Source organism: Antedon bifida, chromosome 3 (assembly GCF_963402885.1).
Source record: "Antedon bifida chromosome 3, ecAntBifi1.1, whole genome shotgun sequence".
NCBI lineage: Eukaryota > Metazoa > Echinodermata > Crinoidea > Comatulida > Antedonidae > Antedon > Antedon bifida.
Window position 1 is genome coordinate 6980891 of NC_136228.1, and position 144179 is coordinate 7125069.

A 144179-nucleotide genomic window follows, 5' to 3' on the forward strand; every position below is an offset into this window, starting at 1 on the left:
ATAGAAAAGCACAATTGTATCAAATTATAATTGAAAACTGTCTATAAAATGAATTCGTAGCCTAGCCTTGTTAATTTATTTATAACTCCTTAAATCCACTTTAATGTCAGATAGTATTCTGAAACATATCAATTTTGTACTTGACATATTGGCATCGACCTATCGTTATGAAAGGATGTCACCATATGTGGTAATTATGGTTTGAAAGTACATAACCAGCCTGAAAGACTACACCGAATGAAATCTACAGAAACCCAAGCAGGGCCCGGGCCTCTTGACGGAGACATCGAACGTTCATCAGGATATCTTGGAAAGCGCTGTCTACAATATCAAACTTGATGCGACAAAAATGCAATGTGCCCATATATGGACATGATGATGTCATATCACTACCATATTTGGGAATATCACTACCATAATTGGGCACATCACACTTTTTTCGTCAAACTAGTTTGATAGTGAGATTGTCTTTTCCCGTAGGAGGTAAAGCAATTGTATACTAAAGCTTGGTTCCCACTAGCGACGCAACGTAACGCAACGTAAGCAAATGCCATTGTAATAATTGTGTTTGCCCCCGCCTGCGTAAAATCAAACCTGCGATGTTTGCAGCACTGTTGCGTCGTCGGTTCCCACTTGTGATTGCGCAATACAACACTTTGCGTCCGATACGTCGCTGCGTTGCGTTCTACTGGGAACCACGCTTTATAAGGATTTTATAACGTTCATAATTGACCAATAAGAGGTTTATAGCAAGAATGAAACATAAACCTGTGTGATTATTAAACAAAACCGCAATTCAAATGCAATAGACAAATCTACTGTTAAATCACACGGGGGCTATTCCGTGTAGGCCTATCGCTCTATCGACTAACAACCGATTCACACGTACACAAATCTTACAAAATGTAACATTGTAGCTAGCACTCAGAGATGCAATTTGCGCTTGGGGAAAAGTTCGCCCTCTATTTTCTGTGAAGTTTCCTGCTGGAGACCTGGATATTTTGGAGGCATCACGTCTTGTACTCGAATTCTATATTATAAATATTCATTTAATTAAGTTAAAAAGTATCTACAATTTCTTGAAATGGAAACAAAGGATATTGTACGGTAGTATTTTATGAGATATATACTACCAAAGGATGAGTTCTATATTAGATTTATTACACAACTAATAATATTGAACCGGGTTAATTGGTCATATTAACGGGAAATTACATTTAAAAATTCGCACAAGCCAGTGTCGATAAAGATGTCGTTACACCCAAAGAAGACACAATTTATTACTATCATTGTTTATTAAATAAACTTAGTCTTTTCCTAAAACGACAAATCAAAGATAAACAAGGACCACTTGGGTAGCCGTTACTTCCACCCATTGCTCGCAATTCACCTTATACTAACATACATGTAAATATATAAGTGTTGCATGAAGGGCTAGTGTTGCCCGAAAGCTCTAATTGTTCTGGCTGTTTTACTTTATCGTTTTGATTTAGCTTGTTGCTTATTTTATTTTGTATCTCCATTGAGATCCAGCCACTGATACCCACAGCATTGTCATTTTTTCAGTGCTTATTTATTTTGTATCTCCATTGAGATCCAGCCACTGATACCCACAGCATTGCTATTTTTCAGTGCTTATTTCATTTGTATCTCTATTGAGATGTCACTGATACCCACAGCATTGTCATTTTTTCAGTAATTTGCCTTTGGATTTATATAATTGTACAGTTATATAACGTTGGGTAGATTTCCATACGTCCTGCACTATGTAGGCGCCTACCACGGACGCATGACGAAAATACTACTGCAGTACTAGTTTCCGTGGAGTTCCTAAATAGATATTGAACACAGTTTTTCTTCGAATCATAGACATCAAGAGCAACATTGCTTATTTTGTTAGCATACTATTATAAATTCACGCAATTTGGTACCATGCGCCATACACACAATTAGGTAACCCCACAATTAGGTACCACCCGCGATTAGGTACCATGCGCAATTATGTACCATGCGCAATTAGGTACCACACGCATCTTATCTTATCAACACATATTCACACAATGTACATGGCACCGTTACATTTAACACGACACCATCATAGTGCAAACAGGGATGTAGGCCTACTGAACAACATGACATTGCTCATGTCTGCGTCAGCCCTGTAGACATGTGCTTGTTTCCTCCAGGGCTATACAACTTCCAGAGGGATTCGAAACACGACATGTTAGATCAGAAGTGGGAAGCCACAAGACTAGACAGTACCTCTAGAGATGAAACGAAAGATAAAATCTTGATTCATGCTAGATTTTCAATCTAACCTACGTAAAATGGTAACCACATCCATATTACGACGTCATAAGAATGCATGTTCCATTCTGGTCTCCTTTTCGGATATTCGATAGAACCATTAACTTCCATGGTACAGTACAGTATGTTTTTAAGGCCAATTTACACAGAGAAGCGGTAACATTAGGCGGAAAACCGCGTAGCTTGTCCCAATCTGTATCTATCCTGAGCGGAAACCACTCGTTCGCTCAGCGTTGATAAGGAATATCATTCTATATTTTTATTACCGTTACCGCTCGGCTTGGTAAATTGTGGCCTTAAGTTGGATTGGATAAATATGACCACAGTGCCTGGGTACATTTGATTTTGGGTTAAAATGATCTAAATATTTTCCTATATTGGAAGTTTGGAACTAATGTAGTCTTAAATATTATCCTAATTTTTAGTTTAAAAAAAACAAAATCTATTTATACATAATATTAGAACATCTGAATAAATGCAAAAACCACTACATTTCAACAAAACAAATCTTGCATTTATTTTAAAGTATCAAATAATAAGTTAAGGGTCTTTCACACCTGTTCCGGCACGGTTCCGGTCCGGCGAATCGAACATCAATGTTTCGTTTTTACGACGCTCCACGCGCATATCGATTGGCGCATAGCCGCGTGGAAACGAAACATTGACGTTTGATTGGATTTTCGGCGCTGGACCGGAACCGTGCCGGAACAGGTGTGATAGACCCTTTAAACATGTGCAAGTCTTTGGCAACAACATTTCATTTTGTTAAGTTTACTAAACTTTTGTTTTATATACAATAGAATCTTTAAATATTGAATAAAAGAATCGTACACGTGTTCTAATCTCTGTAAAGCTCTGTCTACACTATCAAACTTAAATGTGATGTGCCCATATATGGACATGATGATTTCATATTACTACCATACTTGGGCACATTACACTTTTTTGGCAAACTAGTTTGATAGTGTCGACAGAGCTTTAGCGTTGCTTCCGAGACCATCAGGCTAGATAGTTGGATTTTTCATTTGATCCATTTTATAAACTATTATTTCAGTCTATTTGGTCCGATACTTACTGGAGAAACATTTGTATCCTTCCTATTTATTTTATATGGATTATTTCAATAAAAAATAACTGAAAACAATAGAAAACATATTGATTGCAATCAATTAAAATCTGTAGCTGAGTCAAAAGATGGAGTTGTGGCTTGGTGGCTATGAATGATGCTTGGCACTCAAATGGTCCTGGGTTCAAGTCCTGTCACATGTCATGATTTTTTCTAAGGACAAAATTACAACTCCACTCCCAAAGACTTTGTTTATGTAGAGCATCTTGTGTATATGTTTGTCTTGTGAACCTCTGAGGGTCCCTAATGATCAGCAATTGGTGAATGGATCAACCTCATTAGATATGGTTAAAAAAAATAAATAAAACCAATCTGCACTGTTTAAAAAAAAACACTTTCATAGGTGTACGGATTCAAAAGCTCCAGTGAAAAAAAGGGGTTTTTTTTCAGTTTTTGTTTATTTTTTGGTGGGGATTAAAAGTTTAACTACAGTTATACAATACAGTATATAACCATTAATGCATTATTGGAATGTCTTTTTGTAAATTTAACAAACATAAGTAAAAGAAAAATAATAGTTAAAAAGAAATTTTGACTCAATCACAGTATCATTGTCAATCTCAATAGATGTCGGCTACTACCATTTTGTTCAATAATTCATAAAATCATGGAGTTAGCTTTGATCATCTTTCATCCTCTCCATTACCTCTGTATTAGAGCATACATATACAGAACACTATTTATCAAGACCACAATTCAGCAAATCGAAATAAACTTCAGGGATAAAGAACCATGCTATCATCAACACAGCTCTGTGAATAAAGGACAAAATAGTACATATTTAAAGAATATGTCCATACCTGTGGGCAGTCAAGTCGGATGTCAGCTACAGATATCTGTTAATTGTTTAGATATGTCTTTTACATCCTGTCTGAACCAATCTGGTAGTATCCCAGTTTCCTGCTTCAAGCCTTGTACTTTTGTCATACATTCTTGTAGCTGTGTTGTAAGTTTTCGCAACTTGTTTTCATCATCGTTACCTCTGTGTCTTTTTGCAGCTGGCTAAAGTTTAAAGGATTTGAGATAAAAGGAATAAATTAAACAAAAATACTTCTAAATCTAATTACAAATTTGTTGCTAGGCTTGTTTTGTAGGCCTAGCAGTAGCTGGTAAGCTAAGCTATATGCCTAGCCTGACGTTACTCATTAAAGGAAGGGACACCATGTTCAATAAACATCATACTGGCACTACTGCTTCTAGAGGCATTCAGTATACGGTACAGAGCATTATTGTAGCATAGAAAGAGATAAACAAACACATGGGTTTATAATGGGTCAAAAAGCCCCTTAACCCTGCCACACTCTATCGAAAGAAGATGGATTGTGGCGATTCAAGGTAAATTCAACGTAAATTCATACAAACAATATTGTGTTTACATTGAATTATAACAAATGAAAGTAATTTATACTGATGAGAGGTTTGTTTGTTTCCTTTTGAATTTTAAAAGACGGATGCTATACAGGAAAGAATAAATATATTTATTTAATATTATATAATATTGTCTTGAATTGAGAGGTATACAGTCCATTTAGAAATTCCTTCCCATCTGTTTTCTAATACTGTGAACGTTTTGAATATAAGAATATTTTGTACCAAAAAGTTTGAAGGTAAGTCAAAAGCACAAATTATTATTATTTTAATGCAACAGCAAGCACATATGACACAGCAATTACAGAAAGAAATCACAAGATTTTAAAAGTAAATCTAATGTGAGGCATACTGTGTGTGGTATGTAGAGTGCTAAGACAACTGTAGTGGGGGGGTTGGTCTACGGGAGTTCTAGCCCCTTGTCGGGAAGATCTTGGCGCCACCGCTGAACTGAGATTTGAACCCAATGGAGGATTATAAAGTCAAGTATAGGTTTATCAAGTTACACTAATTCATTAGACAGGATATTTTAACTCTGAAAAAATGAAATGAAAATGGATTGGTTTGTTTTATTACAGATGTCCGTAAAGTACCAATGTGCGGCTCATGATGACAAACGCCTCGAGTTCTTTTGCATAACCTGCAAGAAATCACGATGTAAAGAATGTGAGTGTCAAAATAAACACGACGTTACACGACGAATGAATGCTGTAGACGTGTTTAATCAAAATGTAAGCGAGGCTTTTGAGAGAACCAAGGAGATCAAACAGAAACTAGAAGCTCAGTTTTATTCCTTTCTGGCAGACGATAACAACTTCACGTTTCATTTGGATTTATGCAGAAAAGGAATAAAAGCTCACAAAGAGCGAATGACGCTACAGATCGACAAGCAAAACAAAGAATTATTGTTAGAACTTGAAAGACTAACAGGAAAACGAGATGAATACACACAAAGCAAGCTATATCAACTTGAAGCAAAATGAGACGAAGCAGCAACGATTATGACATCAATCTGTAACCTGACCAACAAACCAGAGACAACGGACAAACTTGCATTTCATAATGAACAAATTAACAACTTCACAACTGATATTGATCAAACACAACATGGAATTATTCCAAGTTTTATTCCATTTACAAAGATTAATTTTGGAAAAGTGATGGTTGTCAATTCCAATGTCCGAGTCGATGAAAAGGAGGAATTAATTACAGTCACAAAAGGGCAAGAATTCGTAGTGGCAGTAAAAGGTCCAGAAGAAGGCGCAGAAGAATTAACTGCCGCATTAAAGAGCTCATCTGGTGAAAAAGCTGACATTTTAATAGATCACCAAGGAAGTGGAGAGTACAAGATAACAAGTAGCTGTAAGGAGACTGGCAATTGGCAGATGGAGATCACAGTTGGAACATTTCCAATCAAAGGATCACCAGTAGACATCAAAGTGGAAAATCTGGGACTTATTCATACAATTGACGACATACAGGAACACAAAAAAGATACAGAGTTAGTGTCAGGTGTTGCAGTCAATTCAGATGGATATCTATTAGTATCAAGTAAAAGCAAAGATGTTTTGAAGTATACTAAATCAGGTTTGTATTCTGGTAAGATAGAAGTGTCACAAAACGCTAAAGTTTACAGACTACATCACATGGGCAATGGTCAGATAGTATACAGTGACCTTTCAGAAAAGTGTGTAGTGGTGACCGACGAGGAATTCCAAGAAAGGCGTTCAATCGGTCAAGGAATAATAAAGTATCCGGCAGGGGTGACAGTCAACCAAGAAACAAGAATACTGTATGTTGCAGATCGTAAAGCAGTAAGCGTTTTAAAATTCGACATTGATAACGGAGAGTTACTGGGTGAGATCGGACTTAAATCTCCTAAAAAAGATAGACCGATAGAGCCTCATGATGTCACTATGAATAAACACGGTCATGTTTTTGTCACAGACAACTTCGATTGTAGAATCCTGAAGTTTGATGATGATGATAAGATGACAATTTTTATTGACAAAGGCAAGGTAAGGAGGCCCTTTGGCGTAGCCGTAGACAAGAATGAGAATTTACTCGTAGCATGTCACAAGAAACTACAGTTATTTGATAAAAACGGTGATTATTTAAAAAGAATAGATGGCATAGATGACGAGTTAGATATTCCGTGCGAAATCAGCTTTATTCCTGGAAGACAAAGAAAAGTAGCGGTAGTGAACTATCTAGGAAACAATATTAAAATATTTAATTATTAAATCAAGATCGTTTGAATTTGAAATAAGCCTGATGGTTTAGAGCTATGAACAGCAGGCTAATAATCTGGAAGAATTACATTTTGTTCTCGTATTTACCTTATAGTACTGTATAAAATACATTTTACATCAGAATAGCGCAAAACATCTGACCAATTAATTAGTTTATTGTATTAGTATACTGTGAGCCCAGTATAATAAAATATAATAAAATATATTACGCTCCATGTGGCTATGCGTCAATCAATATGCGCGTAGCCACGTGGAGTGTCGTGAAAACGAAACACCAAGGTTTGGTTTAATTTGCCGTAGTAGCCGGAGCAGGTGTTAGGGACTCTAAGTCTGCAAGTTCCAACATATGCATAAAAAAAATATGACATTTGTAGAACAAAACTTGAAAAAAATGACCTTCGAAAAATTATTACACACAATTGGATAAGAATAATGTCTTTTGAAATATGACTAAGCTGAAACAGTTGAGATTGTGAAGAATGACACCCCTGGAAATCCAGGGGTGCATAATAGTTGAATGACATGCAGCATCAAAATATAAATATTTACACAATGTAATCATGATTTTTATATAAGAAGACAAGTCATTATTATACTTACACTAGGGAAATAAAAAAAATAAATAAAAGTATATATATTATCAATATTCTGCAGCTGTTATATATACAGTATATTTTTTTTTCTGGCTGTTTTACTTTATTGTTTTGATATATCTTTTATGTTGTAGTATCTCCAAGTTGAGCCAGCCACTGAGATACCTACAGCATTGTCATTTTTGCAGTAATTTGCCTTTGGATTTATATTTTGCATTCAATGCATATTATTATTAGGATTAAACTTTAGATGCCGAGTTGGCATTGAATTTAAAACCAATTTATATCAACTGTACATTGTTCATAATGTTAAGGGTGTTACACGTTGATATCAAATCAAAAATAAATATATCATGAAATTACATGTGGCCTAATGGAAGGGTGTCTGCAAATGAATAAGGGTGAGTTGGTGTGTGACTTTATCCACTTTCACAGATTTCAATTGGATGGGAGACGATCTAGCTGTATATACCTGAGAGTGATGGTGTAATGATAATATCGGACTAGCATGTGATAGGCATGTGTTCGAGGTTATTTGTACCATACTAATTGCATCCTTAGGCAAGATGCTTCACTCCTATTGCCTCATCCTTTAGATAGGACGTAAAGTCGTTGGTCCTGTGTACATATAGTACACGTTAAAGGACTTAGTTAAAGGTCTCTTTGTGTGCTGATCTGATAGGTACTGCACTGCTGGCTGTTGTGGGTCCGCAGAGGGCCTAATCCAAATTTCCTCAGTTTCCAATTCAGTTTGAGGACCAGAATAAATTCCATTACATTTATGTTATTATGTTTATAATTATACAAAGCATGCACATCTTGTATTGAGAAGCTTACCTCAATATTTTCATACTCTGTTGTAGTAGTTTTCATTGGAACATACACTTCTTGTTTCTTGATAAGTTCTTTCTGTTGCTCCAGTCTTGTTATTTCTGTTTGTCTGTCATCAGAACATGCGTGTGGTGTCTGTAAATGATACATTTAGTGTTTTTACATTAACTATTAATACAATTTTAGCTGAATTTATACTTTCCAGTTTGTTGGACTTTACCACACCCAAATAAATCATTTTTTATTGGCCTACAGAAATTAAATTCAAGATGGTTAGTAGTGACTGATTAAAAGTTTTCTTTAGAACAAAAAAAAAATGAATGTTCAGTTTATCTTTCAAATACGCACGGTTTGGTGGCTTAACTCAACACAAAGAGATTTTTAGGTGTGGTTCCCACTGAAATGCAACGACGTAACGACGCAAAGTGCTGTATTGCGTAATCATGCGTGGGAACTGACGACGACGAAAACATCAACACAGTACTGCAAACATTGCTACGGGGAAATCAAATCAGTTTGATTTCTGGCAACGACGCACGGCAAAAGAACACTGGAAAACATAGTACAGTGCATACTCAAAAGTACACGGGGTGAACTAACGTTGACGTGCAAAAAGCAGGTTTGATTTCACACAGGCAGGGGCAAACACAATTATTGGAAGGGCATTTTCTTACATTGCATCGTTTACGTTGCGTTGCGTGTTAGTGGGAACCACGCTTTAGAGAAGATCAAAGTTGTGTATGTGACATTAAGTTCACTGCACTTTGAGACAATGTTAAGCATATAAATCTATTATTAGGTAACCATTACCTGTTGAAGAAACTGAACAGTGGCTGCCTGGGTACTATCATCCACTAGACTATCTGTCACTATAGATTCATACACAGTTTCCTAAAAATAGAAAACCAAATTGAATATTGTTCACCAGAGTATAAACATTGTAGGAATTTTTACATCTTTGTATTGAGAATTAAGCTCTGTCTACACTATCAATGTTTATTGATGCTTATGTTAATCTTTACCTTATGGAATTCACACCAAAATAGTCAACTCTACATAAAATAAATCATTAACACTTGAAATTATATCAATCAATCAATAGCCTATTAATTCACTCAAATCAATAAATCAATCATCCTTTCCAAGCTTTAAACAAAAGAAAAATTTGTTCTGCAAACAATAATCAAAATGAAGGAATAATAATTAAATAAACCAATGACAAACCTCGGCAAAGTCACTGAATACTGAGAGGGCCTGCTGATGTACAACATAGCAAGCGTCAGCAAGAAGAGAGGAGAATAGACTAGATATCCTGGATGTGATGTCATCAATTATGACATCATCTGCAATGACATCATCAACCTACAGGACAACAACAACTTAATTTTAAAATGATTTGAAATTTAGAGCCATGCCATATTAAAGCAGCAAGGAACATTTAAATCAAAATTAAGTTCTTTAGTCTGAGAGCTATATACAAATCTAGTATATTACTCTAGCATATCCAAATACATCTTAAGCTCTGTCTACACTATAAACCTAGTTTGACAAAAAAAGTGTGATGTGCACAAATATTGATAGTGAAATAGTGATATGACATCATGTCCATATCAAATTTATTTGTCACATAAAGTTTGATAGTGTAGACAGAGCTTTAAAATAGTACAGTATTATATTATTTGAATACATACAACAACAAGAAAAGATATTAATTCATTCAAGCATGTGAATTTGGTTAAAAATTACCTGATTTTGAGTTTTAAATGTAAGTTTACCCATCTTACTAAGAAAGTCAACAACAGTCAACAATACATCACTGCTAACGTCAGCATGAATGACCTGGTTTAAATGATTGAGAACCTAAAAAAAAATTACATGAGCCCTGTAAGTTTGTTGTGTGTTCTTAAACTCTGTCTACACTATTAAACTTTGTGTGACAAAAAAATGTGCCCATATATGGACATGATGATGTCATATCATTACCATATTTGGGCATATCGCTACCATATATGGGCAAAACATGTTTTTTGTCACATAAAGTTTGATAGTGTAGACAGAGCTTTAATGGAAAACAAATTGATAAGTACAATTTTGGTACGGTAAAGCATATTGAACATTTTTATTATTACACATATTTTATTCATAGACACATCTTGTAAAGGAAAACTTATTTTTGTCCTTACAATCTTACATTTTTTAATAAACAAAACTAACAATACAGAATAAGACAAGAGTACCTTTATAAGAATATCATTAGTAAACTGGCCAAGTAGGTATGAAGATAAATGAATGAGTAATATCAGAAAAATGTGATCCTTTATGCTTTCAATATCCAAGATGAACCACAACCGTTCCACATTTTGTAAAACACTTGAATGCTTAGACTCACAATGCTGGTAAATGTTGCCAAGTGCTGCAACATGGGGACACTATAAAAAAGGAAACATCAATCAATACATTTGGAAAGACAATATACGCTAACTTTTCTTAGATTTAGAAGACTCATAATCATAAAAAAAGTGCTGCAACATGGGGACACTATAAAAAAGAAACATCACTCAATACTTTGGAAAGACAATAAATGCCAACTTTTCATAGATTTTGTGTCTACCCAAGCTTCCTTCAATTGTAAAATGACTGGAACCCAATGTAGGAGTTCTTACAGCCATGTAAAAATGTTTTAAATTAAATTAGATTTTAAATCTTCACGTAGGATGAGTTAGCTAGGCTATTCCAACAAAGGCTGCATGAATGTATGTTCAAATTCAGAGATAAAGATAATGTATGCCATGAGGTCACAGCTTTAAGATTGTTTAGTGACTTACATGATTTTTATTATATTTTACTCATTTTAGTTTTATCTATAACTATGTATCTTTACCACTCAAAAGGACATTTGTAATGTGGATTTAGTGCAAGGTATAACAAATTACAATGAACGCTGTGTAGTAGATGGAACACTGTGTAGTAGATGGGACGCTGTGTAGTAGATGGGACGCAGTGTAGTAGATGGGACGCAGTGTAGTAGATGGAACGCAGTGTAGTAGATGGAACGCAGTGTAGTAGATGGAACGCAGTGTAGTAGATGGGACGCAGTGTAGTAGATGGAATGCAGTGTAGTAGATGGATCACTGTGTAGTAGATGGGACGCAGTGTAGTAGATGGAATGCAGTGTAGTAGATGGAATGCAGTGTAGTAGATGGAATGTAGTGTAGTAGATGGGACGCAGTGTAGTAGATGGAACGCAGTGTAGTAGATGGAATGCAGTGTAGTAGATGGAACGCAGTGTAGTAGATGGAATGCAGTGTAGTAGATTGAACATAGCGACAAATTTGTCGGACTTTTTTTGTTGTTGCTCTTTACACCAAGTAGAAGTAACAAATGTATAAAAAACATTTGTACTTAATTATTTAACAGTTAAACCATATATTCCATGAACAAATAATAAAACCCCTAATGTAACTAACAGAGAAATAAAGAAAGTATTGGGGAAACACTTAATAAACCATATATAGAGAAACATCTAAAAATAGAAAAAGAAATTGAGAAATTGATCATTTTGTTGATTCATTTGACAAATATAAATTTATTGCGCAGTAATTAAATACAATCAAGTAAAACATACGCGGCCATAGGAAGTATTTAATCAAGTCATCAGGAAATTAATTCTTAATTTACAAGTTACAGGATTTATATTTTCGTTAAAGAACAGATTCAGACGACAAAGAAAGCAGTGAACACTCACTAGTTCATAAACATCAGTCAGTGTTTTGAGGTTTGTATCTAGAAGCCATTCTGTGATTCTCTTGTTGCAAGTGCTAATGACATCATCACGTATAGTTTGCCGAGTTTCAACTGTAAAAACTGACAAAGGAAGACGGCTCCATAAAGATGTATGCTCTGATGGTGGATACTCTGTCACTAGTTGGGCCTAAACAAAACAATATAAACTTAATTTAATATGTACAGTACAATTAATAATGCATTTTAATTTAGAGATGGCCCATTTAACCCTCTGGGCTAAAATTTAAAGATGGTTGGTTAATCATTAACATTCTGCAGTATGCTTTAACATTACTCTGTGACTACAAACATTACACGCATGTTTTAAAGCTCTGTCTACACTATTAAACTTTATGTGATGTGCCCATATATGGACATTATGATGTGATATCACAACCATATTTAAGCATATCACTATCATATTTAAGCATATCACTACCATATTTAAGCATGTCACTAACATAACACTTATTTTGTCAAACTAGTTTGATAGTGTAGACAGATCTTTAAGAAGTGATGCACTATGTTTAGCTTTAACATAGATTTAATTAACTAGACTTTAATAAACTACTGCATTCCTTTTAATTTAGATGAATTGTCTAGAATTACAGGTGTACAAAGAGAAAATCTAAATAACATTTTGTAAAGCTAAAATTATAAAGTGTACTTTATCTTGTTTTTCACAAAACGCATGTTTTTTATCAAACCACTACATGTTTAATGTCACTTTGTGAAGTCACTAATAATTTATGTGTTTTTCTCTTGATAAATTGTTGGGTGTTTGTGCCCTAGCTACGAATAGGAATAGGAATACAATAATACATAACAAAGTGCAATAAATACAATTACAATACTAGTCTAAGTGTAAAAAATTGTAATGTGCCAAAATATGGTAGTGATATGACCAAATATGGTAGTGATATGACATCATCATGTCCATATAATTATGGGTACATCACATTTGTTTGTCACATAAAGTTTGATAGTGTAAACAGAGCTTTATACATTGAAAACAAAAGCATGCATTTAAAAAATCTGAAGACATATGCTAAACATGTTTAATTTCAACAGCTATTCACAGATTGCAGGGCAAAGCAGTTTGACTGCAACATCAGCCCCATGAGATGTGTTCTTATTAACTTTCTAAGCCCCTATGGTACAGATAGATACAATCTAAACAAGGGGAAATCAATTGAAATACTCCAACTAAGGTGGTACTGACTTATCTTTGTGAAATCAAGATAAACCCATCAAATAGGATTATATATAATATAACGCATTATCATTTGTTGCCAAAATTCTGTCCACAAGTTCAACGAATTGTTGAAATGCTTTGTAACATTGAATATTATAACACGTAATACTTCATATATCTCCAATCATTGCGATTGAGTTTGCACAGGAAAAGATCTGTCATACATGAACACATATGTTAGTCGCCTGTTAGTCGGCCAGGTAAAATTAAAACACCATAGAGGGCGCATTATAAAATTTTCTTGTAATCATAAACTAATTAATAAATGTACATAAACAAATTCTTTAATATTATTTTGATGAATGGATGTTATTGAGAAGCGTCACTTTGTTTCCGAGCAATTTACTGATATCAGAGAAATGTAGTTAGGAAGGAAATAATATGAACCCAATACACCTGTAAACTCTGGTTTAAAATACCAATGGTTGCCTTGCAACAGGTGTATGATAACAGCCAAATTCTCACACATATTAAGTGATTTTTTAGGAGAATTAACAAAATTTCTAAAAACTAGTTTTATATTTAATTGGGCAATCCGAATTAAGTAAAGTTAGTAAAACTTATAGATTGTAGAGAAAGTAAAATTAATAAGAAAGTCAAATAAAGCCATGTAAATGCAGTCATAAACTTATTTCGCATACATAGCATTTAATAAATTAATTGTGTTTTAATACTGAATAAGATTTTGAAATAGAATTTAGGAATTACTATTAAAGAAACTACTATAAAAATCTATAAAAACAGCATTGAAACTTATGCTAAAAACATATAGATAAATAGTTCTACTACTGTAGATAAATTCCATGACAGGTCATAAGTGTGTTGTCTAGAGGGTCTAGATAATGTAACATTTATAGGTTCAAGCTAAGTCCTGGGAAAACAACAAAACAAGGATACTATGGGCCTGTTAAGATGATAGATATGATTTACAAAACAAATTATTATCACATTCTTGCAAGAGCATTTGCAACCTTTTAAACATATATTTGCAGATAATATAAACAGTAAGTCACTCAGATAGATAGCAAGACCCTGATTAATGTGTTTAGAAATAAACTTTTACCAAGTGAGGTGAAAAAGGTAGATTGAATGTAAACAATGATTTGATGTAAAATTGTAACATTCATTTGTGATTTATTATAAACATCCTGAAAATGATTAATCACCTAAATTAGTGATGGTTAGTGATGGATCCAGGATTATAAAATGGGAGAAGGGGAGGATTATGTGTAACTTAAAAAGATGTATTTTATGTGGCATTAAAATGGTATATTTAAAAAAAAAATTGAAAAAAAAAAAATGTTGTTGGGACAATATATCTTTGACCAAGTCTCCTATCTTTTTTGTAATTTTTGGAAATCTGCAATCCACCTAATTAATTTCGCTCAATACGGTAGAACTCTGTCCTTTGTGCCACACCGGGTTAGGGGAAAATTTGCCTTGAAACAGACAATCTATGGCTAAAGCTCTGTCTACACTCTTAAATTAGTTTGACAAAAAAAGTGTGATGTGCCCAAATATGGTAGTGATATGACATCATCATGTCCATATATGGGAACATCACATTTTTTGTCACATAAAGTTTGATAGTGTAGACAGAGATTTAGTTTCCGCCCTAACCTAGCTCAGTGAAATATAACGATCTGAACCAAACTATACACACTCACCAGATGATCATCTCTCATAAAGTTTACCAACCGTCCAACCAACATCATTAAATGTGTACACTGTACATTGTGGTAGCCAGCAGGGACTTTACTAAGGATTTGGACCAAGCCTTTTACATGCGCATTACAAACTTCAGCAGTTCCATATCTAGAACATAAATAAAAAATAATAAAAAATTACTGCCCCTGAATAGGGGTTCTACTTTCTTGAAAAAAAAAGTTATTTACCTTGCAAGAAAACACCACACATCCATTGAAACCATGGCAACATGAGTTTGTGTATTCAGACACCATTTTAGAAGGACACCCTCTACAATGTGAAAATGCTTTGCTTGAATGGATGCGATGTAAGCACTGGTATAAGTGACAAGGTACTGATGAAAGCTGATGGGTTCCAGAGGTTTACCAACACACCTCACTCCAGGTAACTGTACCGGTAGGCTCAGCTCTGGATAACCTGAAGAAAAAGTATTAAGCTCTGTCTACACTATCAAACTTTATGTTACAAAAAAAATGTGATGTGCCCATATATGGACATGATGATGTCATATCACTACCATATTATTTAGGCATATCACTACCATAATTGGGCACATCAAACTTTTTGTGTAAAAATAGTTTGATAGTGTAGAGCTTTAGTCTACATACTGTGGTTATATAGACTTGTATGTGTGTGTTTTAAAAGTTTATTGAACACTAAAGATTTCACTCAAAAATTTATAAAACAAGAAGTTCTAATGAAAGGAGACAGCAAGGTAAATCGGTGATCGATATCGATATTTAATGAGTTATATATAAAATACTTACATGCAGAGACTGATGCAAACAGGGCTTCTAGGATACTGTTTCTAGGCTCAGTGTGAGATTCTTGTTCTGAGGCTAGCCATAGATCTTGTGTCTCATTATTACATGACGGTAACTGCTTCATAATGGCTATCAATAGCAAACACTGTGCAAACTCACTTTCGACACTGCAGTCTATGTGAAGTGAAAAGAATATGTCATGCTTTACTTAAAAGCATCAACTTTGGTGTGTACGCATTTTATAACTTGCATATATTCATTTAAATACATTAATAATATTAAAGATGTACAAAAACAAAATAAATGGTTAATTTTAACCAAAAACTCATTGTCTGACAATTAAAGTATTTTTTGAATTACATTTTTTTTTCAGATAAATAAAAAAATTTTCGATACACTTTTTGGTCATCAAATTAGTCATTAAATCTACCCACCGTTTTCATGTATTGTGACAATTTCACACAAATGCTTTTCATTACAAAGTAACTGCAAGATAGGCTCTGTGCAGACTAATAAAGAAGTCTTTAAACATTCATGTGACTGTTCAGTTAATTCTGGTGCCTTGAGGCTAGGTGGGCTTTTACTATGGAAACAGAAAACAAACATAAATTGTTAAAAAATATTTAGTGTTTTGTAGTGACTTTATACAGGTCACCGATACTAGTATATCCGAAACATACCAAAATAGGTCTATTTTTACCAACAAAAAATTAACTAATTAAATTTTCTTTCTAAAGTTAGCTGTTTGTTTTGTTGCTTCAATAGCTATATATTTGTCAAAGTGTTTTCTTTCACCTGTAAAACAACAGCAACATCTGGTAGAGTGACGTAAGTTTCAACATGGCCAGCTGTCCATACTCCTTCAACAGGTGTACTAGCATCTTAGCTGACAGATGACAAATCTTAAGATTTCGTTGGAAGGATTTCTCATCACCAGACGAAGCAGCATTAGCAGTACTGGAGGTGGTACCAGATGCAGTACCAGAGGAAGTATCGGAATCAGAACCAGACTGTTGCAGCTTTGGAGCTTGCTCTAAACAAGTCTCAAAGCTTTCTTGTATGTGCTTGCAAAGAGAGCTTACAAACTTTGAAACCTGATGGAAATAAAATGAATTATTACTCTTAAGCTCTGTCTACACTATCAAACTTTATGTGACAAAAAAATGTATCCATATATGGACATGATGATGTCATATCACTACCATATTTGGGCACATCACACTTTATTGTGGAGGTCTTTGACTCAGCTTAACTTGGAACAAAATAACTTAGAGGAAGTCATCTCAATTCTAGAGGATAAAGTATGGCTAGTTAGTACACATTTATCTATCAGAATATTTTAAAACTTTTTATTTGTTTAATACAGATATTGTGATTGTACATACCATGTCTAAGCCTTCCTTTAAAGGAAGTTTGTGACCAGTAAATTATTGCAGATAAATCTTAAACCAGAAAAAAAGGTTTGATTGAAAAAGGTACATTTTGATTAGATTTTGTAGAACACTTACATCTAGTTTATGTTGCATATACTCTTTGTGCTTTGTGATAATTTTGACAAGAAATTTCCAAGTAGAAACCATCAATGCTAAGTCCATCTTACTTATTATACAGCAAACATCATGAAAAACACCACACACTAACAAGAGAAACAAACTTAAAATATTATATTTAATGATAACATTAAAGCTTCAAGGTGGGCTGAAGAAGTTTAAGGTTAGGGTTCCCATCCACCTTCACCAGGCACTTACCAAAAATTGGTCACTCTGATTTTCTCAAAACAAGGCTGTAGTGAGGCAAAGATGCTTTAAATATAATTATTAATATAAAATATGACGATCTGTCCTGGGGAATTGAGGTGGGTGGTGAAAATTGAAAATGTCATGCCTCATGCTGGTACGGCTTAGCAAAGAAAATTCTATGGCGATGATAATAATATAGATGATGACAGAATACAACAATCAGTTATATTTGGCATGACACTTTAATTTTACTCTATCATGTGACCTTTGACATTACCTTCTGTAAAACACTTGATACAATCATTTGGTGTCTCTGACGTCAGTGGTAGAAATTCCATCAACGAGATAAGCGACTTCTGCAGCTGATGAGCTTTCTTAAACAGCGCCATCAAGTGTTCGGACACACATTGGAAAAGTTCTCCATACAGTGAGTTACTGACCTACATAAAGTTTAAATAATTCATTGAATGATAACAAATTATTGATATGAGTTCTTGTTTAGCAGACAACTATTCCAAAACTGTAAAATCTTGGGCTGGCCAAAATACAGTATTTGTGGTCTGGTACTATGCATTTAATCTAAATGACAGAAATGATTTTTCAGTCTGCTTTTGGAAGCGTTGACAATTATATATATTCCAAATGTATGGCTAAATTTTAATAAATTAGAGGGTTAAAATGATTATAAAATGCATGCTTCAATTGCAGGAACGCAAGGTGTTTTTAATTCAAATGCATGCCTTAATTTTAGGAACTTCAGTGATCTTATAATTCAAATGTATGCTTTAATTTCAGGAACTTAAGGTGTTTTTCATTCAAATGCATGCCTTAATTTAAGAGCTTCAGTGGCTTATAATTCAATTAATGTATACCTTAATTTCATACCTTACAATGTTCAAAAGACTGTTTGATAATATGTACAGCAGATGGAGGAAGAGATGAAACATGTTCAAACTTGACATCTGGTAACTTACAGACATGATTCACATACACTAGTAAAGTGTCTACAATATCCATCAATACCTATCAAGAGAAAACAAATATAAAATCTTGAAAATGAGGCCTAGATGAATAATTGAATAATAAAGAATTGGAAAATGTAATATGCCATATTTAAGTAGAATTTTGTTTATGGAATAAATAAATATATAAATATATATATATAAATAAATCTTCAGTTCTGTCTACAATATCAAATTTTATTTGACAAAAAAATGTGATGTGCCTATATATGGACATCATAATGTCATATCACTACCATATTTGGGCACATCACACTTTTTTTTGGTCAAACTAGCTTGATAGGGTAGACAGAGCTTTTGTTTCCTGCAATAATGATTCAACAATAATGACTACTTTTTTATTCTCTTTCAATAACTTTTTTTGACAGAGTAATAATTAATCTTGTATACATGGTTTAGACAAAGGGATTTATCTTTGTTTATGTTTATCAAAAAGAGTATTACAGTTGAAAATTAAATGGTACCTTGAGTTGGGGTACCACACCTGCTTCATTGATGACATTGGCCGATTCAGTTAGGCTACATTGTAACTTGTTCATACACTCATCAAACATTTGTGTTACCTATAAAGTAAAATAATATAAATATATACAAATATACATATTATGCTATGACTTTATCCAAAATCCTTCACTTGCACTGATGAAGGGCTAGTGTTGCCTGAAAGCTCTGCTAACTTTTCTGGCTGTTTTACTTTATCGTTTTGATTTAGCTTTTCGCTTTTTTTTTGTATCTCCATTGAGATCCAGCCACTGATACCCACAGCATTGTAATTTTTTCAGTAATTTGCCTTTGGATTTATATATATAAATAATAAATCTAAAAATAAGAGCAACTGTAGTAAGATGGAAATAAAAGAAAAAATTGACATAAACTCTCATAAACATAATCTGGTTGAATGATCAGCAATAATTGGAGAATTTTCTTCAAGTTTGATGCATTTGAAACTTTTATTCTCTTATGGTTATTTATTCAGGGTTTGGCTATTTAATTCTACTAGACTATAAAACAAATAAGTAATTTAATACCGTTGGCAAAACTTGTGCAAATAATTTGTTCTGCAGCTGTGAGGCACTGATGATGGGGAAAAATGAGGATGACAATGTTCTCAATATTTCAATTTGTTCTTCAATATTCTCACTATCAGTAAAATGAATGTACATAATAAGATTAAGAAAAATATATTTCATTTAAAATCAAATTACTGTAAAAATTAATAAATACAGAACTGAAAGTGGAATTCACCCTAAATCTGTTTTGGGTGAATTAATTAGTTGTTTTTTATTTATTATTAATCTCTCTCTCTCACCCTCAATACCAGAAACCTTTGGGCATGCCTAATATGTCTGGTTTTCTGGAAGAAAGTCTGGTATTCTGAATATGTTTTATGGTAAAAAAAGTATTTGGGACCTTTAGGACCTCAAGAAAAATCTGGTTTTGGGAGAGTTCTGGTTTTGAGAGTGTATTGGAGAGTTGATTGAGGCATTCCTGGACTATGATGTAATTATTAATTATCAGTGCTGTGTATTTTACTTTACAATGTTTCAAAAGGATATTATTAGATTTGGCAAGGCATTGATTTCTTCTTTCTTGTTTTTATTTTGTGTTTTACCAACATCTTCTAATAATGGCAATGGAGTAGACTGAGACATTCTTGTTTTTTTTAAATCTGTAATCAAAAGTAATAAAATCACAATTAACCAAATTCTGTTTACAGTTCTGTGTTGTTCCAATTTATATTAAGAGACTACTTTGTGTTACTGGGTGTTAGGCCTAACTAGTAGTTAGTTTTTAAGGTGAATTGGTTGTGTTTAGTCCTGGCTATGACTTTGGCTCATCTAATAAGCCTGCTTCCTAAACTAGCCTAGCTACTACTAGGCCTAGCTCGGCTTAGCCTAGCTAATAGTAGTCTAGTAGGGCCAGGCCTAACACTAACACTGGCTACACTACACAAACCCCACAAAAGATACACACAAGTCATATAGATAGGCCTACTAGGCCTAGGCTAGGGCTACTACAGTACTACTAGGCCTAGAGCTACTACTAGAGCCTAGAGGAGCTAGCTAGCTACGATAGCTGACAAAAGGTAAAATACATCATACATTCACGAAAGATAGAGGCCCTACTTACTGCTAGTTTTGATAACAATTTTACTATTATCATAATCAATATAATGGGTTAACTAAGCCTATATGATGCATTTATAGGCCTAGCTAGGCCTAGGCTAGATCAAAACAAAAATACCCGCGCATGAATTAAAAAATGGGAAAATCGTGACGGATTATCGCCACCAACGTTAAACTATCAAGATACTTCCAGAGCCATATTATATAAAGAGTTACGACATTGAAAATTAGAAGCCATTTTTGTGTCAAAGAATTCGCACGCTGAGGGCGCGTGCGTCTCTTTTGTATAGCGTTTTCCTATAGTTCATGCATTATTTTTAGATTTTTTTGTCTATGAAATAACGCTTATATTCCGTTTTTATTTTAGTAATTAATTTTATTAATGGTATTAATTTGGTAACATATATATATTGTGTCTATAATAACAAAAGAATAATTGCTAGGGCCTACATGTAAGTCAGGATACATCAAAGCATGAACCAATACAAAAAACACACAAATTCACCCCTCTTTTTATACAGTATGACTCTCTGTGTGTTTTTGACACAAACTTTCAGAGACTCGTTCATCATTTCATTTGTAATAATTTGCCTTTATTATTTTAATATTGTTCATACCCTATTCAATATATTAACAAATATATCCACGACACTTTATTATTTTATTTAGTCATCAAAGCATGCATTATGAATTGAAAATATTACATAATTGTTATTAATAGGACGTAGTTATGGGATGTTTCGTTCCAAAATCAATCAATCGAACTTTATAATGTACTAGCGCACGCGCGCGCAATATTCTTTACCGCAAGTACTTATGTACGCTGTGCACATCGATATTTCACCGTAAAATGTGCAATTACATTTTTTTAAATATAAGAAAAAGTTTAAAGTATTTTCTTGCTCTTATACTTTACATGCATTAACGGAGACAAGTTTGACACAAATTGATTTGCATATCACGTGACTATAATCCAATGTCGTAACTCTTTATATATATGGCTCTGGATACTTCTATCTACTAGCGCACCAATTATTTGAAGAGCGTAGACTTTTAATGGTAAAAAATGAATGATTTAAAAATCCTCAATTATTTGTATTTACATAAAAGAAAATTATTTATTCGGTTTCCTAAAATAGGAAATCGAATATATATATAAGGAAATAGGCCTACAATATAAATTTTTCTTCTCCCTTGTTCAGAATGGTATAACCAAACAAGCACTTCCTTTTCAAGTTTCCGTATTCTCTACACAGATCACATAATTGAACTAGATAACCTTCTGAATCTATAAGAATTTAAAAACATTAACTAGAACCAAAGAAACAACCGTAAGTAGAAATTAATTTTCAATATCCCAAAGTCGAATGTTTTAGTGTTAATTTAAACCGAGCAGGGTTACTGAAAAAATATTAGAATAAACTGAAACAAAAAAAGCTGTTGAGTTTTGAAATTTCCTGCCCAACATGTCACATACAAATCCCGATTCTCTCTCAGAACACTTACCGTACCGCAATGATGACAGCATTATTTTGGCAAACAATTTCTCTGCTCTCCTATGGAAATTCCACTGTGATTTTAATGAAAATAATGCTTATGGTACCTTGTACAGAAATTGTTCCAGGTCTCTTATCCCAGAAATGTCACTCTTCCTTATCCTAACAGTTAGGTAGTGACGCAACTTGAAGTCAGTTATTGAATAAAAAAATGTTTCAACAACAATAATAGAATATGGTATGTATGTCATGTTTTTCTATTTATTTGAGAATGGAGAATATACTAATTTTCGAGCATTACAGAAAAAAAAGAATTGATATGACAGTAAGAATAGAATCCGTTGTTTCGCTCAGACATAATTTTTAATCTGGAATAGTATTGCCTGATTATAACTTTTTTTTCCCTTTTATTACGATATATTTAAAACAATTGTTTACACAGTGTAAAGTGCAATAGTAATAGTTAAAATAAAAATGTTAGTGTTTTGTTTACTTAATAAACGTTGGAAATTTCTAGTAATTTTAAAATGACTTCCTTTGATCTTCTCCCTTCCTGAATTAGTGTTGGTGACGTGTGACCTTGTGTTGAATAGTAGGCCTAACAAACATTTAGTAGAATCGATTATTATTTTTGAAATGATGGACTACTACAGTTTATAATCCCATTCAAAACAAAATAACTAAACTATTCCAGCAACTTCACTCCAATCAATTGAAAACAATTACCGATTCCACCTTTCTGAGTAAGTCTAATATATTTACTTTATTTTTCAGATGTCTGGCGTTCCACAAACACCGACCACATGTGCTTTGCACTCGGACAACTTATTCGAAATATTCTGCACAACTTGCAAGACATCAGCGTGTAAAGAATGTAAAACTATTCTAGTTTGTTATCAAAATAACCATGACGTAATTCCAATGAAGAAAGCAGTACAGCAAATTAACCAAAATGCCGATGAGGTGTTGAAGATACTAACAAGTATTAAACAAAATTTGGAAGAAAAATTTGATACAATCTTTGAAAACAAATCAAATTTTGAATCTCATTTGAAATTATGCAAAACAGCTATTGACATCCAGGAAAAGGCTATAATTGATTGGGTTCGGGAAAAACGTAATGAATTAATATCTGAGCTTGATGATTTAGAAAAAAAGAACAATGAATCGATTGGTTGTCAGGTGACCGAACTTGATGAAAAGCAAAGTGAATTAAAAACATTGCTTTCTTCTGTTAATAAAATAAAGAACAGGCCAAAAGAGAAAGAATCGCTGACGTCAGTTAAAACTGACGTCATCGGACTTCAAGAAAAGGTGATAAAGCCGATTGATGACGACACATTTCACAAGGTTAATGTTATACCGAGTTTTATTATATCAACTAAATTAAATAACCTGATGAGTAAAGAAGGTATAGGAGAAATAAAAACATTGAATGATCTTTACAAAGTTTCCACGAAAGAGGAACCAATGATTTTCACGAAAGGTCAACTTGTGGTCGTGAAGATATCAAGCCAAACTGACATGAATACTGGACTCTTAACAGCCACTTTGACACATTCTTCTGGTGAAGAAGAGTCGACCGTTGATATCGAACACCATGGAAGTGGAGAGTACAGCATCAAAGGAAAATGTTATACGGATGGTAATTGGAAGATGAACATAACTGCTTGTGATGAGCACATCAAAGGTTCGCCAGTAAACATCAAAATTGAAAAAACAGGAATGGTTCACACAATCAGTAAGATATCAGACTGGAAAGAACACAATAAATATAACAGAGTAGCAGACGTACTGGTAAATAAAGATGGAACATTACTTATATCAAGCAAAAGCAGAGACGTTGTAAAGATTACAAAAACTGGTTCATTTGTTGAAACGATCGAAATACTAAGAGACGTGAAAGTCAACAGAATGCATCAAATGGGAGATGGCCATGTTCTTTTCAGTGACCACTTACAAAAGATCGTTGCAATGTGCGATGCCGATTTTAATGAGATCCGAACATACGGCAATGACGTCATCAAATATCCGTCAGGGTTAGCGGTAAATACGGAAAGTAGAACACTATACGTAGCGGATTGCGAAGATAATTGCGTACATAAATTCAATGTTGATACTGGTAAAGTACTCGGTAAGATAGGTTCTGAAGGGAGGAGCGACGGTAACTTCAGAACGCCCATCGATGTGACGTTAACTAAGAAAGGTCACGTGATTGTCGCAGATTTAGATAACAACAGAATACAAATGTTCGATACAAATGATAGGTTTATGAGACGACTTGTAGGCTTCGGATACGAGGACGGCGAAGTTATAAACCCGTGCGGTGTGACTATGGATCCGGACGAGCTGTTAGTAGTATCTAGTTATCAAAAACTACAAGTATTCGATAAAAATGGAGATTTGATCAAACGAATTGGTAGTGAGGAGGACGGGTTAGATGCTCCTTGTGGAATCACGGTTATTTCAAGCAGACCTAGACAACTTGCAGTAGCCAATCACAGAGCGAATAACGTTAAAATATTCAATTATTGATAACATATCATGATTATCATTGGCTTAGCATCGATAGAGTTGATGAACAAAATTAATATAATAAATGAAACAAAATACTTACAAATGTATTACATTAACTTTATTAAATAATGTTCACATAAAACCTACTAACAATCTTTTTACTATTAAGCTGATTGTTAGACAACAAATTAAAATTAATAGATTTATTCCGTTTTTGTTATGTTTCGTCACTGATTTTTAAAATCTTTTATACATGACTAGTATCAGAATAACTTTTTCTTGATTTTAAAATAATGTACATAATAGTAATACACAAGAAATAAAATAATTATTGTAGAACTAACATAATAAGTATTGTGCTCGTCATATAAATAAAAATAGATGAAGAATAAAATGAATCTATGAACAAGAAATAATAGAAAATAATTCGAAATCTGCCTATAGCCTATAAGAAATGTATTCGCGCGAACCGAAAGCTTTGGTTTATACGCATGCGTAATTCATCTACTTTTGTGACACGAACAATTTACAACCAATCAGAGCTTAGGAATATATTTACCTAGTAGAAAACAGGTTCTAGTTACATCATTGCGTTCAGCTGTAGCATTTAAGAATTCGTTTTGTATACATTATAAAAGTTATACTATACTAACTTGACGTGTACAGTACATACATATTTGCATACTATAATACAAGGTGTATAATAAAGGACTGGTTCTTAAATCAAGGCTAGTTAAGTTTGCTAAATATAACACTTCTCTGGTTATTAATTATTATCAAATTATTAAAAATTATATACAAAATTTAAAATTTATTTTTCATTTATATATCAATTCTGTGCACTGTATCAATGGCTAAACACTTGTATTTGTCAAGGTTTGTTGTATTTAACGTTTATTTGGTAATAACTACTATTATATAACACCTACATGAATTCCTGTCATTTGATTGGACGATTGTGGGTCACATGGCGTGCAATAGTATACAAATAATGCATGTTTATCAGTGTGATGGTATAAATAATTTCACCAAATTTTTAAATGAAATTATTTATACCATCGCACGATGATTAAAAAAAAAGACAATTATATTATACAAAATGCAATATTTATTTTTCTTTTGTGTATCGTTTCAATTTTGTGTACTGGATAAACTCTTGTATTGCCAAGGTATGTTGTATATAACGTTTATTTGGTAATAACCATTATTATTATTAGGTTATATTGCATGATAATTCATATAACCTATAACCTTATTGATTTTGTTAGAATCCTTATTTCTTTATTTATTATATGATTTAAAATTATTTACACAATTCATTTTTGTTCTTCAATTCGTTGTACTTGGATTTATTGTCAAGGTGTGGTCTATCTATTTTTGGTAATTATCAAATTAATTTAAAAATGGAATAGATGGAATACGAAGTGCTTTGGTTAACTATGTACATTTTTCTAGTACAATAAGAAGGCACTACAGAATTATCAACATATTCATTGTACATTTTTTTTTACTTAGTACTTTTATCTATGAGTATCTGAATTTTATTCAAATAATAATTGTTTGTTGTCAAATCTTTGATTTGTTTTACGGTTATAATTTTCATTTCAAAAATCTATAAAGGTAAAGTACTATAATTCTTTTTTTTCTTTCATATACAAACATACATATGTTTAATTACAAATTTAGAAGGGAATATTTACAATAGGAACTAATTAATAAAATAGAACAACAAATTATTCAACAATTGTGTGCAAGTTTTAAGTAATAAAAATGAATATAAGAAAAATGATATTTACAATACATATAATTTACATTCACAAATTTACAATGGGAACGCTATCATTGAATGTCACATAGTTGGAAGACACAAAATACAAAATGTATTTCAAATTTGTATAAATAAATAAATCAAGAAAAATGCATCTTTATAGTTATCTTTTCATTAGAAATCAACAAATATTTCTTACAAATTTCTTAAAATAAAATTACTACTCTCTTATGGTCTCTCACTATTTCTTTACCAAAATTCTGTCCGTGTACTAACCGAACCAAAACAAAAAACCTCAGAATTGTTTTCTTTGATATGCGAACAATATGTTCGCTACGTCAAGGCATCTATCAAGCCAGCCACTTTGCGTTGTTGTATTATATTGTAGCAATTCAACGCTGGCGATCTTTGGTTTAATATGCCCTCTAGGCATAGGAATGGTTTGAAGAAGTTAACACATCCTACATTCAGACTAACAAGATATTGCCAGCCACTATTCTAAATAAAATCTGGACTGACATTTAATTGGTATCAGTGATACCTGGATTAAATCAATGTCGACTATTACTACATGTAAGCCTTGGCAGAAGCCATGCATGAGGCCATGTAAGGTCGGGTAGAACCACATGTAAGGCCTGGCTGGCGGCTAGCATAACCACATGTAAGGCCTGGCAGTAGTCTAGCAGAACCACATGTAAGGCCTGGCAGAACCACATGTAAGGCCTGGCAGTAGGCTAGCAGAACCACATGTAAGGCCTGGCAGAACCACATGTAAGGCCTGGTAGTAGGCTAGCACAACCACATGTAAGGCCTGACAGAACCACATGTAAGGCCTGGCACTAGGCTAGCAGAACCACATGTAAGGCCTGGCAGAACCACATGTAAGGCCTGGCAGTAGTCTAGCAGAACCACATGTAAGGCCTGGCAGAACCACATGTAAGGCCTGGTAGTAGGCTAGCACAACCACATGTAAGGCCTGACAGAACCACCAGTAAGGCCTGGCATCAGCCTGACATAAGCTCCTGTAGTGTAAGGTCTGTCAGCAGCTTAAGCTAATACATCAGGGGTACTGCCTACCAGCACTATGTCTAACCTAGCATTTATGGCATGGCCTCTCAAGTCTGATTGTAGTCCTGGTCAACTTTATATAAGGCGTTCTTCTGGTGGTAATTTTAATATATTATCCATTTCTACACGTGATCCAGTAATTTCTTGCCGACTTGGACTGTACGTTCCTTGAGAACGCCGCTTACTTTTGACAGATAAGAGGAAGATGACGAGAATGATTAACAGGATAAATAATGCGACTCCTCCGAGTGATGCTCCAACGATTATCCAAGTATTGTCTTCACTCTTCAGCTACAAAATGTTATAAAAACAATACAAGTTGAATATGGGTTATTAACCCATTTTTACATCATCACAGAAGTGATAGCTTACGTGGCACTACTACAGCCTGGTCATTTACATGCTCAGCATTAGTGCTACCATTATTCTCATAATGAAAACAAAGCCTTGGTTTATAAGATTAGGTTTATATGCTCATGTTTCTTTACTGTAGCTCATGTTGTATGTGTTTAAAATGCTTATACAGTAGTATCAAATGGAACAAAAGATATTCATAAACACCTATAATAGGTAATGTATTCCTGTATTCAATCTGAACGTAGGGGAATGAGCTGTTGTATTAAGCATTATGTAGCAGGCCACCTTATCCTCCCTAGTATTACAGTAGTTTTGGGTACTTATTCACAGTTGAGTGGACTGGGTGTTGTTCTTATCAGGAATTGAACCCAGGTCTTTCTGTATGATAGTCAAGTGTTCTAAACCCTCAACTCTATCTGTTTTTAATAAAAAATTGTATTTCATACATATCCAACAGGATGGATACACTATCTAATAATTTATCGGGCTTATAAACTAAGTCTCATTTGAGGCTTAGGGAGTGGAGTTGAAAGAGTCGTAAGTTACAACCCTGGTCAGGATTGAACCATGGACCTTGGGATTGGAAAGCAATTTAAAACACCAAGCTACAGCTCCACTAAATAATTAACAAGTACTCACATTCTCACAGGATGCCCCATTATACTTTGAATCACAGCTGCACTTGTAGGACAAACCATCTTCAGCATAGTCGCATGTACCTCCGTTTTCACAAGGGGAGCTAATACAAGGATTGCCAAACTGACAATTGGAGCCAATGAACTCAAAGGGACAGGAACATGTGTAGCTTCCATCTGTGTTCGTGCAATTACCAGAGTTTTCGCAAGGGGATGGCATCAACACACATTCATCAATATCAATATCACAGAAAGTACCTTGCCAACCTGAAAACAAAAATGTTTGTATTTAATAGCACCTTTCTATACTGTATAGATTAATATGGAGTTACCTCATCTTAATGTATCAAAGTCAAACAAAATATGCAAATTATATGATTCTGCATCACATGTACTATAAGAATATATATGTGCCACTGTAATTAACCTAATACTGTAATTCTTATGATCATGATACACATGTGCATTGTATCTCAGAATTTGCCTAAATACTGTAACAAATTATGCAATTTGCTTAAAGATACAGAAGAGTGAATAAGTGACATTTTGCGTTACAGTAGAATCTCTCCTTTAGGACACCCCTATTCTGGGCGAATTGGGATCCTATTGCCTACTATAAAGCTCTGTCTACACTAGCATCAAATTTTATGTGACAAGAAAATGTGATGTGCCCATATATGGAGAAAATGACATCGTATCACTACCAAATTTTTTTTTGTCAAACTAGTTTGGTAGTGTAGACTGAGCTTTATCATATTGTCAGTAACAATGCAAAATGTTATATTAAACATCTTTCAAGTCCACACAAGCAAATAATTAGAAAGTTTAACTTATTACACATAGATAGATACAAGGGCCCAACCAATTGAGTTCACTTTACCATTTATAGGCTCTGTCCTGTTCCCCACCCTCTTATTTAAAAATCTTGGATCCGCCTCTGTTCCAAGATTAAAATAAGATATACAATACCTGTGGAGCATGAGCAGTTATAACCATTAACATAATCCAAACAATCTGCATTATTTTGACATGGGTTACTGTCACACTCATCAATGTTGACCTGGCAAACATCCCCTGTGGAAAAAAATACATGGAGTTGAATATCTTGGAGTAGTAGAAAACGATGTGTGTTTTTTCTGAGTACAGTCAACACATAGACCAGGATACTTGGCAAGGAAAATGTCAGGTTTTACGAATATGGCATTACTGTTTGATAGTGAAGTAGTAGGCAAATAAATATAACACTAACAGTGATCTGAACTTAGTTTTTGAACCAGGGTAAAACATTACAGTGGATGTAATTGTATTGAGCACCTATCTACCTTCAAACTACCCTAACCACCTTATATTTGAACACTTTCAAGACGTGGCCGTATCTCATACGGGGTAATTTACAGTCCCAGGACACGAGGCCCGTATATGTACAGGTTGACTTTTTGGGGTCACTAAATTGCACTTTTTGAGCATTTGACCTTTGACCCAGGTCAAAAAAAAAAAAAGCAATTTTCGAAAGGCCAAAACATTTCACATAACAATAAAACAAACAATTGCAGAAAGTTAGTAATAAAAATGTATTTTGCATTTTTTCTAAACCTATTAGTAAAAATACCTTATTATAGCTCTGTCACTTGGGGTAGAAACCTTGCGTCTTCAAAGGGTTAATGCCTTCCACTCTGCCTAATTGCGCAGCCTGAGTGCCCATCCAAAAAAAGTACTGTTTTATTTTGTTTCAACCCTCCCTTAATATCATTACACCCTCTAAGCATCTGTTACTAGTTACATTCCTGAATATATGGGGTTATCAATGATAATCTTACCTGTCCATCCATCTATGCAACTGCAAGAGGCGCCAGGGGGGCTACTGGAGCATATGCCTGCATTCTGACAAACAGTAGTTTCACACCAGTCAATTTCTGTCTCACAGTTGGTACCCTCATAGCCAGTCATGCATTCACAGGTATAATTGGCCGGCATATCCCCAGTGGGTTGGTTGCAGGTGCCGCCATTCTGGCATGGTCCGTTCACACAAGGACCTTCCCAGTCACACAGTTCACCTAAATATCAATTTAAGAAATTGAGATATGGCTTAGAACAAACAAAAAACAATCATTACCACAATGTTGATAATATAGGGGCCTAAATTCACATTTTTGTTGGTAATAATAGAAGCAAAATATTCCTGTATTTGACAGAATCCATTTACTGGAATTAACTGTAGAGGATCTCTTTCTAACTCATACAATTATGTTTTGAATTAACTTTTTGCCTTTTTATATTCAGATTTTGTCATAGCATTGTTGCTCTGTTTATCCACTCATTTTACTTTAGTTGTGTTCCATCACACTAGTTTGTCAAACTAGTTTGATAGTGTAGACAGAGCTTTACAGACTATACATTACATTATGGTTTTAGAACAGAATATTATAATTTGGTTTAGTAACAAACAAATGAATCTAGATGACAAAAATTACTGTATTGTTAGTATTGAATGAAATTAACTGTTGAAGTATGTATGCAATCAGTTAAATATGTCTGAATTTAACTGTAAGTACATTTATCTGCATTTAAACCATGCTAGGATTTCATGCCAGCATTCACCCAATAAATATCTTTTTAAAAACTGATTAATATGCAATTAAAATGTCTATTTTAATAATGCACTATATAATAAAATCACACTATGCAGTAATAAAGCCATACCTACACTAACAAACTAGTTTGACAAAAGAAATGTGATGTTCCCAAATATGGTAGTGGTATGACATCATCATGTCCATATATGGGCACATCACATTTTTTGTCCAATAAAGTTTGATAGTGTAGACAGAGCTTGAGGCATTGAAATATAGATTGGTACTGTTGTAGAAATTAATAACAAAATATTGACTGAAAAGTAGAATATACCGAGTGATTACTGAGTGACTATTAAATCATGGTGCCATACACAATTCGTGCAGTAATACAAATATTATTCAAGTTAAAATACTTAAATACGTATACAAATTGAAGTCACAAATTGTGTAGACTTGATAATTGTATTCAATACAATAACCAAAAGGAATTGATAAAACAATGGTACTTACAAAGGATACGAACATGAGATAAAGCTCTGTCTACACTATCAAAACTTTATGTGTGACAGAAAAATATGCGCCCATATATGGACATGATGTGGTCATATCACCCTACCATATTTGAGCACATCACACTTTTTTTAATCAAACTAGTTTGATAGTGTAGACAGAGCTTAAGAGTCTGAAAAGAGAATCTACAACCCTGTGGCCGTATTCACTGATCACAGTTCACACTTAAGTGAGTTATTTCGATTGGGATGCTTGCTAATATTAGGAATACCAAAACAAAAGTCATTTGTTGAAAAAGTTTCACACGATAAAAAATAAGATTGTGCATTTGACTTCCACCCGAGAACAACTAATTGTTATGCTTGTGTTCTCATACAATTCAATATAATGCATGTTAATACATTAGATTAGGAGAAATTCATTCCTTATTTAAAATATCAAGAAAAAATAATAAAAGAAACTATTTAATAATAGTCTACCCTAGGATGTTAGATATATATAAAAGGATAGAAACATATCTTCAGATATTGATAGTGATGATATACATGGTGATATGATTACAACACGATGCAATGATTATAATATAATAATGCTGATTAAGGTAGAAGTGAAGAAGGATGGCGAAAATGGGATACAAATTGACTGAATAAACAATTTTACATATATAAAAATAATCAGAAAAAAAAAAACTGAATGTAACAGAGTAATATTATTGAAATAGAATTTGTTATCGGTGAAATTATGATCTATATACTGAAGCCATCCACAACAAATTAAAAAACCATTCCAATTAAATAATGTACATCCAAATATCTGAAACATGCAAGTTAGGAATGGGTAACAACTGGTAGTGGTTATAGGTATTGTGGATATTAAACGACCACGTCTACCAGCACGACAGACAAGATGGTTAACAGCGGTTATCGTGAAGCTTTTACAACTTGTTAGCGGCAGTGCATTACGTAAACGCAAGCATCGACAAACAATCACATGAACAATCTCGGGCTACCTGAGTAGAACTGACTGCAATTGCAAGACCACGTGGCCGTGGTGTATTCCAAGCTGCAAACCGCTCCGTTTTGGCAATCCACAGAGTCACAGGTCACCTTGCCGCAGTAATCACCTTGGTAGCCCATGGGACAAATGCACCGCGTTTCATCAATGGACACGGCTGAGCATGTCCCTCCTTGCGCACATGGGTTGTTAAAGCATGGATCAACATCGCAATGTCGACCAAAAAAACCAAGTGGGCAATCGCAACTATAATTGCCGGGAGTATTAAGGCAAGTGGCAAGATTTTGACATGGTTGTGTTGAAATACATTCATCTATATCTTGACTGCAATTGGAACCTATAGGGAAGACATCAGAGGTCAAGGGCCAAAGTTCACTTGAGGTTATAGGTCAACATTTTTACACTATCAAATCAAACATTTTGAATGCAATGCGTATAACACTGTAATTCCCGGTATTTGTGGTGGAAGTCATAAAAACATCTTCAAACAAGCTAAAAATATTCAGCAAACAAATTCTACTAAATAGTTTAGATCCAAAAAATTCAATTTGGGTTATGCCTCTTTCTAAATTTTGAGAAAAACAATTATTATTCTAAAAAAATTATGAAATTTGAAATGAAATCTGATTGCAATCTCTAACCTAACAATAAAATACTTTAGCAAAACTCATCTTATAAATCGCAATTACGACACATTGTTTCATCAATTCCTTATATGGAGATGTATGTGCTCCAGTTTGAAAACTATTTTGCTTTGTAGTGCCAACAGATCATGCATTACAATTAATGTTTCAATTTCTCCTAATTTCATTTAGCTGCTTTTAATTTCAGCGCTAGATGAAACACTTTTTCAGTAGTTGCATAATATCCATCAAAACTTCTGTTGCCATGATACAGAATCAGTGAACCATGCAATTAATGTCAAACTGTGTCACAAACTAGCCAATCACGTTAAAAGAAACAGGGTGTTCCATGTACTTTGTTGAGAAAACTATTCATAGTATTGTTATGAAATTATTTGCAAAATTTATAATAACGGTAACAGATATAATTTAAATGATTTTGTTTTTGTTTCATAATTTATAATTTTTTGTTTGAAAATTATCATATAAATATTAAAGCAGAAGTAATAATTTATTGCATATTGAATAATACATTACAACCCTTCACCTTATGTGTAGAAGCATCAATCAACCAATCAAAACAGTGCATTGTGCTTTCATTGGTTAGTTCCAAGATAAATTTGCATATGATATGAATATTCATGCAATACCCACCTGTATATCCTTCATCACAAGTACATGTGAATGAGTTAACAGCATCTGAGCATGTTCCTGCGACGCAAGGATTGCTGGAGCATTCGTCTATATCTTGTTCACAATTAAGCCCTGTATAGCCTACAAGTCAATATTTCACAAGAATTGTCAGTAAAAATGTAGAATACAAATTAAGTAATTGCAGACTTGAAGATATGTTGAATAAAAAGGAGGGGTGTTGGCATTTACGATCATGTACTACCTTACATTCCTGTACAGCAACAGTGTGCTGTTTTCAAGCAGCCAAATCAGCATAGTTAATCAAAGTTAGTTAATTACCAAACAACCTTCAAAAAGATTACGAACCTGGAACACATGTACAAGCGTAAGCGTTCAATGAATCGTCGTCACACGTCCCAGAATTCTGGCAAGGTCCGCTAGCACATTCATCGATGTCAACGTCGCAGTTTACACCCTCATACCCGGCGAAGCAAGTACATGTGTAGGTCAATAGATCTATGCTTGAATTGCATTGTCCGTAGACACACGGATTGCCAACGCAATAGTCAATTTCACTAGAGCACCGGTCACCCTCATAGCCAGGTGCACACTCACATTCAATAACAGTCTGCATAAAGTTTTAATAAAAACATTATTATTATATATTTTTAGTCTTTATGCTCTGTGGCCAAGGATTAAAAATAGTAAATTAATCACTGTTCTATCAGCTAGGTGGTAATAACCCTGATACAGGGACTATTTTGTGAACCAGTTCACCAGGGTAACACCCCACTTGTCTCGAATGATGAACTGGGTTGCATAGAGGCAAACTGTGTATATAACTGTATATAATCCTTATTCAAGAAGACTTGTTTTATCACCAGTACTAGGAGCGACATGACACTTTCCACTATTTTATGCTATTTTCCTCTATTTTGTGTTTTGTCTGTACAATTTCCCATTTCCTTTTTAACTTTATACTGTATATATATTAACGAATCAGATGACATGAATTTAAACATGTGTTACATAATAAATGAAACATTACCATATTTAGCTGTGTACTTGTTACATTTCTACACGTTCCTCCGTTCATACAAGGCTGGTCAGCGCATGTCACCAAATCCTAAAGAAGAAAAAAAAATTGAAAAAGTTATTACAAAGACGAGACTATTCAACAGAATTTGAATTTGTTATTTATTTATACTGGGTAATCTCTTCAGTCAAAGACTGGTCTCCCATATTATGATCATGATCAGTGGCTGTGATGTACTAGTACACCAGGGTAACCTAACAAGGTTACCCCTACTTGTCTTGAAAAATGTACTAGGTTCTTTCAAGTTACATGAGCCAGATGTGTACACTGGACATACTGTTTATAGTCCTTATCCGAAAAGACTTGTTTTACCTCCAGAACCATGGAGAGAGTGAGCCTTGAACCCTTGCCTATGTTATGGCTACATAATGACAGTGAACTGCTCGGCCACTCACTCAAAACCGCAAGTACCAAGTAAAAGGAAACAGTGATGATGTGTACCAATGGTGTTACCAGAGTTTCTTGTAAAAAAACTTACCAAGATCAAGTCACTGCAGGTCTTTCCAGTATAATTTGTGGCACACATACACGAGAAGTCATCCACCATATTTACACACAGGATAGAATTAGCAGAACAAGGGTTAGAATCGCACTCATTGATATCAATGGCACAATTGACACCTTCAAATCCACCAAAACACTGACATCCGTACATGTTAACGCCATCCACGCACGAACCATTAACGCACGGACTAGAGAGACAATCGTCAATGTTGTTAGCACACTCAATACCGTCAAAACCTGTGGCGCAATTACAAGTGTACGCATTCCAAATATCTTGGCATGTAGCACCATTTTGACAAGGGTTTGAATCACAAACCAAATCTCCTTGACAACCAGCAATGACATCTTTCATTGAATAAACTGTAAACTGGTCAAGGCTTGCACTGTCATATTGGTCTTTTTCAAGGTAAGGTAAGAGGAGGCCGCCAATACGAACAGCTTCTAAGCAACCGTCGAATCCAAGATTGTTGTCAAAGAACTGTGTATTGGTGAAGTTGACATCACCGAGATACACAGGTGAGCTGCCTGAATCTGTAATAACAGCGTTAAACGACAGTAAAGCGACATTTCCAACCACATCATCATCGTTATCAATAACTATTTTCAGCTGGCCGTTTGATAAAACCACTTGCACATCATGCCAATAACCATCATTCACCTGTCTGCTTGTTTCTATAGTTCCACTACTGCCGGAAATTGAGAAATCAAAAACAGCCTTTCCGTCAGAAATTTTAAAAGTGAAATAGTCATCGCCATTATTAGAGTGTAGAAGGAGTGCGTATTGATTGCGTAGACGTAACTGTACCGACATGCTGGTTAGGTCTGTATTTGTAACATTGTTCACATACTGTATGCTGCTATATATTTCAAAGGTTCTAACGGCAACACCTACAAAATAAACAAAAATCATCATTATTCTGTTTAAAAAAATCCCATTTTTCTTGTATTCACCATACCTACCAAAGCTGGTAGTAAATTGAACCCTTTTAACATCCCTATTAAAACGACATTCCTGTTTATATGAAACCTCTATTAAGGGGACACTTTCCTGCGAAATTAACAGGAGAAGTATACGTTTTAACACTGTATGGCCAACCCATATTCACAGAACACCAATGGACACTACTTTCCGGTGAAACAAACAAGGGGAAATATTTTTTTACATACTATGGCCAACCTCTATACAGGGGACATCCATATTAAGAGGACACTTTTCTGGGTCTTGAATAGGGATCCTACTGTATATATTTACATTTTGTCATTATAAGTTGTATAACATATGGGGAAATATATGTTTTAACACTACTGTATGGCCAACCTCTTTCCAGGGGTACTATAGACATTCATTTGAAAAAAAACAAGGGGTGATATATGTTTTACATAGCCCTTTTCAGATGGGTTCTACTGAATATATACTTACATTCTATGCCACCATCATCTAAGTCATTACAAGTTGTGTCCGCAGGACATCCACTTATGGAGCATGCCGTTTCTTCACTGCAGTTCTTGCCTTTGAAATTCCTAGGACACATACACTCATAATCATTAAATGTTATGCTACAGGTTCCATTGTTTGCACATGGGCCTGATATACAGGTATCATCTGATATACAGCCTTCAAGAACTTGTGATGAACTAGCTGACATGCTCAAAGAATTAAGTGTGAAATCTGGAATGTTGACTGGGAAAAACTCAAAGTGAATTTCGTTGTAACGAACATCTACAATGCATCCTTTGAAAAAGTCACTGATCACACCTTGAGGCGGAGAAGAGGTTAAGCCACCGACGTAGTGTGTTGAAAACAATAATGGTTCATCCGCTGCAGATGCGTTTATATGAACATCAGAATCAATTGAAAGAGAAAGCGATGTAGTGTCCTTGAAGATGTTGACGTAATGGTAGATAGCATCATTGTACATGTCCACACTCTGAATTGTGATTGAGAAACTTGACGCGACCGTCACTTTCCCATCTACAAGTTCGACAGCGATGTAAGCGGAACCAAGCTCGGAATAGAAAAGGAGCCCGCTTGCTTTTCTGGTTTTGAAGTTGAGTTCAAGAGAAGTGAAATCTGTGATGTTGGCTGTTTGAGTGAACACGGCATAGCTAGTAGTTTGTTCGTTGCTAAAGGTTGCAGGTATCAATGCTGAAATCAGAATTTCAACAATATTTAAAAAATAATGTTTTACAGATTACTATGAAAACCGGAGGAACATTTCCTACAGTAATATGTGTAGTAACAGACAATTTTGTGACATGTTTGGCACTCCATACTTGAAGCTGATTCTGTAAACATTGTTGATCATGATATTTAAGCCTATATACTGCTCGTTTTTAGTTGATTTAAACCTTACACAGGTAAACTAGACTTACGACAATTACTTTCACTGTTTCCTATAAATCAGACACATACAGTACACATTGATTCAAAACAATAAAAGATATTCTTAAAAGTATCTCTAAAGCTCTGTCTACACTATCAAACTAGTTTGACAAAAAAAGTGTGATATGGCCAAATATGGTAGTGTATGACATCATTATGTTCATATATGGGCACATTTTTTGTCACATAAAGTTTGATAGGGTATTTAATGCCTTACAGTGGATACTTACAGTTATTGCAGGTTGGTCCAGTCCAGGTGGGATCACAATCACAGCTAAATGTCCACCACAAATCTATGCACCGTCCTTGACCACTACAAGTGTCAGCTTTGCACTGCTCAACACGATCACATCCAGCCTGACCAGTGGAGGTTGCCTGTCTTCTCCTTCTTCTAGCTGTGACTCCTGGTGGTAATACCAGCCCAGCATCATTATTGGCAATATCCTGCATACATCCAACATAGGCAGTATCTGATTGAGATCTCTCTGCGACAGTTGCTTCCATTGAAGTGTTCACACCGCCAATGTAGAGAGTTCCAAACACCAGACGACTATAACCATCTGGGATGACAACAGATTTAGAGACAGGTGTACTGGCAACGGTCACATCAATTGTGCTATTGATTGACAGATCAACGGTGTGAAAATTACCATCATTTAAACCAGAGTTGATGTTGTTTATCTCAAGAGGATTCTCATTATCTCCGGCATACTTAACAAAGATCTGACCCTCAAAGAGTTCTACAAGAAGGTAACCACCGCCTTGACTTTCAGTGTACAAGAGCAAACCACTAGGTAGTGTTGTTGCAAACTGGAGAGTGTAGTTAAGAGTGTTTTCTCCATTTACAGAGGAATCAACAAGATACGATCCATCCTCAAAGGAAGCGGCTGTATATGTCTGACAAAACTCGCCAACGTAACCGTCTATGCAACTACAGGTAAAGTTGTGCGTTAAAAATGTTGTGTCGTAGTAAGGGATGCATACAGCATCATTTAAACATTGTGAATGACCATCGCAACCAGTCAATGCGATATTGCAGTTAATACCTCCGTAACCATCAACACATTGACATTGATAAGCTGCAACACGATCCACACATGTACTGCCAACTGCACAAGGTGACGACTCACATTCATCGATTTCCACCTCACAGAGAACACCTTTGTAACCGGGAGAACAATCGCATCGATACTCATTCACTAAATCAACACAGGTGGCGCTGTTTTGACATGGTGATGATCCGCACTCATCAAAGTTGGTTGAGCATAAATCATCGACGAAGCCAGGTACGCACATACACAAAAATCCAGCTGCATTATCATAGCTAAAGCTTCCATTAAATTGTTTACCCTCACCGTACAAAGTCTGGTCCGATCTCTCGTAACAAGTGCCTGAGTTTTGACACGGAGAAGATGCACATTCAAGAATGTCTACCTCGCAATCTGGACCTTCATATCCAGGATGACAGGAACAGTTGTATCGGTTAATAAGATCGAGGCAAGTTGATTCATGTTGGCATGGCGATGACTCGCATTCATTGATGTTGATATTACAGGTCGTACCTGTGAATCCAGTATTGTCGCAGTTACACTCAAACCTGTAAATAAGAAACAATTTAGCAATCCATAAATCATCTCAATATTTAACATAAATCATAAATAAAACCCATCCACTAAGACACATTAAGGGACACTTTCCAACAAAACAAAAGATGGACAAATGTTTTAACACTAGGCCAGGGGACACTCCTATTAAGGAGACACTTTGTTATGTCCTGAAGGCATCCCCTTAAAAGGGTTCTACCCTATACACATCTTATTTTTATGATGTATTGGAAAAATTGAAGAAAATCAAAGAAAACCATAAAAAATTCATTTTTTCAGAAACTGTTCTGTGTTCAAAGGGCTTTCTTTCAACCAGGGGCAGTGGATTGAAATGTCAGAAATGTATGTTTATTTTGCTCAGCTCCAAGAACATAAATCTTAAAGATATATTGTCCCCTTGAAAACAATTTTTTTTTGTTAAATATGCCAGTTTGATGTTCCATAATAGTCATTCACTTTGAACAAAAATTGGATAGAAAAGAAGTATTACACTGAAAAACTGTAATTTAAAGCAAAGGATTTTGGTTGAATTCAACATTATTATTTTTTTCTTTCTGCAGAAGTGATAACCAAAATTACGAAATTGCCTATTCAAAATCTGATTTTATCAATCTTCATTTACACATACATTTTTTACCAATTCTTGGTACTGTATCTATAATTTGGACAGCATCATTGGCAAATTCTGCAATACAGTGTCACATATATATTACATGTTACAATTGTATCATAGCCCATAAGCATTAGCACATGTGATCATATGTGACACTGAGAAAGAATTTGCCTATTAACTGTATGTGGGGGTACAGTACAGGGAATCAGGTAGGAAATGACAAATGGGTTTCCTTTCTATAATCTTTCTTAATAGTTCAAACTAACTTGTTGAAATCCACTGTTAGTGTTATTATTATATATGCAAATGCATGCCTATGTAAATCTAAAAAAATGATTTCTACTTCGGCATTTCTTCTTTTGCCTATAAAACTTGGTATTAAAAAAACATACAAAATATGAAAAGAACTAATGAACTAGTACCTGTACCTCCAAAATTATTTTCATAAATATTGTATGGCATAAATATTTGCTGGGTTACATGCCAACGCAGACAAACACTGATAATACACAGTATTTATTGCATATAATAAAAAAAAACATAGCCTCATGCAAAAATGTAGCAAATCAACACTAGATTAAGCACTATCTACTTTATCAAACTAATTTGACAAAAAGAGTGTGATGTGCCCAAATATGGTAGTGATATGCCCAAATATGAGAGTGATATGACATCATCATGTCCATATATGGCCACATCACATTTTTTGTCACATAAAGTGTGATGATGTCAAACTTTATGTGACAACAAAATATGATGAGCCCATATATGGATATATAATGGTAGTGATATAACAACATATCACTACCATATTTGGGCATATCACTACCATATCTGGGCACATCACACTTTTTTTGTCAAACTAATTTGATAGTGTAGATAGAGCCTTAGGAAAAAACAATGCAAGTCAGTCTGTAAAAGATAAAATAAACACTAAATGAAATGGAACATAAAAGTTAAAAATAAATAACAAAGGATAGGATAAACAAAAGCGTTGAATACAAAATGCAATGCAAAATGATCGGTTTGAAATGATAAACTGCCCTCAACTCAGGTGCATAACTACCGTTGTTGAGAACGAATCTCAAAATGTATTGCACTCACCCAAAAGATGGTTGATCTGATAATGTACTAGAGGTAAAGATGGTTAAGAAAAGGAGAAGAGATATGTAAAAGAGATGTGTAGAGGGTTCATCTAAATAGTACCTAACTATTAGTAATTTTAACCATTATGCCAAATAATATACAGCCACAATTATAAAGCATTTATTATGTTTTTACAGTTTTCATAATATTAATTATTATATAGGAGAGTTATTATTTAATGTGTTAGTAGTAGCACATTTATTGAAGTTAAAAACAAACATAATTTTTAAAAATTACAGCCATATACATTTTAACATGTTTCGGTTTTTTAAGCCGTTTTTTTTACCAGGGCCATTTTAAATTTTTTTTAAATTCATTATTCAATTATTATTATTTAAATATAGATGTACCAATTTTGAAAAAACAATTTTAAAAAAACAATTTATATTTTAAGATAGTTTTTTTGTTTAATTAAAAATGAATTAAATAGAAGAATAAAAGTAAATAAATAAAAAAGATATTAAAAGCAACAAAAAAAAAAACACATTTTCGTTGTGATGATATGCACGCAAATCTATGCTATGAAAACCTTTTAAATAAGTGAAGCACACTTGAATTATGCACTAAAAATGGGTGAATTTGAGTGAAAATGTGGCGTGAACACAACCTACACTTGTGCACGAGGTTTGCTCTACAGTTAGGCATAACCAAAGGGCACTTAAAGTACTGTGATATATACAGGCAACAGCACACCCCACCCTTTTTACCCACAATCCATGTAGAACTATTAGTATCTCAGTATAAGTTGACACCCCACCCCCACCCCCCAATTAAACCAAATTAAATGGTGTAAGTCATACCTCAGCAATACATTTAATAGCAATACATTTTTTGGTAATATTCTTGCTTTAGAAGACACAAAATAAATAGTGCTTATTTAAAACCTGTGTCAAGTCAAAAGTGCTGTTAAAAATATAAATAATTTTAAAAATGAAAGTTGTAAGATGGCTACCTACTTGTTAACTAAATCTATACACACGCCATTGTTTTCACAAGGTGAGCTGTCGCACTCGTTATACTCAGTTTCGCAGTTGACGCCGATGTACCCAGGAACACACGTACAATTGTATGAATTGATGTTGTCTTCGCAAGTCGCCCCGTTCTCGCACGGCGATGATTCACATTCGTTGATGTCTATCATGCAAAGATCCCCGGTATACCCTGGGGCGCAGGTGCAGTTTACTGTACCATGGTCTGATTCGCTACATGTGGCACCATTCGCGCATGGGTTAGAGTTACATTCGTCAACATCAACCTCGCATTGTGAACCGGTTATACCATCACTACAGAAACACTTAAACATGTCAAGTTCATTACGGCAAATACCACCATTCTGACAAGGATTACTTGCGCATTCATCAATATCATTAGTACAATTGGTACCGTCATATCCAGCAGTGCATGTACAATTGTATAACCCAATGTGATTATTACAGACTCCATTAACACATGGATTTGAAGCACATTCATCAATGTCGTCCGCACATTGTACACCCTCGAATCCAACCGGGCACTTACATTCATAATTATTTATCAAATCATAACATATCGTGCCGTTATTACAATCAACATTCTGGCAATCGTCTATGTTGTTCTCACAGTTCGTTCCATTAAAGCCGGTAGCACATGTACAATTGTACTCCGGTGCTGGTGATTTCGTAGAACAGGTCCCTCCATTTTGGCACGGTGTAATATCAATACACGCATCATATGGCTCAGTACATGTGGTACCCATCCATTCTGGAGTACACACACAGCTAAAACTGTTTATTTCATCTAAACAAGTAGCGTTATTCTGGCAAGGGTTTGAGACACATTCATCAACCTCCTGGGCACAGGTTGCACCTACAAATATAATAATAATTTGATGAATCAACAATAATTATGACATTTTTATCAGTTATCTATGTTTAGAGTAACATTAACAAATGCATAACATAGCCAGGATTCGAACCCGGAATCTTTGGAATGAAAAGCAAGCAACAAGCTGCAAAGCCACCATTATGTCATCAGGCTGTTTTACACATACTGTAATATAAAAACTTATTGTACATAAATCCCAGTACTGAAACTATAAAGTATTATAACTATAACATTTCATTCACAATATATCAAAAATTCATTGAACACTTTCTTTATGTAAAGTAAATTGCACAATTAATTATCATAATACATTTTTCAAAAATAGGCATGTTAAACCTTGAATTATACTTTTATAAATTGATTTGAACATATTTGATAAAGAAAGATGAAGGTGTTTATGAATGTATGCATGTAGTGTATAGAATAAAAATAAAGAGAAAAATTCAAAAACAAACTGATTATGAAAAAAAGAATGAAACAAACAAACGATTGTGTCAAATCGAAAGATGATTTTAATATTTTTATCAAACGATACTGAGATACAATGAATGATAATGTGCAACCTTTAGTGGTCCAAACATTGTTTTAATTTCTTGTTTATTAACCCTTGCTGTACTCCTGTAAATAGGTGATGGTTGACAGAGCACTGTAACACATGACAGATAGCAAATTTGCATATTTAGGTGATGGTTGACAGAGCACTGTAACATTTCAGGGAGCAAATTTGCATATTTAGGTCATGGTTGACAGAGAACTGTAACACATTTCAGGTAGCACATTTGCATATTTAGGTGATGGTTGACATAGAACTGCAACACATTTCAGGTAGCAAATTTGCATATTTAGGTGATGGTTGACAGAGAACTGCAACACATTTCAGGTAGCAAATTTGCATATTGAGGTGATAGTTGAACAGAGCACTGGTAGTGTACATAATCTTTGTAATATGTACTTATTTTAATTTTGTAGCGCCATGCCGAATCACCTCAAACAAATATAGCAATTTTGTAGCACAATGCTACATTTTCAATCCTATATCATGCGGTAAAACCCCACAACCTCATACAAATGATACCATGCTTTTTGACATGCTTCTACTTTAGTCGTACATGCTGTACACTGCCTGACAACAAGTAGCTTGTAGCATGCCACAGCACTACAACCCACAACTGCATACCACTGCAACACAAAAAATGATTGATAATTTAAAACTTTTTAAATGTTATACCATTGTTAAACATTTGGAATAAAAACATAGCATTCTCATAAAAATCAGCAATGATAAAATTGAATGTATGAAAATAACCTAAACCGATGGAAAGTGCTATAGAATGATTATCCATGGAAAGTACTATAGCATGATTGTCAACGGAAAGTGCTATAGCATGATTACCAATAAAAAGTACTATAGCATGATTGCCAATTGAAAGTACTATAGCATGATTGCCAATTGAAAGTACTATAGCATGAGTGCCAATTGAAAGTACTATAGCATGAGTGCCAATTGAAAGTACTGTAGCATGATTGCCAATTGAAGTACTATAGCATGATTGCCAATTGAAAGCACTATAGCATGATTACCAATGGAAAATACTATAGTATGATTGTATATATTACCTTATATAATTGCAAAAGAATTTTAGTCTAAAAATGTTTATAATTTGACAATTATGTGGAAGTGATTTCTTGATAGATAGAAATAAATAAAGCAATGACAGATCTTAAAGTATTGATAGAATGTGACATAGCACTGTCCTTATCATACAGTAGGGCCAAACACGTTATCCCAGCAGATCTTACCCACAAATCCAGGCATACAGATACATGTGTAGTTGTTGATAGAGTCCACACAATGTGTCGCATTCACACATGGCATGGAAAGACACTCGTCAATGTCATTCTCACAAAATTCTCCATCAAAACCTACAAGAAAAGGAATATAATTAAATGTTAAATGTATTATTCTGGTCCTCAAGCTTAACTGGAAACTGAGGAAATTCGGATTAGGCCCTCCACGGACCCACAGCAGCCAGAGCCTACCAGATCAGCACACCGGGAGAGGATCTCCTACTCTTTTCGGATAGCATACTAAGTTCTTTAACGTGCACTATTCAGTACACAGAGGACCAACGGCTTTACATCCAATCCGATGAGGATGAGGCAATGAGAGTAAATCATCTTGCCTAAGGAATCAGGCTAAGATATATGTCAAATGGTTATAGTGCCGGGTATGGAACGCTCAATTTAAAGGGGATGAAATTAAAAGTCAAAACAAAAAAAGCCTCTAGCTTACCCTCTATACAAGAACAATTATATTTAGCTATGAGATCTTCACATACACCTTCATTTTGGCACGGACTTGATTCGCACTCATCGATATCAACCTTGCAATTGTTGCCGTCAAATCCTGGTAGGCATGTACACTCATACATATCTAGCATGTCCTCGCACACTGCGCCATTAAGGCATGGGTTCGATTCACATTCATTGATATCTTGGTCGCAGTTTGTTCCCTCGTAGCCAACGGTACAATTACATGTGTATTGGTTGTCACCGTTGAAGCATGTAGAATTGTATTGACATGGGCTACTAGAACATTCGTCATAATCAACACACTCATCTTTTTCTTCAACTAAAAGATAAAGACAATATCAACAAAATATTATTTAACTCCAGTTACAGTCTTTCGTAAAACCAGATTTTATATTCACCAAAATCAAATAATTATTTCACACTTTTTAAAATAGTATACTTTCTTAAAACCCAAATTTCCTGAAAACTTGACATTTTGGTACCTAAAGTTGGTAGAGTTGTAGTGCTTATTATAAGAGGGTCTTTTTCAGTGTGATGCTGTGGCTGTATTAACCATTCACACTAAATAAAAATATCTCCCAAGTGAATACAATTTAAGGGAAATATTTATTGAGTTAAGTGAAATACTTAATACAATATTTAAGGGAAATATCTAACTTAAGTGTGACTGATAAATACAGCCACTGGATCCTTTGTGGGTAAATAAAAGCGTACTCACATGTTCCGTCAGGACAGTCACACACATACGTATTGATGAGGTCACGACAAACATAGGTATCATTGCATGTTATCCCTTCACATTCATCAATGTTAACGGTACAATAGGTTCCTTCAACAACAAAAAACCATAAATAAACTTACAATTAAATACAGAAATGTAGTGTTTTTAATTTTGCATATTTCCAAATATAGTAGTAGTCAACTAATTATACCCCATAGTGGGATTATATCTGCATCTCTATAGTATACTGTATATGGATTACATACAGCAGGAAGTAAACAACAGAATATGTGTAGTGTAAATGCTGTGTAAAACAACCCATTAGGAAGATACAGTATATGTGCAGATACCACTGTTTCAGATCAATGTTATCCCCTTAAGCTCTGTTTACACTATTAAATTAGTTTGACAAAAAAAGTGCGATGTGCAAATATGGTAGTGATATGACTAAATATCAGAGTGATATGACATCATCATGTCCATACAGTATATGGGCACATGACATTTTTTTGTCACATAAAGTTTGATAGTGTAGACAGAGCTATGTAATATGCTTTAGAAATGTTGTAGGTGTGAATAGGGTACTTTCTTATATGTATATTACATATACTATACCTTCAAATCCTGCTGGACACTCACAGGTAAATCCATCTATCCTGTCAACACATGTTCCGTGGTTTGCACAAGGACTGGACCTACACTCATCTTCTTCCTCCTCACAATTATCCCCTGTGAAACCGCTCATGCATATGCAAATGTATCCACCATTAGTATCCATACAGGTGCCACTATTTTCACATGGAGAAAATGAACACTCGTCGATCGGAAGCGAGCAGAAACGACCTTCGTAACCAGTACTTGTACAGTCACAGGTGAAGTTATTGATGCCATCACGACAAACTCCTCCGTTCAAGCACGGATAGGATAAACATTCATCAATGTTTGTCTCGCAGGTGACTCCAGTGAAACCTAAATGGAAATTAGACGAATAATTAACAATATGCAAATAAAGATTTGAACATATGATTAATGCTGGGAATAGAACACCCCATTTTTGTTCAGTTCAGTCATACTAAAGTCATACCACAAAACTGTATGATATAAAGTCTAGCATCCTGCAGTATTGTGTCTGCTGACAGCAACAGGCGCATACCACAGCATCTACCTCCTAATATTAACTTAATCTAACAATCTAAATTGTATGTCACTACTATATTACCGCAATGAAGTTTGTTGTCAGAAGACACAATACTGCAGAATGTATATTGTCACTAGACATGATACTGAATAATATTTGAATCCAAGACTCACCTTCAGTACAATTACAATAATAACCATCATTGTTGTTCTGACAACTAGCTCCGTTTTCGCATGGATCACTTGCGCAATAGTTGGCAGTCATATTGCACCCTATTCCCGAGAATCCATAAGGACAAACACATACAGTGTAGTTTCCGTGATCTCGCTCTTGACAAATTCCTTCTCCGCACTTTAGAGCGTAGCGGGGATCATTACTTCCGCATAAATTACCTAAAGGAAAGGCAAACATTGTTAATGAAAAGTACCTATAAAAAAATTGTGATATGCCCAAATATGGTAGTGATATGACATCATGTCCATATGGGCTTCACATAATATTTTTTGTCACATTAAGTTTGATAGTGTAGACATAGCTTAAGATGTAATGTGTGCTGAAAAAACCGTATGATGTATGTGAAGAAGTCTTTGATAGCCTTTGATCTCACCATTATCTTGTTCACAGTTTACTCCTGAATATCTTGTGGTACACCTGCATTCATAACCACCTGTGATATCAATGCACTGTCCATTGTGTTGGCATGGAACACTGTAACAATGGTCTATATCATCACCTAAAAAACAATACCAATAAATATTATGATACATGGTATATAATAACTAATCCTGAATGTGCCCCAAAGCTCTGTCTACACTATCAAACTTTATGTGACAAAAAATGTGATGTGTCCATATATGTACACGATGATGTCATATCACTACCATTGGGCATATCACTACCATATTTGGGCATATCACACATTTTTTGTCAAACTAGTTTAATAGTGTAGACAGAGCTTTACAATTTTGATAATAATAAAATATCAGAAAACAGAAGGGTGTGAGATTAGTATGTTATTGTTAGCATACAAAAGTACACAACTAGAACTAGTATTCTAGTAATCAAAACATTTCTAAATCAAGGAACAACAAGTGTTGCAAAACAGCATATTATACACACATTAAAACCTGTCATTGTAATCATGTTGTAATTAGATACAAATAATGAATAAATTTCAACATAAATGACCTTTCATTAGAGGTCACACTTATTGTAACAGCATGAGATGGAAGGTCTAATCTGTATACTAATGTATTTACAATGGATAGTGTAAACAGATTGTTGTGTGTGGCTGTGCAGAAACAATTATTTCCAAATTTAACATTTAATTTTTTTTCTTGAAACTCAATGAAAAATAAGTCTCCCTATCCAATGGCATTAAATACAAAATTAGCCCATGGGCTTCTTTTTGAAATACTTACATCCTTGCTGCGTTTCCAGCGGACACTGCCCCCACTGCACATTCTCCGTGTAGACTACATCATCAAAATCCACATTGCTTCCTTCTTCGATGCAGCCTATAAAACCGTTGCCAATCGTCACCTTTGACCCGTCACTAAGGTCGATACTGAGCAATTCACTATCAGGGCCACTGACGTACGAATCAGAAAATGACCCGGCATCTACTACAATCTGAACCTGTTGACCCGACTTGACAATCTCCGTCGATAACTGGACGTTTGTCCAGATGTTACTGTTCAAGTCTGAACCAATTCTCGTACTATTTGCAATACCAGATGCATTCCACTGGACTATTAACGCACCACTGGCGTCGTCCAATGACATTTCAAACGTATCGTTGTTGAGACCAGTATCAGTAATAAGCTGGCCACCGTTGCAAGTTCGAAATCCAAATTGGAATCCATTTTGAATATTTAATGTGGTGTTTAGGACAACCACAGATGACCCGTTAAAATAACCCTCACTTGTACCTGTTGTACAGGTAACATTTATTGCCACGCCTGTGAAAATCAAAAGAAAATGTTTTATTCCAAATCCAAAAGCAATTTTTTTTTATTTTAATGAAATGCCTACCATAATATGCAAATCTACAAAAAACCTACACTGTAAAACCTAAAGGACATTATTTTTAATTAATTTGAGTAATACTGATATTCTATCAAAACTAGTTCTAAACGAAATAAAATACATTAATTTAAATTGATCAAAATATCGTTCGTTGTCTTGAAAAACAACATTACCATACCCACTTCAAAATTTAATTTTTATATTTAAAATCTTTACCTGATTTTTAAACTTATACTTTAAAAAAAATACCTTGTATAGTACATACATGTGCTGTATAAAAAACACCTACAGTATTTACTACAGTAGGCTAGTTTTATCACCTTGACCTAATTATATTATGTTTGTAAAGTCAGGGATTTTATAAACCTTATTCTTTATCAATGGTCACAATTCATTCATAAACTCTTTATCTTTCTTCTTAAATTACTTTTACAATTTACAAATACCTATACATAATGGACAAATATTACACAGCTAAGTAAGATGTTGACGCTATATATACAAGACACCCAAATTACACCTGCCAAATATCATATTTTCATTATATTCCTATTTTGTTTAGACGTGTTGTACTGTATGTATGGTGTTTAAATAAAATCAACCAAACTCGAGTAATTTTACAATGATCCCTTTAAATTAAATAGATTTAGTGGTACTAATACAGTATGCTTATAGTTATACTTATAGAGTTGAGCAGACATGGGTTTTTTTTTTGGGTGTTCCTATCTTCTGATGTAATGACGCAAATCATCACCCAGTCTTAAGCTCTGTCTACACTTTTTTTGGGTGTTCCTATCTTCTGATGTAATGACGCAAATCATCCCCCAGTCTTAAACTACTGTAGTTTGACAACAAAAAAGTGTGATGTGCCCAAATATGGTAGTGATATATGGGCACATCACATTTGTCAACTAAAGTTTGATAGTGTAGACAGAGCTTTATACACAACTCTATACAATATCTCAGATCATACACTACACATGTTTTGTTTGCCTACATGCTCAGATAAAGTAACTCATTATTTCTGAGAGGTGCCAATTACAGGGGTGCCAATTAATTCTCTTAATTAAAAATCAAAAGGATGCGGCTACATTTTTGTCATTTTCTATAGATGACAAACAAATCAGTATGAGCTATTCTTTCTTTGTCTTTTTAATATCATGAACCAAAATTGTATTTTCCGTTGACATTTGATGAAAGGCTGTAAATGACATTTGATGAAAGGCTGTTAAAACATTGTAACATTCAACAACCTGGGACAGAGGTCAAAGGGCGGTAAATAATATAAACACTGAGCGCAATACAATAGCAGTGATGTAAACAAACATCATTCACGTTGATAGATGAATGGATTCCTAGTTATCAAAATTAATAAGAAGATGTTACAGCTGCTGAATATTTTAACTGATTTCAGATGATGCAAAACTAGGATATAATAGGAATCGGTGTTTTCCAAAGGTTTGGCACTTTCTCTCTGGCTGTTCTACTTTTTGGTTTGATTTAGTTTTTTGTTTATTTTATTTCTATCTTGAAGTAATTAATTAATTTGCCTTTAGATTTATTCCAAAAAAAAATTTTGAATAAAATAAAAAACAAAAACCCCAGATATTTGCATGTACGAATCCAATTGTTTTTACTCGGGGTACCCGAGTCTAGGACTCTCTCATCTTCTCCTCTTCCATCCGACACTATTGAGTAAAAAGTGCGATTTATAAAGTACTAATCCTCCCTTATTCGTTGTAGTACTGAGCTGGGATTTGGCATGAATTTACTACTGTAGTGTATAGGTCCTCAAAGCTATAGAGCCGGATGCAGCCATATGACGTCTCGAAGATGGTACCTTATAGCCGTATTTGGTAGCCATTATATAGTTTGTGTCTGTCTACTAAATTCATTGCAGTTGGCATTACACTATAGTGTGTGTTCACAAGTCTAAAGGTTGCCGTACAGTGTTGACAAAACTCTAGTAAAATATGCCAAAGATACACTTTGTATGTTTATAAGTTGTTTTGAGACTGTGTAATATGGTAGTAGTCACTCTCATACTGTAGGCCTACATTTAAAAGTCTAGGACTCTCTCATCTTCTCCTCTTCCATCCGACACTATTGAGTAAAAAGTGCGATTTATAAAGTACTAATCCTCCCTTATTCGTTGTAGTACTGAGCTGGGATTTGGCATGAATTTACTACTGTAGTGTATAGGTCCTCAAAGCTATAGAGCCGGATGCAGCCATATGACGTCTCGAAGATGGTACCTTATAGCCGTATTTGGTAGCCATTATATAGTTTGTGTCTGTCTACTAAATTCATTGCAGTTGGCATTACACTATAGTGTGTGTTCACAAGTCTAAAGGTTGCCGTACAGTGTTGACAAAACTCTAGTAAAATATGCCAAAGATACACTTTGTATGTTTATAAGTTGTTTTGAGACTGTGTAATATGGTAGTAGTCACTCTCATACTGTAGGCCTACATTTAAAAGTAACACATCCAAATGCCAACTTTAAGTCAATGGCTACCAGATGTCTCTGTGAGACGGTTATTTGAACCAGTACCAGTACCAGTACACTACACTATACTTTAACACGCCTTAAATAAATAATAGAAACAGTTGTCACAATACAAATATAACTTTCAAAATACTAATGGATAAGTCCCATTTCTTTTTAATTGTTAGAGTGAGATGATATAATGGCATCTCATGCTGAGTACCTCAGAGCCCTTGTTTGTGTTAGTCTACAGGGTATAGTAAATGGGGCTGTATACAGTACAAATAATAATGTCCACTCTAAAAGCCTTGTCTACACTATCAAACTTTATGTGACAAAAAAATGTGATGTGGCCATATATGGACATGATGATGTCATATCACTACCATATTTGGATATTTTTTAACTAGTTTGATAGTTAGACAGAGCTTAAGTTGAATGGGGAGTTGACAGATTGACAGTTCTATAATATTTAACGAGGCAGACCCGAAATAAATAAAATATCAGAAAGTTATTAGCCTGATAATCAGACTAATAACTTTCTGATATTCTCTTTCCATTCATATAAAACGTTCGTTATTTGTTGGTTTTTTTAACTTTTAACAAACTCAAAGTCAAGAAATTTGGATGTGTGGTAACCATGTTTTTGAGATTCATGGTTGGCCAAATAAGGGCCAGCGAAGCAAGTGTCAGGTTGAGCAAGAGATGATGGGGGTGTTTAAATTAAAAAATAAATCTACTGCCTGGTACAGTATGTTGTTACAAACTGTATACAATTATTATTTTTGTTTTAAATGTACTTATATTATAATTTGTAGGGTTTTGTGGATAGTTTGAGAGCACTCCTTTTCACCTGCCCTTCCTAACCTAGGATTACCCCAATGTATCTACATCAATCTGTAGGTGAAAATTTATTGATGTTTTAACCTATTGAAATACCTTGCCTACACAATACCTCATAGTTTTTCTAGGTTATTCTATATTATAACATTGAAAGAATTATTATCAATGTATGTAGGTAATAAAACATCATGGTTGAAAGGTTTCAGTGCTGCTGACATGGAAACTGTAAGGAAAAGAAAGAAATTTAACATAATGGTTTTTAAAATAAAAACGCATAGGATTATTGCTGAATTAGTAAACAATCTCTTGTTTGCATAAAGTAAATAATGTTTGATGTCATGAGGACATTAAATTATGTAAACAAGAACCAAGCAAATTAAATTGATTATTATAATTTAATTTAAAAAATAATTAATTTCCTTATTTCACACCTGTGTATGGTACACATCCAATGTGTTTTTTTATGATATTTATTTTGGATACATACTGTATTCAGGGAAACCATACTGTACTGTATTTAACATACATTATGCATTATAGTGAATATGTAAGTAAGTGTAAGTAATTATACATACTTTTGGCATAACCAGTGTGTTTTACTATCAACAACCAACAATGTTTATGTCACTGTGTACACTTTGATCTACAAGAGTATTGACTCAACACTAACAGCAAACTTATTATTACTGTATATTATTTGTGACACTGACGTTTCTATGGAATGAATTTGTATTTTGTGATGTGTCCAAATATGGTAGTGATATGACATCATCACGTCCATATGTGTGCACATCACACGTTTTTTTAACAAAGCGTTAGATTTTATTACAATTTTGTAATTTGTTTTATATATATATTGTTAAATATCATTTTTACTTTAAAAATTACAAATTATTAATTATTTTAATCAGATTTATGAACTAATAAATGGATAATATTCAAAGATTAATAGTACAGTTTCCAAAATATTATTTTTTTGCATATTTGCCTTTTATTTGTATTTAAAGATTAAAGAATTTTATTTTTTTAGGCAAATATGCTACATTAATTTTCATAAAGTATGTTATTGTTAATTTGTAACACTTTCAACCTGAATAAACTGTAGATTAAGGCCCCAATTATTGAAAAACAATGGTATAGCCTAGGGTTATCGGCAGCTGCTGGTGGTGTTACTATACATACTGTACACAAGGCATTGTGGCCTACATGTGGTTCTTTATGAAGTTCAAGTGTGGTTAGGCATACACCTTAATTAGTGGTTCATTAAATATTGCTTAATTTCATCAAGCTATGCAAATGTAACTCAATTTTGTAAGCTACTGATTAAAATGTATGGATTAATTTTTAGTAGAAATTAAGATTGATTTTTACAATCTACATAAATTAATACGAAATAAAATTAATTTCATGGATCTTTTCAAAATGATTTTAATTTAAAATACTATTAATACAACAGAATAGTACATTAAATAAATATTAGAAATAAATTATTAGTTACAGTAGAAGAAAAAAAAATTACTAAATCATTAAAAATAAGTAAAAAAGACTGTATGCATCTAAATTAAATATTGAATATTAATAAAATATCCCTACAAAATTAAAACTTTCTTAATAACTAAAAATTAATTTGTATCGCTTGTTTTGGGCACGCTCCGCCATAAGGAGCTACTGCACTGTATGTCCCCATAAACCAATACTGTATGTACTCATTTTATACATACAGTAATAAAATCCATATCTACACTGTACTGTAAAGCTCTGTCTACACTATCAAACTTTGTTTGACAAAAAAATGTGATATGCCCATATATGGACATGATGATGTCATATCACTACCATATTTGAGCACATCACACACTTTTTTTTTGTCAAACTAGTTTGATAGACAGAACTTTATTCTCTGAAAAACAAGGTGTCACAGTCAGATGCTGACATTATGATCCTATTGACTACACATTCTACAATAAATAACTTGTTTCAACAATAAATAACTTCTTTTTGAAATGAAATAAAATGTTCCTACTATTGATGAACGTGCTTTATCCACAATGACGACATGATGTAGTTGTCATGACAACAGCATAGGTGATAAGTCAGGTGATTGTGTTGATGAACAAAAAATCCTTCCTCCTCCAGACACGAAATCGATGAATAAATAAAATTATGGCAGCTTGTGTACCGCAGTTTTGTTTTTATTAATTTGTAAGTTACATTTTGATTAAATTAAATTATAATGAAAAAATTACATTTTGATTAAATTAAATTATAATGAAAAAATGAAGATTAATTAAATCAGACTTTGAATACGTTATTTTATAGTTTTAATAAAGTTAATCCCTTCCATAAAAAAACAACAAAACAATAATGTTTTCTCATATAAAATGACAAAATAAATGGTTAAATTCAACCAAAAACCCAGTGATTAAAATTATAATGTATGATTTAATGAATAGTGATCTTTTTTTTTTCATTTTTTAGAATGTATGTTGTAAAAATGTAATCAGATGTTTTTTCTATACACACACATAATGGATGACTGAATGTTAGTGATTAGTACTTTTAGAAACAAACATAAAATAGCACATAAAATTGGATAACAAGATAAATAATTAAAAATTAAAAACAATTATGTAAAGCTATATGACTCATTGTGAAAGTATTAGTATAGGCATTAAAAAAACCCAAACAAATCATAAAATAAAATGTTTACAAATGAAAATATCAGAATATGAATGATTAAAAATAAAGACCATATTAAAAATAACAATTTTTGTAGAGCCTACTGTATTAACTATTATACACTACTTTATACTAATAATTTTGATCTTCTATCTTTTCCTTTTAACGTTAGCTAGGTTTAACTATGAAATTGTAGTAGAGAAATAAACCTCAAAATGATTGTAAAATTTGTTAATTCTTCATCAGTAAATTGGTATTTTGCTTTGTAAATTATGAACAATCCTTTTAAGAGCATAGAAAAGAATTTAATCTTTAGTTAATAAGAATCAAAATGAAAGTGGTGGAGTGAACTGAAGCCATATTTAGCAGTCAACATAATAGCCATGCAGAAAATAGTGCATACTACAGTGTGACTCAACCTATTGTTAAGATAACAATGGTTCTAATCAATAAACAGCCTATTCATATAGCATAACAGTACACACAGTATCCGTACTATTATATTATATTATTAATAAACATTAGCTAGTGTATTCATCATTGCCAATGACATATTACATAAATACAATGTACTGGTAGAATCATGGCGGATATTTTTTTCCTCTATGGTAGAAAAGAATTAAGAAAAACAAACAATGAAAGGCAATGATAGTTATTTATAAATTTGGATTTCATAAGGAAATTAAATTGTACAAAATAAATTTGATATGATAGACAAATTAAAAATAATTACTCATTAATTAACTGATTAAAAACATATGGAATTTAGTGTAGGTAATAAATAAACTATGAAGCGATTTAAAATACAAAAACAGTACAAAATTGTAAACAAAACAAAAAACCAAAGCGCAACACAGCAAAAAGTTAGTTTTCAAACAAAATTACAAATTTCACAAAGACAAAATATATACTGAATTTGCAAATTGCAATAAAAATTAAATACAATAAATACTGTAATCATTTTTTCATGAAAAAAAAAATTGCTTTATTATTGATAAAAAACTTAATAATTGATCAACTTGTCATATTTTTTAGAAATATTTCTGATATTGATTCACAATATGTTTCATACAAGGAGTTAATCTATTATAATGAATTGCACAAACCAAAAAAAATCATATTGAAAATGGCAGATGTTTTAAATATTAAATTTGGTTAGTATTTAAACATGCATATAGGCCTTACATACAAACACTAGATTTAATAATAAATAATTTAATGATTTAATAATGCAATAATGTTTATTTTAGTTCTATTCCAAAAACAATTATGTGTTATTTATAATTTTCCAATGACCTATTTTGCACTAATTAAAATAAATCTAGACCAAATATGGAGCTATAATATAAAGCAATATAGGAAGATATTAAACCAATGACTTCCCGTTCAAACAATAAATAACTCTAAGGCCTAAAATTTAATAATTTTAATTCAGTCTTGTAATAGTGCATTAAATGCTAAAACCTGTCAAAATAAATGTCAGCATATTAGGTGAGTTTTTAAAGCAGTAATTAAAAATTAGCAAATGGAATTAATAAAATTAGATTAGTTAGTATGGCTTTAGTACCTTACCATTTGGTATATAGGCCTAATAATAATAATAATAAACTTTTTAATTAATATAAAGCGCTATTTACTGATGTCTAACAGCGCTAAAAAGACCAACAAGAATTATTGAAAAAGGTGAGATTTTAGAAGTAATGACTGTATAAATACAGTATGTTCAATTTTTGCATTTATGATGTACATTTAGGTACCGTTAACGTTGACAATGTTTCCTTTTCATAATGTATGATTTAAAAATGCATTATCAATTATTGTATTATATTTAATTGCAGACACAAAAATATGTAAGATCATTCATACGATGATGAATTGAATGAAATAAATACAAAAATTTTTATCTGTACTTCTGTGCTCCGATATATTTATGACATTGCGCTAACATATTTTTTTTTAATTTTGATAGAAACAACGTAAGCCGCCCGTACAATAAACATATCGTTTTCGACAGATAAATCCGGAAAGAAGCTAGGCCGCTCCATCGGCTCGGTCGTCGCCCTACGGCCAGGCCGGAAACGACCATAAACCCCTCCTTTCATCGCCACCGCCTCTTTCAATCTTTGGCCTTCGTCGAACAGCCACGATTAATGGAATTAAACAAGAAAATGAAATACTTACCTAAAAGGAATATTACTATAAAAGACCTAAAACTCATTCTGACAAAAGCACCTAAAAATATGGTAAGAAATAAATTCGTCTAGTTATGATATCAACAAGTTATTGTGCCTACATATTTCTCATCATCCGCTTTACTTTTGATTCACATTCCAATGATGTGAAAATTCAACTGTTGCATTGCTTTGAGATAGAGGGCGCTAGACAGGAATATAGCACTGTATTTGAAATTTCCAATATGACTCTGCTTATGTGATTATTGTGAAAACAATTTTAGTAGTTACTGTTTATTATTCTGTAAATATGTTCATATTGAGCATTTATATCTGGCAATGTGTTTCCAAACCATAAACTTCGCACTAACTGGAAATTAAAAAATAATTAACAAAGCAAGAGTCAAACTTGCAATCCTCAGTTCAACAAACCACAGCATCTATTTTGACACACAACGAAAGACCATTAAAAAAATAAAAATGATGTATTTCTTTATTCAAAGTATTACTTTTTATTCATATCATTATATGGGCATACTCTATCTAAAAATGTTTCTACTTATATAACATATAGGATGGTTTTAAATTTGTTTTTCTAAAATTGAATAAAGTATTAACATGTATATGTCCCTAACATGAACATTAAGAAAACTATATTGAAGTATAGGGCAAAGGGTTAGACACTAATATCACTGAGTGATTTTAGGCAGCCATATCTCCATATATTTGCTGCCTCCAGTCTGACTATACTGCGACAGATACAAGTAGTCTCCTGTTTCTAGGCCTAGTCTGTCGACTTCAAGAATGGCATTTTTGGCCATTTTCCTGAATCTCTTGCCTACGATAGACTTCTCAAGTGGATATGAGTACACAACACGGCCTTGGTCTTTCTTCAAATACACCTAGAAAATATAATGTTGAAGAACAATTTATTTTCAAAGGTCAATAGGAAAACATTTTTAAAAACGTTGTTATAACAGTCTTGAGTATTTATATGGCCATTGTAGAAGTAATTTAACAAGTTTTTGATTTCCTAAATATGGAATATCTTTGGCTTATTGCATGCGTTAGTTTTAAAAATAAGAATTACTTACATTTGTTTCTTTTGGGCTTGGAGGTGTGATGTCATCAGGAAGGTACAGACACATCTCATAATTCTTTTTGCAAGATACTTTGTCAAGATCAGCAATACTCATCTACAAACAAAAATTAAGTATAAGTTAATTAACATTGATGATTATTTAGAAAATCTCAGTTGCTATAGTCAATACAATCACCCTACTATGGCACTACATTCTCCACTGTCTATCACTATCATTGCTACAAATTTCTTACCTTCAGAATTGAGGGAGACGTCATTGAAATAACTTTGCCTTCTCTGTTGCCAGTACCGGCCATGTAGAGGGAGAGTCGCTGATAGTTGTCATTGCTAGCCATGTTCATATTACATGCTTTTGAATAGCTACAAACCCACTTAGCTAAGACAAACAACAAACAAACAACTGTTTATAAAGTGGGCTTATTATGGTTCAATGATATTGTAAAGTCATTCTATATTATTATTATGTGCACTTGATTCTCTGTGCTGTATCTCCACATATGGCCTTATCTGTTCAGTATCATAGGAAACTTCTGTAATACAGTGTCACATATGATGCCTGTATCATAGGACAATTCATATGTATTCCACGTGGTGTATGTATTACTGTATATATTAAGGTTAGGGTTAGTTGAGGCTTATGGCCTATGATACAGACGTCACATGTGATACATATGGGAGATTGTATGTATCACAGAATTTGCTATGATACAGGAAAATGACACAGTACCAAGAATGGGCTAAAATGTGGTATAGTTGCAAATGTTAATTTGCTCTGCTTCATTCAAGTATCAAATATCTCACTAAGCATTTCAAACTCGATTGATACCTACAAGGTTCATAGGTGCGTTCTTCTACATTTCCATGCTTTGTCACAAGTTGGTAACTAGGACAGTCTATACCAGCAGTGCATGATGGGAGAGCTGTCTGCATTCCGTTTTGACCAATACTGTAGATAAGGAATTAAATGGAGAGGGGTATACATTGGTGTAACGGCTATGAGTGCTCACTGGCTAAACCCAGGGGCCTCAGAGCTTGAAGGGCCCCAGAGCATGAGCAGTCCAACGCAAATCCCAAGCGTTGAAGGGCCTCTTAGGACTGCTAAACCAGGAGCCTTTGCCCATTGTGTTACGCCACTGGGGGTATAGTTTGTTTATGGTGAAAAAATCCGTTGAGGAAGAACTATCTATCTATCCTATAGGGAACCCAATCCCAAGACTTAATCCAATGGTGGCTAAACCTACAGGGTCTAATCTCATAAGTATCACCCAACTATACTGTAGTTCTTGGTTTCAATCCTTTCGGTGGCCAGGATTTGTCACTTTCACAACAACCACAAGCTCCAAGAGTTGAGCTGTAATCTGTCTGCAGAAATGGACAAAAATAACACACTGTTTATTTACATAATTTGTGGTTGAATGTTGAGAACCACTGGTGGAATGGTGAAAGATGGTGGTTGATTCTTGCTGGTTGCCATTGCCGGAGGAGCTTCAGTGCTAACTTGACAACCAGAAGCTGCTTCTATCCAAACTTCAATGGTCCTATTTAAGCTGTATTCTAAATAAGAAGAACAATAGAGTATTATTATACAGGTCTACTATGTATATCATTATAACACCTAAATAAATTCCTGTCATTTGATTGGATGGTTGTGGGTCACATGGTGTGCAATTGGGGTCGCAGGCCTACTTATGGTAGGGATCACTTGTCTGTGGCCCATTGCTAAATTGCATTTTAAGATACTAAGAAAAAAACTCATCAAGAGAATGCATATCTTGCAAGGCTTACCTGCTAGAATAAATGAATTTGCCTCATAGCATCTGGACCCAAGTATGGCACGCAATCTTTCATAATTAGCAACATTTTTATTGGTCATGGATCCTTTGAATTGGTAAACATAAACATCCAAGGAATCAATAAATTCTATGTTAACAGAGTTCTGGAAGTAAAACAATTGATGTATTTTTATCTTAAAGCTCTGTTTACATTATCAAACTAGTTTGACAAAAAAAGTGTGATGTGCCCAAATATTGTAGTGATATGCGCAAATATGGTAGTAATATGACATCATCATGTTCATATATGGGCACATCACACTTTTTTGTAAAACTAGTTTGATAGTGTAGACAGAGCTTAAAACAACAACAAAAACTGCTAAATAAATTTATAAAATTGTTCTTACATTGAATGATTCTGGCAAATTTCCCTGCAAGTTGCTAGGAGCAATAAATGCTGTTTGGTAAACAGCATCACAGTTCTCAGGCAGTTCTTGAGGACGGTCAACGGTGAACAACACAGGCCCAACTGGTTTAATGTTTTGCTGTTTGGAATTGAAGCCTGCAATATAAGAAATTGAACTACAAGAATAGCTTTACATAGAATGATGCTATATGGCAGTTCTATTATATTACTAAACAGGGGTGGATCCAGTTGGCCCGGCCCCCACCCTGCTAAATTTCGCAAATTATAATGCAAAAGATAGGACATTAAATTAAACTCACCCCTTCATTTCACCCTTTTAATAATAACCTGAATTTATAAATAAAAGCAATGCGACGAAGCGTTGGATTCAAACCCATGATCTCATGATCAGTAGTCCAATGTCCAACACACTGCGTCACACGCCCACAACTTACCTCTGAAATACCACGAAACAGGGTCATAGGAATCTGACCTTGCAGTTTCAAAATCACAGCTGTAGGCTTTCTTGATAACTGTATTCAGGTTGCTATACCGACGTAGTTCAACACCCTCATCAAGTGTTTCTAATAATTGATACTTTGGACAGTTTAAACCTGAAAAGTAATTTCAAAATATATAAATTTATATATATATTATATTAATGATAACTATTATGGGAGGAACCGAATGAATGAATATGATACATATCTAAATAAAAACCAGACCTGTGCGGGGGCCAAGGTTCCGAATTGTGTGAATAGTGTTGGAATAGTAAATCAGTAATCCTAATTGCAATCAGATGATTACATTAAAGCATGGTTCCCACTAGAACGCAACGTAAGAAATTGTATTTCGTTGCAATCTAGTGGGAACCACGCTTAGGCTTTCAGTTTAAAGTTGTTGTTATGACTAGATAAAGTACCTTCACATTCTTCCATCGGAGGATTTGCAATAGTAGGCTTCAAATCCAGACACGGGTTATCTCTAGCACCGTCAAAAGGGATCCAGATTTCGTTTGTTCGGTCAAAAAACTGTGTTGGTCTAAAAATTAAAACACAAATACTAAATGTATTATCTTAATCTACATAATGTTCTGTTTTTGCATCTACGTAAATTCAAATTTGTATTATCATTATTTATATATTTATTATATATTTAAAGACTGGTTTCCCAGAGGGCCCAGTGGCTGTGATGTACTAGTACACCAGGGTAACCCCCTACTCATCTCTGAAGATGTACAAGGTTCTTAAAAGTGCACATGAGCCAGATGTGTACACTGGACCTACTGTTTATAGTCCTTATCTGAGAAGACTCGTTCTCCCATCAGAACTATGGAGCGAGTGATCCTCGAACCCCTTGCCGATGTTATGACTACGTAATTACGGTTGCACTGTCTTAACCGCTTGGCCACTCACTCGCTCCCAGTGTGCTGATCACAGTAGGCACTGTACTGTGGTTAGATCCACAGAAGGTCTAATTAAGGCCAGAGTTTCTGATTAAAATTAGGATCATTTCATATATTACATTTACTTACTTATTATAGCCAGCGGTAAAGTAAAAATTATCAACATATGATTTGTTTGTAGCATCCAATGCATTTTTCAACTTGTACAACTGGTACGCTACTTTGAAACTGTTCATATAGCCGCCAAATGTCGACACATAAAACGTTGTTTCTGGAAAACGTTCCATGAATACCTAAAAATTTATGAAAGTTGATCCAATGATGTGTTAAAGGTTACTGGGCTATTCTGAAATTTTTGGCTAGTTTAGACATTTTGGGAAATTCGGCCATTTTCGGAAAGTCAACCATTTCTGGCAAGTCTGACATTTTTGCAAGTCTGACATTTATGCTTGCCTAACATTTTGGGCAAGTCTGACATTTTGGCCAAGTCTCTAATTTTGGGCAAGTCTGACATTTGGGAAAGTGTCTTATTTTGGGCAAGTCTGTCATTTTGAGTGTAGGAGTTGTATGGTTGTGGGAAAGTTGTCTCATACCTTTTCATTTGTAGGTGTTGGTGTATTGTTCCAGAATTCTACTGGTAGGTAGAATGAGTATGTGTAGTTCTTGAAGAGTTTAAAAGGAGAACACGTGGCCTCACTACGAGTTATTACAGGAATTGTCATCGGAATTTGAACACCTATAAATAACAGAAAATTTTAGTATCATAATAAGGTAACAATAAGGGACCTTTGTAAAAGGGTAGCTCTACAGTAGGTATAAAGTTTCTAATGTTTATTATCAAATGTAAACCTTTGCAACAACATTGATAATAACCACACTCATTTTCATCAAGCAGTCACAGCTGACTCGGACACTAAATTACAATGGGGTTACCTTCACGATTTGCTCCAGTGATATACTGGTACAGCCTTCTAAAGGCCCTATTTCCTGCAGTCTGGCGGCTGAAGTCAATCACACTTGTAGACATCCAGATGCTTGCGTTGTACCTTCGAACCTCATAATCTTCAGTACTGCACATGACACTGTAGTCTGGAGATTCATATTTGTCGGTAGGCTTCGTCTTTTCCTTAGACCTACGTGGGAATAAGAATGTTGTATTTAATACTACAAATAGTACCGTACTGTATAATATATAAGTATAGTCCCATGTTAGAGTATAATCCTACCCCTTAAATTATGCTAAATTAGGATTAAGGTTTTGGTATATTCACGCATGATAATATTTGCCCAATTTGTTGCCAGGCTCCACGCGACAACACTTGGTCATATGTCATATACCGATATTGATGGTATGTTTCGACTATCTTTTCTCGGAAATATTACTGACCTGTCCCAAGATGGAGCAGCAATGACCTCGTCAAAGTCAAACATATCAAGGTCAAAGTTTGATGACTTTCTGGCAAAAGACCTTTCAGATTTGTCAATGGGTTTCTCAAAACTCATTGGTTCATAGCTCTCTATGTCAGCGCTTATATCACTAATCCACTCTATAAGTCCAAGTATCATTTCAGATAAGCCAGCTCCTCCGGAATCACGTCTGAATCGCATTTCTAACGACTCCATCTTTTGACATTGAAGGATCCCTTGTCCGAGCTCATTCCATTTTTTCGCTTCATCTTCCAGTGTCATGTCAAATGGGGGCGGTGTTGTACTTGGCATTGAGATGTCCTCTTCTTCAGTGATGTCCTCATCTTGCAAGATGCCTTCAGCTCTGTCAATAACTTCACTAAAAAAATAAATAAAAATGTACTTATTATTAAAACCCACTATCTTGCATTAATTCATTTAAGTCTGATGTTTCTAATGATATGTTGTCGTCTATATAATATAGGGCTTCAGCAACATATTCTTCAGCACAACTTTTCATCATAATAATCCACAATTAAAATATTAAATTTGATCACAAAAAGTATTACTCTTTCTTACTCTAGGACTTTTGAAGCCTTTTTCTTAAATGTTGACCAGCTGATGGCCTGGGCCCCGATGACAAGCGACAAGATAAGAATAAACCTCATCTTTTAAATCTGTAAAAATTAAAAATAAATGAAGCAAGGAAAGCGAGTTTAAAAAAGAGGATTTCTAAAATAATTATTAATTCAGAAAACTAATTAGAATTATCATTTATTCTGACAGATGACGTCTGAGTGAATGACTTCAGAATTGCTCATGGCATTTAGCAAAATAAACTTGCAATAAAAAGATTGTTTTACTAGGAAATAAAAGAATTACTTACCATGCAGCAGAATCTTAACAATCAGTCACACCAATAAAGCTAGAACTGAGCTTCTAAGATATAACACCATGTACTTATCGATAACTTTATCCAATCAGAAGAAAGCACCATCAATAAGGAAGTTCAAGCCAAAACAAACATCCTTTAACAGTTTCTGTTATGTAATTTTTTTGGTTTGAAAATTATTTCTGGAATTTCTAAAATTATTCCCAGAATGTTAAGGGTGGCTGGGAACAATTTATAACAGTACTTACAGGTTTGCAAAGGCTTCCTGGCTGGGTGTTTTATTGAAATTAGGCAGGATGAAAGGCCATAAAATTAAATTAAATTAGATTTTTTTTTTTTTTTTAGGCTGGTTTTATGTGTGGAAATACTGCATTTTACGATTGAATTGTAAACGTTTGCTACTATAGTGACTTTGATTGTTATTGTACAGAGTGTGAGTTGAGGCATAAGTGTAGAGAGAAGTTGGACAGAGTGAGAGAGGAAGGCCAGATGGTGTATGCAGGACGGCGAGCAGAAGAATGCATGGGGGTAGTATGAGGCAGGGTGGTGAGAGGGCCAGGCAAGGTGGTGTGAGGGCCAGGCAAGGTGGTGAGAGGGCCAGGCAAGGTGGTGAGAGGGCCAGGCAGGGTGGTGAGAGGGCCAGGCAGGGTGGTGAGAGGGCCAGGCAGGGTGGTGAGAGAGCCAGGCAGGTCTAACCTTGAGGTGCATGGAGTACCGAGTAGGTAAAATGCAGAGGTAGAGTGTAGTAAAGAAGTGCAAGCGGGGAAAAGGTCAAGTTGATTATGTAACTTAACTTATGTAACCATAACATTTATGAACCTCCAAAATGGTATACTATTCGTGTTTTGTCCAATTTGAATACAATAGATGCACTTGACTAAAATTTGATCACTTCCTGTGACCTTGAAAATGGAGTCACATATCCCAAGTACAAAAGGTGATTATTCAGTGTTGTATCTAGGATGCTATGCAAAATATATTATGATACGCGATCAAATGATAAGGATTTATTTGGAATTTGAAAAAAAATTATAAATGTGTGTATTGAAATAAATCGGTTATGGAATTACTCCTATGCTGTCTACTAAAAAGAAAAATATTAAATGAAGATTTAAGATTTTAAATGTTTATTCATAATACCATATCAACCAAAACAATTTGTTTTTTATTAACACAGCAAGACTTTGGAAAGAAAGTTTCATATCAACAGTTGAAAGATGAAGCCAATGAAGTTATTTTAAGACATAACAATCTATCAAGAGACCTGGATGTTGGAGTAGCAATAAGTTTATCAAGTAGAAGATAGCTAGTGATAAGAAATAAAAAACATGACTTAAACTTTCGTAAAAGTATCATTAAGCTGATGAAATGGATGGTATAAACAAGGCCAATGAAACGTAGCATTCAAGTTAGGGCTCAGGACGAGCGCTTAAAACTTTAAAGTTAGACTTGATTTAGTTCTTTTACAGAAAATCAAAACGTTGAATATACAGTCAGTGAATGCTTTGCTGCCCTCACTTGACACTCTCTTTTTTCTTAGCCTCTTCTTTCTGGGCTGCTTTTTCCTTGGCCTGAAAAATACCAATTTGAAATCATGTTATTCATGAAAATACATTTGTAAAATTTTATAGTGATATAATTCATTTGACATATTCAAACATGTCTTTCATTATGCTATATTTAAAGCTCTGTCTACACTATCAAAAAGTGTGATGTGCCCAAATATGGTAGTGATATGCCCAAATACAGTAGTGATATGACATCATCGTTTCTATATATGGGCACATCACATTTTTTTGTCACATAAAATTTGATAGTCTAGACAGAGCTTTATGGTGTCCCATGGACGTAAACACCAGTACAGTTGGTCTGGTTACAAGCGGACTACATTTTTTTTTAGATTAATCTTCACATCAATGAATAATAGTATATTAAAAATAGGGACAATTGGTCCGTACCACAACTGCCCCTCACTGTCTACCACTCCAAGATTTCCTCTAGCAACTGCACCACTTTAAAGGCGAATTTACACAGACGAGCGGTAACGGTAATAAAAATATAGAATCTGTGATATTCCTTATGACCATTTACACACAACGCAGAGGGTGACGGGCGGTTTCCATTCAGGATAGATACAGATTCTACGTGGGAGAAGCTATGCGATTTTCCGCTTGCCATTACCGCTCGTCTGTGTAAATGGCCTTAAGTAGAGTTGCTAATGCTCTGTGTTTAGCATTTTGAGAGTTGACTTAAGTTCTTTTAACGCTCACCTTCTGAACAAGTGGTACAAGTTTATCCTTATCTGCTAACACTTGTAATAGTTCCATGATTAGTGGTAAGTAATTATGTTTTCGTCTAATGTTTTCAACCTGAAAAAGTAATACAATAATTACTCCCTAATGTTAATATAACATAGATATAATTCCAAATCACAACATTTTTATCATTTCAACCTGTGAATGTGAACAATTACTTCCTAATGTTTTTTTTATTTTTTATTTCATACATATCCAACAGCAAGTAACTCTTATGGGATGGATAAACTATACACTAATATATGAACTAAGTCTCACTTCTCACTGGCTTCTGGAGTGGAGTAGAAACAGTCATGAATTACCCTGGCTTTTTCTACTTCACTCTCTAAGCCTCATGAAGAAAAATTCCTGAATGATCGGAATCAAAACGGTACTGGGTATGGTCTACTAGCGTTCCTGCTTCCAAAAGTCATCCATTCATAGAAGCACTGATGAAGAAAGTCTATCCGTGGTGACTAATAGAGTGTGGTCCCAGGACATGACTACACTTCAGCTTCAGTTTATAGAAGTTTGAACATTTTTATTAGAAATAGATTATACGATGTTTAACAATAGTGTAAATAGTTTGATTTATTGATTTTGTATAATGTATATTAGTTTGATATGTGTTGAATTAGTTAATTCATTATTAATTTTATATACACATTTAAATATCGTTTAGTTATAAATAGATGATGTTGTTATATTATTTTATTCCAAATCACAAAATTACCACTTTGAGCTACTGAATTCCAAAAAGTCCAGTTAAAGTTATTTTTAGACCACACTTACTTGATATTGTTGCATTTTTTTATTTTCTTGTTCAATTTTTTCTTGTAGCCGAGCCATCTCTGCTTCCATGTTACATACTAATGACTCAGTATTGTCCGTTTCCATGTCTTCAGGCTTAAAAAGAAGATCAGACATTTTAAAATCTAAAGCTCTGTCTACACTATCAGTGGAAAAAGTGTGATGTGCCCAAATAATTATGGTTGTGATATGACATCATCGTCACATAAAGTTTGATAGTGTAGACAGAGCCTTATACACCGCTACACACATTGCTAAATGTTGACCTTTGAACTCCTATGTTGTTTACAACCTACCAAGTCTATCCTTACCTCATTCTGTTTGTCATTCAATTTCTCTGCAAGTTGGCTTAGTTTTTGTTCATACACCATCTTAAGATCTGACACTATGGCCATCAAGTTGAAATGTATTTCTTCAGCATTATACCTAAATGAACATAATTTAATATTAAAATCATATATTTTGTAATGTTCAATGTTATAAGAAAATAATATACAGTCAACTCTCCTAATAGCGGACACACTTGGGCTAGCCTAACACAGTATGTCTGGTTTTCAGGAAAGTCTGGCATTCCGAATATGTTTTTACTTGTGAAAATTAATTTGGGACTTTTTGTGCTGTACCTTAAGAAATGTCTGGTTTGGATTTTTAGAGAATCCGGTATTGGCAGAGTTGACTAATGAGTATTTATATGATCTACACCTATTTATTTATTTATTTATTTATTTTATTTAATTTTCAGGCACACATACATGACAACACAGCGGTGCAGCACCCTGAGGATTGCCATGAGTGCAAAGCACTATCGAGATGGCTCTCCATATACTGCACTAGAACATATAAGACAAACATATACACAAGATGCTCTACATAGACAAAGACTTATTATCAAAATCTTACTTGCTAATTCTTTCTTCAATTGCTGGCGTCGCTGTTTTCAACCAATCATCTTGGTCACATTTTCCTTAAATATATACAAAATAATGTCATTCAATAAATCCATTATGGCAATCTAGCATGTATATGTTGTAAGAACACAACCTAAGTTCATTGAAATCAGACAAAGGGAATCCAACAACAGGATGCTGATCTCGTGAGATCAAAGGGTTTATCTGTGGCTGCAAACATGATCAGTTCCACACCCCTTAACATAGACACTGTCCACCACGGAAAATGTGTAACTAGTACAGTACTGTTGGTATTTGTCGCAGCCAGACATAAGATCAAAGGACTGTTACGAGTTTTTATGTTGGCAAGGCGAGCTCGGAGTCCTTTTGTTGATTGCATTGATCAGACTGGGGAGATTCTGACTACCATTAGTTTGTATAAAACAATGTTTGTCTTACCTAAGTCTATTGGGCCATCTTTTAACCCATCCAGCTCATAGAGTCTACCATCAATCGGCATGAAACCCACAAAATGGAACGCATCAGAATCTTTAGACATACTCTTGTCAAACTCAAACATCTGTTGCCTAGGAAAAACAACAAATAAATATTGGATTGAATGAAGGGGTGGAAGTAAAGGCCAAGAAGAGATCAGGATATCAACAGGTGAAGGGGTGGAAGTAAGGGTCAAGAAGAGGTCAGGATATCAACAGGTGAAGGGGTGGAAGTAAGGGTCAAGAAGAGGTCAGGATATCAACAGGTGAAGGGGTGGAAGTAAAGGTCAAGAAGAGGTCAGGATATCAACAGGTGAAGGGAGTGGAAGTAAAGGTCAAGAAGAGGTCTGGACATCAATAAGTGAAGGGGTGGAAGTAAAGGTCAAGAGGTCACGATATCAATAGGTGAAGGGGGTGGAAGTAACGATCAAGAAGAGGTCAGGCTATCGATAGGTGAAGGGGTGAAGGAAAGGTCAAGAAGAGGTCATATCAATAGGTGAAGGGGTGGAAGTAAAGGCCAAGAGGTCAGGATATCAATAAGTATTTTATTTTGTAATAATTGCTAAATGAAGATGATTTTAAGACGTATTTAATTAAAATACCATAAAACCTCGAAAATAAGGGCTCTTTCTTATTTAGGACTCTTGGGTGGGCTCCATTTCGAGATGGGCTTTTATTCGAGAATACATTTACAAACTTATTGTTTTACGGTAGTAAGATGGATGTTTTTTTTATATGTAGAATTAAATACTGTACCTTGAAAAGCTGTTGTGCACTTGTTTAATAGTGTCTGAGTTACTGATACTCAAACCTTTCATCTAGAAGAGAGAATAAAAAGGAAACAACTTATTAAAATCTGGACAGTTCTAGAGTTCAGAAAGATCCATTTAAAGTATAAATACTGTATGTGTATAAAACATAAAATGAAATAATTGTTGATGACCTATGACATGGTATGCCAAGTTATGTAATGATAGAAACACAGACGATGTGGTCAGCATTTCCAAGTATGATATAGTTTCTCAAACCATTTAAAATGTATACATCTAGAAAGGTCAAAATATATGTTCTTATTAACTTACAGTGGGGTCAAATGACTGTGAGAATTGCTTGAAGTCTGTCAGTGTAGGGCCTAGGTTGAAATCTTTGTGCTTACAGTTGAGCAGGATGCTTAAGATGGCTTGAGTCGCACACGCATTGTTAATAACCTAAAACAAATATATGGAATGTGAACATAAAATAGTGTGAAGCCTTAGTGGTAGCTTGGTGGTTAACATGCTTCTGCCTTCCAATCCCAAGGTCCAGGGTTCAATCCTGATCTAATACCAGGGTTGTAACTCACGATTCTTTCAACTCCACTCTCAAATGAGACTTAGATTACAAACACGGTAAATAGAGTTTACAAAGCAAAAATTAATATGCTACTCAGTTCTGTTTACCTGTTTAGCAAAAAAGATTGTGTTGAGTCGGTCATCTCTTACAATGCTCCCTGCTCCTTCGATCCCTGGCTTCCACTTAAAAAGAAAAATTAATCCATGTACTGGTCTGTTAAGAAGAGAAATAAAATGAAAGTAAGACAAAACCTAATAATTAATTGGTCTATTAATTAATGTTGTCTTAAGTGAAACAGGGAGGCAAAGAGTTTTACTCGTATAGGCTGCCTCCTCTCATAGTGTTTATGTGTGAGTCATTATGTTCATTTGAAAGTGTTGAGTGTTGGGCTTGAAACAATAAGGTTTATTGCAAATTGCGTGAGCGATGCATAATGGGAAGGTTTTGGGAGCAATAGCGCCACCACCAGTATATACAGTTTGTATTATACGGTGGGGCTATTGCTCCCAAACCCTTTCCATCATGCATTGTGCAATGACGTTTCTCGCGAAATCAAGGTATTTGCGATAAACCTTATGTGGTAAGGTAAAGAATTCCATGTGTTTATGATACATATATCAAAGAAAGAACTCTACTAAAGCTATTAAATGGGAGTGATTACAATTTGTTTGAATAAATTATAAATGTATTCACTTTAAGTCTGCAAAACTTGTTTCATCTAAACTCCATATTTCTTCTACTTGGACACCAGTGGTTCCTGTAAAAAGTAAGTAATTAAATAATTGTATATTTTGATGAATGTTATTGTTAATGAAATATTATATTAAAATGATATTCATTTAGATATAATAATAGTATTAGCGTTCATGTAGACTACATACAGTGCAGTACCTATCACATTGTTTCAAGCCCAACACTTAACACTTTCAAACTACATATGACTATTACACATAAAGAAACACTATGATGAGAGGAGGCAGCCTATACGAGGAATACTCTTTGCCTCCTTATTTCACTTAAGGTAAGCATCATTTAAGGTAAGTACCCTAGCCTAACCTAATACTAATAGTATTAATTGAACCAACAAAGTCAAATACTATTATTATTAAATTAAAAAGAAGAGCCTGCCCTTTCTTCTTTTTGAAGAAGCAGTGCATGGAAAGTATGGCCTAATACATTTGACATACAGAATAGAATAGTGCCAGAATAAAGGAATATGGCACAATACATGTCATTATGCCTAGCCCAAATATCATAAGCTAGGCCTAGCAAGGTAGGCCAACTGTAGTGTGTATAGTAAGTATAAGTATGAGCTCGTGCGTGTGCCATCATCAAGAAGATGATGATGCATACTTCTTCTGCTGCCTTCCTGGCCTAGCATATATACTATTTATCTCGGTCAGTGCTTAAGGTAAGAAACTGTTTGCGGGATCCCTGTTTGCATATATACTAACATTAATAGAAGACAAAAATATATGTGCACTTACCAAATCCTTTGATTAATTCAGTAAATACACCAGGATCACTTTCAATCAGACACCAATCTCCCGCTGCTGCCGACATTTTGAATGTTTTTGTAGAGTGCGCCACCTATAATCATATCGCAAATCCATCATACCATCATCATCCATCATCATCATCAAAACGTCACAATTTTATTCATAATGTAATTTATGTATTACTACCAAAAGTTTGAACATGCTTAGAATACAATCTTAACAAATAAATCAACTTAAAAATGTACCAAATTTCTAAATTTTATTCAATAAAATTTACATTAGTCATGAAATATTATGATACTTGATTACGATTGCCGGGCCGGATCATGATGATTAGGGCCTACAACATGAGCAATTATAATTATATTATATTATACTCTATGCCTAAATGGTGTGAAGAATAATTATTAGACATATGCTTGCGGTACACAACGAATTACTCATATTAAAAATGTACACCTTACTATAATATATTACGTTTAGGCTACAGAAAGAAGTTCCGTCATTAACGAGTAGTATTTCAAAACATTGAACCATTGGATGAACTGTAACGTATGTGTTTACCGAAAAATATTTATTAGAAAAACTTTAATGTCCATTTCCGATTGAATCGCTCATTGGTACTGAATGCAAACTCCGGACGTTTTCCTCGAATACCTTTCATAATCTTCACGATAATCTTGGCATCATCTAAAGCTCTGTGTAGCTGACCGTCCATTTCAATTCCTAAATTAAATAAAACCTCTACGTTACTTTAACAAACATTTTAGTAATAGTTTGTTTTAAACATCATTTTATTGGTGTCTATTATCAGCGGATAGCAAAACGCTATACCTAATCTTTTGAAGCGATGATATTGCAACTACAAGAAGACATCACATACCTAGCCTCTTTGTCATTGCATTGATGGTAAAGGAGCTGCGGTCAGATTTGCGCGTGCGCACAGCATACATAAAGTGTTTTTTTATGTTGCTAAAACTGTTAGCCCATCTTGGATATTCGATTTCAGAGAGTTTGCATTGATGTTGTAACCACTGGTTACAATCAAAGACTCTGGAGAGAAAAAAAGATAAAGTAAATTATAATAATTCCACGATACTAATATATATAATAAATCAATTAATATAAATTATTAATAACTTACTTTTAAATATTTCATGAAGTTAACGAATATGTAAATTTAAGACAAGCATTTGAATGTAGAGTTAAATTATTACCCGTCTGTGACTAGAATGAAGTTTTTGTCTTCGATGAGCAATCCGCTACTTCTCATCCACGCCAACATCTGACTATAAACCTCTGGAAATGTATCCGCATTATCAACGTCATCCTGAAAAAAGAGCAATGTCCACTACAAATCATCAATCAATAAAGTTAACATTTATTTCTTTCAAATAAAAATAGCAATCTTTCAATTTACAAATATTATATGAAAATAAAACAGACTAGAAAAGAAAGAAGTGTATAAACAAATGGTAATAAATTTCTTTACGTTTTGAAAGTCACAAAAAGTAAAATCAAAAGAAAAAATCAAGAGAAACCTGTGTTGGGCAGGCCATAACTATTAATAATAATACACTTTCATATGCAGTAACACAACAAAAACAAACACACAAATACTGAACACAAGACACAAACAGAAAAGGGGCAAAACAAAGGAAGCTGATCGACTGCAATGAGTAGAGGTATTTATTTTTTACTTTTTCTTTTATTATTATTTATAAGTAAGTTAAATGTTGTGGCAAAGCACATGGGCGTCTTGTCTTTAAAGCTCTGTCTACACTATCAAACTTTATGTGATAAAAAATGTGATGTGCCCATATATGGTCATGAAGATGTCATATCACTACCATAATGAGCATATCACTACCATAATTGGGCACATCACACATTTTTGTCAAACTAGTTCGAAAGTGTAGACAGAGTCATAAGAAGACACCTTGGTGGAGTTTGTTTTGGATACGAGTACCTACATTTGGAAACGTATGATGCAGTGGTATCAACTTAACTATATACATTGTCGTGATTTCAAATGACAATAACATAATGAATAAATCGATATATTTATGTATATAATCATAAATGCTAGCATTGTTTAGTTTATATATACAGCGATATACAATGCCTTGGCTTACCTGTGTGATCTTCAAAAGATCCAGACAAAACGGCGACAATTGCGGGTTTACAACTGGCTTAACAAACTCCTGAAATTCACTGATCTGAAGAAAAAATCATTCTAAAAATGGTAAGTGGGAGGTCGTCCGTCATATGGAAAGAACCTGTGCTTTATGCTTGTATTTTCATTAAAATATTTAAAGCAAACATTAAGTCTTACTTGATTCAGTCTTGAATCCAGTATGACTGCCCCGATGATCTCAGTAATCTCCGGGTCCCAGTCTGGCTGCGGAGGTTGATTACACGTCGCCTCCAGATCAATAACTAGAAACTTATAGCGAACCATCTAAACAAAAAGATTTTAGATTTCATTAAAGCTTGGTTCTCACTAGCGACGCATCGCAAGGACGTATAAACGCAACGTAAGTGAATCGACCAATCTCAAGTGATTGATTATTCGAACAGTGGCTTGTCATTAGTCAACAATTCGCATGCGTTGCGCGTACGTCCTTGCGTTGAGTCTGAGAAAACATACAATCTGCTCGGATCATCTTTCATTTGGAAGATGAGTTAGATTGAAAATTTTCCCAATACAATTGTTTACATAACCTACCTTCTTATTCTATATTAATGTAATAAACTTTTGTTCAGATAAACTTGATTGATGAGTATTTTTCAACAGTGTAAAATATCCAATCGAGAGTCAATTTATATACCGTACTCTATAGTAGGCCTATATCCTCATCAACGCTAATAATTTGGGAATTTCCAAAGGCTACAAGAAGTAGGCCTAGGCTTATGTGGGTTGACAATGACAATGGCAATGATTTATTTATTTCTTTATCGACCCTTCAGGGTATGAATGAATATTCTTTCAACCTTATACCAACCTTGATTACCAACAATACTAATAAATAAACAAACGAAATAAATAGGCCGGCCTCTATTTGAAAGTTATAAATAGATTCCATCAATGACGCAAGTTGACAACAACATAGCACAACGCGAGTTGATCAATCACGAGCAGTTCGGATGCCACCGCTTGTGAAATACTTCGCGCACGTCCTTACTTTGCGCACGTCCTTGCTTTGCGCACGTCCTTGCTTTGCGTCGTAGGAAAACGCTTATAAAGTCGTTGTAAGTGGAATCACAATCATTATAAAATTGTTTCCACCATTAATATCTCATTTTTTCGGATCAGCAGATTTAAAAATACTGAACAATGAAGCTCAAATACAAGTCCACAAATTCATTCATGCATCGAGATATAGTCAACAGCGTATTTTTAGTGATAGATGTATCTACCTCATAAACTGCGAAAGATCGAATTATTGTTGCTAATATTAATAATTTCAAATGACAAGACAGATTATTATAATATTATTATGTTTTATTATATTACGTAACAACTTTGTAACCGAGCATTGTTATTTATGTTAATAATATTATAAAATAATTAAGTAGACCATGTATTAATTAATTCCATTTCAGCAATGAGTAACAACAATACTTTATCAGTCCAGGGGGAAAATGGAAAAAAGCTTCCCACTTTCTAGGAGTTTTATATGGTTAAGTAATCAGATAGTCTAGTGTACTGTTATGTCACTCTGTAACATGACCACCATTTCTCCCTAACTGTTATGTTGATATAGTTTGCGGTACACACCACGTATATACATTTCTAAAGAACTGTTGAGTTTCCCGACGGACAATACTTTACATTTAACTATTATCATGGTGTACCGAAATCATTCACCACAATGAATAGTTTACCCATAATTTCCAATATCCAAAATTAAACCTGATACCAGATATAAAGACACTGTTGAATTGCACGATGGACTGTGTCATTCGCGTGTAAACTCACATTTACCCCCAAGTAGCTCTTAATAACGCACAATATAATAATGAAAGCACTCAGAAACTGAGTGAAGTACTTGGCAACATATTGCCACAGAGGGCGCATGTTGAAAGAAAGTTTTTTGCTTTGTGTATTAGCTATACATTGTTCAATCAAATCCTGCTGGGCTTTATAATTTTATTTTGCCAAGTAAAAAAAAGGACGATGTGTCCAATTAGAATGAAATAAAATGTGATACATGTTTATCAGATATACAATAAATATAATATACAAATGATGATTAATCGAACCGTCAATACGTTTTTTTACGTGGTGTTACCGCAAACCTAGTCGAAAAACGTAAGAGTCCAATTGCTCTTTAACTGTGCGTTCACATTGAACGCAAACCCCAGACGCTTCCTTCGAATTCCTTTCATTATCTTGACGACAATCTTGGCATCATCTAAAGCTCTGTGTAACTGACCGTCCATTCTAATTCCTACAATGACAAAATACATTTATATTATGTTTCTTGTAAATTTGTGAACGTTATTCAATCAATCGTAATATGTTTTAGTAATAATAATGATAACCAATGATAACCAACAAGAGTCGAGGTCCCAATAAAAAGACACGTTGAAATATATAGCCTGCCGCCATATCTAACTGGTCTAAATTGATTTAGTCCTAACTATACTGAAACAGGTCCATTATTCTTTCACTTCGCAATAATAACGGGAACATTACTTACCCGTTGATTAAGTTAATAAACAATTGGGAGAAATATTACAGTACTTTGACTTTAATTTATTATTAACATATTTTAATGTAAATTAAAAATAATTTTATTTTATAGTTGTTTATTTATAATTTAATTTAGCATTTAAATATATAAACTATAGGCTTAATATAATTGAGTTATTCTTTTAAATATTAACTTTATCATCATCTATATTATATATATTATTTGTAATTATTAGTCACTGGTTGGAGGTACACACCTAATTGGTGATAGTGGCTTAGGCTGCTTTTGTGCTTTCCTGGCAGCTAGTGACTATCTTTTGCCTGAATAAATACTAATAATAATGATAATTATAAATAGTGACGACATACCTAACGTTTCTGTCATTTCACTCATGCTGAATGATCTGCCATCAGTTTTGCGCGTGCTCAGAGCATACATAAAGTGTTTTTTTATGTTGCTAAAACTTTTAGCCCATATTGGATACTCCAAACCAGACAGTTTGCATTGATTGCGTATATACTGGTTACAATCAAAGATTCTAAAAAAAACCAAAATATTGTTATTTACCAAATATTTATAAAAAAAAATGACGATTAAACATACATATTGAATACAACAGTAGGCCTTATGGCATTACGTACCCGTCAGTTACTAGGACAAAGTTTTGGTAACAAGTGAGCCTCAATCTGTTCGCTTCCATCCACGACAACATACGTCCGTAAACCGCCGGAAAGGTATCCGCATTTTCAACATCAGCCTGAATCAAAAACAATTGTAAACTTTTCAACTTTGAAAAAACTAAGTCTTAGTGCATTTATGGCCCTTTTCGATTTACTAGTTTTCTGTTTTTTGTTTTTTAAGATGTGAATAAAATAGGCTTACCTGAGTGATCTTCAAAAGATCCAGACAATACGGCGACAATTTCGGGTTTACAACTGGCTTAACGAACTCTTGAAATTCACTGATCTGAAATAAAATCACATACATACGATGAGGCACCTTTTAAAAAAAACGTTTAAAAAAGTGGCTTAAGAAAGGGGTAGTGGTCATGGAACATATCACAAGTGTTTTGTCTTCTCTTAATGAGATATTTTTCACAAAATAGAAGTTCAATGCCTACTTGGTTCAGTCTTGAATCCAGTATAATCGCCCCTATCTCGATTATCTCCGGCTGCCAGTCATGTTGTCGCGGGTAAACACACGTCGCCTCCAGATCAATAACCAAAAAATAACGAGCCATCTAAAAAAAAACGTACTGTACATTATTCAACAAATTTAAGAAAGACATAATAATAAGGACGAGTTGTATTTTAAAATCTCCTATTAAAATACATCTCCTATTTACATCTATTTGGACAAAATATTATAATAACATACTTTCAAATTGTTGAGTTGACTTGTTTAGTTGAGAATTTCCAACGTATGAAAAATCACCACCTATCTATAGTATATTGATAATGTATTTCATCATCAATAATTTAAAATAGTTTTAATTAGTAAAATTTCACAATTTTGGAATTTCCAACTTCGCTTTTAACAGGTGCTTTCAACAGATGGTGTGCTGGGCCTAACCTGGTACAATACAAAATTAAACAATTAAAATAGGCCTAAACAAATTAATTTAACATTTGGGATAAAAGATTCACTTAGGCCTAACTATTTTATAAAATGTTATTTAAATTGTAGCTATACATAGATTGGTATAGGCCTCAAAAGTCCGAATTCACATTCAGTACCGTAATATTGTAAACACCGAACTGTCACCGTACACCCGACATTTGATTGGAGAGGCCTATGACGTAATCACAGTCAATGAAAAAAAATCCCAATTATTCACTAAATGTGAATAAATAGAATGTATTGAGACAATGCTCTCCAGGTTTAATGGAATAGTATTCTGAGATGAGAGTGCGTCGTATTTCATTTTATTTAAATGTGTACGGTATTATTTTATATGGACTAGAAATTCCAAAATAACAAGATTGAATTGAATTGATTCATGACAGGCAGAAGGTGAAATATGGAGATATGGATTTATCAGTCTCATCTTCTGTTATATTGTTTCACCGATATCACTATTAGGCCTACACTGGAAATTCCAATAATGTCGTTTTTTCTGTGTTTCTGCTAAGGGAGATTAATTTGACAAATCATAAACTACAATTCGAATGAAATCATCCGTCCAATTTCATGCTGCGTATGTCGAACTTGATGACGTCATCGAGCAGCTCAGAATCTCCCTCGATTTCCCAACACCAATACATCATCGGCAATCAATAAACATGACGTCATGTCAACATCACATTTATTTATCATTTGATATTAGAATGTAGTCATCAATAAAACAATTTCAATTAGTACTGTACTCCAGTAATCAATTCAATACACTATTTATACAATACAATACTATGATATATATTATATATGTATGCCAGTCTATAATTAGGCATAATAATTCTAGACTGACTATATATATATACGTATAAAGTTAGTAAACGACTATTTGTCCGACCAGAGTTTATTAGATCGAGGCACTAACAAACATTAATCGAAACGTCGAACGATCTTTATTACGTGGTGTTACCGCAAATATTTTATTCGTAAAACGTCATGGTCCATTCACGCTTTAGTTGAGCATTCACATCGAAACGAAAATTTGAACGTTTTCCTCTGATGCCTTTCATAATCTTCACGACAATCTTGGCATCATCTAAAGCTCTGTGTAGCTGACCGTCTATCTTAATTCCTATAAATAAACAAATACGTTTAGCAAATATTGACACCGCACTATATTTTTTATTTTCCAAATATGGTAGTGATATGACATCATCATGTCAAGTTTGATAGTGTAGACAGAGCATTAGACCTACCTAGCTTCTCCGTCATTTCATTGATGGTAAAAGAGCTGCGGTCAGCTTTGCGCGTGCGCAGAGCATACATAAAGTGTTTCTTTATGTTGCTAAAGCTTTTAGCCCATCCCGGATATTCAATTTCAGAGATTTTGCATTGATTACGTATCCACTGATTACAATCAAAGATTCTTAAAAAAAGAACAAATATATTGAAATTAAAAACATCCCTGTGGGTTGCCACAAGAGTCAGAAAAAACTATAGCATACAACATTACATAAACATAATGACATTGTAACATCACATTGAACACAACACAACATTATGAACATAGCATAACACGTTTAATCCATGTATCTAGGCCTACTTTAGTAAAATAGACTCAAAATGAAAATTGAATTTCTATCATCATTTAATAATTTTTTTTCAACTGATGATGTTACAAAATGGTCACATTATTCGGTCAATATTATTAATGTATTTATTTAGGTGTAATTGCGGTTGGGCTAGGCCTAAGTTACAGATAAACCTTAAGCTTACCCGTCTGTGACGAGAACAAAGTTTTGGTAGCCAGTGAGCTTTAATCCGTTCGCTTCCATCCACGTCAACATCCGCCCATAAACCGTCAGAAATGTATCTGCGGTATCAACATCACCCTTGCAGAATAAAATGATAAATATCAACCTCAAGAAAACACATTTGATTTTAATTAACTTTTTAAAATTTGTATTATCTAGACCGAGTGGCTAGGACACTTGACTGAACTTAAATACTACGTAACTTATTATTACTTAAGCAAATGCTAAATTTAAACACTTATGATTCATTTATTTAATAATTTATACTATTGGTTTTTTTTTATTTATTTACTTTTAAATTTTTTTTAATTTTATTTATGTCTTTTTACTTCTTATTTTATATTCTTACTATGTATATCTTACTCGTCATACTTGATTTATATGTTTATGTATCTTTTCTGGTGGGTAAGCCTTAAAGTTTTTTGAACTTATTTGCCCACCAGCCACACATCTTTCTTATATATACATATTGTTGTTACTTAATTACCATATTCATTTTGTGTGGAAATCAATAAAAAACAAACAAACAAACTGTCATACAGAGAGACCCGGGTTCAATTCCCGACAACTCCCAGTCCACTCAGCTGTAAACGAGTACATGGGAGGTACATCACCAATGCCGAGGTTAGTACAATGAGCTCCTTACATCTTATTTCCCTACGTTCAGAATGAACACGGGACTCGGGCCTTTATCTTTTTTGGCCCTTTTAAAATCTACCACTAAGAGACGGGAAGTATGGATAAAGTATGGATAAAATGTTCATTTCTTACCTGAGTGATCTTCAAAAGATCCAGACAATACGGCGATAATATCGGGTTTACAACTGGCTTAACAAACTCCTGAAATTCACTGATCTGAAATAAGAATCACACTGGTATCGTTAATACAGATGTTAGGAGAAGGACGGGTGGGTTGGTGACGGCGAGTCATATGGTACCAAGTATGATTTTAATTACAATCTAAATGCTTAAAATCAAACAAACAAGTCCAATGCCTACTTGGTTCAGTCTTCCAGTATCCAGTATAACCGCCCCTATTTCAATTATCTCGGCGTCCCAGTCCTGTTGTCGAGGGTAAATACACGTCGCCTCCAGATCAATAACCAAGTAGCGCGCCATCTAAACAAAATAAGACATTGTAAATTAATTAATAACAAAAATAACCTTTAAGATGTGCAGTATAAATTAAAATGAATGTATTTCTATTAAGCAATTGTTGTAGCCTATGTAACAAACCAATTATACTACCATATAGCCTACCTTTGTATTTATTAGTCTGTACAGTATACCGTAATGTAAGAGACTTCCAACTCTGTTTAGAGGTGACACAATCAAGAAATGAAAATGACTCGTCGCACGATTCACAACCTAATTTATAGTCCTCTGACTTTCATCATCGATAACCAAAATAATTCTATAATAATTAAAACATTACACAATAATTTTGGAATTTCCAATTTGGATTTTTCCAGGTTGGTTAGGCCTACTACTAAAATAAAGCGACGCATCGCAAGGACGTATAAACGCAACTTAAATGATTTGACCAATCTCAAGTGATTGATTATTCGAACAGTGGTCATTAGTCAACAATTCGCATGCGTTGCGTGTACGTCCTTGCGTTGAGTCTGAGAAAACATACAATCTGCTCAGATCATCTTTCATTTGGAAGATGAGTTAGATTGAAAATTTTCCCAATACAATTGTTTACATAACCTACCTTCTTATTCTATAATAATGTAATAAACTTTTGTTCAGATAAACTTGATTGATGAGTATTTTTCAACAGTGTAAAATATCCAATCGAGAGTCAATTTATATACCGTACTCTATAGTATATCCTCATCGACGCTAATAATTTGGGAATTTCCAAAGGCTACAAGTAGGCCTAGGCTTATGTGGGTTGACAATGACAATGGCAATGATTTATTTATTTCTTTATCGACCCTTCAGGGTATGAAAGAATATTCTTTCAACCTTATACCAACCTTGATTACCAACAATACTAATAAATAAACAAACGAAATAAATAGGCCCGCCTCTATTTGAAAGTTATAAATAGATTCCATCAATGACGCAAGTTGACAACAACATAGCACAACGCGAGTTGATCAATCACGAGCAGTTCGGATGCCACCGCTTGTGAAATACTTCGCGCACGTCCTTACTTTGCGCAAGTCCTAACTTTGCGCAAGTCCTTACTCTGCGCACGTCCTTGCTTTGCGTCGTAGGAAAACGCTTATAAAGTCGTTGTAAGTGGAATCACAATCATTATGAAATTGTTTCCACCATTAATATCTCATTTTTTCGGATCAGCAGATTTAAAAATACTGAACAATGAAGCTCAAATACAAGTCCACTAATTCATTCATGCATCGAGATATAGTCAACAGCGTATTTTTAGTGATAGATGTATCTACCTCATAAACTGCGAAAGATCGAATTATTGTTGCTAATATTAATAATTTCAAATGACAAGACAGATTATTATAATATTATTATGTTTTATTATATTACGTAACAACTTTGTAACCGAGCATTGTTATTTATGTTAATAATATTATAAAATAATTAAGAAGACCATGTATTAATTAATTCCATTTCAGCAATGAGTAACAACAATACTTTATCAGTCCAGGGGGGAAATGGAAAAAAGCTTCCCACTTTCTAGGAGTTTTATATGGTTAAGTAATCAGATAGTCTAGTGTACTGTTATGTCACTCTGTAACATGACCACCATTTCCCCCTAACTGTTATGTTGATAAATTGTTTGCGGTACACACCACGTATATACATTTCTAAAGAACTGTTGATTTTCCCGACGGACAATACTTTACATTTAACTATTATCATGGTGTACCGAAATCATTCGTTTTAAAGAAGAGGCCGCGCCTATCTGGGCTATACAGATCCTACACCACAATGAATAGTTTACCCATAATTTCCAATATCCAAAATTAAACCTGATACCAGATATAAAGACACTGTTGAATTGCACGATGGACTGTGTCATTCGCGTGTGAACTCACATTTACCCCCAAGTAGCTCTTAATAACGCACAATATAATAATGAAAGCACTCAGAAACTGAGTGAAGTACTTGGCAACATATTGCCACAGAGGGCGCATGTTGAAAGATAGTTTTTTGCTTTGTGTATTAGCTATACATTGTTCAATCAAATCTTGCTGGGCTTTATAATTTTATTTTGCCAAGTAAAAAAAATGACGATGTGTCCAATAAATAAAATGTGATACATGTTTATCAGATATACAATAAATATAAAATACAAATGATGATTAATCGAACCGTCAACCGCAAACCTAGTCGAAAAACGTAAGAGTCCAATTGCTCTTTAACTGTGCGTTCACATTGAACGCAAACCCCAGACGCTTCCTTCGAATTCCTTTCATTATCTTCACGACAATCTTGGCATCATCTAAAGCTCTGTGTAACTGACCGTCCATTCTAATTCCTACAATGACAAAATACATTTATATTATGTTTCTTGTGAATTTGTGAACTTTATTCAATCAATCGTAATATTTTTTTAGTAATAATAATGATAACCAATGATAACCAACAAGAGTCGAGGTCCCAATAAAAAGACACGTTTAAAAATATGGCCTGCCGCCATATTTAACTGGTCTAAAGTGATTTAGTCCTAACTATACTGAAACAGGACCATTATTCTTTCACTTCGCAATAATGATAATTATAAATAGTGACGACATACCTAACGTTTCTGTCATTTCACTCATGCTGAATGATCTGCCATCAGTTTTGCGCGTGCTCAGAGCATACATAAAGTGTTTTTTTATGTTGCTAAAACTTTTAGCCCATATTGGATACTCCAAACCAGACAGTTTGCATTGATTGCGTATATACTGGTTACAATCAAAGATTCTAAAAAAAAAATATTGTTATTTACCAAATATTTATGAAAAAATGACGATTATAAACACACATATTGTACACAACAGTAGGCCTTATGGCATTACGTACCCATCAGTTACTAGGACAAAGTTTTGGTAACAAGTGAGCCTCAATCTGTTCGCTTCCATCCACGACAACATACGTCCGTAAACCGCCGGAAAGGTATCCGCATTTTCAACATCAGCCTGAATCAAAAACAATTGTAAACTTTTCAACTTTGAAAAAACTAAGTCTTAGTGCATTTATGGCCATTTTCGATTTACTAGTTTTCTGTTTTTTGTTTTTTAAGATGTGAATAAAATAGGCTTACCTGAGTGATCTTCAAAAGATCCAGACAATACGGCGACAATTTCGGGTTTACAACTGGCTTAACGAACTCTTGAAATTCACTGATCTGAAATAAAATCACATACATACGATCAGGCACCTTTTAAAAAAAACGTTTACAAAAGTGGCTTAAGAAAGGGGTAGTGGTCATGGAACATATCACAAGTGTTTTGTCTTCTCTTAATGAGATATTTTTCAAACAAAATGGAAGTTCAATGCCTACTTGGTTCAGTCTTGAATCCAGTATAATCGCCCCTATCTCGATTATCTCCGGCTGCCAGTCATGTTGTCGCGGGTAAACACACGTCGCCTCCAGATCAATAACCAAAAAATAACGAGCCATCTAAAAAAAAACGTACTGTACATTATTCAACAAATTTAAGAAAGACCTAATAATAAGGACGAGTTGTATTTTAAAATCTCCTATTAAAATACATCTACTATTTACATCTATTTGGACAAAATATTATAATAACATACTTTCAAATTGTTGAGTTGACTTGTTTAGTTGAGAATTTCCAACGTATGAAAAATCACCACCTATCTATAGTATATTGATAATGTATTTCATCATCAATAATTTAAAATAGTTTTAATTAGTAAAATTTCACAATTTTGGAATTTCCAACTTCGCTTTTAACAGGTGCTTTCAACAGATGGTGTGCTGGGCCTAACCTGGTACAATACAAAATTAAACAATTAAAATAGGCCTAAACAAATTAATTTAACATTTGGGATAAAAGATTCACTTAGGCCTAACTATTTTATAAAATGTTATTTAAATTGTAGCTATACATAGATTGGTATAGGCCTCAAAAGTCCGAATTCACATTCAGTACCGTAATATTGTAAACACCGAACTGTCACCGTACACCCGACATTTGATTGGAGAGGCCTATGACGTAATCACATTCAATGAAAAAAAAATCCCAATTATTCACTAAATGTGAATAAATAGAATGTATTGAGACAATGCTCTCCAGGTTTAATGGAATAGTATTCTGAGATGAGAGTGCGTCGTATTTCATTTTATTTAAATGTGTACGGTATTATTTTATATGGACTAGAAATTCCAAAATAACAAGATTGAATTGAATTGATTCATGACAGGCAGAAGGTGAAATATGGAGATATGGATTTGTCAGTCTCATCTTCTGTTATATTGTTTCACCGATATCACTATTAGGCCTACACTGGAAATTCCAATAATGTCGTTTTTTCTGTGTTTCTGCTAAGGGAGATTAATTTGACAAATCATAAACTACAATTCGAATGAAATCATCCGTCCAATTTCTGCGTATGTCGAACTTGATGACGTCATCGAGCAGCTCAGAATCTCCCTCGATTTCCCAACACCAATGCATCATCGGCAATCAATAAACATGACGTCATGTCAACACCACATTTATTTATCATTTGATATTAGAATGTAGTCATCAATAAAACAATTTCAATTAGTACTGTACTCCAGTAATCAATTTAATACACTATTTATACAATACAATACTATGATATATATTATATATGTATGCCAGTCTATAATTAGGCATAATAATTCTAGACTGACTATATATATATATACGTATAAAGTTAGTAAACGACTATTTGTCCGACCAGAGTTTATTAGATCGAGACACTAACAAACATTAATCGAAACGTCGAACGATCTTTATTACGTGGTGTTACCGCAAATATTTTATTCGTAAAACGTCATGGTCCATTCACGCTTTAGTTGAGCATTCACATCGAAACGAAAATTTGAACGTTTTCCTCTGATGCCTTTCATAATCTTCACGACAATCTTGGCATCATCTAAAGCTCTGTGTAGCTGACCGTCTATCCTAATTCCTATAAATAAACAAATACGTTTAGCAAATATTGACACGGCACTACTATATTTTTTATTTTCCAAAAAAGAATTTTGATTTTTAAAAATTATCATGGCCCATGCTGGACAGATTTACCAGTGGATGATAGTAATTATGATAATATCACTTAAGCTCTGTCTACACTATCAAACTAGTTGTGTGATGTGCTCAAATATGGTAGTGATATACCCAAATATGGTAGTGATATGACATCATCATGTCCATATATGAACACATCACATTTTGTTGTCACATAAGGTTTGATAGTGTAGACAGAGCATTAGACCTACCTAGCTTCTCCGTCATTTCACTGATGGTAAAAGAGCTGCGGTCAGCTTTGCGCGTGCGCAGAGCATACATAAAGTGTTTTTTTATGTTGCTAAAACTTTTAGCCCATCCCGGATATTCGATGTCAGAGATTTTGCATTGATTACGTATCCACTGATTACAATCAAAGATTCTTAAAAAAGAACAAATATATTCAAATTAAAAACATTCCGGTAGGTTGCCACAAGAGTCAGAAAAAACTATAGCATACGACATTACATAAACATAACATCACATTGTAACTTCACATTAAACACAACACAACATTATGAACATAGCATAACACGTTTAATCCATGTATCTAGGCCTACTTTAGTAAAATAGACTCAAAATGAAAATTGAATTTCGATCATCATTTAATAATTTTTTTTCAACTGATGATGTTACAAAATGGTCACATTATTCGGTCAATATTATTAATGTATTTATTTAGGTTGAATTGCGGTTGGGCTAGGCCTAAGTTATAGATAAACCTTAAGCTTACCCGTCTGTGACGAGAACAAAGTTTTGGTAGCCAGTGAGCTTTAATCTGTTCGCTTCCATCCACGTCAACATCCGTTCATAAACCGTCAGAAATGTATCTGCGGTATCAACATCACCCTTGCAGAATAAAATGTTAAATATCAACCTCAAGAAAACACATTTGATTTTAATTAACTTTTTAAAATTTGTATTATCTAGACCGAGTGGTTAGGACACTTGACTGAACTTAAATACTACGTAACTTATTATTACTTATGCAAATGCTAAAGTTTAAACACTTATGATTCATTTATTTAATAATTTATACTATTGGTTTTTTTTTTATTTATTTACTTTTAAATTGTTTTAAATTTTATTTACGTCTTTTTACTTCTTATTTTATATTCTTACTATGTATATCTTACTCGTCATACTTGATTATGTTTATGTATCTTTTCTGGTGGGTAAGCCTTAAAGTTTTTTTAACTTATTTGCCCACCAGCCACACATCTTTCTATATATGTCTATTGTTACTTAATTATCATATTCATTTTGTGTGGAAATCAATAAAAAACAAACAAACAAACTGTCATACAGAGAGACCCGGGTTCAATTCCCAACAACTCCCAGTCCACTCAGCTGTAAACGAGTACCTGGGAGGTACATCACCAATGCCGAGGTTAGTACAGTGAGCTCCTTACATCTTATTGACTCGGGCCTTTATCTTTTTTGGCCCTTTTAAAATCTACCACTAAGAGACGAGAAGTATGGATAAAGTATGGATAAAATGTTCATTTCTTACCTGAGTGATCTTCAAAAGATCCAGACAATACGGCGATAATATCGGGTTTACAACTGGCTTAACAAACTCCTGAAATTCACTGATCTGAAATAAGAATCACACTGGTATCGTTAATACAGATGTTAGGAGAAGGACGGGTGGGTTGGTGACGGCGAGTCATATGGTACAAAGTATGATTTTAATTACAATCTAAATGCTTAAATCAAATTAAACAAACAAGTCCAATAATAATATTATAAGTAGTTCTTTGATAGTAAACCAATAAAACTTACGTTGGCAAGACAGTTTCGTCTAGCTGTCAGCTTGACTTCTTCAGTTGCTATGATGCGTTATGACGCCGACTGGTCTCCTTTCCAGCCACTAGAAACTGTCTTGCCAACGTAAGTTTTATTGGTTTACTATCAAAGAACTACTTATATTATTATACGAATCGAAACCAGAAGAAATGTTTTCATTAAACAAGTCCAATGCCTACTTGTTTCAGTCTCGAATCCAGTATGACCGCCCCTATTTCAATTATCTCCGCGTCCCAGTCCTGTTGTCGCGGGTAAATACACGTCGCCTCCAGATCAATAACCAAGAAGTAGCGCGCCATCTAAACAAAATAAGACATTGTAAATTAATGAATAACAAAAATAACCCTTAAGATGTGCAGTATAAATTAAAATGAATGTATTTCTATTAAGCAATTGTTGTAGCCTATGTAACAAACCAATTCTACCAAACAATTTAATTGTGCGCATGTATAGCCTACCTTTGTATTTATTAGTCTGTACAGTATACCGTAATGTAAGAGACTTCCAACTCTGTTTAGAGGTGACACAATCAAGAAATGAAAATGACTCGTCGCACGATTCACAACCTAATTTATAGTCCTCTGACTTTCATCATCGATAACCAAAATAATTCTATAATAATTAAAACATTACACAATAATTTTGGAAATTCCAATTTGGATTTTTCCAGGTTGGTTAGGCCTACTACTAAAATAAACAATCAAAATAAACAAATACTACTGGCAGTTTCCTTTTATAAATGTTAATTTAATAATAAATGTAAAGAGTTATTATAGCGATAAGCAAGTTTGTACAAAGTCAGTCATGACGTAGTATACAATTGTAAACATACAGGACATCAGCAATTTCCCACAATATAGCGATGGATGGATAAAGCTTGGTGGCCTCAACGACGATATCCAACGCACAAAGACGTTAGCGCAACGCAAGTAAATTGCGCGTTTCCACTTGGACGCACAGAAATGAGTTAACGCGCGCGACAACGTGACAATCACAAGCGACAGTTTGCATGATCCATCGTGTCGTGATTGGTAAAACTTGCGACGCGATTAAATCCACGCGTCGTGGTGCAAGGTTGCGCAATTATTTTATTAACAAGATAAAAATTTAGTAACAAAATGTGTCATAAAAAAATTAAAATGACGCATAAAAAGATTAAACTTAATACTGCTTCAAAAGTGGGAACTACATTGCAATAAGATAACAATTTAGTAACAAAATGTTTTATAAAACGTTAAAATTTTTATTTATTTTATTTTATTTTATTCAATTTCCAGGTAACAAAAATCATAAACATCAATCAACAAAACAGAACAAAAGTACTATCAGCACCTGCGGGTAACCAAAAGTGGATCAGTTCAAAAGAACTGCACTGTCGAGTGGCTTTCCCAACTAATAGTACGAAAAACGCAATAGACATAAAAACACAGTGATAGTCTAGATGAATTCGATATCAGTAATACATTTTTTCAAATCCCTTCTAAACCCCCCAAAGTTAAACAGGACTTTGTTACGAACTTCATGCGGGATACATTCCCATATTCGAGGGAAATTAACAAACAGGGAGTATTTAAATGCATTAGTTCTAGCATACATGTGTTTAAAGGTGAGGGACTCTGGATACCGAGAATTAATTGTAAGGTATTCAAATATATCAAAATCAATTAAATTATGCAAACACTTAACTACAAAAATTATACTATGAAATTTCATTCTTTGAACCATATCTGGTAAATTTAGAATCTTAAGCCTGTCAGTGAAATCGCCTTCAACACACAATTTAGTAACCCGTCTTAATGACTTGTTAATAGCTATATTATGTTGTTTTTGATGTGGATCCCACACAGGAGCACCATATTCAATAACAGGTCGACATAGTGCATTAAAAAGTCGTAGTAAAATTTCGGTGTCATTGAAACCTACAAACCGTTTGATAAACCCAAGCATTCTCATAGATTTCATCGATACATCATTAACGTGAGCAGACCATGTTAAATCACGTGAGAAGTTAATACCAAGATATTTATGTGAATTAACAGCTTCAAGGGGATTGGATTCGATTGTATAAATAAAGTGAGGGATATAATTACGTTTCCTAGTTATGTGCATGACTTTACACTTCTTTGCATTTAATTTCATTTTATTATCCTCACACCATTTGGAAATTTTACAAAGATCCTGTTGTAAGGTAAGTGCATCATGACGACTGAATACAGGTTTATAAATTACTTTTTTTTTTTTTTTTTTTAAGGTGCAAAGACCGTAATCTTACATAACCCTAAAGGTGTGTGATACGGTAGTCCTTACATAAAATAAAACAACATATATATGAAAACAAATTACATCTGGGTCCACATGATTGTCGAGATAATGGATATACCGAAAATACTTTTCTGTATGTTATTGGATCAATACAAAATAGCGTAAATGGGTTGTCGTATTACGTGGTGTTACCGAAAACATATCTGCTTAGTCGTCGAAAAACCTCAATGTCCAATCAGGCCTGTATGTTGCATTGGTATTGAACGCAAACCCTGGACGTCTTCCTCGAATACCTTTCATTATTTTAACGATAATCTTGGCATCATCTAAAGCTCTGTGTAACTGACCGTCCATTTCAATGCCTAAAATTAAAAATAACTACATTTCAACCAGTCAAATTATGGTAATGAAACGATTTGCTAAGATTAAACAATTAAAACTATTATTATTAGGTGATCATTTAGAATAAAATGATCACCTATTGTTATTGTATAAAATCTTTATTATTTTTTTTTTTTTTCTTTTTATTGTTTCTGTACACTATTTTGTGTAACAATTATCTCAAAAAGTTTAATGTCAATGATTACAAAAATTTCAGAATATCTTTCAAATAATATAACTTAATCCTAATAAGCTTTCCAGCGTGATCACTCATCCGTGACGACATTTATACGCCATTTTGCGAAATCACATTATCAATCATATCTCCATAATTCATTATCACATATTAATGAAATTCACTACACGTAAACTTCAGATCAAGGGTAAAAATATTAGCAAATAAAAATGCACGCGCACGTAGGTTCATGCGCGTGATATCGCGCGTTAAAAATTTAAAACGCTCAAAATTAAGTTTTGATCAATTTAGAGCATGAATTAGGCCATTTGCGTGTTTCAAAAAAGTACTGCGCAAAAATGCGTTTTTGCGCGCGCGATACTTAAAAAGCGTAAAAAACATGAATTTTGTTTACAAATCTCATTCTACTCACCATCCTTAGTACATTCACCAAATTTGAGTCAGTTCCGACTTAAAATAACGCTATACGAGCACGTTAAAAATGACAAAATGCGCACATTAATTTTACAAAAGTTCTGAAAATGGTGAAAAATAGGTCTTTTTTAAAATGAAAATAATTCTTCAGAATGCAAGATGACCCCCGATTTTTTTAACTTATTCTGGAAGCCATTGAGTTGTAGATATGAATTCATGTACACATTTTACGTACAAAATGTTTTGACGTCATCAAATGGCCACTTGAATTTAAAAATTAGGATTTGTTATCTTTTTGTGTAGATTATCACATTCAACAGAGCGCATCTTGGTTATGTGTGCTCGAATTTCGCACAACTTTCAGTATGTGCTTGCTTAATTAATTATCTTTATCATGAGTTGACACTATCTTCATTTTAATGACGTCATCACGCGTAAAAACTTGAATAACGTAGGCCGTGTAATTTCACCTTCGCAGTAAATTTGAATATCTTACAGCTCTTCAGAATTGAAGGTTACCTTGATGATTATAATTTATTATGAAAGCTGATGAAATGTAGATATTAATTCATATAAAAATTAAGCCTATCGGATGTTGTGACGTTAACATATGGCCAGTTGAAGTGAAAAAGTAGTTTTTTCATATTTTTCGTCAAAGTTATACACAATTCAAAGAGCGCGCACAGCGCTTCTACGTGCCAAATTTTTTTCCAAATCTTATATTTTTTTGCTCAATTAATTATCTTTCGAAATTGTCATCTTAAAGTTTAGTTTGATAACGTCATCATGCCAAAAAATTAGAACATGTGTGTCCCGTAATTTCACCTATGCTACACTGTATATAGATATACAGTATATACTGTACATATTGTATATGGCGTATAGGCACAACTCAGCACTATAAGCATATAATAGGATGGCATACATCAACATTTTCCGATCGTATGTTAACGTACGTGCATGTTTAAAAAAAATTAATTTCAGTAAAATGATAAAAATGATCACCTATAATTCGTCAAAGTGACGAATTAAATTCTAGTTATCATTATTATTATTACGTACCGAGCTTTTCCGTCATTTCACTCATGTTGTGCGTTCTGCCATTAACTTTGCGCGCGCGCAGAACGTACATAAAATGTGATTTTATGTTGCTGAAACTTTTAGCCCATTCCGGGTATTCCAACTTGCAGAGTTTACACTGGTGCTGTATATATTGATTGCAATCAAAGATTCTAAAAAATACATTTCGTTTCGGTTACATTGGTGCTACTTCATTATAAACTAAATCTTGGTTCCCACAAGGACGTAGATGCAAAGCAAGCGAGTTGACCAATGACAAGCACCTGTTCGAATAATCCATCGCTTGTGATTGGTCAAATCACTTACGTAGCGTTACGTCATTGCGTTGCGTCTCTAGTGGGAACCAAGCTTAACTATTAGTGTGCTTATATCATAACATAATACAGTATTACAAAATATTAGAACGCCTATTTAAAGGAACGCCATCGGGACCCATCTAACAAAGTTTCTATTTAATAGGGGTGTCCTCGAATAGAGGTTGGTCAAAAGGTGACAAGTCCGTTGCACGGGAACGTCCCCTTAATCGCGGTGTCTCCTGAATACCAGTGTCCAAAGGAGTTCTACTTTAATACTACTAACCCATCCGTGACGAGTGTAAAGTTTCCTGATCTAGATGTGGTATTCAATCCGTTACTTCTCATCCATGTCAACATTCGTTCGTAGACGTCTGGGAAGGTATCAGCTCTATCAACGTTAGCCTGGATCAAATAGAGAAGTGCTTTATTCGTATTTTTTATTGACAAAAAACATCACAACCACAACAACAAAGAACAACCACAAAGTAAGTGGCAGGAAACAAAAAGGGAACAGTATGGCTAAGTTGAGCGCCAGTGTTCCCCTCTTACAGAGTAGCACATTAGCACTTTAAATAGGCCTATTTTATTTATTAGGTGATCATTTAGAATAAAATGATCACCTATTGTTATTGTATAAAATCTTTATTATTTTTTTTCTTTTTATTGTTTCTGTACACTATTTTGTGTAACAATTATCTCAAAAAGTTTAATGTCAATGATTACAAAAATTTCAGAATATCTTTCAAATAATATAACTTAATCCTAATAAGCTTTCCAGCGTGATCACTCATCCGTGACGACATTTATACGCCATTTTGCGAAATCACATTATCAATCATATCTCCATAATTCATTATCACATATTAATGAAATTCACTACACGTAAACTTCAGATCAAGGGTAAAATATTAGCAAATAAAAACGCACGCGCACGTAGGTTCATGCGCGTGATATCGCGCGTTAAAAATTTAAAACGCTCAAAATTAAGTTTTGATCAATTTAGAGCATGAATTAGGCCATTTGCGTGTTTCAAAAAATTACTGCGCAAAAATGCGTTTTTGCGCGCGCGATACTTAAAAAGCGTAAAAAATATGAATTTTTTTTACAAATCTCATTCTACTCACCATCCTTAGTACATTCACCAAATTTGAGTCAGTTCCGACTTAAAATAACGCTATACGAGCACGTTAAAAATGACAAAATGCGCACATTAATTTTACAAAAGTTCTGAAAATGGTGAAAAATAGGTCTTTTTTAAAATGAAAATAATTCTTCAGAATGCAAGATGACCCCCGATTTTTTTAACTTATTCTGGAAGCCATTGAGTTGTAGATATGAATTCATGTACACATTTTACGTACAAAATGTTTTGACGTCATCAAATGGCCACTTGAATTTAAAAATTAGGATTTGTTATCTTTTTGTGTAGATTATCACATTCAACAGAGCGCATCTTGGTTATGTGTGCTCGAATTTCGCACAACTTTCAGTATGTGCTTGCTTAATTAATTATCTTTATCATGAGTTGACACTATCTTCATTTTAATGACGTCATCACGCGTAAAAACTTGAATAACGTAGGCCGTGTAATTTCACCTTCACAGTAAATTTGAATATCTTACAGCTCTTCAGAATTGAAGGTAACCTTGATGATTATAATTTATTATGAAAGCTGATGAAATGTAGATATTAATTCATATAAAAATTAAGCCTATCGGATGTTGTGACGTTAACATATGGCCAGTTGAAGTGAAAAAGTAGTTTTTTTCATATTTTTCGTCAAAGTTATACACAATTCAAAGAGCGCACACAGCGCTTCTACGTGCCAAATTTTTTTCCAAATCTTATATTTTTTTGTTCAATTAATTATCTTTCGAAATTGTCATCTTAAAGTTTAGTTTGATAACGTCATCATGCCAAAAAATTAGAACATGTGTGTCCCGTAATTTCACCTATGCTACACTGTATATAGATATACAGTATATACTGTACATATTGTATATGGCATATAGGCACAACTCAGCACTATAAGCATATAATAGGATGGCATACATCAACATTTTCCGATCGTATGTTAACGTACGTGCATGTTTAAAAAAAATTAATTTCAGTAAAATGATAAAAATGATCACCTATAATTCGTCAAAGTGACGAATTAAATTCTAGTTCAATTTTATTATTTATTCCAAATTATTTTACAAAATACTTCTGATTAAGTCATGATTATTTATAATTTTAGTAACGTATTGTTATTTTATTCGTTCATTCTAGTCACGTTTGTTATTGATTTATTCACATCAATGCTTCAGCTAAGTCTGCCTGTGATTCTGCTTAGATGATAGGTGCTTACCTGTGTAATTTTCGTAAGGTCTAGACAAAACGATGAAAGCGTAGAATTAACCACTGGCTGAACAAACTCCTGAAATTCACTGATCTGAAACGACAGAACTGGCATTTAAATCCATATCAAGGTGTAAAGACTTACGCTCTGTCTACACTACCGTAGTAAACTAGTTTGACAAAAACAGTGTAACAAGCCCAAATATGGTAGTGATATGCTCAAATATGGTAGTGATGACATCATCATGTCTATGTCCACATCACATTTTTTGTAACATAAAGTTCGATAGTGTAGACAGAGCTTTAGGGCATAATAATGTTGATAACAATAGTACAGTAGGCCTACTATATATTAGTATAGGCTATGATGTTTTGTTGTAGGCCTAAGGTCTTACCTCGTTTAGCTTTGAATCCAGTATAATTGCCCCTATCTCGATGATCTCCGGCTCCCAGTCATGTTGTCGCGGGTAAACACACGTCGCCTCCAGATCAATAACCATGAAATAGCGCACCATCTAAAAAATAAGATTTAAGAACAATAATTGATAATATAATTTGCTCACGGTAAAGTTAAACAAATTCGGGATGTCACACTTGGTCTCTGATTGGAGGCAGTGGTCAGACATTATAGGCTAAAAGTTAAACCTGTTTCTAAAACATCCCATGCATATGCCTACATCAAGTAGGCCTAAAGTCAGTTTTCCGGTTCCTATCGATACATATAATTCAAAGAAAGATACTTTAAATAAATTAAATTGAGCCAACATTATCATACCTTTTTAACGAAGAATGTTGTGTAAACGTTTCTAAAGCCGTTGAGTTGTTGAGTATGGCAGCGTTCGTCAAAAGTGTCAACAAATCTCTGTCATCGACGACGTTATATACTTTGCATCGCATTCATGATCAAAATAATTCCAGGAAGTTAAGATGTTGGAATTTCCAGTTACATACATTACCATCTGTAGCCTGGTTACTATAGTACTATCTAAACATTTCTTTGAATTGAGGAAATAATAAGGCTTTTTAAACATACAAACATTGTAATCAATTCAATTTAACAATACGGTGCAAGGAGAGACGACACTGATTCATTTGTTCAAATACAAACAGTCCGACGGGTAGGCAATCTGGAAATTCCAACACATCACAGTGAAATGACGCAGTATTAAAATGTAAATGTCCCAGTGCTTTAAACAAGACTTGTTGTACAGCGCTTTGTGTTTTTTGTTTTTTTTTGGAAAAGCGCTGCTTTATAAATCCATAAGTATATAGGGCCTAATGCTCTTCCTAGAGCCGCGTAACGTCAATTTACTGCACTAAAACGGACGATCGATCTGTAGGCCTACACGGTAGAGTAGGCCTAGGCCTATATAACCAGTGAATATTCCCTGCAATGTCACATCAATTCCTCTACTCACTCACGTTTATGTTTGGGCGTACGTCACCGGTTCATTAAAAACCTATATGTATCACAATTGAAAACAAATTAAATATATTACGCCCGCTATTCTGACCTTTAAACAACACGTTATGTTAATTTCAGACTTCGATGCATTTCGGTTATTTGTTATTGGAAGGCATATAGTATATTGTATGGTGTATGATGCGCACATAACTTGGCTAATTTTCGCATTTAAATTTACCTTGAACTTCTAAATCAATATATATCTATAAGTAATGCATTCACTGAACTTTATAAATCAGCTTCGGGGAAACCAATAAATGGAATTTCCCAAAGTATTGGTCAAAGGTTAATTATTTTTAATGTTATGCGATATGGATAGCACCACATAAGGATATAATTGTCATTGTATGCAGTGTCATTTGTTAGTGTTATTATCTAATTTAATTTTGACTATAACAGGAGATATTTTAGGTGACACTTTTTTAAAAGAACATTTCGATTGTTGTACGCATACTTTGCAAGCGTGACCTGGAATAGAAAGCCAAGAACTATTATGTAGCAATTAAGCTGTATTATAATAAAAAGCACTACAACATTTATTATTTATAAATTTGTATTGAAGTAGTCTTAACATCTTTCGATATATTATTTTAGTAGGCCCTAAAAGTTTACAATTTTTCTTGTTTTTTTAAATTTATTTTACAATGCAAAGTTTACCATTGTCATCTTAGAAAAAAACAAACGTATTTGGTTTAGAGCATGGCTCGAATTATTCAGGGTCGGTTTTTAGGCCAATTATTGCTAAATTTGGCGGGCAGGCTGAGGTCACTAATATACCCGGATAAATAACTTGAACAGTCCCTAAGCAAACCTGAAACATCGGGCCCTGGATGTTCACCAGGGACACAAAATTGAATAATGCATTTATTTACTGTATTATAATCGAATACGATTGTGGTTTATTTTATTTCTAGCGTAGCGCCATCTACAATGCACCGATTCACAGAAAACAGCTGACGTCATTTCAAATTGTCTACGTCATTCTTTATAATACGCGTATACAGTTTAATTTAATGTAGCACAAAATGCTGGGCTATATTCTCTTCGACCATCAAATCGGAAAAAGCGAATAAATGAACCGTTTTGGAAAAAAAAAAAAAAAAAAAAGCCTCCGTATTAATGACGACGTAGGCCTACAAGGAGAGGGCCTATTAATAATTTAATCTGTAAAAATAACACATGGGTCAAATAAAAATGCTACAGCCACAGTCACTAAATTAATTGAATTGGTCCTGATGTCTTGTATGCACCTAATGATATTAACCATTCCACGCATAATAACATCACAATGTTGGAAGTTATTTATGGAACTGCGCCCTCAATGTGTATTAGCGTTATAACCTTGGACTTAAAATGAGCTTGGACTTGGACAACAAATACTGTAACCAAATAGCTCCCATGCTTTAACGTAAGCGCAACGCAAGTAATCTGACCAATTACAGGCGATGGATTATTCGGACTGTCGCTTGTCATTGGTCAACTCAGTTGCGTTGCACTTACATCGCTGCGTTGCACGGTGGCAACCATGGCTTATTAAGCGTCGTCCCCATGAAAGCAACGCAAGGACTAACTGAGCGCGCAACTAGATATCGAAAGTAGTTTTAACTGTCAACATCGGTCCTGCAGTTCGTATAAACGAATTGTCCACAGTTTACATCTATTCATTGCACATCGTTTATCCTCATGAGGGGTTTTAACTCATAATTCCCACTCATATTATACCTTTTAATGCATCTGTCATCTCCGTCCGATTGTGGGGCAACTGCATACTGGAGCAGCAGCTGTCGCGCGTACTATTCTGACGACGGACGCACAGACGGATGACAGTCATTATACGCGGAAACTTCGTCATCCATTGGTTTCCAATTCTAATAGCTGACTCAACATTCATAATTGACAACGGAATCTTTCATAATTTTATGCGTAAGTTGGGTAATTTCCCCGACCCTAGCGCGTCCCTGACACGGGGTTGGCTTTGTGTTGTGGCGTCGTATCACTCACGTTTGCTTGTTATCGGCCTTCTCTCGATTCTAAAATGACCATTTGGTGAACCTGTTATACAATATTACAGTAGGCCTACCACGGAACTGTCTAATGACTTGATTTAATCCGCCTGAATATATCAGTCTGGCCCACCAATGTACATTACTATATAGTTTGACGGAAGAGTGATTGTAGCCTAGAGAAAACAATCAGAAAATAAGTATCTCGTTTGTTAGACGAATCTTGGTTTATACATTCACTGGAAAGTCCTGTTGTCAACGGTGGATGCAATATCTTCTTTATTAGTTTCATTAAGTTTGGGCCTAAAAGGGTTAGGCCGGCTGTACTCGCGTCGTCTTTATTTGAGCACAGGGATTAGACCGGCTTTACTCACCTATCGTCTTGCCTTTACTTACAAAAGAGGGATATTTGGGGGAGCTACCTACATAGAAAGTTCGGTGTTGTCATACATATATTATAATGCAAACCAGATATTAATTTAATTGCGCACTCGATATCAAATTGATTTTGCACCTATAGGCCTATGTACTAAAACTTTTCTGTAATACTAAATATTTATTAGCATACTTCGCAATTTATATAGATCATGAATCGTTAGTTTTAAACGTTGACATTTAATTATGCGGATTTCCAACCCAGACCCCACGAGGCTCGTTCCACGCGAAAACGATTGACCTACGTCCTAGTTCGCTTCGATCCGTGCTTTTACACGGATCCGGATCTACTATTGTCACATAATAATAGTATTGTTAATAGGTTATGTAATTTCGTTTCGCAGGTAAAACAAAAATAACAACGAAGTGCCGCTTGTTTAGTACACGTGCTGTACTGAGGACCAATAGCTACACCCCATCAACATCAATGCATATTTAAGCTTGATTCCCACAAGGACGCAACGCGGAACGTAGACGCGGCGCAAGCGAGATGACCAATGACAAGCGACTGTTCGAATAATAAATCGCTTGTGATTGGTCAACTCGCTTACATTGCGTTTCTTTCTACCGTTGCGTTTAGTGGGAACTAATCTTTAGGTACGGTACCATTTGGATGACCAGAAACGATTCGAACTTACGGCCACCAGGCCATTGACTTCAATCCATATGCTTAGTGTTAATTTCTAATGCAATTAACAACGCGCGCAATTGGCGCGTTAATACGAATTAAGAGCCCGGTCGTCCGCCGGTTAATGCGGCAAATCAATGTAAATCTGATAAATCTGTGTTCGCCCACCTATGTCTGCCAGATATCACTTCACACATGTAGAAATAACTCGTGGATAGAGTTGATACGTGAGTTGGCGGTTCTCTCGTGTGCGCGATTGCGGAACCCGAACGGCTAGACGGTAATACATATCCCTTGGACACAAACGAACTGGGCACGCAGCCACAAGTGTAATGCTATTAATGACAATGTCAGCTTTTAAAACTACCTGCCCCGTATGAAAAAGAAAGGGGGGATTAAAATTAGGGGTTTCCAATGACTGAATGAAAATTCTGAATACACGTGTTAATGTGCGCAATTTGTGTACGTGTACGCATTACGCAATTCAAAGTTTAATAGGCTTGTTATAATCATTATTTTCACAAGATCTAATACAAGTTATGAAACAAAATTATTTTAACTGGGTTGAAATCTCGAGAAAGTATGAACATCCGGAAGTAAGAACTTGATTTCACAACATTAAAAACATTTTTTCATTCATTCACTCACTAATGATTTATATTCATAAATGACCAGGTCGGGTTCGTATAGCCTAACCTTGCAATTGCCTTATCAGGCCTCGGGGCCCCTTCGCATGACCTGCAAACACGACGTATCTCTAGGCACACTTCGTCTGATGTGACTCGTGACAATACCCGAACAAGGAAATATCTAAGAAAATTACTTTAATCAATAAAAATCACACATCCTGCCGTATGAGAACTGTCAGGTTGAGATAGGTCATGTCCCAGGTCATGTTCATTAATTAGGAACGCATTTTTTTACAAGAGAAGACACCGTGACGCTTTTCTTTTTCATTAAATGCTTTATGACGACAAATAATATTTCTACTTTATATTGTTTTTTGTTATTCAGTGATTACTTATTCTTTACTACTTCACTACAATTGTGTATATAATGGAATTATATACAGTAGTCTTTTAATCTGAAAAGAGCATATGACGAATAATATGGCGTGCCATACAAACATCAGACGATTTACGCCGGTCTCCCATGAGAGATGTCTTGAAAAAAATATTGCAATCTTCACCTCATACTAATTACAATGACTTAATATACGGACTTTATAGTTTCTAAAAAATAATTTTTAATTGTAAGCCTATTATTGATTATAATTATTAACTATTTTTATATTATAGGCCTATAGTCCTAATATTAAGGTGAATTTAAAATTAAATTAAAGTCTGATTTTATTAATCTTCATTGTTATGTTTTTGGAGGACAATACATCTTTAAGCTCAAATTCACTAGCCGCCGTGACGAAGGAATAGCGTTTTTCAAAAGCCGGGCACTTTATAATTCTTTCTGTCTGTTTTCGTTTTATTTTATCAGCTTGCTTATTTATTTCCATTGTGAATACGGGCTGGAGGGAGTGGGGTGTGTACCGGACCGATCAGTTTTCCATCGCAGAGTTTATAAATAAGGTTGATGTCATCATTGATTGTTTCAGTTTCTATTGAAGCGTGTACAAGTCAAAGGCCTATCATGTTTAATATCGTGTTATTGTTTGATACAATAGATCAACACGGAAGTGGCGTGACTTTCGGGGATTCCCCATAAATTTACAGGTATTTCCCGTCATCCAAATAGATAATGGTTACTTATCAATCCTGTGTTTTGTATGTATGTAAAAAAGAAAAGAAAATGATACTGTATTTGGACTTGTAACAACAAACCTGGGCTTCCCCAAAGCATGTAGTTATTGTCTTGTTTAAGTTAGTCCACCATCCGTCGGCTTTTCGATGTTGTATAGTACACGTATGAAACGCCATATGTGCCTAAATATTTATCTTTTTATAAAGCTCTGTCTACACAATCAAACTTATGTGCCCATATATGGACATGATGATGTCATATCACTACCATATTTAAGCATATCACTACCATATTTGGGCACATCACACCTTTTTTTGTCAAACTAGTTTGATAGTGTAGATCGGAGCTTTATATTAAGTCAGAACTCGGTCTACAGCCTAGACTAGGCTACAACCTATTCTTTACTCCATAAACAAACCCACAACAAAGTTTAATAATAGTGTGCCATCTATTTTTAACATTTCTGTATTACACAGTATACTAATTGATATATGCCTATCATTAATTTAACGGGATGCTATTAACGTTCACCGCACCTATTAAATTAGCTTAATTTATTGCAACATGCACTGCCTGTATGTCATTCTCTATATATAGCTCCCTTCATTTCCGTACAGGATACTCATTAGAGGAAGAGATCCTGTACGTTATAGGCCTACAGTAACATTTCCAGTGAAACCTAATGAGGAAATTATGGCGCTGCATACATTAATATGTTTTACATTTTTAATATTTCGGTTTAAAAAAATGTTAAAAACCCTAGTAGGCCTATCTTCCGTTTCCCATTGCGTAATCCCTTCCAGCATTTATTTATCCATGGGGGGAAATCAATGATTTATCCTACTGTGATATGCTGACTGTTTAAATGACATGATGCAACTACTTATGATATTTCTAGGAATCAGATGACACACGTCACATGATGAATGCTTCTGTCCATGCTTCATATTCGCGTCATAAGACAACACAAACGCGTTTCGTCCTCTTGCATAAACACTGGATCATGAGTACAATGTTTAATCTGCCCTAAAAACTATTACGCAAAAATAAAAATTACATATTGATATCATTATGCCTGTGTAAAACAGTATAACGAGTTGTCGCAGACGAGGTGGGGAAGGGTCACTTGTATCTCGCAATAAACTAAAATTATATAGGCCTAAAAGGACTATTACACTACATTATACATATATTATATACTATAAACATAGGTTTAATCACAATCACACAACATGATCATTCATTGTTTTCACTTGATAGTCAATCAAACGTGTTTAGCACTCGTGTGAATAGAGGTTTAATTAAACTTATTAGCATGCGGAGCGGGTGTATTCTTGGACACACTTGTTATTTTATACATTTTCTATTTATGTGCATACACGAGACAACTTTTTTTTAATTGTCTGAAATGAATTCAAGCATGAGAGCGGAATTTGAATACAAACATATCCATCTACGGTGTCGGCGTTTGTTGTCAACAAATAGGGAAATTCCCTATAACTATCTGAAAATCAATTTTGAACTAGCATGATAACACACGGTGTGACATATACAGGTGTGTATTCCCTAATAATATAATTACAGTACAATAATATTTTAGAAGAATACTGTATAAGGCTAGTCCTAGTATCACAGAGGCATAATTTCCCTAGTACAGTCTTTAGAATGTTTGAACAACTAGGAGAAAATTCAAAATATTTCCCTGAATCGTATTAGATCGAATATTATTATACATTAAAACTAACAAAACAAGTTTGGGAGGGTGGATGGGGCCGACAATTATAAATTATACAGTGGTTTTTTTGTTATGAATGTTAGAAAACAATGGCAAAATAAAGTTTGCTAATTTACAAAGTGTTTGTAAACAAACCATAGAGATATTATCACTATACTTAACAAACTTGCAGCAGCAAATTCAACGTACTACCAGTACGTATGAATTTTTACTCGAATATTATAGTATATACTCAAAGAAAATGTAAACTAAAGCATGTACAAAATATTTAAAAGGTAAGTCTGATACAAGAATGTACTAGGAGCTACTATATATGCTTATAAATCGAAACAATGCAGGCCCGGTGTTCACACTCCTTTGTTCTCTCGTCATCGGGACAAACGCACTTTCACGACCTTGTACTCCTCGCATTCCATAGCCGTGAGTAGCATGCCCATTCATTCAGAAGTTCCAACTCCGTTATGCAGTTGTACTGTACTCATAATACTGTTCACATTCGCGCCCGTACAAAGGTCATGATTGTGTAAGGACAGGAATTACAATTTACACTAACTTATCAATATTAAATTCATTTTTTTTTTGGTGGCGTATGTGCTTTTCTTATTTAAAAAACATCAATGATCACGGATATATAATTATCATGTTATAGTATAGATAAACAATGTTTATATTTACGATTATAAATACTGTTGACCCTTATCATAGAGTAAAGAATATACTCCATGCCCTTATCGTGACAAGGAATAGTTCACATGAGTACAGAGTACACGCAAGAGGTTTACCTCACGTGTTGATTCGCGAGGCTTCCCACTTTGTAAATACCCTCATAATTATTGATAATATACCATTACAGTTACGTAATGATTCGTCATCAGATATCTTATCAACAATTATGCCTTCGTCATACCATGTACCCGATTTATAGGTCCAGGTCATCATGTCATGATTTATCTAATCACAAAAACCACACAATTTACTTTAAAAAAACTTGGTGTTTATCCAGTTGCCTTATATAAGTATAATTCTTTTCGATTAATTAAAAAGTTATATGTTGAATTATTTCCTCTCTTATATAAAATAGTGTATACAGCATGAATTTGTTTATTTATAGTAATATTAACATATTATGGTTATATTTATAACGGAACTACAGAGAGGACCTACAGTGTGCATTCCTAGCGAGCATACCATGACCTAAACCTGACCTCGTCCTCAACCATCTCAACCTAAGAATAGCTTTGTCTAGCTCATATATGCTCCAAAATATTAATGTTGAATACAACTTGAAAAATCAAGTGTCTATGGCATGGTTTTTATCTGACACTACAATTTAAAACACGGATAGAATAATAAGTATTTACTTTTTTGTTTTACTACAATTAATAATTGAAATATTAAATTGTTTGAAACTAATAAATTAATACTTATACTGTAGTATTTTTTTTTCTGTGAAAGAAATACTAGTATTAGTAAAACGACCTCGAACAGCATGGAAGACCAAAAAAATGAATGAACCAAATCAAGAACGATTTAAAGGGGAAAATGTAGACAGACATTATCACAGTGGAAACAAATTGTCAGAAGACGGAAAATGTTTAAAAAAAGAAGAGTATATATTTTTTTTCTCTATTTATTTCAATTATAAACTTCTATTATTTCCTACATCTCCTTGTTTTTATCCAAGGCGTGGGCAGCGTGCTATTTTGAGAGACGCATCTGGGCGTGAAACTTGGTTTTTGTTCTTTCAATTCCTCACAAAGCACGTCGAATCAGTTACTTTCTTTGCATTTCTTTGTTAAGAAAACACAAAGAAAACTCAAAACAAAGCTAGCTGCATTTTAAAGAATACACTCAATCGATTTCTCCACATTGCCACATATTTAAAAAATGCTCCAATGACCATGTGACGTGGACGAAAACACGACGGCACAAAATACATGTTCAAGTTTACTGTATGTATAAATATTATACAAAATGACGCATTTTTAAAAATATATAATTAAATGTAGTGATGACGGAATTAAGATTAACAATACAGTACTTTAGGATTAGACAATATTCATTCATTAAATCTTTTATTTCGGAATCTGTGGTCCATAGAAAGTAAAATTACATATAAATTAATATTAAAAAAGACTGTACTAATTACTCATTTCAGGATGGCATTCCACCTGGAGAGTATTTTTGCCTTATATAAGATACAGATTGAAATGCCAGTAAAGTGTATTGTTCTTAAAATAGCATATTATAAATAGTTCCAATTGTTAATCACTAAACTGAACTATATACTGATCCAACGCACTTATTACATCCCAGATTCCGGAACCAAGTACTTTTTATTATAAAGATTATCCATATACTCCGTTAATAGCTCATAAACCGTTTATGTAACGTTGATACCTTTATTATTGTGTTATTACTCCAGTAGGTTTCACATGACATAAAAAATAACGATCGATGAAAATCAACACGTCATCTATAGTGTTGTTAGGAGTGTCCGTGTATGATTAACCATTACGTAGTCTACATGATGTCCGAATCATTTTGTATTCTCTTGTAATCTTTTTCTGTTCTTTTGACTTCTCTCTCATGAGTAATACTGCAATCATAGCTGTTAATACTAAATCACAATGCCCCTTCCGTGAACCTGTCTGAGTATTACAAATGTACGTTTTATGACCCCTGACCCCTATTTATGAAACCACTACCATTGTAAACTTCGAGCAGATGGTGAGGTTTTTTTTCTCGATATTTAACTACATCTTTGTCGAACTACTTCCTTCGTTTTGTTATGATTTCCTTTTGCGGTTCCTCGAAAGCATGCTTGCAATTCGTGATTTTCGATGAAAAACAAACAGTGCACGGTCATCACCACATAGCTTTCTTTCTATTTTAAATTATTGTAAAAACCCTAAGGAATTGCTACCATGTGGAAGTACAATTTGGGTGAAATCACTGACAAATTTAGAACAAAAATAATATAGTCTGAAAGACTAGAAAAAAAAAAGTCAGATTTTATCTAAAACAAAGATAAAATAAATATATGCTGTATACATAAAATCACGTGAACCTCGAAACAAAGACAAAGAAAAAAACAATATTTCTGGTAGGATATGAATATCCATATTGTAAGTGTAGTTAACGTTTCGTAATATTTGGTTACCGTATTCACTTTATTCCTGGTAGAAAAACTCAACTATGGCATACAATAATTAAACCAGCCCAATATAGATATTCTTGGGACTATTTTCTAAGGAAATATCTAAGATCGCAATTTCATAATTCATCGAAATGGATCGCGAAAGAAATTCAGCGAACTAATGACGAAATACATAAAATACGATCATCTGAGTGAATGAATCATACATGAACTGTCTGTTTGGCGAGATTACTGGACAATAGAACATAACGAAATTATTGTAATTTCCTACAAATTTATAAAAATAAAGGTGATCTACATGACCCCGAACTACTTAGCCATGGTCATTCGGAGGTCAAGTACAAGAGTATTAACCTTAGGTCAGTTCTCGCCATATGATAAAACATCACCCCATGTAGATCTTTACATTTCTATGATTATTACAATGAAATAAACGGATATATATATCAATATAATCTCTAAATGTAATCATAACGATGTATATTTTCATAACTGAATAGGCTGTTGACAATGCCGATGACTGATCGGGTCAAGTTTTGACTTGCACAATGGAAAAACCTGATGTATAATAAACAGATCTTGCGTAAATACATTCTCCTTATATGGAAAGCCATTATGATTTGACCTCTGTATCGCCTGCTATCAGTGCTAAAAATAATGGAGCATTCCTAACTACGAGATCAGTACTACAATGTTTTGGCTGATGACGTCACCATAACAAAGAAGAACCTTGTATGACGAACTGTGTTGTGATTGGCTGACGATGAACAACGGGTGGAGAACCGCATCCGGAACAATGAGGTCATTTAGTAAACGAACGGTGATTGGCCAATCGATCAATTATTTGACGTCATTGACCACCATATACTAATTTCCTTGTCAAACAACGGTTATTCATCACGCCGTGTCGACAGTAGTAACAACGTTTCTATATCGCTGTCGATTACTATATTTATATTGAATACTTTAGAAGGTTACATAAAGGATTTATTGGTCGACACCTGCCTTGCTTTTTATTGACACACTTTTGTAATTTGCTTGAGCAGACGATAACAGGAATAATGGCGTTGGAAGCACAAAGATTGATCAGTGTATCACTTAAAAAAATTGCCGGTTCTCGACACCAGAAAGGAGGAATATGTCTACGAAAGAATCTACTTGTAGCCGGTGTATTAAATTCGGCAAGGACAATATATTACGAGGATATGTGCAATAAAATGTCTAGAGCAACGTCTTATATGGAAACGACAGTAGACACCAAAGGTGCTGAAGAAGAGAACTTTGATAATCATGAAGAAAATGCTATAGTGGAAGCGTCACAAACAACGCGTGACCTGACGCCAACGGCGGGAAACAATAGCTTGGACGCTGAGTCACCACCGACAACCGGTACAGACAAGGAATGTGAAATGGTTGTTATACAGCCTGAATTAAGAGGCGAAGTAAAAGAGGAATGTACCACAGACAACAACAGACCAGCACTTCTTGATATTTCGAACAATGTTATCAAAACATCCACCTTGGAAAATAATACAAATTGCAATTCTTGTAGTCGGAAACGAAGGTGTTCGTCGAGCGATAGTCAAACGGACAGTAGTACATCAAATACAAAGAAAGCACGAGTCGATTGTTCTGTCCAATCAACAAAGAACGATATGTCAGAAAACCAACAATCTATTACAAGTTTGGTGAACATTTTTAAAGCAGGATTCTCAGGACTTTCTACGGAAGAATCGTCAGAAAATAATGGTGCTAAAATTTCAACATATGTTTCTGGGATTTCATCAGCATTCCAAGCGATCCAACGGCCGATCGCCGCGTTTTGAATCCCTTTAAAACAGTCACGTGTCTGTATTTCCGTTACAAACTATTTTCTCAATGAACTATAATTTATTATGTATATTGCCATGGAGTTATTATTACATGGTTTTTACTGGGGAATCCCTCAAATAATTATGTATGAACTTAATTATACATGGACTTATTTAATCAGGCATTTTCAAATGTTAATTAATCTTATGACGTCATTTCCGTACTGTTTATTTATATTTTTGTTTCCTATTTCCGTGTTTTTGTCTTTTGACAAAATGTACAATGTGTACTTGAAATGAATAAAGATGGCGATTAACAGCCATTGCTGCAAATACTTGGAATCTGTTTATTATTTATCTTGTGGATAGGAAAAATGTATAGGGTTTGAAAGCGAGACGAAACATGGGACACTCTTCCCTTGACGAACTACTACAGACAGTAGATTGACGACCATTTTTTAAATAATATTATGCATATGGTATATAATATATTCATATATAGGCCTACTACTGCATTTAAAAGTGGTTGGGAATTAGTGGGATATCGAACGTTCATCACGCGATTACAATCGCAGACAAACAAGTATTACATCATACATAGTTTTAAATGCTACTGTATTACATATCCGCTTGTAACAATTTAAAGCTCTGTCTACACTATCAAACTTTATGTGATGTCCATATCACTACCATATTTCGATACATCACACTAGTTTGACAGTGTAGACACAACTTTTACAATCGTCTTTATTTCTGTTATCTCAAATCTACACCAAGAGTCTCATAACATCTCCAACAATATTTGTACGGTAATGTACAAAATACATGATAACCCCCGGTGAACCTAAGATAAACTTATACAGTACAGATAAAACAATTAGGCCCTATACCTAATCATAATGTACGACAGATAGTATTGTTAAACATACACATTTTTTATTTACAAATGTAGTAATTCAGCGAATACTCCCATAAAGCGATTGTTGTATAGAATTCACGCCTACGTGCCCATCAATTAACTCGACGTGTAGGTGGAAGCCACAGTTCTGACGTCGATAACAATTTCAGTATACCAAGCCAAACATATTCTATTTTCTTCGGCAGCCATAACGATAAATAACATTACCACGGCATAAATAGGCCTACGTAAACTTTATCGAGAACCACACAATAGAATGACCGGCTGGATCATGATTTTAATAACGAAACAATTTTAACTACTACATTATAATAAATAATGAGTCATATGTCGCAGATGACTCATGATGTATACAAACTATACCCTATGTTTAATTAATATTTTATCGTTTGAAACTTTTTTAAATGCTTTACTAAATTTGCCGTGTACTCGGGGTATCTCCCTTTAAATCTCAGTACAGAGAGTGTGTTCTGATTTTCCCTCGCTTTCTTGGCAGACATTCCCGGAAGCTCGGAACGTGTTTTACGTCAAGGACACCAGATTTCTCCAATTATTTCTGGTCACATCACCTTTCGCAATCGATTAGTTCTTGGGTCGCATCTCGCGACTTGGCATCGATATAATATTGTCACGGATGTAATGTCGACATCCTTCCTACATACAATCCCAAAAATACAGGATAGGGGAAGGGAGCCAATGACTTAAAATACATTTCACAAAGTAGGCCTGAACTCTATACTATACAAACACTCGTTTGTTGAACAATGCCATTTGTCACAATGGACAATAACATGTCATGGCTCAGCAAGTTGTATCAACCACACCCTGGTATAGATATAGTTTTACGTTTCTGACGCAACGGATTAAATTTAAAGATATATTCCCTCCCTTCCCTTCCCCTATCTTCGAAAAATGGTTTTATATTAAATTATAATATGTATACACAATTCTTTGTTAAACCAGTGTCATTACCGGATGAATATTTGTTGACAACATCGTACATATCTAATTACTGGTTTAACGTAAATAATTGTATACAGATATGTCCCTGTAAGGTCGTTTAAATGTCACTTAGACAAAACAATTTAGATCGAATTTACCCGAAAAAACCTGACCTTTAAAATTTGATTTTTAATTTTTAGTACAACACGCATAAATTCATGATGTCTCAAGAATATTCTATGCGTTAAGAGATGACTCCCATATTATTATAGTTCACCACACCCTACGTACAACAACAATGATGCGCGTATAGTTATAGCTTCAACGTACATCACCTCGTGCATTGTATTGGTGATGCTGCGTGCGTTCTAAAAGAGATGACTCCCATAATAGTTCACCACACCCTCAAGTACAACAATTGATAAGCATAATTTCAGGCTAGCTTCAACTTTACACATAAAAGCAGCAGGGTGTGTATCTCATGAATATTTTATGATGGATAATGATGATGCGTGCGTTCTAAAAGAGATGACTCCTATAAAAGTACACCACACCCTCAAGTAGGCCTACAACAATGATACATATTAATCAACACAAGCTATTAATGAAGAGAAGCACTCAGATAGGTTCGCCTCCTCGTTAACTGACTAATATTTCCGTGTCGTGTGATTCATAAATATGTATTTTATTTACTTGTAGTAGGCCTACAGAATACAAAGTAACAAGCAAGTCAGTACACGTGTCAGTGCCTTTTGTCGGGGTGTATTTGACAAGGTCTTTGGGGGATGCTGTAAAAGAGAATAATCATGACTCAATATCTAATAGGAAGGAAGATAGCACATCCTATAAAATTGAAATCATTTCAGATCAAGATAGGAAGAAAGGTTTGACCATTGCTCTACCGGGGATGAGTAACTCTCCCTGCTATATGGCCTGTCCTAGGCCTACTACAACATTGTGGTACGTGGGAACCATTATAATCATCACCATCTGCGTATCGTCCAAGTGGCGGATCTAGGATTTTTAAAGAGGGGGAGGGAGGCCTTAACAAACGGGTGAATTAAATTTAATTTGTTGCATTATAATTTTCAAATTTGGTAGTCTATGGCCACCTTACCATCAACATCCCCACCAATAAACACTGGATAAACACGTATTTTTCCTCTGTGCAAAAACACAAACATTTCACAAGATTTTCACAGCCTTAATTGTTAACTGTACACCGACATCGTCCTTGTAACCTCATATTGCATAATCCCTGACCTTATCCTACGAAACGTACACACGCGCACTCAAGGTTAGGGCGTTACGATTTAAAGTACCGTATTAAAGGCTGTATTATACTAAAATAGATTGATATTTGTCTTTAAAACAAAATAAGCCTTAAATTTAGAACATTGACGATTTCCGGATGAGCACGTACGTATAGGAAGAAGGTAATCTGCTAAATTTAGCGATTTTCTTTCGAATCAAAATAGCATTAAAATAATTTGATAGGTTGAATTATATTATATTATCATACAACGCAATATATGACGGTTTAAAGGAGATCACGATATCATTTTTAGCAAAATGTTGCCAAGAGTAGCCTACTTAATGTGTCCAAATTACGTCACGAGTTAATTAATTACGAGTAGCTTATTGCGGGCGTTGATTGTCCACGCCTCCGATCACACGTCAGTATATGAGGCGCATAACGACCAACGGAACTTCTGAATCACGGAGATAACATCTATGGAAGATGAGTTATCATTATTCATATCAAAAAAGTTTCGATATTGTCAAATCTAATCTCAAATATATGTCATCAGTACGAGTGCCTTTAACTTCAATAAAGTAGGCCTAATTATAAGTGAATAATATATACGCCTATGATTATAACATTATTTATGATCAACGTACTGAATCTAATGAATGTTTTTAGAATTCCGTTTTAAGTGGAAACCGAATACGTCTTTCCGAAATGTTTGAATATCTCAAAACATTTTGTAGACTTTGCGCCACAAGGGACTTGTTATTCAGTGCCAATTAAAAACCATAACGGAAATTGTCTATACATAATTCCACGGTTGTAGAGTACAACTAGCATACTTGATGCTAATGTACAGGTTGACGTGGTGTCGTGCTTAAGCGTGGTTCCCACTACAGACGCAACGCACAAGGACGTACGCGCAACGCACAAGGACGTACGCGCAACGCACAAGGACGTACGCGCAACGCAAGCGAGTTGACCAACGACAAGCGACTGTTCGAATAATCCATCGCTTGTGATTGGTCAAATCACTTATGTTGCGTTACGTCCTAAATGTGTTGCGTCGATAGTGGGAAAAAACAGCTTAAACGCGTGCACAGAACGACGCGGCGTGAGTCATCGAGTGACGTGTACAAAATCTTGTCATAAACGTAGGCCTAAATAAACAAATCTTATTTGAAAATATCTATGATCATAAGAGTTTAATAATATATCTAGGCCTATGTTATAATAAACTAGAGATATTGATATCACAACATAATGGTACTAATAATTACATGAGGTCATTGTATTGTTTATTAATATTATCCACGGTCAAAAGACAATCATATTGATACACCCAGAATGCACTTTAAAGTGCTTGTTGATGCGGACAAATTGAGCGACCAAGCTTATGCTAAAATCAATATTTCCAGGGAAGACGTCGGATAATTCGTTACAATGTTATTAAGGCCGCCTAAACTAAACGCGTGTAAATTACGTAATTTCGGTGTCATCTGACTCTGATAAGGTGGAGGTCGTATTATTAGGTCCATGGTCATACTAACGCAAACTCTCTGATTATTGGATGCGACGAGTAAGGACCCGTAGACTGTACTGTACTATCAATATTAGATAACAGCATAGTTTTCAGACACATGGCCGAGTTGTTTCTATTAATTGCCACGTTTGAAAAGGATTGTATTGTCTATTTGCTTCTAAAATTTACAGATTTCATCAGTCTCCTCCCTAAATGACGTCATACCAAAATGCTTAGTTAGGTCATAGCCTCCCAACACGCATACGAGTCACAATACGTAGGCCCTACTGTAGGCCTACTCTATTAGTTTAGATTAAAATATTTATGTAGGCTACCGTACTAATGCTACTGTATGAAGAATGTTCGTGCTGAATTTGTCAGCGGCGCGATTCTTAAAAACGGAAATGGTTTAAGTTCAAACAAATAAATAGTTTTTTGCTCAAGCCTCTCTACCTGTGTGTAGGAAAAGCCTTCGTTCCCATGGAAACGTTTTAGATCACAGGTAATTATCGAGAGGAAGACGTTTCAATGATGTCACGTGATATGTTAATGATTTACTTGAAGTCTATTAGACGCCGGAATATTGAATGGAAATTCATGTCTTGAGAGAATATTTAATTATCGTTTAAATATGAGTGTGCACTAATATAATTCAGACAGTCGTTCGTAATTATGGCTTAGTAAATATTAATATAAATAAGTGTAGAGTACAATAGATTATTACGCAATAAAGTTTACCGTTGGCAAACATCTGTCTCTAATAGGCCTTATCTAAACACATTTTTTTTTGTTTGGGGCAAGGGGGTGGGGGCTATGAAATGCCTTACATCAGCAATCCAGGTTGACATCTCTAAAATACAGTGGAAAGTTACGGTACGCATTGCATTATGACGTATTCAAGCTCAAGTAGTATACGTATGAAACGCCATATGTGGCAAAATATTTATCTTTTTACTAACTAATATTAAAACAAAATTCGTCTGGAACCCGGACTAACTATAGGCCTACAGACGGTAGTATTTGATATTAGTAATTTAGAAATCGATTGGCTTCATGTTTTGATAAACTAAATGTTGACCTCCCACGCTGGAAAATTCCGTCACAGGGCGATTGGTATGTGTAATCGTTTAACTACAAAACCACATATTGTTCGTGTGAGCGCACGTGGGGTGATATAACAATGTTGCATAATTATACGAGAAGCCATTTTTATACAATTGACTATAATTGCTATTTTTGTCGATAACAACATTTCATGAAGTACACTGACAGTTGCCCACTGTGGTTGCTACGACGAAGGCAATCTAACAACAGGGGCACTAAACTCGCCTTGCAAGATAGAAACTTGTAACAGTCCTTTGATCTTATGCCTGGCTGCGACAAATACCAGCAGTACTGAACTTATGTATAGTACCTATTCTTCGCGGCGGGCGCGTGGTGTTGAAATTGAAATATTTTATTTATACTGGGCGACCTCTTCAGTCAAAGACTGGTCTCCCAGAGGGCCCAGTTATGATCAGTAGATGTACTAGTACACCGGTGTAACCCCCTACTCGTCTCGAAAGATGTACTAGGTTCTTTAAAGTGCACACGAGCTAGATGTGTACACTGGACCTACGGTTTATAGTCCTTATCCGAGAAGACTCGTTCTACCACCAGAACCATGGAGTGAGTGAGCCTCGAACCCCTGCCGATGTTATGGCTACGTAATTACGGTTCCACTGTCTTAACCGCTTAACTCACTCACTCTAAGTGTTAAGGGGCGTGGAACTGATTATGTCGCAGCCACAGATTAATCCTTTGATCTCCAGACCTGAGTATCATGTTGTTAGATTGCTTGCTACGACCAATGAGGTGATTACCTCCATGTTAGGACCTTGTGACGTCACCACCCGTAAAATACATAACCATCAACCGTGTTCAATCAAAAATTACATTGGATTGATTTTTGCAACCATTGTAAAATGACGTCACAAATAACTATTAACAAGTTTGACAAAAATAACCAAGAGAGACACACTATTGTTAGCCATACATGAATTAGTCAGCAAAATGGAATCTGACGACACAGAAATAGCTGTGGCGTATACAACAATGTATAGAAAGGCGCAAAACAAACTCATCTAACCACGTCTGTAAACCCGGCCTGCTTAATCGTTGTTCTAGGACGACGTGTAAAGGCCAATTTACAGACGAGCGGTAACGGTAAGCGGAAAACCGCGTAGCTTGTCCCACGTAGAATGTGTATCCAGCGTTACGTGTAAATGGTCATCAATGAGAAATAACAAATTCTATATTTGTATTACCGTTACCGCTCGCCTGTGTAATTGGTCTGGTCGCAAGGATGTAAGCGAATAACTTTACTAACACAAGGCGATGTTACTTGTGATTGGTCAACTCACTTCTGGACTCGCTTTCCTTGTGCAGGCGTCCTTGCGTTGCGTCAGATGGGAACCAAGCTTAGGACGTCCGATAATTTCCGCACACCTATTACATTCATAAATTAGTAATAGTAGGGCAGATTGATGTATTGTACAGAGACCAACACATCATAACAAAATCATATAGAAAAATGTATAAAAACAAGAAGCGCGTTACGATCATTTGGAACATCCGGGTGTTTACTTAACCAGATCTAACCTACATTCTGTGTTACGGTATGGTCTCTAGGCCTACTTGATCCCTCCCTAACTTTCCATTGACCACTATACCTATCGACCTTAACCTAAACTAATCCCTTCATCCGTTCAGCCTTTAAATCCGTTGCCTACAAGTAGTACTTAAACGCAAGGTACATAAGAACACAAGGAAAGTGACGTATACTGTATAGAGACTTTGTTTAATAAACGACACATGATCAGATCATATCAATCAATCCGCTTTTCTATGAAAAGTATATGAATAATATTATGATTTTCCGATAAATTTAACCCATTAGTCACTTTATTGTATATTGACGTCACAGGAATCTTCGCTTGAGTAGAAACAGTTTAATAATTACGGTAATAATCAATGTAGCCAACGTTTTGAAAAATCGGTCGGTTGGTCGGTCGGTCGGTAAACACTAATTTGAGCACGCGACTGCAGCCATGTATATGGCCTTGTTTTGTTCCGGTCTGTCCGTATACAGGGGGCCATGGACTTGGTTTTTCTCATTTTCTCACGTCAAATATGGAAAAGATTAACGTGTTACATAAATTCCGCACCACCTCCAACAATAACATAGGCAGCGTATAATATATAATAGTGTTATTAAACGGACACAAAACATAATCATGACTTTGAACTAAGTATTGTACATTGCGGCTAATAACGTCGTCTTTGTTTGCTTTGTGTACGTTTTGCTTTGTTTGATCGTCTTTACGCGAAGTTTTTATCCTCTGTGGTCGCATCTCAAATCAATTTATTAATTGATACTGTACTCTGCTTTGTCCTCGGAAATGTGTAATTTAACTTTGAAAATACGAAAAAAAACCCATTTTATTGGATAATCGTAAAACAATTAACGAAATAATCATCACTTAAACTGTTATCTCTCTTTGTTCGGTTCTTATGGAACGCTAAAGGGCAGTTTTGATCAGCGTTGGGTCGTGCCATTGTAACTGATGATAGTAGGAGCATGAAAGCAACCGAGCATGCGTCGTTTGGATGAGGTCTTCTGGGGATTTTAAAGTTCTGAAAAAGCCCGGTTCAAAGCCAAAAAAAAAACCAAAATTCTCCATCAATCTTTGTTATCAAGAGCAAAGATAGTAAGACATTTCTTTCTCTATGTATAAACACGCAGAATCCAACTTAAACAAAGCTTTTCAATATTTAATTGTCTTTGTCAAGAGAACGAAATCTTTGGGGAGACTGCACACTCCGTCTCCGAATTGAAAATGTTATATATTTAATGTCGACTTATGTTGTAATAATAATACTATACAAATAATTTGATTATGACGTCATCATCTGTCAATTATCGACACTGATCGTGTTTATTCGAGTAGGCCTACTGAGAGGCAAAAAACTCAGTTATCCATCGGACGGGCCAGGCTGTCCGAAGTGGCACGAGTAAATTGTTATACCTATAAAGCTCTAGCTACACTATTAAACTGTATGTGACAAAAAATGTGATGTGTCCATATATGGACATGGTGATGTCATATCACTACCATATTTGGGCATATCACACTTTTTTGTCAAACTAGTTAAATAATAAAAATGTCACAAACAATATTATGGAATACCTAACTTTAATTAGTACTCCAATAAATAGTTTATTGGTTTTATTATAATAGTATTATGGTAATATAATTTTATTTAATCAAAATAACTGTTTTTCTCAAAACATTTTATAATCATTTGGAGCCGTTATATTTGCATCTAACCGGCAATAATAATATACATCATAGAAAGGCATTAGTGTGCGTACAACTAATTATCATTTAACGTTCAGAGCGCGATCGTCTTGATCCGCCGGAGAAGCGTTGTATTGTTATTATGAATTCTGTATGAATTTACGGAATTACTCATGCGTGAACTTTTTTCCGATGCTAAAGCTCTGTCTACACTATCAAACTTTATGTGACAAAAAAAATGTGATGTGCCCATATAATTTATGGACATGATGATGTCATATCACTACCATATTTGGGCACATCATACTTGTTTTTGAATAAATAAATCAAGTTATTCTCACAAAATACAGTACACTTTTTTTTTATTAAAAGCAGGCTCAATTCAACGAAAACATTTTGTTTCCAAGAAACTGTTCATTACAATGCCAAATGGGGATTATCATTTTGATGCATCGCGCTAGAGTATGGAAAGCCAACTCCGCCAAAAAATGATTTAAGTTTTCATTGAACTACAGGAGATAAGCTTGGATGGTTTGAATTTTGTACGAATGAATTATTGGTGGATAGTATGTATTATGTATTTTTTGGCGGGTTAGGCTTTCCATACTAGAGCTAGTGAGTTATCAAAATTAAAACATGGTTCATGATGAAAACACATTGTGATACGTTATAACTGTTATGGTGTTAGTATGCTCTGCTAATCATATACAGTGCAAAAGTTCAGAAACTGTAATTATAAATTAAGCATTGTGTGATACCGCGGTAATGAATATACAATTTATAATAACATACGGTACTATAATTTTGATGAAGGTGTGGTGGTGACGAGAATGATGACACTGAGAAAGATGTCGATGATACTGACAACTGATGATGATGTCAGATTATGATGATTATGAGTTCCAAAGATAGGTCATTAGGTCTTTTGTATTTTATATTGCTTGATCAGTTGTTAAGTTCCATGTTGATCATGAATGTAAATATTATGTGTGTATTGTTTTGTGTAGTGTTTTTCTGCCAAGAAAACAATTATCATTGTACTATGTATGAACAGGGAGGAGTTAAATTACAACTCTTCCCTGGTATGAATGACTTAATATGACTACGATGATAATGATCGGTGATGATTATGAAAACGATATGAGGAGAAAGAGATTAATAATTATAACAATACTGTTGACGATAAAGATTATGATCACGATTAATATAATAACAACAACGTTACGGATGACAATGATGAACACATAAACGAAGCCAATTATGTATGCAGGAGAGCACGACACAATCGCGTCACGTACTGTGACGTCATCCCGGGGCATTATAACACAATTCATCTTCACACAATCATCATTATCACAATCATCATTATCATATTCGCTATACTTTAATGTATCATAATTATCACCAACGTAATCATATCATGATAATAACGTTGAATGATGACGATATACTATTCGAAATAATCATATCTTCAATAGTATCACTATCATCAAATATATATCATTACATAATCATTAATCAGTTGGTATGTATTAGTTATGTAGGCCTATTCATTACTGTGAACTCAATAACAAAATAGAGATATTCTTTCACAAATCAGAACAATAAAAAAACATTAATCGATGACCATGTAATTCAACATCATCAGTTTCGTATCATAGATCATCATTACCAAATATCTTATTATCAATCACTAGAATAGGTGACGTCATCGGCATCATAATCACCACACCATGCCCATCCATCATTGATACCAATAATAAATGACGAACGATAATAATAAATAACGAATAATTAACTAATGTAACAAAAATGCAATTTTCAGGTGACCGCGTTAAATAAATCTGATTTCCCACCGTTTCTATGGTAACAATAAACATATGTTTAGTGTATAACAACCGATAGATAGCCATTCATCTCGTCGTCGCTCGTTTTCATTCATAAACTTAAAACTAATCATTATTGATCTGCGTGTCTCCATTGCCATGCCAACTAGCTTGCCAAGAACAGTCAGCAAATAATAAATGAATAATAAATGTCAAACCGCGAGTATGTTTCAAAGCTAGTGTGTTTACATAATGCAATCATTCCATTTAAAACAACAATAATAATATAGGAGCATCTATAATGTAATAATAACACTTTTTTGTATAATACAAACACACTGTTAAGAGTTGGTTGGGTTGATTTAATGACGATGGTTACGAATGGCGTGCCATACATTTATTATTTTACGGTTTGTCTTATAAATGGTGAGTTTGTCTCAATATTATAAGAAATTCATAAATCTATACTATAGCATTCATTTCGAACAGATTCCCCCCTCTCCCTCCTCATTAGTTTGCAAAAACAACGAAGCCTACCTCGAAAAGAAGTCCACCCAAGATTTCACGGGCATCTTTTCGAGCTTTTTCTGTATGTTGTTTTAGGGAAAATTGAGACTATAGATGCATTTCAAAATCAAGATATGAATGGGTGAATAAAATGAATGAAGGTATAGAAAAAAATACGTAAATGTAACAACGTATTCATGTCCTAAATAGACGACACACAGGACCAAGGAAAGAATGAAACAAAGGGGAAACAGTCTCTGTTTCTGTCATTATGAAGCGCTTTATAAATTTAATTTATCATTATTATTATCTAGCATACCACATCAGGGTTGGGGGGGGGGGGGGAGGTTGGCGACACCCCTATTCAGGGGGACCTTAACCTAAGTGCTACTGTACTGTTCACAGTCAAAAGAAAAACAAAACCGGCCGTCAATCTAACATTTTAATAGATCATATTCATAAATACGAAATAGACAATTCTCGTGGCAGTACGTTTAATTTCTATGTAAACGGCGGCCGGTCATTATAAGTGAACTTTAGTTCACCTGCAATTCGGCATCGATTGATCTTTTGATTACAGGTATGACACTCGTCTTATCTCTATGAATTCATAACTACCAAACGAGAGTGTTTTGATGTCACCGCGACATCAAATAATATATCAATTGAGTTGTTATCTACCAGTGTCGTTAATATCGCGTTTATGAACGTCGGTTTCTGTATAATTATGTTTCAAAAGAAATACGGTTATCAGTAATCACCGTCTTAATGTAAATAATTACCGTATATTATACTACAACTCGAAATTCTTTAAACAGCCTGTCTGATCGACAGACATGTGAAGGAAAGAAAAGTTTTTAGGGGGGGGGGGGTGTTTTTTGTCGGAAAACGATTGAATTATTTCTAGAAAATTATGCCTTACACGAAGGTAAACATTGGCCCTATTTCGGGGCATTTTACAGGAACTATGACAGGATACTAGAACGATTAATTCCATCGGAAGGGTGACTGACCACCAATCAGAATTGTTTGTTGGGCTTCTGCCAGATCCGGTTCTCGGAATGCCGTGTATTGAGGCCTAGCTTACAATGTTGTTTGCCAAGTAAAGGTTGTATTTTATTATCAGTTATCACGATAGCAAAACAAAATTGTTGGCATTAGGTTAATAACTGTATTATGAAATGAACGATTGGAAATATACGTGTTAACACTACGGCCAACCTTATTAACGGAATATGCCTAGGCCTACATTGTTTGGTTTCGAACGTGTGCCCTTAAAACGGGTTATACTGTAATTTAATGTATCATAATGTTCTATCTACTTCTTAATTGACAATTTCAATTACCGCTTCGCATTATCTAATAATTAGCACGCCTACTTCTCACAAACGTTCCACCCACAATTCTGACCATTTGAGTTCGATGACGTCATTTATTCAACTGGATGACGTCATTTATTCAACTGGATGACGTCAATATTCAACTGGATTTCTATTTACATGTTTATAAATCCAATCAGTAAATGTATCGTGTTAAAATATTTTGCGAACGCACAAGTTATTCAGCAAATTAAATACTAACGTGAGAACGTGAATAATATTAACATAAAATTGAATAGACTCGGAATTAGATGTGATCTCACGGTACATACCGTTACAACTACACACAATAACGATATTTGTAGGCCTACATTATAATAAACACTTAGGAGGCCTAAACAAAAAACATAATACGTTACTAAATATAAATAGTGTTGTCATACAATTGGCCCATCACATCATCGGAAAAAAAACGTTTTCAATTAACTTTTGTTTTTTTAAAGTGGAGCTCCACCCAGAAAATTGCTATTTTTCATACATTTCAACTATTCTTTAAAAATATCATCCCTCATACTTCATATTTTTTTGAAATTTTTTTCAATGAGTATGATTTTCTTGAAAATCACGCCTTTTTGCGTTTTGGGGGGATACCTTGTAATTTCGTATTCTTTTACATGCAAAAGGGGGGTATATTTGAATATTCCTAAAAAATTAATTTCTTCACTAAAAAAAAAAAGTAAAATGTTTTTATATGTAATTTTTCCAGATCTTTTTATTTCTGGTATTGTTATTGCGTATACATTGCGCAATTTCGCGTAAATAGACACTTTCCCCCGTTGGGTCCAATTGGGTTTTTTACTTTGCTAGGGAGTATGATCACGTGACATTTCTCACGACATTTTTCACACTGCAGCTGGCAATCTGTTATTGTCGCGATGTTATTTTGACGGGCGAAAAGTATATTAAAACATTCTGGATGTGACCCTATCATGTTTCACAGTGTAATAAGTGATATGAGATTTAATTACTAAAATGTCAAATTTAACGAGATTTGAGAAAGACGTGGCTATATATTCAATAAAGCTAGGCCTAGGCCTACTAGAGTCTAGGTATGTAACGATGCTGCTTGGCCTCTAGCTGGTTGCCTGATAGCCTTACAGCAGTGAAGTTTGTTATGGCACCCAATCTCGGCCTACCCATGGGCCATGATAGGGTGCCTGAATAGTTGCTTTTCAGTCAGACATAAGCTTCCACATCCGTTACTATTCTGAGCAATACCAGTCTTGTTTTGTAGAGAATTTTGTGTTTCACAATTCTTAATGTGCGAGAAAACCCAGGAACGATAAATGGGACGAAACGACCAAGCATTTTCGAACCCATGACTACAGTCCTACCTAGACATGAATTCAAGCCTAGCTAGCTAGGCTGAGCAGACGATTTAGCTAGGCCTAGCTTAAAATTAATAAGCAATTTGATTAAGATTATTATGCTGTTGTTGTACAGTGCAAATCATGATGTTACAATTTACATGTAAATTATGCCGACATTTTTATCGGAAATATTACTTGGGCCTAAACAAATCGTATTAATTGTGTGTATAAACAGGGAGTTGTAAAAATTATTTTACAACTCCCTGGTATAAAATTGATTCGCCATTTTCCAACACATAATTGACCAAAGGGGAGACATTTCACCAACGCGTTCACCGGCGACTAAAACGCGTCAGTCGCTAAGTGTAACGCGTTTTGCGACGTATTGTAAACTAATAACCCCTAAGTTACTGAAAAAGTGTAATGTAGTAAAAAACACTATTTTCTGACCGATTTTTTAGAAATTAGTTTTTGGAAAATATTGCCATATCTTTCCTGTTTTTTGTTTGTAATCACTTTCAATTAAACATACTTAAACATAATATAAGCTGAGAAAGTCTGAGTGTAGCTCCACTTTAAATGCTCGTGACACGGATGTTCATTTTTTCACTACGGTTAGAACATGGACCTATTAATTTAACAACATAATGTCAAAGGGGGGGGGGGGTCAGTATTTGTTTTTTAATAGATACGGTGCCGTGCTCTGCTGTGATAGGCGCTGAATATGTTCTTGCTTGGCCTACTGCAAATTGAAAAATCAGTTATGCTATGCTAGACATACCAATTAAACCAAAAATAGAGTTCAGACCTTAAAATAAACAAACACGAAATGTGGCTTACAGTCTCCATCGTGGAGGTTCATAAACGTCATTGCATTCATTTTCGGTCAGGGGAAGATCCATAGCTTTCATAAACATTTAAATAAACAACCTTTATATATTTCAAACAATTATCTTTTTAAAGCTGATATTATACTTGTTCATTAAAACAATAATCATATCAGTGGGATTTTAGCATAAATAGAATTGATAATTCCTAAATCCATTGATGCGCAAACCTATTTGTACGCCATATGTTCACTAAATACATCCAACTAAAACCTCATACCGAAACGAACAAAGAGAAAAGTTCAGTGAAAATACAACAAAGAAAACGAACATGATTTTAAAGACAAACAAAAAAATGGTTACGAATATTACAATTTGGGAGAACTAAACGGGAGTAAACCTTGTTCACACTACAACACTTTCATAGACCAGCAAAGTTTATAAATTGTTTATTGTGAACCCCCTGTGAACCATCAACTATAAACATGCTTGTGTAGAGGCCAGCATAGCATGTCAGGCCAGAAAATAAATAAATTCATACAAATTTAACGAACTATCATTTATTTATTTATGCCTCTCTATTTGAACGTCATGTCTCTATTGGCCTACTGATTGCTATGCACTTTTATCTAGTATATAAAAAAAACATTGTTTTGTTGAAAAACGTCGAATATAGAGGGCGACATATCCATAAAATAAAACGTCACAGGAAACTTCGTCAAATTGTATGTAATAACAAGAAATATTTCTTACAAAAAACGCTGCTCGCTTATTGTTATTGCTAAGGTCAAGTCTGGGGGTCACTTCATCACGCCTAGATACTTCAAGTGTGAAGTATCCTACTACAAACCAAAACTTCAATGAACTGTTTTGATGATAATTCAATGATTATCTGACAGCAAATTACAGTAATATCATGGGACTCATAAATACCAGAAATGCTTTGGGATTTGTCGTTCAACCGTTAGACTCTTTTCCCAGACGTTTTTTGGGTCCAGCAGCTGGTACCTATAAATTATAGTCGAGAATCCTTTTTCACAAAAATGTCAGTGTCTAGTACTATAACTGTTGCTTGCTTTACATCTGAATGATTTATCTCTTGTGACGTAGCGGGCTAGAACAGCAGCGTGAAAAACATAGATACTGTACTGTCAAAAAGTAATTTCTTAATGACGTTTATATTTCTCAACAGTTTGCAAAACACAAATATATTAAACTTGTTGTTTAATTTAACCATGGCAACACTTCTTCCTATTTTGTTTCATTTAAGAAACTCTGCTATATATGCTCAAAGGTGTTTTCATTCAAAAGTTAAAAAAGGCATAACTCATCCTCTTGCTTTTTTATGCAGTAATGACATGTTTACTGCAGTATATCCACATAAAACTGTTGTATGGTAGAAGGTAAGTTATTCAATTACAATTTTCATCATTGTATGAAAACTTTGAAAATATGCATGACTGTCTATATTTCTTCTTCCAAAAGAAAAAAGCAATTAGCTTGTATGCGCAGCTCAATATCCGTGGCACACATGTATTTTGGGAATACAAGTATTACACTGGAATAATATTCATCATTCGGTTATGCAAATGAAATACCACAAGCCATCCTCAACTCGTTACAAAAATTGAAATACATTGTAACTTTCATTAAATAGTCTATTGTGCACTTAAAGTCATTACAACTACACAAGGTCAAAGGTCATACTTCCGCTGGATTGATGGATAACATGGTACCAAATGAGAAATGCTGTATTACAGGCAATTTTAACAGAACCTTATAAAAAAAATGATACAAAATTCAATCAGTATAATTGTATAATTAATATACAAATTACTGTCAAGTTTGAACGCTGTTGTTAAAGCTCTGTCTACACTACTATCAAACTGACAACAAAATGTGATGTGTCCATACATGAACATGATGATGTCATATCAGTACAATATTTGGGCACATCACACTTTTTTTGTAAGGTGTCCCCTTAATACAGGTGTCCCCTTAAATACAGGTGTCCCCTTAATACAGGTGTCCCCTTAATGCAGGTGTCCCTTTAATGCAGGTGTCCCTTTAATGCAGGTGTCCCATTAATGCAGGTGGTCCCTTTAATACAGGTGGTCCCTTAATACAGGTGTCCCCTTAATACAAGTGTCCCCTTAATACAGGTTCCCCCTTAATACTGATACCCTCAAAATTGCAAATGTTACTGAATATAATACAGAATAACATGTCAATGATGAAATATGTCTAATCACTACCAAACACGCTATTCTGTCAAAGTGCTAAAAACATATTATAAAAGTGTATTTACCTCTGCTTTGTACATTTTCATGAGTCCTGAGTTGACCTTTGACCATTCAGGAACGGAACTGATTCCCCATAGCACATTAGAGTGTTCTGCAAAAGGTCCCGATTTCACCTGCAAAGAAGGTTTCAAAATAAACTTATAATATAAGTAAAAATAATATATTTACTCAACAATTTAGGTTTTCAATTTCTTTTAGGCATCAATAATAATATTTTTACTTTTTATTTTATCTTTTGTAGTTGGCAGCCCAAAGGATTGGCTATATATTCAGTTAAGATGGTGTACAGAGGGTATAACCTGTTGTCTCAGGCACTATGGCTATGTGGTGGATGTGGCCTGTATGTGTTTGTGTGTTTATTTATTTCTATATTTGTTAGTTAGCAGGATTACTCAAAAAGTTATTGCCTGATTTTCATAAGATTTTAAAGGATGCTTTCATAGCTGTATGGGAACACGTTGTTACATTTAGTGGAAGGTTTGCGCTCTCTGAGTGCTGTAAGTACCCAATTCTTCTTACCTCATTTATGTATGCTACACAACCCATGAACATAAAGTCTTGTGATGTGTTTTTGGCTATGGCTGGATCTGTCAAAGCATTTGGTTTTATTGCTCCACCTAGAGGTAAACATAACACAAATATAGCCCTTCAAAACAATTACAAATAGAGTACTACTGTATTCATCTTAGTATAACATTTGGTAAGCTGTATACAATCAAGGTTTTTAAATCGATTAATTTGTAGTGAGGGCGTGTGGCACAGTGTCTCAATCGAAATGTTCATATATCCGTGGAAAAGTACCAGTCGAAAACCACCGATGTGGACGTGAATTTTGTGCATGTTCACTCAAATTAAAAAGCCCTTATTACTATCCTTAAAACTTAAGTACGCCCTTACCTTTAAACTTAAGTACGCCCTTACCTTTAAACTTAAGTACATCCTTACCTTTAAACTTAAGTACGTCCTTACCTTTAAGTTGGGAGCTTCCCCAGTAAAATGGTAAAAACTGAAAATCATCAAGTCCCCACACTCCATGACTACCAGCTGGCTCCATCATATACACTGTTTGCAGTTTTCTCATCAAAGTCAAATATCTGTACAGAAATATCATGACATAATGATTGATGATGACACTAGACCTACTTTTTCTTTACCTATTTTAAGGTCACAAACTACATTTTATGTAAAAATAAATACTATATGGAACTAAGTCAATTCTAATAATTTTAGGGGCCCAATAGGTGTAGACAGAGCTTAAGGTTGTAAAATAATAGTACCACTGTCGAACAATGTTGTAAGATAAGAAAATATGAAATGTCCCTTAATGTATGAAAATATTGTGAGCAACAAATATGAATTCATTGATAATAAATCATTAATTAAATGTTGCTTGGGAATCATTTTTATGAAACAATGAGGTCTTTGACAGTTAAGCTCTGTCTACACTATCAAACTAGTTTGACAAAAAAAGTGTGATGTGTCCAAATATAGTAGTGATATGCTCAAATATGGCAGTGATATGACATCATAATGTCTATATATATATAGGCATATCACATTTTTTTAAACTTTGATAGTGTAGACAGAGCTTTAGAAAAACGAAGGAATTGTATACAGTACCACCTTTGGATGGGATGTTTAGCTGTTGAATCTGTATACAACATTGTCCAAATGAAGTGTATTAGTTGGAAAACTGAGCTTTATTCACCAACTTACCTTTTGAACACCCTGAGGACAGCTGCTTCATAGTCTACTTCTGTTAAATATCTTAGTTTAAATAGACAACACATGAAAGCTGCAAAGTTCATCTCATGGCCTGTTCCATAGTCAATTCGAGTACTGTTCCCAAAGCCATCGTTAAAATAACCTTGTAATTCTATGATAGATGGCCAGTCCTTTTCATCCAACATTCCCTTTAGTATCTCTTCTGAATTCTATTGGAAGTGAAACAGATATTACAACATTTATTTTATATTACATTAAAAGTTGTATAAGTGAAAAATTGAGGCTTTATTTATCATAAACAAATACTTGTTATCTTATGGAATGAACTTCATTGTATTAGTTTTATGGGTAAAATACATTACCTGTACCTGTATTTGAATAGGCTATTTTGAACACTAAAAAATTAGCATGAATCTGACCCCTGGACTCACAAAATTCACCACACACTTACGGTTGTAAGTTTGTCGAACCAAGTACGGTATGCCTTATTCCCAAACCGTTGTGGTTGATCTACTGGCGGAATTGCATCAATCCAATTACTAAGTACATCTAAAATTTCAATCAGTTTGCTGCAATTCTGAAAAATTAAATAAAAATTTAAAATTGTATTGTTAATCATCTTTGTCTTCTTTTTGAGAATAAGTTGCAAACTCTACCATTTAACAAACTGAAAGTGAGAAATTGTTAAAATACCTCTGTTTGTTGAATGTCATCTGTTATTTTCTTGCCTAGGACAGATGCACTCAATGTTTCTACAAAGGCTAAATATTCCTTAAAAGCCTACAAAATAAACATACGTTTCAGATATACAATATAATATAATCTATAATAAAACTGATACAGTACATTAGTACAAAAAAATCTTTGAATGCAACAAATATGCTAAAGCTCTGTCTACACTATCAAACTTTATGTGACAACAAATGTGATGTGTTCATATATGGACAGGATGATGTCATCACATCATATTTGGGCACATCACACCTTTTTTTTTCAAATTAGTTTTATAGTGTAGACAGGATGTTAGGGTAGGTAGGTAAACTAAACTTTACAAATGTGTGCATTCTGTCTTTTTCAACTAAATGGTATTGAGGCACCAGATAGTTAAACTTCCACAAAACTACAAAGGTACAATGTGTATTGTATTATATTTATAATGAATTAGTTTCTGCCCAATACAAGGTTAGTACATTACTAAAAAACATTTTTGAGACAATAAACATTTATAAGTAAACAAACAAACCTGTGACTTTTGCCATTTAGCAACATCTCCCATGGTTTTTATCTCTTTCTTCAATGGAACATAAGCATGGCTTGAACTTGACATGGCAACTGGAAATTGCATTAAACTAGTGTTATTAATGTCTCGCATAATCTTTATTTTGTAAATAATAAAAAAAATAATATAACATATAATATATAATTATAGCACTGGATAGCAAGTACTACTACTAGTGAGCTCCCACCGATGAGAGAGGAGATGGTCTGACCTAATAATAGAGAGAGAAGACAGTTTATTAAGTATTATTGGTGTAATACAGGTGTCTAGATGAGCTATCATTTACAAGGATCTCCCATATTTTATAAATTCATTTACCACACTTTACTGTACATGATATAACTCAGCCAGTAAAAAATATCCTAACTAGCCTAGGCCTAGTTATTATGGCCCTACTAGGTCTAGGCCTTCTACAGGCCTAGCTAGCCATTTTTAGGCTAGATAGTAGTACTAGGCTAGGCCTAGCTAGCCTTGTATTATCATAAATCAATAAAATAGGCTTAATAATTGAATGGCCAAAGAGGTTGGATTATTTAGACTTAGCCTAGCTATATTAGGCTAGGGTAAGCCTACATTTCTAAGAAAATAAAATAAATCATTTACTTGTCTGTCGGGGCCTTGGGCCTATGCCTAGTTTTGACCAAAATAGAGTGCTATCTAGGCCTACTCTGTAGTGTATGTATAGTATCTGGTCTGGTTGGTTTCCCCAACAGCCAGACCGCCCTGAGCAGCAGTCTTTGCAACAAGGAAGGCAAAGCAATCACACTTAATTAAACACATGGACGAAACCGATTTTGTCAGTCTCCCTCTACCGTCTTCAATGTGTTCAGAGTCAATTAACAAGCTCTGTCAAACCATGGATTTAATCCATCGTCAAACTTAATAATAATGTTTGACAACAAATGTGATGTGCCCATGAAAGTGCTATGTTATTTCTGTTGGTTACGCTTCCCTGCACAGCATTGTTTGTCATCGACGTGTCTTCCGTTTCGTCAAAAAAGTAAGAATAATAGTAAAACAACCATCTCTTTTGATTTCGATTTATTCAATTTCGGCCAGACGAAAAATTACAGAAAAATACAAAAGCAATACAAATATTATGAAAGAAATAGGTGCTGCATATAGGCAGGATCATGTATAAAAATAAAACAGACAAAGTTCTTGTTTCTGACTCAAAATAAAATATTGATTGTACTAGTACTTTCGACCATAGGTCATCATCAGGTACTGATAGAATATTGGTAAAATACGAATACATATAGAGAAAGGGTAGAAAGGCTAGAAAACCATGGAGGTCCATGAGAAAACAAAGGCAAAAACAAGCAAATAACAAATTGACAAAAGCATTGACAAACAAAAGGTATTACATATCGTCACTCGTCACACGAACCGGCGAATCGTCATTTTGGCGCGAAATTTTTTTTTGTATATTTCGAAAGTATTTATTCGAAAGAACAATTGATGCAAATATCAACTGCGTATCTTATTTCATTAATTAATTATTTTAATTATAATTTGGCGAATATATTGTGATATTATAATCATTCGTCACACGAAGCGTCGAATATCGATTCGTCACTTCGTGTGAGTAAAACGCGCATCACGCACACGGTTTACGCGCCTCAATAAACGGCGAATATGCAATTCGTCACAAATTGCATGTGATCTGATTGGTTTATTGCATATCTGGAACATTCCATTATTTTATGGCAAATTTTCAGTCCCGCGAAGTTAGATTGAGCATAGATTATAGAATATTGAACAGTATTTTACCCAGTAAAAACTGATTTTTGTGGTTATTTATAAATTATTTAGTAAACTAATTATATAAATACATTTCAGGAAATTTAATGCAACATTTCGATGTTTGTTCTTTCGTACGTTCACTCGAGCACTAGCAAAAACATTAAATTAAATTATGGCACTGACAACACATACACGAAACGGTACGGTAACGATTATGCCTACATCAATGTTATAGTCCTAAGTATTTTGAAATTTTGAATTGAATTGAATTTGATTTTTTAGAGAATAAATAACCTGATTATTAAAAAGAAACATCAAATTTCACCTTTATTGTTAATGGATAATGCTACTAAGGATAATAACTTTCATTTCTGTATACACATTTTTATTAAACAATTCATACATTTTGATGTTAGAGTATTTATATTTTTTTGTTTTAACTTTTTTAATTAGATAGTTACAGTATACTTATTATAATCAGTGCGTCACCAAATATCTTTGGGGGCATGGCTATACTAAATACTATTGTATACTATAGGGTACTGTATAGTCTGCACAGTATCCTGTGATATGCCCTACAATAAGACCACATTGCTATACGGTATCACATAAAATTAGTAAATAATTTAAATTAGCCTTTTAATACGGATACTGTATTAGAAAAGGCAGATAACACATTTAATGTTATTTAATAAATACTATATTGGTAATGAATGGCTAAATGATTATAGGCCAAAATGCTGAAAAAGTCGTATTGTACAATGGACTGTCAAATTGATTTTTTAACTGTTCCCGTAGGGCCGACTAAGGGAATATTGAATTAAAAACGTTTATTCTAACTATCTAACATTGCCTTGCCTTATGTAGAGATCAAAATAATGTATAAATTAATAATTAAATTTAATTAAATGAACCATGTTTACGTTTTTGCATTATTTACAAAAGCTAAAATGATGTTTGTGCATCAGTTAGGCTACTATAAATTATATTTTGCAACTGATTTGTGATTGTTCTTTTGCATTTTTAACAGAATAATTTGTTTACTTTATATTATTATCGTTAGGGCCCTATCTAAGATATTTACGTGGGACTGCCTATTCATTACCACGCAATCGCGGCGAATACCGCATATTTCATAGTCATTGCGTAAAATTCTTGTTCACACGAAGTGACGAATATGCGTCGAATATCGCTTAGCAGCAAATTACGCGGTAAATAATCTTCACACGAAGTGACGAATGTGTTAATTAAGTGATTACTCTTTAATTAATGAGTACATTTTTTTATGGACACTTTAAAATTATTCATTTGATATATTTTTACATAATTACCACAAAAATAATGGACATTCGCCTTTTTTCTTGCGAGAAATGACATCGCAAAAAGTGCATTTTTTACAATCGCGATTTTCTCGAAATGTACATTTTGCGGATTCGCCGGTTCGTGTGACGAGTGACGATATTATAATAACTCATGTCAATCAGATAGACAAAAAGTACAATACTCAATTCCTAAATGGTTTAAATGATACATTAAGTCCATTGGGTTTGAGAGTTCAAAGGTTGAACAATACGTTCTTCTAGTCGTCTACGGTCACACGTTCGGATGAGTTGCATTGGTTTATGCCAGTAACCCGTATATCATTAATATTATGGTTATCATGAAAATGTTCTGCCACAGGAAGACCGGTTGTATTAAGATGAATGGAACGTAAATGTTCTACAAATCTATCCCAAAGTCTTCGTTTGGTTTCTCCAACATAGATTACATTACATTTCGTACAAAAAATAGCATATATCACCTTAGTAGAAACACAATTAAAAATATTTGGAATATCAAAATTGTTATACTACTAGTACATAATACATGTTTACATGTCTTTACATCTATTTCTGTTACACTTAGTCATACCAACATCATTATGATGCAATACAAAGTTGCTTTGAAATATTTGTTTGCCTTTTTATTCATACGAGAAATTATATTTAGTAATAATGTAATTATTTACAATTTTTCTTTTTTACACTTCTTGCGGATTTCGTTCTCCACAGGATTTGTGACACCAGAAAAACTGTAACTATAATTCCAATTGTTTCCCCACAACTCATCAATAACCAGGTACTTGAGTTTGAAGGGATAACAGCTTGTTGTTTAGGTTACTTGGCTTGCTTGTTCTTTTCCGATACTAAGTACAATAATAACTAATAATGCGTTTTATGGCTATATAGAAAATTTAAATTACCTCGTGAGGTGGTTTCCCGATTAATCGTACGATCAAATCGGTACAGGGTATGATCAACTAGCGGTCGTGTTTCCACCTAATCATCCATTCATAGAAGTACTGATGAAGATATCAATCTGTGGCGACAATAGAATGGACCCGAAACCTGGCTATCTTCGACTTATATAAATATAAATAATAGAATGTTTTGAAAAATGTTGTTATGGTAGAAATGTACGTTGTATGATGTATGTATGTTTATTGAAAAGTTTTGATCAAAATGACCTTTCGCGGTCTCAGATTTTTCGGGACTTTTTTCTCAGATCCAGTACATGATGAAGAAGTGAAATCCACTTAAAAACTTTGTACGCAATTATTTCTAGGTTAGGCCCTTTTTTACATTATATTCCATCCACTATCACGACGATATTTAAAGTTTGTTTGAAATAAAGCAGAGCAGAGCATATTTTTTCCTTAAGACTGGACTAATTTTGTGTTCCCAAACTTCAAGACTATCCGATGCTACCCTAAAGCATACAGGTACGGTACACAAGCAATAAAAAGCTAAGACACCAAAAAGAAGTATATAGTTTTAGCCTACACCATGGAGCATCTAATTCTATATTCTACCTGTCACCACATCGGCAGTGAACACAGCTTACGGGTTCCCACGAGAACGGGCACGAGAGTCACGACTGTAGGTCGCCTACTCTAAAATCGGATTTTAGATCGATCTGCACGATTCCTCTCGCAGAGGGTTGATACTGAGGGCAGCTGCTGATATGGTGGACTTTCATCCAATTTACCATTTTCAATTCTACCACTACTAAATGTAAGGTCAAGAGAAAAGATGAGTCATGCCTCTCTCATAAGACATAGCAAACTGATTTCAGATGGATTTAAAACAAGGCCATATACACGGCTGCAGTCGCGTGCGCAAATTTGAGTTAGTGTTTACTGACCGACCGACCTACCGACCAACCGACCGACATAGTGAGCTATGGGTCACGTTTGCACGCGACTAAAAATGTTGAACATTTGTTTAAAACATTTATATTTGCCTCCTCCAAGTATTAATATCCACTGTCAAAATAACGAAAAAATATGAATATGAGTTAGTGTTTACCGACCGACGGACCGACCGACCAACCAAAATTGCTGAAATGTTAGAAAATGTTCAAACATTTTTAAAGACATTTATATTTGCCTCCAAGTATTAATATCCACTGTCAAAATAACGTATGAATATGAGTTAGTGTTTACCGACCGACATTGTGAGCTATAGAGTCGTGTTGCACGCGACTAAATAAAAACATTACATTTGCCTCCAAGTATTAATATCCACTGTCAAAATAACGAAAAAATATAAATATGAGTTAGCGTTTACCGACCGACCGAAATAGTGAGCTATAGAGTCGCGACTAAAAAAGGTAAAATTTCATCCTTTGCGCTATTCATGACACTCTACACAGACCTTGATAAACATCGTGTCATCTTTGATGTATGCATTAGGACTAGCCTCAAGCTTAGACATTGAGATGAACAGCGGACATCCTATTGCAATATTCATGTCACTGATTGGTCGTCGGAAAGAACTACTGGTTTCATCTGGTCGAAATCCATCAATTATGTGCTCCTGGTTGTTCTGGTCTAGCAAGACAAAGATGATTTTGTTTCGAAATGGCCACTGGAGAATAGCATCATTTGCGCCTTTCATGATGACAAAGAATATTGAGATATGGGTTCCCTCTCCCATGCCATCACCGTTAAGGTAAATCCTGCAACAAACACGATAACCATAACAGCTTGTAAAGAAATATGGTGAATAAATTGATGTCTGCTTTCCACTGATGGCATCTCTTCTCTTTTGACTAATATTAGTTATCTTCCAGACAAGTATTCCATTATATGATGTATTCTCAAGACTTTTGATCTGCAGGAACTGTTCTGTTATTACCACATTTTTTACAGCCATTGCTTGATCAACCGCTTTGAGATGTTTTGTTGTCTCTTCAACTGATGTCTTTTCCATTACAATACCATTCTGTTTTAAGTTCTTCACAACCATCTTAACTATTTCTTCTGGGTTATCACAGTGTAGGGCTGAGGCACCTTTCTCCCCCAATTCCATGGATTCATACTTTTCCAATTTCTTTTTCATAAACTCCAGTTCTGTTCTCATATTGATGTTGTCATCCAGTAACAGATTCATGTGTTCTTGTTGGTTGTTTTTTAAGTGTCCTGACATCTGCTCCTGTGGAGCCTACACATTAAAAATAAAGTTCATTAAAACAATAGATTATTTTAAAATAACTTTATAATTTTTTTTAAAAAAATATAAAACCCTAACTTAATACTTACTGTAAACTCACAGCCAACCCTTCGAAATTTACAAAATCTTTTACGTCGAGGGCAGTCTCCATTTTCTGGGTCTTGATGCAGCTTTATCTTTTAATATTAACAAAAATAAAACTAATCATCCAACTAAATAAACTGAAATATTGATTTGAGATTACTCTATTAGCGAAATAAAGTATTGAATTATACATCATCTAAACATTTTCAGTGCTGCATAAGAAATTATGTTAATATTATTTATGAAAAATTCAACCACATTACTTAATTAATGTCAAACTGAGAAAAACTGTAAAAGCCAACCTCATCTCTTGGCAAATTTGACTTTTTGCAAATTTCACAAGGAATTTCCAACTTAGGGCACACACTGTTGTGTTGCTGTAATAAAAAAGTAAACATTCAATTTTTTACAAAAAATGAGTAGAAGAAGAGTAAAGACGAAATGAAAGCATATTTGTCATATACAATTTTAATCACAATTTACTTTCATGTTTCGATGAATCAACTCTCTGTTACACCAACGGCAAGTTATTGTACGTTCTGTACAATCTTTCAAACTGTGATCCTCCAGCTCTACACGTTTCATGTGTTTGTCACAGGCTGGACAAGGTACCCTTGAATGCTGACACGAATCTTGATGCTAGGAGGAAAACAAATGTAAAATTAGTAATACTAGTGTTTAGAATTGTACAAGAGATAAATATTTAATTTATTATTCAATTACTCACTGTTAAATAGTCAGAAAGGATTCCATCAAAAGGACATCCAGAATTCACACATCTTACTTGCAATAACCGAATTTCTTTCCGTCCAGCAAAGTCCGGATAGATCTAAATAAACAAAAGCCCCAAACAGTGATTTAGTGATTTTAAAACAAAGATACCAATCTGTACCATAATAATGGTATTGGTGTGATGCAACAAGGATAGTCAAGACCCAATATATTTAGATGTATAATACTACTAATTTAGGGTACAATAGGTGTCCCCTGAATAGTGGTGGTTTCCACAGTTCACTTGAAATTATGTTTGTTGTTGTCTAACATTATTTGTTCACACTTACATTTCTTATCGGAGCTTCTAGACTGTCTGGTGGACACCTTGGACAAAAATGTGGCTGAGGTTCGCTGTTAGAACAAACAAAATAAATTTTCAACACTAAAAAATCACTATCTTATAGATAGGTCTTCTACTATGCCTGGACTTATAAATAATATTATTTTAGACCCGACTTACTTTTGTAATGCTTCAGCACAAGAGCTGCAGAAACGATGTCCACATTCATGTTGTACCACATCCCTTAGGATGAGATCACAGACACCACATGTTATGCGCTCTGTTAAATCAGATTTATTCTTTAAGAGTTCACGAGGATAACCTCCAATAGTCTTTTGTGCTTCTGATCCATTCATGTTCTAAAAAAAAGTATGCTGTAGATAAAAAACAGTTACAAATTTCAAAATAACATCAAATGATGTTTGTAAATTAGCACCTGAAAAACCCAAATGGTCGGACACAAAGTTTTTTAGCCACATCCCACTCCTCTTCATGGGGGCCTGTGATGAAGCAAATTTAATTCACTGGCTCTCCTAGATGGCCAGAAATATTACTCTCGCACGTAAAATTCAAGACGAATGGCACCTCTAGTTTGGCAGCGTATATTTTTTTCCTGAAGACCTTCTATGAAAGATACGCGAGATAACCGAACTACTGTACTTCCTAAATATAACATGTTATGCGCTCTGTTAAATCTGATTTATTCTTTAAGAGTTCTCGAGGGTAACCGCCAGTACTAATACTATCCATATTCTAAAACGACAAAATGTAATGTAAATTCCCTTCAGGATCTAAAATACAAGATACAGGTATAAATGTGTAAATGCAATGGAATAAATGAGGAACTCGATAATTAACGGAAAGTGGTACGGTACTGTATTTCTTCTATCGTTTTCCCTATTTTATGCAAAGTTTTTTGATAGCAACATCCATACCAGCAAGAAACAAGCACAAACGAAGCCATTGGGTTTCTTCTTTTTTTTTAGGACTTTTGGGTGGACTTTTATTCGAGATTACTTTTGCAGACCGAGGCTTCTTTTCGAGATGGGTTTCTTTTTTTACGGTACTGTATTTTACACCAATTTAATTTAGGTGCCTGTCTTAACCATTATCCATATACTTATTTGTTTAAATTTCATATATACTGAATAAATGTACTAAAGTGTGTTTTATAAAAAGATTTATAGTACTAAAGACGAAACACAAGTTAATGATACTCAAGGACTCAGAATAAGGGAAAGAATGAGTTTACGCATTTTTAATAAATGGAATATACAAAGGATAAATGTTGTTACATAAACAAAATTAAAATTACCTTTAAAATAAAGTCATTAGAATTATAGCATAACAATCTGTTTATGTATGTATACACAATATCCTCAAATAAAGAAATTAAAATATTAATTTCCTACACTATATAGGCTACTACTGCTATACCTAAATAATGTAGGCGTAAACATATATTTTCAAATAAAAGCTTTCTGAATATAGTCACTGTTCTGCTAAATTCCAAATATGACAACATACAGTATTAATAAAACAATTATTACAAATGTAACATCAATGTAGTGCAACATATTCTATATACAGTAGGCCTACTCGTTGAAAAATATTTACAAATTACAAATGTCTGGTCTCAGGCGCCTTTGACCACTTTACACAATGCCAATTTTCTAACATTATTGTCTTTTTAAAATATTTAATTAATATTAAATAAAGATATAGTTTTCTAAACACCCGTTTTAATTACGAAAAACATTTTTAGTACAACTTTTTACTTATAATATGAGTTTTAGTAGATTGTTTAACCTTTGAAAACAATTTAGAAAGAAAAACAAGTTTAGTTATTTTGGGAATACTTTAAGTTTTTGTTAGGCCATATCCATTAATGCTATATTAATTATAAAATTATACATGTAATAAAACACATGTGCATGCATCTTGAACCAGAACCTATTGGTAATGAATATGGCAGCAAGCCTCTTCACCACGGCAAGGTACTTAAAGCCTGAAGAGGTAACAATTATTTAAGTAGTAATAAGATGATGTAGCAATTACGTCAGGCGAACCAACTATGTTGGACAATCTATAAAGACAGAAGTATGTGAGGCGAACTATGTTGGACAATCTATAAAGACGGATATTTACCATAATAGGTTCGAATGAATCCACACAAGATGACTTTACAGTATACTGTACATTCATTTTAGAAAGAAAAATGAAGATTAAAAGTACAGTAATACAAACAGTAATACATATTTCATTATTTAAGTAATGAAATTAAAGTACAATTTTGCTTTTTTACACTTCTTGTGGATTTATCCACAAGATTTGTGACATCAGCAAAACTCTTTCTCTTACTACTGCAAGTAAAGTTCAACCTTACAAAATTGATACACTATCAAATTACTCTAACAATCCATCATTTCTCCACATTCAACTCATCAATAACCAGGTATTTGAGTTTGAAGGGAGCTGTAGTTTTCTTTTCGCGTTTCCATTCTTTCTATGACATTCATGCAATTTATTTTCTTTCTATACAATCATTAGAAATCCGACTAGACAATAATTAGTAGTGTTATAGAAGTATATACAGTACTGTAGTATTAACAACCAAAATCATTTTTGTTTGCCTTAAGATGATCAAATTTCTAGACATATATATTTATAGTGTATATAATATTTGATACTGTACACTACTACATATAGTATACTTAAATTAAATATACTGTAATCATATTACTTAATGAGGTTTGTCTATTTACTGTGATACAAATAAAATAGTGCCTCTAAACAAACTATGCTGCAAACTTTCTAAAAATCAGACTTCTCTTACAATCTAAAATGTTCTTTAGGAAGCGTTTTATACAAAAAAAAATCATTTCTGTGCACATTGAAATGACCTTTCGTATACCTCAAGTTTTAAAGGGTTTTTTGATAAGACTATGCTGGCCTTGAACATCAGACATGTCTACAATGACCTTGATAAACATCGTGTCATCTTTGATGTATGCATTAGGACTAGCCTCAAGCTCAGACATTGAGATGAACAGCGGACATCCAGATGCAATATTCATGTCACTGGTTGGTCTCCGGAAAGAGCTACTGGTTTCATCTGGTCGAAATCCATCAATGATGTGTTCCCGGTTGTTCTGGTCTAGCAAGACAAAGTTGACTTTGTTTCGAAATGGCCACTGGAGAAGAGCATCATTTGCGCCTTTCATGATGACAAAGAATATTGAGATGTGGGTTCCCTTTCCCATGCCATCACCGTTTAGGTAAACCCTGCAACAAACACGATAACCATAACGGCTTGTAAAGAAATATGGTGAATAAATTGATGTCTGCTTTCCACTGATGGCATCTCTTCTGTTTTGACTAATGTTAGGTATCTTCCAGACAAGTATTCCATTATATGATGTATTCTCAAGACTTTTGATCTGCAGGAACTGTTCTGTTATTACCACATTTTTTACAGCCATTGCTTGATCAACCGCTTTGAGATTTTTTGTTGTCTCTTCAACTGATGTCTTTACCTTTTCTACCTCTTTAAGGATGTTCACTGTCCTCTGACCAGCATTATCCATTTCAGTGTTAAGAACATCCAGAGCATCATGAAATATTTCATTCTTCTTCAACAAAATTGCCTGAGTTTCCTTCACAGATTTAATCTTCTGACTATTGTTCTGGACCATAGTTTTCAACTCTCTAATTTCTGAAGATTTTGAAGACGTCACTTTCTTTACATCAACTTCCTTTAAACTCCCATTCTGGTTTATATTCATAACCTTTTTCCTTGCTCCAGCACCACCATTGTCTGAATTTATGTCAAGTGATTTAAAGGAGTCTATTTCATGCTTTTCCATTACAATACCAATCTGTTTTAAGTTCTTCACAACCATCTTAACTATTTCTTCTGGGTTATCAATGTGTAGGGCTGAGGCACCTTTCTCCCCCAATTCCATGGATTCATACTTTTCCAATTTCTTTTTCGTAAACTCCAGTTCTGTTCTAATATTGATGTTGTCATCCAGTAACAGATTCATGTGTTCTTGTTGGTTGTTTTTCAAGTGTCCTGGCATCTGCTCCTGTGGAGCCTACACATTAAAATTTCATAAAAACAATTAGATTATTTTTTAAATATTGTTTTAATTTTATGAAATAGTTAGTGTTATCATTGTAATAATAATATAAAACTCTAACTTAATACTTACTGTAAACTCACAGCCAACCCTTCGAAATTTACAACATCTTTTGCGCCGAGGGCAGTCTCCATTTTCTGGGTCTTGATGCAGCTTTATCTTTTAATATTAACAAAAATAAAACTAATCATCCAACTAAATAAACTGAAATATTGATTTGAGATTACTCTATTAGCAAAATAAAGTATTTAGTTATAAATCATCTAAACATTTTCAGTGCTGCATAAGAAATTATCTTGATATTATTTAAGAAGAATTCAACCACATTAATTAATGACAAATTGAGAAAAACTGTAAAAGCCAACCTCATCTCTTGGCAACTTTGACTTTTTGCAAACTTCACAAAGAATTTCCAACTTAGGGCACACACTGTTGTGTTGCTGTAAAAAAAAAGTAAACATTCAGTTTTTTTTGTTGAATAGTAGAGATAAAATGAAAGTTTATTACAGTTTATAAAATGATATATATATACTGTATATCTCATTATTTACTTTCATGTTTCGATGAATCAACTCTCTGTTACACCAACGGCAAGTTATTGTACGTTCTGTACAATCTTTCAAACTGTGATTCTCCAGCTCTACACGTTTCATGTGTTTGTCACAGGCTGGACAAGGTACCCTTAAATGCTGACATGAATCTTGATGCTAGGAGGAAAACAAATGTAAAATAAGTAATTCTCGCATTTTTTAAATAATGAATAGTATGAGTTTTTTTAAATGTACTGGTATACTGTATCAAAACATACAGAAGTTAACAACAACAAATTGTATTTTATTAAGAGATAAATATTATTTACTGGAATTTATTATTAAATACAATTACTCACTATTAAGTAGTCAGAAAGGGTTCCATCAAAGGGACATCCAGAATTCACACATTTTACTCGCAATAACCTAATTTCTTTCCGTCCAGCAAAGTCTGGATAGATCTAAATAAACAAAAGTGCCAAAAAGTGATTTCATGTGACAGAGATTAGAAAGATAGAGAGATAGAGAAGACCCAATCTCAGTTATATTTGGCCGCTTAAATAAAATGTATTGTGACTTTCATTGAAAAAACATCATCAATAAGGACGTCCTAACCTGTTCAACATCTGTGGAAATCAAGTTTAGCTTTTAATATTATATCATCGTAAACATACAGTAATAGTTTTTTCAGACTTACATTTCTTATTGGAGCTTCTTGGCTATCTGGTGGACACCTTGGACAAAACTGTGGCTGAGGTTTGCTATTTTAAAAAAATGGTAGGTTTATATAAAAATTTGACAAAAACATAAAAAAGAAAACAACTATTTTGCTTGGTACAGTAATTAACATCAAATTAAACGAGAACAGATTTTACCTTTGCAATGCTTCAGCACAAGAGCTGCAGAAACGATGTCCACATTCATGTTGTACCACATCCCTTAGGATGAGATCACAGACACCACATGTTATGCGCTCCGTCAAATCAGATTTATTCTTCAAGAGTTCTCGTGGGTAACCGCCAGTAGTATTTCCGTTCATTTTTAAAAAAATATGCTGTAGATAAAAAAAAAATCCAGTCTGCAATTATAATTCTGTTGATGCACACACAATTCACCACCACAGGGGAGAGAGAAAGAGTGTTTTTTACTACTTATATTATATACTATATTATATACTATGTACAAGATGAAAGACTTGGGCCTTAGGCAGGTCACAACACAAGCGACATGAAATCTTGTTTATTGTACAAAATGGCGCTATCTATTAATATACAGTACACAGTAGCTGTGAAAATCGTGTTTGTGTGATCTGCGCCGTTGGTGGTAGGCGCAATGAATGCAATGCACCAGTGGTAGTATACACGGGAATCCGTATACACATCACAGACAGGCCTAAAAAAATACATTCACGATCGAACAAAGAATTTAATGGAAATCCAGTCACGCGCGACTCCCTCAACAAATACATACTGTATCACAAGAAATGAATCATCCATGCATACGTTTTTATTATTAATCATTATTCTCCATAACATTATTATTATACTGTGTGACATGTTGAGGGCGTCGCGGAAGTAAACTAAAAAGAAGCAGCCGCGCCATATTAAAGCCACAAAACATAAAAAATATAGTACCTATAGCATTTCCTTGTGATTAACATAACAATGTAAAACCGTATTACCTTTATACTTTCGTATCGTGAGTTCTGATACTAACTAGTCCTATGAGTAACGCGCATGTCCAAAAGTTGGTATACTCTCTACTGTACTGCAGTCGTTCTACGTGTCCTCAATTTCGTAACCTAGTCGTCATAACCGATCGATGTATGTTAACACAATCGTTGATTCCTTTCATGATCTGAAGGGCGTGGCCTCCCCGCACAACCACTCGACTCTCCCATTGGTTAGTGCTATCTCCCAGCAGCATGGCAGCATAGCCATTTTGGCGATTTGCCAAGAGAGCCAAGTAGTTCTACTTCATAGCATGGAACTTCCATGGTAATAGTCATATAGTATTGTCGTCAGTATCTAAAAACAGGGCTGGGTAGGTTTGAAATTTGACCAGGGACTTTTATGTTAAAGCACAATCCGTCACCATTCGAATACAAAAAGTACTCAACGAATTTATCTTGACTATGAAAGTTTCCAATCCAATAACGACAAATAATAGGACTTGGTGATTCAATTAATATAAATTTACGTAGGCCTAAGGGTTAAATTCGGTAAATCGCGCGTTACTTTTAAAATATTTACTCGATGGGCCTACATAATTATAGTTGGTTCATACTTTCGGTAGGCTACTGATGTTAACCACCTAATGTAACCCTGTTTACTAATTAAGTTGAGTTAGATAATTAGTTATTGCCAATTAATACGAATTTAGGGTGACGATTTGCCCCTAAAACTAATAGGGATGTTTTCCAATCGCGGTATACACTGTCTATGAATGTCGATGCTGAAAGATACCCACATGCAATAAGAGGATGCTTCGCATCTCATTCTACAATAGTTGTAACCCGTGCCATGCTAACCTAGGAAAGTCTAAAATACTACTTACCTGATTTACGATGATCCCTTCCCTGGAAAATGTAATGTATGGACTCGAGGTGGTCATGCCGCACACAATCAAACCCAGACGGTCTGATGATTTTCTCTCACGACCAAGCTTTTTAAAGTTAACCATGTTTAGCCTATAGTTCTGGTTTTGATGATACCGCAAAAATGTACCCTTTAAAGGAATAAATATCAGAAAAGACTATAAAAGGATTGTTGTGCTTTACGTGCGTGAGTTAACAATCGTTATCTAGCGGGGTAACAATGGATTAAAAACACGTATACAAACTTATTGAATTCCACAACGCCATTGTATGAACAAAATATGAAAATAAACAATAATAAACATGAAAATAATGCCTCCAACTAATTAATGCTTTTAAATTTAGATTAGAGTACGTCATTTTAATAACCTTTTCATGCCCATCATGCAATGTTATCACTTTCGTCGTGTGGTGGATCAGACGAGTCATGGGGGCCTGTCCCGCTCCTCCGGTGGTCTTTTCATTTTCATATCTCAGTCTAAATCAACTTAAACCTAATCAGATGATTCTCTGACACAATACATGTCTTAGCCACAATAAACAGTATCATGTCTGCTGACACGGCAACATACAGGCCCGATAACTTTATCACCTTGATTAGCTCCTATTAATAACCAAATAATCACTACAATCCCACAGGTATCCTGTCAGAAGACACGATACTGCATATAATAATTTATTGTCGACTCATGTGTATCGGGTTTAGGCCTATTGGTTGCAACAAGTTAAAATTCATTTTTAAATTTAAATACTTACTTGGTTTAGGATGCTTGAAGCTAGTCTTCGTTGAGATACAATCAGTGAGATTTTCCATTTTCAGTGAGAGTAAAATAATAATATATAAACACTGTAGCCATAAGTTTAGAAAATAATTCCAGAGCAACTACAATGTTCTCTATGCGAGTGTTGATCGTCGTGTCCGGAATTACGCAAAAATGCAATGCTCAACCGATTTCAACTCATATGCTTTAATAATACTGTAGTGTACGTAATGATAGACAAAGTTTCATTTCATGAGGAAGTACGTTTTCAAATTACTATAACACAAACTCAGTAGCCTACTTCCAATTTCAAATTTCATCGTCTAAAAATGCCGATTTTAGGACAGATTAATCACGAAAAATTCCCCAAAACGTGTTTCAAATTGCTATCCTAAATTCATTATATACTTGTATTCAGGACCATAACAATTTTACTCTTTATACAATCACACAAAACTATACTGAAAGATACTACAAATTGATCCACATAACTTTTATAATAATATTGTTATGCTAATTTGAAAATAATATTACACAAGTAGCCTAATTTGTATTTCCTCTCTCCAACGCAGCGCGGGAAACCCGCC

General features: G+C 34.3%; 15 protein-coding genes across 16 annotated transcripts; 2 read left to right on the top strand and 13 right to left on the bottom strand.

Annotated features, from left to right (window-relative positions):
- Window positions 1-2805: 2805 nt before the first annotated feature.
- On the bottom strand, window positions 2806-19910 carry LOC144838103 (FIGNL1-interacting regulator of recombination and mitosis-like). Its single transcript, XM_078693462.1, has 17 exons — window positions 19776-19910; window positions 19212-19310; window positions 18611-18748; window positions 18003-18165; window positions 17495-17622; window positions 16782-17080; window positions 16421-16569; window positions 15990-16160; window positions 15411-15639; window positions 15183-15330; window positions 12223-12408; window positions 10715-10906; window positions 10224-10337; window positions 9702-9839; window positions 9288-9368; window positions 8484-8612; window positions 2806-4435 (listed from the first exon to the last, which is right to left on the bottom strand). The coding sequence occupies exons 1-17, from the start codon at window positions 19908-19910 to the stop codon at window positions 4256-4258; spliced, it is 2679 nt and encodes an 892-aa protein (XP_078549588.1). The 3' UTR covers window positions 2806-4255.
- Window positions 19911-22162: 2252 nt separating this feature from the next.
- On the top strand, window positions 22163-24998 carry LOC144838802 (E3 ubiquitin-protein ligase TRIM71-like). The gene is made up of 2 exons (XM_078694293.1): window positions 22163-22204; window positions 23144-24998. The coding sequence occupies exon 2, from the start codon at window positions 23144-23146 to the stop codon at window positions 24902-24904; it is 1761 nt and encodes a 586-aa protein (XP_078550419.1). The 5' UTR covers window positions 22163-22204; the 3' UTR covers window positions 24905-24998.
- Window positions 24999-26103: 1105 nt separating this feature from the next.
- On the bottom strand, window positions 26104-57805 carry LOC144838104 (uncharacterized). The gene is made up of 22 exons (XM_078693463.1): window positions 57668-57805; window positions 48870-49409; window positions 48056-48181; window positions 47622-47840; window positions 46926-47279; window positions 46308-46418; window positions 45570-45908; window positions 45077-45199; window positions 44444-44455; window positions 42370-43258; window positions 41372-41398; window positions 38281-39647; window positions 37088-37813; window positions 35642-36555; window positions 35116-35193; window positions 34434-34695; window positions 34089-34208; window positions 32807-33148; window positions 30532-30768; window positions 29684-29788; window positions 28719-28981; window positions 26104-28013 (listed from the first exon to the last, which is right to left on the bottom strand). The coding sequence occupies exons 1-22, from the start codon at window positions 57702-57704 to the stop codon at window positions 27798-27800; spliced, it is 7407 nt and encodes a 2468-aa protein (XP_078549589.1). The 5' UTR covers window positions 57705-57805; the 3' UTR covers window positions 26104-27797.
- A 341-nt stretch (window positions 57806-58146) lies between these two features.
- LOC144837677 (uncharacterized) lies at window positions 58147-64730 on the bottom strand. Its single transcript, XM_078692889.1, has 15 exons — window positions 64636-64730; window positions 64329-64426; window positions 63730-64128; window positions 63276-63475; window positions 62936-63078; window positions 62472-62635; window positions 61860-61978; window positions 61393-61551; window positions 60939-61093; window positions 60545-60695; window positions 60160-60313; window positions 59590-59705; window positions 58993-59135; window positions 58752-58853; window positions 58147-58559 (listed from the first exon to the last, which is right to left on the bottom strand). The coding sequence occupies exons 2-15, from the start codon at window positions 64415-64417 to the stop codon at window positions 58347-58349; spliced, it is 2307 nt and encodes a 768-aa protein (XP_078549015.1). The 5' UTR covers window positions 64418-64426; window positions 64636-64730; the 3' UTR covers window positions 58147-58346.
- Window positions 64731-65747: 1017 nt separating this feature from the next.
- LOC144838623 (ubiquitin carboxyl-terminal hydrolase isozyme L5-like) lies at window positions 65748-72030 on the bottom strand. The gene is made up of 11 exons (XM_078694048.1): window positions 71946-72030; window positions 71152-71215; window positions 70566-70671; window positions 70209-70334; window positions 69883-69944; window positions 69092-69219; window positions 68646-68709; window positions 68057-68171; window positions 67728-67841; window positions 66912-67010; window positions 65748-66212 (listed from the first exon to the last, which is right to left on the bottom strand). Exons 1-11 carry the CDS (start codon window positions 72019-72021, stop codon window positions 66156-66158), a joined length of 1011 nt encoding a protein of 336 aa, XP_078550174.1. The 5' UTR covers window positions 72022-72030; the 3' UTR covers window positions 65748-66155.
- Window positions 72031-72345: 315 nt separating this feature from the next.
- Window positions 72346-74810, bottom strand: LOC144837180 (3'-5' exoribonuclease 1-like). Its single transcript, XM_078692196.1, has 6 exons — window positions 74686-74810; window positions 74293-74418; window positions 74093-74176; window positions 73175-73287; window positions 72841-73010; window positions 72346-72683 (listed from the first exon to the last, which is right to left on the bottom strand). The coding sequence occupies exons 2-6, from the start codon at window positions 74416-74418 to the stop codon at window positions 72535-72537; spliced, it is 642 nt and encodes a 213-aa protein (XP_078548322.1). The 5' UTR covers window positions 74686-74810; the 3' UTR covers window positions 72346-72534.
- Window positions 74811-76251: 1441 nt separating this feature from the next.
- LOC144837179 (3'-5' exoribonuclease 1-like) lies at window positions 76252-81873 on the bottom strand. Of its 2 annotated transcripts, none has more exons than XM_078692195.1 (6): window positions 81803-81873; window positions 77778-77897; window positions 77540-77623; window positions 77299-77414; window positions 77026-77195; window positions 76252-76411 (listed from the first exon to the last, which is right to left on the bottom strand). In XM_078692195.1, the coding sequence occupies exons 2-6, from the start codon at window positions 77895-77897 to the stop codon at window positions 76260-76262; spliced, it is 642 nt and encodes a 213-aa protein (XP_078548321.1). In that variant the 5' UTR covers window positions 81803-81873; the 3' UTR covers window positions 76252-76259. The 2 variants fall into 2 exon arrangements, with proteins under 2 accessions (XP_078548321.1, XP_078548320.1); XM_078692194.1 differs by lacking the exon at window positions 81803-81873 and adding an exon at window positions 78035-78113.
- On the bottom strand, window positions 79029-81479 carry LOC144838105 (3'-5' exoribonuclease 1-like). The gene is made up of 6 exons (XM_078693464.1): window positions 81474-81479; window positions 81085-81204; window positions 80857-80940; window positions 80048-80163; window positions 79528-79697; window positions 79029-79403 (listed from the first exon to the last, which is right to left on the bottom strand). Exons 1-6 carry the CDS (start codon window positions 81477-81479, stop codon window positions 79252-79254), a joined length of 648 nt encoding a protein of 215 aa, XP_078549590.1. The 3' UTR covers window positions 79029-79251.
- A 2195-nt stretch (window positions 81874-84068) lies between the features above and the next one.
- On the bottom strand, window positions 84069-84882 carry LOC144838107 (3'-5' exoribonuclease 1-like). Its single transcript, XM_078693465.1, has 4 exons — window positions 84823-84882; window positions 84566-84685; window positions 84326-84409; window positions 84069-84200 (listed from the first exon to the last, which is right to left on the bottom strand). The coding sequence occupies exons 2-4, from the start codon at window positions 84683-84685 to the stop codon at window positions 84069-84071; spliced, it is 336 nt and encodes a 111-aa protein (XP_078549591.1). The 5' UTR covers window positions 84823-84882.
- A 931-nt stretch (window positions 84883-85813) lies between these two features.
- LOC144837178 (3'-5' exoribonuclease 1-like) lies at window positions 85814-89184 on the bottom strand. Its single transcript, XM_078692192.1, has 6 exons — window positions 88607-89184; window positions 88277-88396; window positions 87802-87885; window positions 87022-87137; window positions 86501-86670; window positions 85814-86190 (listed from the first exon to the last, which is right to left on the bottom strand). Exons 2-6 carry the CDS (start codon window positions 88394-88396, stop codon window positions 86039-86041), a joined length of 642 nt encoding a protein of 213 aa, XP_078548318.1. The 5' UTR covers window positions 88607-89184; the 3' UTR covers window positions 85814-86038.
- A 190-nt stretch (window positions 89185-89374) lies between these two features.
- On the bottom strand, window positions 89375-96052 carry LOC144837177 (3'-5' exoribonuclease 1-like). Its single transcript, XM_078692191.1, has 6 exons — window positions 95842-96052; window positions 95462-95581; window positions 95077-95160; window positions 93010-93128; window positions 92413-92582; window positions 89375-90721 (listed from the first exon to the last, which is right to left on the bottom strand). The coding sequence occupies exons 2-6, from the start codon at window positions 95579-95581 to the stop codon at window positions 90567-90569; spliced, it is 648 nt and encodes a 215-aa protein (XP_078548317.1). The 5' UTR covers window positions 95842-96052; the 3' UTR covers window positions 89375-90566.
- Window positions 96053-107120: 11068 nt separating this feature from the next.
- Window positions 107121-108391, top strand: LOC144837695 (uncharacterized). Its single transcript, XM_078692912.1, has one exon. It carries the CDS (start codon window positions 107309-107311, stop codon window positions 108071-108073), a length of 765 nt encoding a protein of 254 aa, XP_078549038.1. The 5' UTR covers window positions 107121-107308; the 3' UTR covers window positions 108074-108391.
- A 15042-nt stretch (window positions 108392-123433) lies between these two features.
- LOC144837008 (serine/threonine-protein phosphatase 2A activator-like) lies at window positions 123434-128933 on the bottom strand. The gene is made up of 9 exons (XM_078691974.1): window positions 128790-128933; window positions 128151-128239; window positions 127601-127687; window positions 127359-127484; window positions 126899-127116; window positions 126152-126276; window positions 125702-125799; window positions 125188-125295; window positions 123434-124655 (listed from the first exon to the last, which is right to left on the bottom strand). Exons 2-9 carry the CDS (start codon window positions 128232-128234, stop codon window positions 124581-124583), a joined length of 921 nt encoding a protein of 306 aa, XP_078548100.1. The 5' UTR covers window positions 128235-128239; window positions 128790-128933; the 3' UTR covers window positions 123434-124580.
- Window positions 128934-133424: 4491 nt separating this feature from the next.
- On the bottom strand, window positions 133425-135919 carry LOC144838108 (TNF receptor-associated factor 2-like). Its single transcript, XM_078693466.1, has 7 exons — window positions 135744-135919; window positions 135571-135634; window positions 135237-135338; window positions 134993-135148; window positions 134812-134886; window positions 134515-134604; window positions 133425-134416 (listed from the first exon to the last, which is right to left on the bottom strand). The coding sequence occupies exons 1-7, from the start codon at window positions 135917-135919 to the stop codon at window positions 133604-133606; spliced, it is 1476 nt and encodes a 491-aa protein (XP_078549592.1). The 3' UTR covers window positions 133425-133603.
- Window positions 135920-136794: 875 nt separating this feature from the next.
- On the bottom strand, window positions 136795-142805 carry LOC144837007 (TNF receptor-associated factor 2-like). Its single transcript, XM_078691973.1, has 8 exons — window positions 142792-142805; window positions 141111-141289; window positions 140933-140996; window positions 140595-140696; window positions 140257-140412; window positions 140071-140145; window positions 139778-139864; window positions 136795-139660 (listed from the first exon to the last, which is right to left on the bottom strand). Exons 2-8 carry the CDS (start codon window positions 141272-141274, stop codon window positions 138479-138481), a joined length of 1830 nt encoding a protein of 609 aa, XP_078548099.1. The 5' UTR covers window positions 141275-141289; window positions 142792-142805; the 3' UTR covers window positions 136795-138478.
- Between the last annotated feature and the right edge of the window lie 1374 nt (window positions 142806-144179).

What these genes read in the sequence shown, in the direction of transcription:
- LOC144838103 (XM_078693462.1), bottom strand. Translation starts at nt 19,910, where the DNA reads ATGTACATTCATTTTACTGATAGTGAGAATATTGAAGAACAAATTGAA. An exon ending in TATCAAGTGTTTTACAGAAG is followed by an intron (nt 17,623 to 18,002) that starts GTAATGTCAAAG and finishes TTCTCTTGTTAG; the next exon opens with TGTGTGGTGTTTTTCATGAT. An exon ending in GTTTGCATCAGTCTCTGCAT is followed by an intron (nt 15,640 to 15,989) that starts GTAAGTATTTTA and finishes CTTTTTCTTCAG; the next exon opens with GTTATCCAGAGCTGAGCCTA.
- LOC144838802 (XM_078694293.1), top strand. Translation starts at nt 23,144, where the DNA reads ATGTCTGGCGTTCCACAAACACCGACCACATGTGCTTTGCACTCGGAC.
- LOC144838104 (XM_078693463.1), bottom strand. Translation starts at nt 57,704, where the DNA reads ATGAGTTTTAGGTCTTTTATAGTAATATTCCTTTTAG. An exon ending in GTGTCCAGCAGGATTTGAAG is followed by an intron (nt 46,419 to 46,925) that starts GTATAGTATATG and finishes TTGTTGTTGAAG; the next exon opens with GAACCTATTGTACCGTTAAC. An exon ending in TTGTGATGAAGGATATACAG is followed by an intron (nt 33,149 to 34,088) that starts GTGGGTATTGCA and finishes TCTTCCCTATAG; the next exon opens with GTTCCAATTGCAGTCAAGAT.
- LOC144837677 (XM_078692889.1), bottom strand. Translation starts at nt 64,417, where the DNA reads ATGAGGTTTATTCTTATCTTGTCGCTTGTCATCGGGGCCCAGGCCATC. An exon ending in CACTGGAGCAAATCGTGAAG is followed by an intron (nt 63,079 to 63,275) that starts GTAACCCCATTG and finishes TGTTATTTATAG; the next exon opens with GTGTTCAAATTCCGATGACA. An exon ending in CAACACCTACAAATGAAAAG is followed by an intron (nt 62,636 to 62,935) that starts GTATGAGACAAC and finishes ATAAATTTTTAG; the next exon opens with GTATTCATGGAACGTTTTCC.
- LOC144838623 (XM_078694048.1), bottom strand. Translation starts at nt 72,021, where the DNA reads ATGTCGGCAGCAGCGGGAGATTGGTGTCTGATTGAAAGTGATCCTGGT. An exon ending in CAATCTTTTTTGCTAAACAG is followed by an intron (nt 70,335 to 70,565) that starts GTAAACAGAACT and finishes TATTTGTTTTAG; the next exon opens with GTTATTAACAATGCGTGTGC. An exon ending in GTGCACAACAGCTTTTCAAG is followed by an intron (nt 69,220 to 69,882) that starts GTACAGTATTTA and finishes TGTTTTTCCTAG; the next exon opens with GCAACAGATGTTTGAGTTTG.
- LOC144837180 (XM_078692196.1), bottom strand. Translation starts at nt 74,418, where the DNA reads ATGGTTCGCTATAAGTTTCTAGTTATTGATCTGGAGGCGACGTGTAAT. An exon ending in TGGATTCAAGACTGAATCAA is followed by an intron (nt 74,177 to 74,292) that starts GTAAGACTTAAT and finishes TTTTTTCTTCAG; the next exon opens with ATCAGTGAATTTCAGGAGTT. An exon ending in TTCATTCTAGTCACAGACGG is followed by an intron (nt 73,011 to 73,174) that starts GTAATAATTTAA and finishes TTTTCTCTCCAG; the next exon opens with AGTCTTTGATTGTAACCAGT.
- LOC144837179 (XM_078692195.1), bottom strand. Translation starts at nt 77,897, where the DNA reads ATGGCTCGTTATTTTTTGGTTATTGATCTGGAGGCGACGTGTGTTTAC. An exon ending in TTTGTCCTAGTAACTGACGG is followed by an intron (nt 77,196 to 77,298) that starts GTACGTAATGCC and finishes GGTTTTTTTTAG; the next exon opens with AATCTTTGATTGTAACCAGT. An exon ending in TGAAATGACAGAAACGTTAG is followed by an intron (nt 76,412 to 77,025) that starts GTATGTCGTCAC and finishes TTGTCATTGTAG; the next exon opens with GAATTAGAATGGACGGTCAG.
- LOC144838105 (XM_078693464.1), bottom strand. An exon ending in ATCTTTTGAAGATCACTCAG is followed by an intron (nt 80,164 to 80,856) that starts GTAAGAAATGAA and finishes TTATTCTGCAAG; the next exon opens with GGTGATGTTGATACCGCAGA. An exon ending in TGAAATGACGGAGAAGCTAG is followed by an intron (nt 79,404 to 79,527) that starts GTAGGTCTAATG and finishes GTTTATTTATAG; the next exon opens with GAATTAAGATAGACGGTCAG.
- LOC144838107 (XM_078693465.1), bottom strand. Translation starts at nt 84,685, where the DNA reads ATGGCTCGTTATTTTTTGGTTATTGATCTGGAGGCGACGTGTGTTTAC. An exon ending in TGGATTCAAGACTGAACCAA is followed by an intron (nt 84,410 to 84,565) that starts GTAGGCATTGAA and finishes ATTTTATTTCAG; the next exon opens with ATCAGTGAATTTCAAGAGTT. An exon ending in ATCTTTTGAAGATCACTCAG is followed by an intron (nt 84,201 to 84,325) that starts GTAAGCCTATTT and finishes TTTTTGATTCAG; the next exon opens with GCTGATGTTGAAAATGCGGA.
- LOC144837178 (XM_078692192.1), bottom strand. Translation starts at nt 88,396, where the DNA reads ATGGCGCGCTACTTCTTGGTTATTGATCTGGAGGCGACGTGTATTTAC. An exon ending in TGGATTCGAGACTGAAACAA is followed by an intron (nt 87,886 to 88,276) that starts GTAGGCATTGGA and finishes TTCTTATTTCAG; the next exon opens with ATCAGTGAATTTCAGGAGTT. An exon ending in ATCTTTTGAAGATCACTCAG is followed by an intron (nt 87,138 to 87,801) that starts GTAAGAAATGAA and finishes TTATTCTGCAAG; the next exon opens with GGTGATGTTGATACCGCAGA.
- LOC144837177 (XM_078692191.1), bottom strand. Translation starts at nt 95,581, where the DNA reads ATGGTGCGCTATTTCATGGTTATTGATCTGGAGGCGACGTGTGTTTAC. An exon ending in TGGATTCAAAGCTAAACGAG is followed by an intron (nt 95,161 to 95,461) that starts GTAAGACCTTAG and finishes CTGTCGTTTCAG; the next exon opens with ATCAGTGAATTTCAGGAGTT. An exon ending in TGAAATGACGGAAAAGCTCG is followed by an intron (nt 90,722 to 92,412) that starts GTACGTAATAAT and finishes TTTTAATTTTAG; the next exon opens with GCATTGAAATGGACGGTCAG.
- LOC144837695 (XM_078692912.1), top strand. Translation starts at nt 107,309, where the DNA reads ATGGCGTTGGAAGCACAAAGATTGATCAGTGTATCACTTAAAAAAATT.
- LOC144837008 (XM_078691974.1), bottom strand. Translation starts at nt 128,234, where the DNA reads ATGTCAAGTTCAAGCCATGCTTATGTTCCATTGAAGAAAGAGATAAAA. An exon ending in GGTTCGACAAACTTACAACC is followed by an intron (nt 127,117 to 127,358) that starts GTAAGTGTGTGG and finishes CACTTCCAATAG; the next exon opens with AATTCAGAAGAGATACTAAA. An exon ending in GTCCTCAGGGTGTTCAAAAG is followed by an intron (nt 126,277 to 126,898) that starts GTAAGTTGGTGA and finishes ATTTCTGTACAG; the next exon opens with ATATTTGACTTTGATGAGAA.
- LOC144838108 (XM_078693466.1), bottom strand. Translation starts at nt 135,919, where the DNA reads ATGAATGGATCAGAAGCACAAAAGACTATTGGAGGTTATCCTCGTGAA. An exon ending in TAGAAGCTCCGATAAGAAAT is followed by an intron (nt 135,339 to 135,570) that starts GTAAGTGTGAAC and finishes TTGTTTATTTAG; the next exon opens with ATCTATCCGGACTTTGCTGG. An exon ending in GGGTTGGCTGTGAGTTTACA is followed by an intron (nt 134,417 to 134,514) that starts GTAAGTATTAAG and finishes TTTAATGTGTAG; the next exon opens with GCTCCACAGGAGCAGATGTC.
- LOC144837007 (XM_078691973.1), bottom strand. Translation starts at nt 141,274, where the DNA reads ATGAACGGAAATACTACTGGCGGTTACCCACGAGAACTCTTGAAGAAT. An exon ending in TGTGCTGAAGCATTGCAAAG is followed by an intron (nt 140,997 to 141,110) that starts GTAAAATCTGTT and finishes TTTTTAAAATAG; the next exon opens with CAAACCTCAGCCACAGTTTT. An exon ending in GGGTTGGCTGTGAGTTTACA is followed by an intron (nt 139,661 to 139,777) that starts GTAAGTATTAAG and finishes TTTAATGTGTAG; the next exon opens with GCTCCACAGGAGCAGATGCC.